General features: G+C 36.1%; 1 long non-coding RNA gene and 1 pseudogene across 2 annotated transcripts, besides 1 other annotated feature; one reads left to right on the top strand and one right to left on the bottom strand.

Moving 5' to 3' along the window:
* Nucleotides 5980–7179: an enhancer, noted in NCBI's record as "MED14-independent group 3 enhancer chr16:62887250-62888449 (GRCh37/hg19 assembly coordinates)". NCBI's record gives its function as "activates an origin of replication core promoter dependent on BRD2, BRD4, P300/CBP and CDK7 cofactors, and independent of MED14, by STARR-seq in HCT116 cells {active_cell/tissue: HCT116}" and the evidence as "EXISTENCE:reporter gene assay evidence [ECO:0000049][PMID:35650434]".
* LOC102723560 (uncharacterized) lies at nt 24823–134868 on the bottom strand. Of its 2 annotated transcripts, none has more exons than XR_933663.3 (4): nt 134833–134868; nt 130398–130581; nt 91441–91533; nt 24823–24965 (listed from the first exon to the last, which is right to left on the bottom strand). It is a non-coding gene; the product is annotated as an uncharacterized LOC102723560 (long non-coding RNA). The 2 variants fall into 2 exon arrangements; XR_933661.3 differs by having other exon boundaries at nt 130525–130581.
* Nucleotides 51819–52303, top strand: DPPA3P11 (DPPA3 pseudogene 11; annotated as a pseudogene).
* Nucleotides 134869–144179: the final 9311 nt, after the last annotated feature.

The following is a 144179-nucleotide window of genomic DNA, read 5'->3' as shown; positions in this document are numbered from 1 at the left end:
CTCAGTCAATGGTGCACCCATGGCCTCATCTGTTACAGGGGGAAGCCTCTTAGGGGTTGTCAGCCTGTCTCTGCTTAGATGACTTTAGGGGCTTTCTCTTACCCACAAGGTTCGACATCTCTCAGACTATCTGCAGGCAGTCCCAGGGCTAGTCCCTGCACCTGGATGAGCCATGAGCACCACCATCTCTCTGCTGGCATTGCTCATGTCCTAGCAAAAAGACTGGTTATTTCATTCCCAAAATACAATGGTGAGACAACTAAGTATAAAGGGGTCCCTGGAGAACCTTCCACTGGCCTGTCCACTGGGAGGAGTGCTCCCTGGCGTGGAGCCACGGAAGTTCATGCCATTTTGCAAGGGGGAAGCCATTTTGCATGGGGGAGGAATCTGGCTTCTCCTGTTCTGGGGTGGTAATCTGAAATTCAATCTGTGAGATGGGGGCCTGTTAACAGGAGTCTCTCTTGCTTTGCTGAGTTCTTTTCATTTTCACACAATAATTTCCATTTTTCTCACACTTCTATGTTTCCACAAGCCCAATCTTTTCTGGTCATGTGACGAGGACCCCGTTTTTGGCTGAACTAAGGTGAAAGTCCTGCAATAATGGGAAGCTTTTTGCCTCTCAGGACAGCATCAAATCTTATGGGTGAACTAGTGTGGATCCCACTTGCTTTTTACACACTCTTTTTTCTTCTACTCTCTCACTTTGCTGCCTTTATCCTGCCCAAAGCTAGCCAACTTTTTTAAAAAAAATTTACTATTTTAAACAATACCCCTCAAACAAATGTTCATCTTCAGACCTTGCCAAAAATCTAAGTAAGAGAAAGTCTGACCCACTCTTGCATTTAGTGCTTTGGAAGTTAGCACTCTGGTTCTTAGTTACCTCCACATAAAAGTCTAATGTGCTCCACATATTCTACGCATTCAACCCTTAAAAATTCTACGTCTGACCATTTTGCATTTGTATAATGGGAAACTCACATATGAGGTCAAGTATTTTGATCATATTGAACTGATACTAAATCAGCATTTTATTTAAAGCTTTATGATTTTATTTGTTTCTTCGTATGTTTCTCTTTTTACTCTCTGCTATGCTGAATCTATGATAAGCCTAACGTTTCTTAGCCATGAATGCTTCCAAAATGATAAAGAAGGCAGTGTGTCAGTCTGTTCTCACGTGCTAGTAAAGACATGCCCAAGACTGGGTAATGTATAAAGAAAAAAGGTTTAATGGATGCCCAGTTCCATGTGGCTGGGGAGGCCTCACAATCATGGTGGAAGGTACAGGAGGAGCAAAGTCATGTCTTCCATGGTGAACAGAACACGAAAGACCTGCCACCGTGATTCAATTACCTTCCACCAGGTCCCTCCCATGACATGCGGGAATTATGAGAGCTATAATTTAAGATGAGATTTGGGTGGGGACACAGCCAAACCATACCAGGCAGTATCTAAATTCTCAGAATTCTCAGAAACAATACCAGAAGTACTGAATGCTAATCTCTTGTCATCTATGAGGACAGCCAGACTTCCTAGTAAAGAGGGAGCACAATTCAACAAATTTATTGGGGCAAATGGGACTTGAACATAGAAAAAGCTTGAGATGTCAACAAAATCTTCCATGTCTCAGATGTGAGTTTGTATCCTACCACCATCACAAACACTTTGACCATGATGAAATTATTTAATTCTGACTAACTCATTCTCTTACCTGTATTCTCTCCTTTGGTTTTTGCCAGACATGCCTAGCACAATGCCTAGAACATTGTAGGTTTTCAATAAATATTTGCTGAATAAATGTAAGCTGCTGTAAATTTACAGTGGAGTTGTATTGTATTAAGACTCTTCTTACACATGACTTTCTACTTGCCACCATGTTGCATAAAACTATAGCCCAGAATACCAGAGCTGGAAGAAATGTTCAAAGTCACCTATGTTCTTTTTAGTTAAACGAGTGAAAACTTAGAGCCACACTGAGGGTATCAATTACTTAAAAGGGTCTGTATTGTTGCTAAAAAGAAATCTGTAAGGAAACAAGGTCAGAAGGTGAGCAAGACCTCAGTTTCCAGAGGTTATTACCTCTCAAATCAGAGGATTCCTCTTGAAGGACGATTGGAAAATACCAAAAAAAAAAAAAAAAAAAAAAAAAAAGGGGGGGGCAGAGAGAGGATGGACTTAGGAGAAAGAATAAAGAAGAAACTCAACAATCAAATAAGCCTATAAACACAGAGTTACTCTCATACTAATCAAACAGTGATTTTCCCCATTTTTATTCCTCAGATCCTGCCCTTTAAATAAGCTTTCCATGTAAGAGCTGCTTATAAGCCACAGTTGCATGCATTCTGATTAGATTAACAGTCTGTTACCATTCAAAATGGCTAAAGGGTGTTTGTGGGGTTTTTTTTTTGTAAACAAAAAGATTGTTCTCTTAAAGAGTGACAGTCATCTATATGGTTCTTATTAAACAAATATTAAAACAGAACTTAAACAGAAACCAACTTGTGCCAATTTAAGGATCACCAAGAAGACAAATTATCGTCTGTTGAAAATCATATGCTTCCTTTATTTGTCCATCTATTTAAACCTGTCAGTCAAATCTCACTACTTGCCTGGTCCTTTTCTTGGCTCTGGAAATACAATGGGGACAAAAACAAAGATACAGTTTCTGTCCACATGCAACACCCTAATGAAGGTGAGGGACATTAATGAAATATAGGCACATGAATAAATGTATAAAGACAAACTGAGATTATGTTCGAAATCACAAGACAGCAACTCTATGAGTGCACATGGCAAAAAAACAAACAAACAGATCTTAACATACACTTGTATTTTGGTGGTAGCAGCTGGGAAGTTTTCTCGAAAAGTCACACTTGGAGCTGAAACCTAAATAATGAATAGCAATTAAGCTGGTAAAAAATTATACATTATTGGTGTGTGTGTGTGTGTGTGTGTGTGTGTGTGTATGTGCGTGTGTGTATACTTATTCAGAATAATATAACATGTGAAATGTAGGATTTTGGGCTCTATTTTGCATTCAAAGCAAGTTTGGTTATTTTTAAAATAAGAAAAAATAGTATCTGTTTACTAGGAGACATCCAAGTTCATGATTAACTTGCATACTTATTTAATGGAATTGCTTTAAAGTCAATACCCTTTCAACTCTGAGTATATGTGTTTAGCAAGAGGCACTCAAGGTTGCTATCTTCTCCAACAATATACAGTAGTAGCAAAATCTGATGAAGCAGAGGAAAAGCATTTTAAAAAATGCAAGATGGAAACAGAATGAGAAGTGCATTACCTCCCAAGATACCATTCTGGCTTCTGCAATAATATGCAGAGTCAAAAGGCAATAGACTACTTAATAAAAAAAGAACTTCTAAAAAATGTAAGCATCCCAAATGTCTGTATTTACATATATGGTTCACTTTCCATTTCAAAATCATTTGGAAATTCCCTAATCCTGAATAAAAAGATCAAAATTACTAGTTGCAGAGTTAAGAGAAGAATGTACTTTCAAGTACTCTCGTTATAAGTCCTGGTGAAAATTTTAGTTGAAATCAATACCTAAATTACTTATTGGACTGAAAACAGAGGGCATCGTAGAAAAGAGAGCATTGGTGACCTTAGCTCGTTAGGCTGGATGGTTAGGTGAAGGGCATGTCTTCCGCGTGCAGAGGGATGGGTAGAAAGGATCTTAGGAAGCCCTGTGAGACCAGTGGGGTTAACCAAAGGTATGTTCATTCATACATATTTAAAACAAACATCCTGATGAAGACAGTTAGCATATTTCTTAAAAAGACTTGAATACTAAACCCTAAGAAATTCCTGGCCTAGTTAAAAATAAAAGAATTGATTCTAAGTGGAAGCTATGGCTGTATATTTGTGTTTGAAGGGAAAATTCGTATCTTGAAAGGCTTGTACCCAAAATAGAGCCAATCATATAAATGCCATCTGAATAAGACACTTATATTTGGTAAGCATAAATTCACTCTGAAATACCATTTCCCTAATAACCACTTTAGTTGTTATTCTTGTTTCTCCTAGAAATACTAATGCAATGATAATAAGAAGGCATACTTACATTTTCCACTAAATTTAGAATTTTAGTAATTGAAACACAGATGCAGTGACTTCAATGGGAAATTAATTTGGTATTGTCTTGCTAGTGTTAGATACACTCGGCATGAACATATTGCTTATACTGGTGGTGATATACACACAACATAACATACACATACACACAAATAAAACTGAAAACTCAAAAGAAATATGCATTGATAAAAGTGGAAGAATTTTTAATGATATATTAACTGAATTATACTTTATTATCTGAGTATATAATGCAAAATTATATATAAAAATTTATAAACAATTCTGTAACATTTACCTTGATAGCCAACATTAACTAAACATACCATATTTTGTAATGAGTAATCCTTTACTGATTAAAATTTTACTTTTTTCTGTAGGTGAAAGAGGAAAACATGGATTGAAATCTGTTTTTTATTACCTTACAGAACTTCAAATATTGATTGTCCTTTTAAGTCACTTCCTTTCTTTCTCTCTCCCTCCCTTCTTCTCTCCTTCCCTCCCTTCCTTTCTCCCTCCCTTCCTCCCTTCCTTTCTGCCTTCCTCCCTCCATCCCTCCCTTCCTCGTTTCCTTCCTTCCTTCCTTCCATCCTTCCAAAAATATTATAGTCTGTTGTAATCTAGGTGCTATACCATGTGTTGGGAAATTAAATAAATGTCTAATGAAATGGGTTCCCCTCTTCATAGAATTTACGGTCTAGTGATAAAACAGGTGTTAATAAATAATCATACTGGAATCGTTACTTTGAAGGAACGAAGTCATTGCATAGTCTGATGACTTGAGAATTTCAGAGAAGACACCCCTGAAGAGGTGAAAGTGGAGCTGAGATCTGATAAATGTATAGGGGTTGGTGAGGCAATGTGTGCTGGGGTAAGGGTATTCCTAACAAAGAAAATAGCCTGCACAAGGACCTAAAGTGACAAAATTCATGGCAACTTTTGGTATATAAAATAAATCCTGAAGGTAAATGTTAGGGACCTGTATGAACACAGGTGAGAAATGAAACTAGAGTATAACACTGTCCAGATAACAGTTCACGTTAAGGATTTTGGTCTTTAGTCTAAGACCAATTAAAAAAATAAATATTTAGAGAGTTATATTCACAGAAATGGTACGGACAGACTTTCATTTTTAAAGGATTGTTTTATCTGCTCTATGGAAAATAGATTACATGATACGGAAATTAATTCTAGGAGTTAGGATGCTATTGAAGAGATTCAGACCAGATGTAATAATAGCTTGTGTTAGAGTGGTAGTAGAAGGTATAGAAAAAGAAGATGAGAGTTTCAGATACTTATGAGGTAAACTCCAGCTGCCAGATGAGGCAAAGAGAGGGGATGAGGATGACTCCTAGTTTTCCAAATTTGCTTGTATCAGAAAAGAAGGATTAGATGGAAAAAAGTATACACATTCATAGTACCTTTATTATCACTACTAGTTGATGTCAGGGTGGCAGATGGATAACGTTTAAGAATGTTAGAAAAGAAATCGGGCATAAAATTTAAAAATAAATCAATCATCAGAGGATAATTGAAACAACACACATTGATAAATTTGTCTGGAAAAAGTGCATATAGAGTGTTTATTAATCAGGATAGGCTTTATGGCAGTAACAACTCCTAAATCTCATTGGCTTAATATAAAAAATTTTATCGTTTTTGTTTTTGCCTTTTTTGTATTTATTTGTGTGTATGTTTGTTGGGAGGGTGTGTTCTAACATCACTTATGTTACACAGTATGGATGACAGATATATTCAGCTCCATTTATCATGTCAGAGAACCACGCTGATGGAGGCTTCACTATCTTGTAGCTCGATGGATCTCTGGACTGCAAATTGGGGCAATTTCCTCCCCCAGATAATATTTGGCAATGCCAAAATATATTTTTTGTTGTCACAACTGGAGAGGATAACCCTGACTTCTAGTTGGTGTAGGCTAGAGATACTGCTAAGCCTCCTAAATTGAACAGGACACCCGCATGCCTAACCTCAACTCAGAATTACCTGCTTTAGATGTCAGTAGTATCAAAGTTGAGAAGCCCTATTGTAGCTGTGCCATCAGCATATTCTGTGATCACACAGCAGGGAAAACGACGAGTGACTCTTCAGTACTTCTTTTTGAAAATAATGTTTTTGTCCACAGTCCAGTCGCCATAAGTAGTCACATGCCCCTGCTTAGGTGCAAGGAGGATGGGGAATGGAGTGAAGTAGATGATATATTTTATAAGTACCATTGATACTAACAAGCTCTAAAGCAGCAGTTACTGCCAAGGTCTAAAGCAGTAACTATATTGTGCCATTGGCATCATGCGTTTAGGTTACGGTATGAAAGTGGCAGGGCCAAGGGCATGTCCAGGCATGAGTGTGGTCGGCACCTGATGCAGGTGGCTAGAAGAATGAATATGAGTCTGCCAAGGATTTCAGGCTGACTTCTGCCTTCAGTGAGGTATTCACTGAAACCCAGCAAAAGGCAATATATTAACCTTCCAATGTAATTTTCTCAGATATGTGTGAAGATGGAATTCATTATACTGGAAAATTGAATATTAAAGGTAATTAATGAATTTGGCAGCTCTTTTATTCTTAGCATAAGCTGGGAAAATTCTAGGGTTCACAAAATAAAGCAGGTTTGCTAGTTTCTAAGACATTACTTCAAGTGGAACTTGTGACAAGAAACTAAGAAAGCAGCTGTATTTTTTTTAGTTCCAGAAGTTTCTCAACTTCTAAAGTAAAAAAAAAAATAGAATAAATCATAATGGAATTAAAGTTATTATTCACTTTTCTGTTTTTTCTAGCAGATATTTCCTCAGAGTTAAGATCTTAATAATTGTGGTGAAAAGCATTTGCTAAAGCAGCAGAGTGTAACTGTAAAGAGAGGAAACTCTAGAGCCACTGGCTCTGCTGTCTTTTAACTGCATGTCTTTTGGCCTTAATTTCTTTATCTTTATATCTTTAAAATGTCTACACACTTCAAAGGAGGACTTTTAGAATCATTTATTTCACAGCAAAGATCCTGGCACATTCTTCATATGTAATAAACACTGCATGCTATTAGCATTATTAGTATTATTCTGATTGCTATTTTATTATTAATCCCAGATCTAACTACTCGTGTTGTTTGGAGAATGATGCAGAGCACAAAGGAAGGCTTCACTTAGACCTCAGAGGTGACACAGGAATATTTTTAGTCAAAGGTGAAAGATTTGCATCCTGCTTTTCATTTGCTTGTTTGGTTATTTTAAGTTCATGTATCAATCAGTGTCCAGAAAAAGAGAAAGAAATCACAGCAATAATTTAAACTGTGGGATGGTGTGATGAATTCAGTAGAGGGTTAAGTACTAAAAGACTCTAAGAGGTCCAGAAATTGCAAATGCAGAAAGCGGCAAATACATGTGGGCTGAGGAAAAGTGAACAAGAGCTAAGAATTTTGAAGATATTGCCCTCACTGCCATCCAAGGCTGACATTCTTCTTGAGGAGGATAAGGGTGCCACAGGAATATATGAGCTGCTGGGGTGACAAAGAAATGCCCCAAAGGGAAAGGGTCAGTGCTGGTTTATAGAAACCACTCACCAAGTGGTAAAGAAACTTCCTGTCATAGCTGCTACCTTTTGCTTATCAATCTGCTGGCTCCTGTGTTAGGAAAGCATATTGGAACCAGAGAGAGTGTCCCCATCCTCCTGCTCTTTAGTTCAGTACTGTGCCCATCAGATACCTTCTATGCACAAACCCTAACTTAGAGCTAGATGGTAAAGGAGAAATGTTTAGATTCCAATTCCAGTATTATTAGGAAGGAGCTGTAATATAATACCTGATTACTAGCACAGACAATGGTATGCTAGAGTTAGTTATACCAGCTTGGAAGAGATCATTATGTGCATTTCTTATCAGCTCCACATTCGGTGGCATCTTGTAGATAGCTTGAGATTGGCTAATAAGGAAGTGTCTAAACAACAGAAATCAACAAATATTATAATTTGGTGCTTCTTGTTGTTGTTGTTGGAGAGCCAGTTTATTAGCACACCACTGGATACAGCCCACTTCACAGAGAACAAACATACTATAAAAGAAAGAATTCAATTAAAAAACTCATTGAAATGCATAAATAAATGGAATAGTTCTTTTTTCAAAATTATCAGCTGTAGAATCTGGCAGTATACATTCCATTCTCTACCATTTCCTAGCTTTGTGACATACAATATAATCTTCTAAACTAATATTTCCTCATCTGAAAAATAGAGAAAAAATTATGACCTCTGGTAGTATTGCTCTGAAGACTGAGCAAGGTAAACCAGATAAAGAGACAGGCACAGAATAAGTCTTTTCTGAGTGTGAGTGATGATGAGGATTAATGCCACATAACATTTCAAAGAAATTTGCTAAAAGTTTTAATATTAAAACTCAGCTAAATGTATCATGCATAAACTGACAGAGATGTTGGTCTTCAAAAAGTTTGCATTACAATTCATTAAAAAAGTCTTTAAAATAGTCTAAAGGAATAGACCATGTCTTTAGAATAGAATATTATGTTTTATATTATTATGTCTTATAATTTTCTGATATTTACGTTACTTAATAGTTTATTTTCTGGAAAAATTATCCTTTATCCTAAGTGTTCATCTAAAACATGAAAGAAAAAATATTTATTTTCTTTCCTTGTTGCATTGATAGTGCCTGGAACACAGTAGGTGCTGTGTAAATGTTGAATGAATAGATTAACAAACGAATGAGCAAAGTAGGTAGATATTAGCATCAACACTTCTGAATTACAGAACTGAGGCTTAGAGAGGTTAGATGTTCCCTCAGTAGAGCTAGAAAGTGAGAAATCTAAATTATCTGGACTATTAGATTCTCGAGATAAACCATTGTGACCTATACTTGGTGCCCATTAGAACAGTGCCTTTTTAGAGAAAAATTACAAGGTAGTTCAAATTAGGAGAACGTTTGAAAAACTCCAGTGTGAAAACTAGAATCCTAAGGTCCTAAATCCTCCCCACATTTGGAAATTGGAAAATTTGAAAATTTTTCTGTGTTTTCTAAATTATATCAAACTCAATTCAGGTAGATGATTGTATTAGTCCATTTTCACATTGCTATAAAGAATGGCCTGATAATGGAGTAATTTATAAGGAAAAGAGGTTTAATTGACTCACAGTTCTGCAAGGCTGAGGAGGCCTCAGGAAACTTACAATCATAACAGAAGGGGAAGCAGGCACATCTTACATGAGGCAGGAGACAGAGAGAGAGCAATGAGGACAGAGCCACACTTTTAAACCATCAGATCTTGTGAGAACTCACTCACTATCATGAGAACAGCAAGGGGGAAATTCACCCCCGTGATCCAGTCACCTCCCACCAGGTCCCTCCTCCGACATGTGGGTATTACAACTTGAGATAAGATTTGGGTTAGGACACAGAGTCAAACCATACCAGTGATGGTAAACTATGACACTGTCCTAGCAAACCTAAAATTGGGTGACCTCCTTAGATGGAATGAGTTTAAGTATTGTATGGTTTTCTCTTCTTCTGTTTCTTCTCTTTTACTGATTCTTTTATCTAATTTCCAATTAAATCTCATGTGAGTTGTATCAAGACTGGTCACTTTTATTTCAGGATTTTTTTTTTTTTTTTTGAGTTGGAATCTCACTCACGCTATTGCCCAGGCTGGAGTGCAGTGGCATAATCTCAGCTCACTGCAACCTCTGCCTCCCAGGTTCAAGTGATTCTCCTGCCTCAGCCTCTCAAGTAGCTGGGATTACAGGTGTGTGCCACCACATTCAGCTAATTTTCATATTTTTTGTAGAAACTGGGTTTCTCCATGTTGGTCAGGCTGGTCTAGAACTCCTGACCTCAAGTGATCCACCCACCTCGGCCTCCCAAAGTGCTGGGGTTACCAGGTGTGAGCCACTGTACCCGGCCAGGATTCTTACAAGCTCTGATCAATATAAATCTTTCTTTTATGTTTCTTTCAAGGCCTGGAGTAAAAATTTTTTTTTGTTAAAAGTTTTTTACAAAATATTTTTCCTGCCACATGCTCTGCATGATGATATTTCTATTTATTTGTAAAACTGTGGAATCTGCCAAATTGGACATTTCTATACCATAAGAATTCTTCTCTATGATGTGCTAACAGGATAACTTTTTTTCTCTCCCTCTTTCCCTCCTTCCTTCCCTCCCTCTTTCCCTCCCCTCCTTGTCCCTCATCTCTTTTTCTCTTTCTCTTTCTCTCTTTCCTTCCTTCCTTCCCTCCTTCCCTCCTTCCATCTTTCCCAAGACTCTTTTATAAAGTTTGATTAAAAAAGATAACATATTACATGATTATTAAAGGAGGTAATTTCATCATTTTATAAAAACCTTATATACTTGGTTATTTTAATTAAAAATGTTCGCATAGAATTTTCAGGTGCTTTTATTAATGTCTTGTTCTTTTTATAAAATGCTAAAATGTGTTATAATAAAAGTAAAACAGAATAAAATACAGTAAAATATTTACCTTGGAATACTTAAAATCCTCGATCAATATCAACTTTTTGTTATTTATTGACTAACTTTGAAATAAACTTCAAATATATGGTTATGCAACATGTATGATATTTTATTCTGAATTGTGTGAGAGTATGAGGCACATGTTATATGCTAAATAAAATGATGAAGTCTACATAATATTTTTTCCAAGGGTTATGGGACATTTTTCAAATACTACTTTTCTAGTGACAAAATTTATTCAGAGGATGAAAAGGTCAGAAGACAACATACTTGAGTAATTCAGTTATTACAAATCACTATTGGCCAATTACAATAACAAGACTATCTGCATCAACTTTTGAAAATTATAAATCCATTTTACATTCATTGCCTCATTTGGTTCTTACCACAATCTAGAGTTCTAAATGGGACAGATATGTTTTACTGATTTTAAAATTGCTCAGAGAAGATATTAAATACTTGTTTGCTCAATATCTTCAGTTAATGGAGGACCTGATATCTTCTCTCACTTAAGCTACAGACTTTCTTGGTACAAAGTTCCTACTGATAGGACAGTTTGTTATACTCATGGCATCCTTGACATTAGCAGTGGAATGAAATGTAAAGATCTCAGAAATAAATTTCACAAAGTTGGCTTTTGTGTAAATGTTATAGCAAATCAGATCAGTTTAAATCTTATTTCTGTTTTATAAAAATCTGACTGGCACAATTGGAAAATCGCCACAGTAGGAATAGGTTAAGCCTATGGGGAAAATTGCAATCACTCTGACATGTTCCTATGGATCCAACTAATCAATTGTGTCTATCAGATCCTAAGAATTCACCAAATGCTTGTTTTGTTTTGTGCTATACCCTAAAAGAACTCTGAGTCATTTGGTAGTAAATAAAATGTATAATTATTTACAAAGTATATATTTGAAATCCAAGAAAGTTCGTCAAATTGTCTTACTGGGAGAACACAGGATGAAACAGCGACTTTTCTCTTCTGCTAAAAGTCATCATATTTATTGTACAACTTCCATTATGACATTGATGAATATCATAATGAAAAAACATTCCAATAATAATGTCATTACTTTAACAAATGTAAGCATTCTAAATTTACATGTCTCCTATCAAACCCTGTCAATACATATGCATGATCTGAGTACTGTTAGATGACTTGCGTGGCTGCAATTTTATTGTCTGTCATTTTTTCTTTTTACTTGGTGTGATGTAAGACACATTTTTCAATTACTACTTCCCCTTCAAAATCCTGATTTTAATAGCTGATTTTTTTTTTTTACTTTTCCTTTTAAATGCATTGGTCATAAAACAAGCCTGGCAGAACTAGAGTTCGTTATGCTTTTAGGCCAAATACCTGCGATGAGTTTCACAATCTGTCATCTTATTTCAAACTTTATTCCTCTACCACCTCGAGTCCTTTTATAGTTTCATTTATTTTCATCTTGAAATCCTGCTTTTTCACTTTATTCTTTTTTCTTTCTTCCTCAGTTTTCCCAGGTGAGGTTATAAAACCAAACTCTGGTGAGCTGGACTACAGGAACATTTGGGGGATGGAGGGAAGAGGGAAGAGAAGAATGAGGAATATAGATCAGCCTAAGCAGCCTTTAGAGGCAAAAGGATACCTTTGCAACAGTTCCTTGACGTTCTGCTTCACTTTTTCAGAATAAGCAGCTTCTTACTTTCTAAGTGGTTCTGTAAATCTTTCCAATCAACAGCAGTGCTGTTTGTTATCCTGCTTCACACAGAATCAAATGTGTGCTATTCTTCCCTAAAATAACTCTTGGCAGATTTCCCCTGATTGCTCCTGAATTCCAAATTATTATTTGCATCCATATAGTTGGGATTTTCCATTAACAAGACTTCTTACTTTAATTATTTATACACCATTTAAAAAATCCCTGATTCATATTTTGGTTCTCATTAAATAAAATTAATTAAATTAGATCATTTTCCCCCCAGAAAAAGTAAATGTGATTAAGCTGCAAGAGAGAAAAATAATAACAAATTTTTTCTCTAACCTCTTAAGTTTAGTGGTTGGGACCCTGCAAATTAGACTAACAAGACAGATTAACAGGAGTAAAGTTTCATTCTTACATCTGCATACAGAGGGCTTCATAGAAAAACAAAGACCATAGTCAGGCGCGGTGGCTCATGCCTGTAATCCCAGCACTTTGGGAGGTCAAGGCAGGTGGATTATTTGAGGTCAGGAGTTCAAGGCCAGCCTGATGAACAAGGTGAAACCTGTTTCTACTAAAACTACAAAACTTAGCCAGATGTGGTGGTGTGTACCTGCAGTCCCAGCTACTTGGGAGGCTGAGGCAAGAGTATTACTTCAAATGAGATCACACCACTGCACTCCAGGTGACAGAGCAAGACTCTGTGTCAAAAAGAAAAGACCCCAAAAAGCAGCTAGCCCTGAGAGCTTATATAATTTTTAATTAAAGAAAAATTGTCTTGTCTCCAAAATTCAATAAATTCAATGAATTGTGGAGACAAAACAACAGAAAACTGTGGAGAAGTCAGTAGGAAATATATGAAGGAAGTTGGCGGAAGATAAAGATTATTTTAATAAGATTTGTTTGCAGACCCGTCTCAGTGCCAACTTTCAGCTTTTATGGCCACAAAACTTTCCTGGGAGGAGAGACTTCTGGTAAACTTTGTTTCTCAGATGGCATCTCGCTGTATCTGTTGATTCTCATTTGCCTTCAGCTCAAAGTAATCTTTATGCAAAAACGGCATATTTTGGGGTGGTATATTCTGAGCCACATCAAAGATTTCAGAAAAAAATTCTCTATCTCTAATTGAATAGTTGGGTGGTCTTACTTTGTTGAGTGCTCTTCATGGTACTTAGCTTATTCCTCTATAGAAGACCTTCTTAATCACTGTTAATAGAAAGACATACTTGAGTATTCTGTGTGCTAAATGTTCTTATAACACTTGTTAAGGATTCAATAAACATCATTCTTGTTCCATTTAGCCTACATTTATTGAACATCTACCATGTGTGAATTCAGCATACCCTAATAATAAAAAAATGAATAATATGACTAACACAAGATGCATGTCCTAGAAAAGCTTCCACGTAGGGAGTGTAAATATGTCTGGGGATTGCACATTAAATGAATATGTTAATATTTCATAAATAAGGCCAAATAGTGAAATGGGAAGGATGCAGGGAAAGTTTTCCAGATGCAGAAAGCACAAAAATAACTTTGACAGATTTGTGCACTTTTATGTTTTTTATTTATTTACTTTTACTTCATCTGAAATTCCAACAAATGTTCAGCCCTGCAATGCATACAGACTCAACATTTTCATTGCTGAGAAAGTTTATGATCATTTCCAATCCACCATTCTTCAACTCACCCTCCCTGACCTTCATTTAACACAGAGAATCAGAGCCTGGCAGTACCTTGGGAGAGAGAGGTGCCAGTGCCCTCTTCACGTAGCTCTGTGTGAATATAGAGGAGATTAAATTCTATAACAAAGAAATGATGTCATTTTTCTTGTACCAGGTTTTAGAACACATTTTCTATCATGTGTGTAATAAATCTGAAATCTAAATTGTCCATTACAACTTTATATTCCTTTAAGCTAGTCCTACCCATTCACATTTGTTATGCATAGTAACTAGAAAAGCTGTACAAATTTCACTTCTATTTTCGACAATAACTTAAGACTCTTGTGGATGCACTACCATCAATACTACTTGGCAAATTAGTAAAATTTGAGTCCCATTTGAAATCCTACTTCTGTCTCCTTAGATTAGTCACCTAATTGTGACTTTCCTGAGACTCCCCGTTCATTTTCAAAGTGCTATGTTCTATTCTCCACCATAGTTTCCCTTGTTGTGGATGCCTGAGATTAAGCCTGTTCAGCCATGATGAGGCTGACTCCAACCTTGCAAAGATTACTTTTGTCTTATTTCCATGCTTGTGATGCATATAATTAAATTAAGCCCTAGGTACAAGCTATAACTCTCCTCAGAAGTAAAACACTGAGTAGATTAAGGTGGTGTTTTCACAAATCTAAATATGTGATAAAAATTTCACAGAACTGCAGACACACACACACACACACACACACACACACACACACACACAGAAGTGAATGCATGCAAAAACTGGTGAATCCTGAATACGTTTTGTAATCTAGTTCTTAGTATTTTGCCAGTATTAATGTCCTGATATTGATAATGTACTATTAGAGAAAGGTGATAGAGGTTAAGCAAACCTCACCTCACCATAGTCATTAAGAAAAGGAAGCCGGAGGCGGTGGCTCACGCCTGTAATCCCAGCAGTTTGGGAGGCCGAAGCGGGTGGATCTCGAGGTCAGGAGATCGAGACCATCCTGGCTAACAAGGTGAAACCCCGTCTCTGCTAAACACACACACACACACACACACACACAAAAGAATTAGCCAGGCGTGGTGGCGGGTGCCTGCAGTCCCAGCTACTCGGGAGGCTGAGGCAGGAGAATGGCGTGAACCCGGGAGGCGGAGCTTGCAGTGAGCCAAGATTGCAAGCCACTGCACTGCAGCCTGGGCCACAGAGCAAGACTCTGTCTCAAAAAAAAAAAAAAAAAAAAAAAAAAAAAGAGGAACTACGTTTTCAGATGATTGGGATTCAAATCCAGCTGTATAATTTAATAGCAATATGAATTTGAGCAAGCTCTTTTAGGATTTTAAATCTGAAATCTTCAATTCTAAAACTGGGATAAAATACTGTCTATTTCTCAGGAAGACTGAGAATCGAATAAAATAATGAATGCAGAGAATGTGACATAGACCTTGGCACATAGTAAAAGCTCAACTAATCTTTCTTTAAATTGTTTAGCATAATGATGAGGTTGGAAGTAAGAGTCAACTAATAAACTCTGTAGAATATGTATTTCTCTTTGAAATCCAGCCAGTACACACTATTTCTGTTGAATCTCCCTGGTTATTTTAAAGAAAACTGTGCATGAACTCAGTGCCCTTTGAAATGACTTCAGTGCAATTTGTGTTATATTGCAATACAGAAAACATAACTACAATTTCTACTGAAAATCAGATTTACACAGGAAAAAACGGTTAGTTCTTCAGTGTTTCTACATAGTCCTATTTCCATTTTTCTTATGTGCATTTGGATTATGATTTTATGCTAACACCCAGAGATTATTTTAGTCTGATCTCCTGAGAATAATCTGTGAGGTATAAGATCCAAACTTTTAAACAAGGGGATCAACTTCTCAAAAAACTTCTTGGACTTTAATTGGCATTCCATTTCTTAAAAAGTGACTTTATTCTCTAATGGCAAGCATGTGAAAGGTTACAATGGCAATATGATAAAGCTGTAGCACACATATATTACTTTCAGTGAATAGGCAGTTTTCATAGTATGTCTACATATAAATCTACACTTGTCTTCTGACAGACTTGCAGGAAAACAAATCCAGATGTCAAAAAAATGACAGAATAGTTGCTAAAACAATTTCTTAAATGATTCTGTTAAAAGAGGGTTTGGGACTCACAAAAATCCAACAGAAACCTGGTTCAGGAATGCCACTTATAGTGACAAAGACATCAATGTCATTTGAAAAACTAATTTATCTAAGAAAAAGTGTCTAAGAAAATGTAGATTATTTGCTACTGTATGAATATTACATTCAGCATGTAGGAGAAGAAAAAATCATGCACCTTAATTTTGTGAGGAAGCCCCATTTTCACTATTCTCTCTTTTTGTTTTTCTAAGTCTCAGATGCTTCCAGAAGCAAGCTTAAGAACTCAGATAGAAAAATCACAATAAGGGCTGGGCGCAGTGGCTCACACCTGTATTCCCAGCACTTTGGGAGGCTGAGACAGGTGGATCACGAGGTCAGGAGATCGAGACCATCCTGGCTAACAAGGTGAAACCCCGTCTTTACTAAAAATACAAAAAATTAGCCGAGTATGGTGGTGGGCACCTGTAGTCCCAGCTACTCGGGAGGCTGAGGCAGGAGAATGGCGTGAACCCGGGAGGCGGAGCTTGCAGTGATCCGAGATCAGGCCAATGCATTCCAGCCTGGGTGACACAGCGAGACTCCATCTCAAAAAAAAAAAAAGAAAAAGAAAACAAAAATCACAATAAGAACAAAAGAACAATGAAAATGTTTGACTAGGAAAGTAAATAATGAAAATGTTTGACTAGGAAAGTAAAAGATTATAATATCCATACAGCTGGATTATCATTTAGTCATTTATATATGACTTTTAAAAAGTACAAAATTATAATAAAAAGCCAAAGAAAAAGGATTGAAAAGCATTTGTTGGGTATGTGTGCATGTATAAATTATTTTAATATTTTAGAAAAAAAAGTATATAGAGAATAGACATGACAAGTGTATTTAAAATGTTATCAGTGTTGAAGTTCGGGGAAATTTAGAGGCTTTTTATCTCTCAACTGTTGGTTCCATAGAAGGGGCACACATTACCTTGAAGGCATACACATCCATAGACACACATGTATATGTATATTTAAAACCAAAACTACTGCTACTGAAGAAAAACTGAAGATAGGAAAGTACAATCAATTCTTCTACGTGCTTCTGAAGGTGGCCCCACTTCCTACTCATCAGACTCATGGTTAGCTAATCCCTTTATTAGGGATTTTTCTTTTCAGCTGTAAAGCCTTCAAGCCCATCACTAAAACTCTAAGATTTTGACCTCTGCTATCCTTTTAGTTACTCACTGCCTCTCATTTGAAAACTACTTTCATGTCTTTGGCTTTTAGTAAAATTCTTTTCAATGATCCTATTCTATTGTAATACGATGTAGAGCTCTGTATCTGTTCTGTTTTATTTTGTTTCTTGGTGAGAATGGGGATATGGCACATGCACATTCACTGTTTGCTTCCAATATACCAGTCATTGAGCCTATATATCAGGTGGAGAACTATGAATACATTATGGTCTCTGCCTCAAAGAGCTGACAAACCAGGAGGAGACAGAAACCAAAACAGATAATTTCTTTGTTTTCTTTTTTTAAAACAGATAATTTTAATATCAAAACACAGGAAGGCCTAGAGGCAAAATAGAGTGGGAAGGGAATGATCATACGTTGTTACTGAGTACCCACTGTTAATCAAAAGCAGACACTACCTATCAGAAATCTTGCAACCCATCTTCCCTTGCAATGAGTTCTGCCTCTTGATTATCCAGGGTCATTCATTTTCCCCACATACTCAACCACCACCTCTCTCTAATATATCTCTTTGGAGACTAGAGTTCTCAGTAATGCAACCCTAACATGGGAAATGGTAAGCAGGCAAGGGCGTGTCAGACCGAGGAGGGATCAGGCCATGAAACATTGCCCTTTGAATTTTGTAGCTTGTGCTGCAGTGCTTCTGGCAAAGAGAAAACTACACGTTATTGCGAAGTATTTAGAAATGAATGTTTTTTAACGGTAAACTTTCTAGGCAATAGGAATAATAAAATCTTTCATAACAGAAGACAGAGTGCAATCAAACACCAAAACTTTGGAGTCAGTGGAAATAAACTACCCACCTTAAAATGAGGAAGATATGAACAGAACCAAGATGCACTACTGTGAGATGGCCTGTAAAGAATATCCAAATTATTTTTGTAGTAAGTATTGAGCTTGCAAATACTTCTCTGTTCAAGATGTGCTAAATTTTAAGGGTGTATTGTTCTCCACGTATTTTTATTATATCAACTTTATTAATAAAGTCATTGATTTGTGCTACAAAAATAGGTTTCCCATACTTGCATTTTTAGAAAATTTCTCCTAAAGCATCAGCATATTTTATTTATATGGCATCATTATGTTATTTGGCATATAAAATTTAAAGATTACTAGTTTTTTAATCATTAACTTATTTGCAATATAAAATGAGACTTTTATCCCAATGTATTTTTTCAAGTCTACTTTGTCTGCTAGTAATAATTCAATTTCTCATTTCTTTTTGTTTGTTGATATTTTCTGAACATATTTTTCGTTCTCCTGTGTTATTAGTTTCGTATTAATAATGTAAACTTTAGTAGTCTGTTACATTGGTGGACTCTAATAAATGATTTCTTCCTGTATTCATGTCCTTGTGTAGTCCTCTCCCGTTGATTCTGGGCTAAGCATGAGAACTGCTGTAACCAATAGAGGGAGGTGGAAATGTAAGTTCCATCCCTAAGGTTTAAGACTTAGAAGTTTCTGATTTTTGTCTCTTGAGGAAAGCCAGATTTTTAAGTACCCTGAGACTATCATGCCCGAGAAGCCCAAATTAACCATATGAAGAGGCTACTGGACAAGATCCAAGAGATACAGACAATGTAAATCACAAGACCCAGACGCATGATCACTGCAGATGCATCTGAACTGGCCCCAGCAATTCGAGTTACCCCAATTGCTGCCTTGTGAAACAGAGACAAACCCATCCTCACTGTGCCTTCCCTCAATTTCTTACCCTCAAATTTGTGAGCAAGTAAATTGGCTCCTGCTCCAAGAATCATCTACAAAAATAGGGGTATTACTCATTTCAATTTTAAAAAAGCCTAGGAAAAATAAAATATGTGAATACAACTATGTGTTAATAAGATTAAGCAAAATAAAATCCAGAAACAAGTTCAAAGTGTTAAACTCATTTATTATTGAAAACAAATGTTTAAAACAAGTATCATTCCACAATGAGATCTGCCATACCCACTAAAATTCCTAAAATAAAAAAAGACAATATGAAATGTGAGTGTGCATGTGAAACACATGAAACTTTCATACATTGCTGGTGTGAGTATAGGAAGGTACAGTGCCTTTAGAAGACTGTTTTAGCTTTCTTATGAAGTTGAACACTCATTTTCCCTTTGAATCTTCTTTTTAACTAACAACCAATTCATTGGTTCTTATCAAAAGAGGAATGAATGCACGTGTCCACCAAAAATGACTTCTACAAAAATGTTTATCGCAGCCTTCTTCATTGCAGCCGAAACACTTAATAACGCAAATGGGTTAGCCACTGGAAAATGGAGAAACAAATTCCAGTCTATTAACAGAATGAAATACTACTCATCAAAAAAAAGAAACAAGCAACTGATTTATGTAACAACAAAGAAGAATCTCAAACACATCATGTGAATGAAAGAAGCAAAGGTGCACCTGATTCTGTTGATAGGAAGTAGAAGGATGGGCAAAAACAATCTACGATAATAGAATCAGAAAGTTGTGGCCTAGAAGCTGAGAAATGGTGAGGCTGACTATAAGAAGGCATCCTGGTCATGGAAATGTTCTAAATTCTAATTTGGGTGGTAGTTATTTGGAAGTATTCAACTGCCAAAACTTATCATCTTCACTTAGGAGCTGTGCATTTTACTGTATACAAATTATCCCTCAATGAAAAATCTTAATACAAAGATAGAGAAAATAAGTTCTGATGTGCTATGGCACAAGTAGGATGACTGTGGTTAAAAATACTACACTGTGTATTTCAAAATAGCTAGAAGAGAGGATTTAGAATGTTCTCACCTTACCACACACACACACATACACACACAAATGTATGATAATAGATATGCTAAATACCCTGATTTGACAATTACATAGTATGTACATGAGACCATCCTGGCTAACACGGTGAAACCCCGTCTCTACTAATAATACAAAACAAAGCAAAACAAAATTAGCCACGCATAGTGGTGGGTGCCTGTAGTCCCAGCTACTTGGGAGGCTGAGGCAGGAGAATGTCATGAACCCGGGAGGCGGAGCTTGCAGTGAGCCGAGATCACGCCACTGTACTCCAGCCTGGGCGACAGAATGAGACTCCATCAAAAAAAAAAAAAAAAAAAATTACACTCTACTGCATAAATACGTACTATTATTACACATGTCAATTAAAAAGAGTCCCACTAAAGCACTGGGAATAAAAAAGAAATCATGTGTTTTTGTAATTTATAAAAGTGAGGAATAGATTCTCAGTAAATTAGTAAATAAAAAGCAACAATTTTAAAAACAAAAACCTGAAGCACAGCAAGAAGAAGAAATTTTTTTAAATAAAAAACTTCCGTAAGGAACAGAAATAGTAGTTTTCAAACTTGGGTGAACATCTAAATAACCCAGAGGACTTAGTAAACTACAAAATGTGGGCCCCACTCTTGAAGTTTCTAATTTGGTTTGTCTGGAGTGGGACTTCAGATTTGGCATTTCTTACAAGTTATTCGTTATTGTTGCTGTTTTTTAAGACACATACTCTCCCTCTGTCCCAGGCTGGAATGCAGTGACATGATCATAACTCACTACAGCTACGAACTCCTGGGCTTAAAGCCATCATCCTCCTGCCTCAGCCTCCAGAGTAGCCAGGACTACAGGTGTTTGCCACCATGCCCAGCTAATTTTTAATTTTTTTGTAGAGATGGGGTCTTGCTATATTGCCCAGGCTGGTCTCGAACTCCTAGGCTCAAGCAATCCTCCCACCTTCGCCTCCCAAGGTGCTAGGAACAGGTGTGAGCCACCGTGCTCAGACCTCCTCACAAGTCATAAGTGATACTGGTGTTACTGGTCTTGTATTTATATGCTGGAGCTACTGAATAAGAAAATAGAAAAATAATAAAGATAATACAACTGAGTATAATTCAAATATCCGGAGAAGAACATCAGATAAAATGTAAATTTTCAAAACTTAGAGAAAAATAACATCTAGTCCCAGATTTTAAGAATTGTAAAAATATCAGATGAAACAGATGCATTCTTAGATTTTAAAATATGGGAGGAATACATGACACTTCAACTTTATTCAAGAGAAATTACCCAGAACTTATCCTAAAAGTCATCAGGTAATGCTAAATATTCGAAGCTAATGACCATTATTTTCAAAAAGGGTATTGACAATGACAGCCAATTATCATCCAGTATTGCCCTGGACATTTTAGCCAGTGGAACATGTCAAAAAACAGAAGCATTAACATACAAATGTTAGAAATTACCACTAAGAAGGTACAATTAATTCCAGATTGTATGGTTGTATTCCACATACAGAAACAAAACGTATAGATGGAAAAAACAGAAAAAAAAATGTGATATTTCCTATCTGCAAGTTCGTTATTATTCCCGCCTGTCTGTCAGCATTTAGATATTTAGTTATTGTCAACAAAACTGCAGCCTGGAGAGACCACTGTGATATACATCACAGACCTGAAACACATTCCTCAAAATTTCACGTTTTAATATTTTCAAGGGTCCTGGAAAATTCTATCCCGTCTTTTACATGTATTCAACCACCAAGTCTCATTGAATATACATTTCCACTGAAGCTTGTCATTTTATCCCTTATCCTCTCTTATGTGCACAATTATACTTACCTCCTAACCGATGTTTTGCCTTTAACGTCCCTTGCCTTGAATCCATCCTCCTCACAAGTCAGTAAACACAGATCTGGCCACAGCATCCCCCAACTTCTGACCAAACACTGTAGCATTGCCTATACATTTATCTTACTAACATATTTTCTGTTTCAAAATTTGATAACATGGGGTCATACACAAATCAAAAGTCAGGCTCCCCTTCTCTTGTAATCTTGTATTTATCTTATTAGAATGATAGATCAATAGACAGATGAATAGACAGATAGGCAGACATGTATAATGTAAAATATATGATTAAATTAAATGTCCCTTTTATGTTCCCTGATTTTCTAGATGCAAAACTGTGTGTTTAGCAAGAATTCCTGGAGGAGATCATTAATAGCTATGTCAACAATCTGTAAGAATTTTTTTAAATAAGGAGTTAGAAAACCTGATAAAATTGTTTTACATTGGACACAGAAATCCTTGGATCTTTAAGAGACTTTATATATGTGTGTGTGTGTATACACTTTATATATGTGTGTGTGTATGTGTGTGTATATACTTTATATATGCGTTTGTGTGTATACACATACAAACAACCTGCTATCCTTCCTACAATCCATATGTATTTATGAGCAACAATTCTGTACTTTTGAACATAGCACCCTTGTTTAGAACAGTAGTTCTTAACCTTGCCTTTACATTTGATTATCCTAGGGAGTTCTAAAAAACATTGATGCCTGAATCCCATCTCTATAGATTTTGCTTTAATTGTTTTGGCCTGTGGCTTTGACCTTAGGAATTTTAAAGACTGGATGATATGATTGTGTTGCTAAGCTTGAGAACCACTGCTTTAGGATCTTGCTTCTTAAAATCCTTGAAAATAGAGTGTATAAATTCTTAAAGATATTTAAATTGGTGTGAACTGCCATATTTAAGAAATAAAAGTCATGACCAAGAAGTCTCTAGATATCAAAATATCTTCAAGAGCATAAGGCAAATGTCAACTCTGGTGTGTTGCATAAAAGCAGACTAAGGTGCTACTCACAAACTCTCTCATTTGCCTCTTTTGTGGCTTTCTCTGATTTCCAATGAAGCCACAGAGATTACATGGAGGTGAGGGAGAAAGTTTGGTGTCCTCAGTCATCTGGGAGGACTAACTGAGCAAGCCTATACAACACACAACAGAATAAATGAACAGTAAATATCAGTTGACATCTCTCTAATCTCCATCAAAAACTGTGTAATCAATATGTGACGCATCAGCCGGGCATGGTGGCTCACTCCTGTAATCCTAGCACTTTGGGAGGCCGAGGTGGACGGATTGCCTTAGCTCAGGAGTTCAAGATCAGCCTGGAAAACATGGTGAAACCATGTTTCTACTAAAAATACAAAAACAACAACAACAACATAGCCAGGCATGGTGGTATGTGCCTGTAATCTCAGCTACTCATGAGGCTGAGGCACGAGAATTTCTTGAACCCAGGAGGCGGAGGTTGCAGTGATCCCAGGTTGTGCCATTGCACTCCAGCCTGGGTGACAGAGCAAGACTCTGTCTCAGAAAAAAAAAAGAAAAAAGAAAATATGTGACACATCTCTGTTGGGAAATGTCCTTTTGGGATGTCCCTAGAGCAGGAGTCTGCAAACCATGGCCCATGGAGCCGAATTCAGCCCACCCCTTGTTTTAGTACAGCCTTTGAGCTAAGAATAGTTTTTTAACAATATTATGAGGTGGTTGAAAAAAATCAAAAGTTGGCTAATTACATGAAATTCCAATACCAGTGTTTATAAATAAAGTTTTATTTGAACAAAGGCATGCCCATTTCTCTCCCTATTGTGTATTGCTTCTCCAGTGCTACAGTGACAGAGTACAGGCATTATGACAGAGACTATATGGCTCGCGAAGCCTAAGTTACTTATTATGAGTTCCTTTACAGAGTAACTCTGATGACCACTGATCTAAAGATGTTTAGGAAATAGCTGGTTTTCCCTAGAAATCAGTATCTAACACATTTATCCTATTCTGCCCTTATTGTGCCAAAAAGAAATCAAGCAATTAAAGAGTAGTAACTGCCACTCTCAATTTGAGCAAAATAAAGTTGATGAGCTAACAACAAAATTTCAAAGAAGAAAAAAGTCAGCATAATTTGTCTTTCAAAATAAAACAAACAAATATAAAATCTTCAATAAATTAGCATACCTATTCAGATAAAAGCATCAGAATCTGGGCACTAAGAATATCTTTCTGCTAGCAAATATATTGTTTGGCAAATGGACCAAAAATATATCTAAAAAACAAACTAGAAACTGAAATAGCCTAGATAGAAGGTACAGATAATCATACTAATAAAGAGAACACCTTTTAGAAAAAGAATTCTTATTTGGTATTGATGGACACGTGTATAACATTTTATTGGACAGAAATATAATGGATTATCTAAATTAAGTCTAGACGTCAAAAACTATTTCACATTCTTCTCGCAGGTAAATCCATTAATAAGAAACATTATTGACACAGAGAATTAAAACTTCTGATTTTGCAGCAACGCCCCATCTCAGCTGATTCCAAATGGATATGGGCGTTGCTGAGTCATATGTATTTTACTGATATCCTAGATTCATGTGTGCAACACATACTGAAGAACTGTGGTAGATAGCACTTGGCAAATTAATTCTTGAAGACATAAGATCAAGTCTTAAATCTATCACTCTGTAGCTTTTTACTTGTAGCAAGTTACCTAGCCTATCCATTGAATTCACATATTTGCAAAATAGAGCTATCAAATGTACATGTGGTGAAAATGTACTAAGTTAAAAAGTAAAAATAAGAAATACGAGAAAATGTTCTATAGAGAGTAATAAATGCCATAATTTTAATTTAAAAACAAGGCAAATATCTTTTTAAAAATATTTTAAATATTGACAAAATAATTTCCCACCTGTGTATTTGTGGGTATCACTGATGGCAGAGAGGAAGCAGTGGAGCTATACACAGATGCCAGAGAGCCTACCTTTTCCAGACTGTGTCAAAAGACCTCCTTATCCTCTGCTTTATGAGTTGGGTTTGGTTAACAGCCCCAGCAGTAGACTAAAGAGAGGAAGAAAAGAAAAGCCTCAGGTATTCTTAAAGATTAAGTTTCATGGGTCAGCTTGGCTATGCTATGATGCTGAATTATTTGGTCCAACAATAGTCTAGATGTCACTGTGAAGGTATTTTGTAGATATAATTAACATATACCATCACCTGACTTTAAGTAAAGGAGGTGAGTATTGATAGTGTAGGTGGGCCTCATTCAATCTGTTGAAGGCCTTAAGAGCAAAAACTGAAGCTTCTTAAAGAAGGAATTCTGCCTCAAGACGGAACTATAGAAATTGTTTGAATACTCCAGCCTGCCAGCCTGCCCTATGCATTTCAGACTTAAGATTCTAATATCAACTCCTGTCTGAGTTTCCAGTCTGCCGTTCTGCCCTACACATTTAGGACTGCCTAGGCCCTGCAATCACATAAACCAATTCCTTAAAATAAATCGTGTGTGTGTGCGTGTGTGTGTGTGTAACTGTCTTAAATAATTCTTATAATTATCTCTATATCTATCTATCTATCTATTTTTCTATCTATCAAATACAAAGAGATATCTCCTACTGGTCTGTTTCTCTGGAGAACCTGGCCAATACAATATTGGTTCCACTGCTCTGACTCTTTTGCAAGGTCAATGCAGGCATTTCCATGCCTCCACCCTAGTCTCAGTTCCCATTTTGTGGCCCTCTTTACCTCTCTTCTCAATATGCACTTCCAGTTACTGCTTCCTCTCCTTTCCCTTTTAGCCCTGGTGGTGATAAGAGAGCGCACCTGTTCATAGTCCAGATATTCTGCATTATATCTTTTGAATTCCTTCCATCTTAGGCACACAGTTGTAAACGTCTCTTAATTTACTTCTCTTCTAAATATCCTAATTTGAGTATCTTTAGTTTTCCCACTTGAATCTGGACTGATACAGCACTTCACAGGTGGTCAGAATAAAATAAGAAAGTCTCCATAAAATGTTGAAAACAATGGCTGCCCTATATTAATGTCCTCAACAAAATGTTAGCCATCGTTAGCCTGATTGTGCTAGTTTAATCTTCATTGCAGTGGTTTCTCGACATTCAATTTCTGCACTGATAAATATTTTTAAACATGTTAAAAATCTCCCTCATCTTTTCTAGATCCTGTAGTCTTTCTCCAGGGGATGCCAGCAGCATCTTGGCAGTAATTCAAAAGCTGCAGTAGCCTCAGGGTCAAAGATTCTGCCTCTCCAGGGGCCGGGGTCACTTCGGCTGTTCAAGAAGGGCCAGTTCCCTCCAGGCAATGTGGGGGGAAAATTATCTTTTCAGAAGCAGGAACAGGGAAAAAAAACCTCAATTTTACTGAGATGAGAATGAAGGTGGTGTGCAATGATCCACTCTACTTTATTCAACAAACAACACAAGATAAACCATTTTGAGGAAGGAGATAAAATAATATTTTCATTTTGAGCCCCAGAAAATTTATTTTGTGCCAAAATATGGGACTTAGTAAAATAAATACATTCTCATATCTGTGAGGGAGTATCTGTGAATTCTTCTTCCTCATCCATGACTCTATCACAGCAACACGTACATCCCCACCTGCCTATCCAGGCTCTAGTAACCATTTTCCACACTGCAGCTACGACAGGCAGTCAGGCCGCTTTCCTGTTTCAATGTAGTTTAGAGAAAAATAATCAAAGCTCCTTACTCAGGTTGTAGCTTATCTAACTTCCAGCTAATCAGCAGCAAAAGACCCAAGAAGCTATTAAGCATAAATCCCTGCCTTGGGGGCTAGGGGATTCCCTAGGACCCCACATGCACAGTTAGATGTAAACTTCACCTGATAGTGAGCTTTTCCTCATTTTAATGCTAAAAATCATGCCTGGCAGTGGAGATTTAAAATGCCAATGTTGGCTGGGCACAGTGGCTTACTCCTGTAATCCTAGCACTTTGGGAGGCCAAGGAGGGTGAATCACGAGGTCAGGAGTTCGAGACCAGCCTGGCCAAGAGTGTGAAACCCTGTCTCTGCTAAAACATGCAAAAATTAGCCGAGTACGGTGGTGAGTTCCTGTAATCCCGGCTACTCAGGAGGCTGAAGCAGGAGAATCACTTGAACCCAGGAGGCAGAGGTTTCAGTAAGCCGAGATTGCACCACTGCACTCTAGCCTGGGAGACAGAGCAAGACTTCATCTCAAAATAAATGAATGAATGAATAAATAAAATGCCAATGTTACATGCAAAGTATGCAGAAGCCTGTGGAGCTACCGTGCAAGCGCTAAAGAAACCCCTCCTATAAAAACGTTGATGAAACCCTTTCCTGTAGAAAGGCCACTTAAAACTAAACCACCTACTATCCTCAGAGAACAGCCCATCCTTTTCCTTTTGTGGTGCTGGCTCCCTTGTGCACAAGCTCAATACAATTTAACTTTCACTTTGCTGCCATATCTGGTGATCTTTCTGATTCTAACCTGGGAGATTATAAGAACCCAGGGCACAATCCCGGTAACAACAAAGCTTGAGTCATGTTCCGAAACCAAGGATCTTCTCCTCAGCTTAACATTTGTTTCCATTGTTGACAGGATAAAATACAGGTTACTCAGCATGACCTCAAAATACATTTATAGCCTCATGTTCAATTCAACTCAATCACTTGGAGCTCTCTGGGCATCTGGGTGTATTTTATACTGTTATTATTTGGGATGTATGTTTGCTTAAATTTATTTCTCCCTTATCTTTGTAGATCTCCATGTGTCCATCCCTGGCTTATCTGTCCAGCTCATACTGTTGTTTCAAGTTTCAGTTAGGTCGAAAGGAAGCCTCATCTGTTCCCCAAATTTAAGTAGATACATATTTCTGTGTTACCATAGCTCAGGATCCTCAGCCTACCTTCCTGTACTATGCCTCATCCCATCCCTGAATATTATAATTGTTTTGGCATAGAGTCAGCTTTGGATAAAACCTTGGCCAATTAATGGACAAATAAACGAATGAAGAAACAGGGGAGCCAAGAAATGTAAATGAATATAGACTCTTCTTATCATTATGTTATTATCATTATTTTTTTTTTTTCTCTACCAAGCTGTTCAGTGGTAAAATTTTGAAAGCCTGGGGTGGGTCTGACAGCTTTCTCGTCTCAGTAAAAACCCCTCAACTCATACCGTTAGTCTCTAGCTAGTCCTCAGAATTCAACCAGCATTCCCTGAAAGCCCTCATTTGCATGTCTTTGTTCATGTTCTTCTTTAACCTGGTATTACTCGACATGCATCTTTCAAAGTCTATAGAAAAGCAATTCATCATTGGCCTTTACCATATTCTCTACTCACAATTAATCTCTATAAACTTTCTTATCCTATTAAATGTAGCTAATACTTGAGAGACGTGATACAATCTAATGACAATTAGATTTGAGTGACGACCTAGCCAACTTTGTAACTTTAACTGTGGAAAGTAGTTTGTTCTCTCTGAGCCTTTGGTTCTTCATCTGAAATGTGGTTACAATCTACTTATTTTGCCTCTGGGTTATTAAGACTACATGCAAATCGGTGTGTGAAATAAATTAGCACAACCCTGGCATATAGGGAGGTAATGAACATTTATTATACATATACTCCTTGAAATCAAATGATCCTAGAAATTTAATTGTCAATCTAGTATTAAATTTTGAAATAAATCTGCTTTTCATTTAAAATAATTAGCTATATAAAGTTTTACATTTTAAAATAAGCTTTACATTAATGATTCTTTATAAATGTCTTTTCTTTAAAAACAATGATATAGTAATTGTGTTGGCAGCCCAGCATTTTGGAAGTACTAGTCTCATTGAAATGCAATTGCCGTCTGCTTGCTATTCACACTTGATTCCCACTTGCTGCTTGACCTCTTTTAAATAGGGACATCCATTTTCATCTTTGAATTTATTTGTTTTATGAGGTCACTGACTGCATTAGCAATGTGTGTGACCAATGGGGAATGCTTATGACTGAGAAGGGCCAAATGAGGGAACAGCAGTTCAGCATCTTTAGGGCCCATGATGGGAAGAGGAAAAGAAGAGAGGAGACAGGAGAATAAAAAAAGAAATTAGGTTCTCAGCCAAATCCACAAAGAAGAGATTGAATCAATTTGTCTGGAACCTGATCAAAATGCAACAACCTTTAACCTTCAGCACATTTAGGGCAGAGTTTGCTGCAAAATTCCAAATGGCTTTGCTAGTAAAAGCAATAGCTGATTACGTAGCCACAGGTTTTGTTGTTGTTGTTGATTTCCAGTCATTTTTATTACTATAACAAACTGAAATTTCAAATATTAAAGTCAGGTTGTTCTTTATTTGAGAAGTAGAGAAAAAGAACACCAGAAATGAGACTTTCCATCTTTCTACTTACTATATTACAATATTTCAATGTACCCAACAATAAAATCTTACTTTTCCAATTTGGTAACAGGATAAAAAGCAAGGTGCTCTATCTGGGAAAAAGAATCAAAGGAAATCTGTTTGATAACAAATATATTCTATAGTTTCTATCTAAAACAAGCAAATAATTTGGTGATTATTTGGCAAATATGATTTATTTAAAAAGTGTATTGATGATACTCCAATGGATTTTATTTTGGTCTAGAAAATTCTGAAAGATTGCCTGCCTTAATCAAATCAATTAGGTAATTTCTAAAACATAGATTTATTTTTGAAACTATATATATTCTTGAAATTATCAAAGTTGTTTTGTTTTTGCATTTCAATTAATCATTGGCAAATTATTGTCAACAGCAGAAACCTTCTTTGGAAGAAAAATGGAAACCTTATATAAAACCTTATATAAAACCCAAATATGTGTGTGTGTGTGTGTGTGTGTGTGTGTGTGTGTGTGTGTGTATAAAATCAGAATTATATATATTTGTAATCAGAATATATATATATTCTTTTGTAATTAGAGCCATTTTAAATGAAATAAGGGAGAGTTCTTGAATTCGCATATGTGAAAACAATTAAAATTCTACTTCATGTCACTCTGAGTAAAGAATCCTAACCTAGAAATTCAACAAAGTTGTACAACAATGGAGCAAATTTAGAATGTTTAGACTTCTAGTCTAATGCCCTTTCTGAATATGTTCAAAAGGAAGTCCCTAGATAGAATGCATCAGGCTCACCTCGTGCACATGTCAAACATAAGCTACAGTTTCCTGAGCCCCATCTTAGATTCACTGAATCAAAATCATCCACGGCCCAGGATTTTATTAGGTCTCAATATTATTCTTAGTGTACTTTGAAAATTAGGAAACAGTCTTCTTTTTACTCCAACAGAGTCTCCTTTAATCCTTTTTGAATGTTTTGTAGGCATTGCATTAAACTTGCTTTCTTTCATCTATTTACTTATTTCACTATTTTGTAATACTTATTATGTGTTGGGTATTGATTGTACTACGTGCTGGTCATACAATATTAAGCAAAACATTCAAGGCCTCTTCTTTCATGAGGAATTAAGTAGACCGAACATTAATGAAGCTACTCAAACAGTTTGACAGGTAACCAGTAAGGCTGTTGCAATATTCTTCCTGATAAAGGAACAATTAGAAGCAGTATGTTAAATTGTAGCACTTACCTAATGGTGGTCTCCCTTCCCTAGAATTTCCTGAGATAATTTGCAGTAGTTTACATGGTGGTATGTTAATATGCCTTTTATTTCTAGTAATTCCCCATTGATTTTTTTTTTCTTTGTTTCTTCCTCTTTTTTTTATCACCACCAAGAACTTCTGTTTCTTGGTCGCAGTGGCACTACATGAGTTACCATGGTAACAATGCGTTTTGGAGGATAACAAAAGTAAATATGCATGTACTATGTCAGCACATCAGTTGCTAATTCCTGGAGGAGGGCTGAAATTGTGTTTAGCAGGCTTTTGCTTTGAAAATGGTCCAAGTTTTGTTTTTAAATATATTTTCTTAATTGAATAGTTGCAGTTTATTAATTAGAGTCAAGAAAGACGCTTTTTAACAGCCATGTAGAAAGGGTCAGAGAGAATAAAATGTATCCTTTAAAGACAAACATGATTTAATGAATTTGGTAGAAGGGACTAAATTAGTCATGCTAAAAAAGATCAAAATGACATACAATATTGTGTACTCCAAAGAGACACTTTCATTGATTTCTTAAATTCGAGGAACAGAGACATAAATACAGTCAGTATTTATTTAGTATAACATTCTACATCAGAAAAACAGAATAAGATAATGTGCAAGCCCAAAGGATCCTGGGAAGCCATCCAAGTCCAAGGTAACACAGTGAGTGAGTGGTAAAGCTTGACCTTGAACTGATTCCTTCTCACTCAAAGTTCATTATTTCCCTCCATGAAACTTGGAGTGCTGCCTTTTAGCAAATAGGGTGTAATAACCAATGGTCCCATTCCCTGTTGTTTCCTTAGCTTGCTGCCATGGCCACCAGCTCATCACCTGTTACCTGCAATATTCCAACATGCTCCAAATTCTTTCCCCAGCCTTCTTTCCTGACCTCCCCAATCTATTGCCATACTTCTAGGGTAAAATGTCAAGTTTTCAAAGCACGTAGCATAGTGCAAACTGTTTGGTTTTGCTTTTCAAGGCATTTCCTATCGGGGACCCAACGTTGCGTTGTAGAATAATCTCCCACTGCTTCTCCAGTTAGCCCCTTGGTTCCACAGCTATCAAACTACTTGCTGCCCCTTGAACACTCCAGTTCTTTTTCCTGTTTCTATACTGTTGCTCAGCCAGTCCACTTTGCATAAGATGACCTAGCATGCCATGCCCTCATGCCACCCTTGGCATGCTAGAAACACTATACATTATTTGGCACACTGTATAGAGAACACCTTCTCTTCAGTATTTCTCTTGAATTAATCCACAGCACTAGCATAGCTAGCTGTTTTTGCTTTTCAGATTATATGGCATTTTTTACACCTCCTCTAAACATTTCACCATGTGGTAATTAGGGATTTACAGTTCCATCTTTTCCTCCTGACTGTGCTCAGGAGCAAGTACCATGTCTGACTCATTTTTTTGTGCCAGGGACAAGCACAGGACCTAGAACAAATCATGGTGAAGGATGGAGTGAATGGCCAGTGCTTCTGAGATGTAGCATTATTGTTCTTGACACCTGCCAAGCAGAAAATTGTACATAAAAACAAACAAAAATTCTTTTATTCTGTCTCTTGCAGCAGACCCCAGGAGGGTATGCTGATGGGTAAGAAATGAAATATTGCTTCACCTCCCGCCTCATGATCTAGTTATTTGTAACGGACCTATTCTCCCAAAGTAGAAGTTACTGCAGACCTGTATTGAAATACTCAAAGGAATGACTGGCTTTGCTCTTTGTATAATTTGCATTACTACACAACTGCATTGGTAAAGCACTTCTCATACAAAAAACAGTTTACTGACTATTTTTATAGGTCCAAATTATGTCATTTGGAATCACACACTTTAAATTTCCTTCTTCTTCCACATAAACACATTTTAGTTCTGCATTCATCTTAATCTTATCTATTGTCCAGACTATACTCTTAGCCCCATCAACTCTTTATCATTGGGCATAATATCTAGCTCATTCACCACTCTGATTGCACTCTCTGTAAGCAACCCATTTGGCAATGTTTCCAGTGACTAATTACAGCTGCAATTATACGTTCTGAACATTTTCTTATTTGGTTTAAGAAAGAGAAATAGGGCCGGGCGCGGTGGCTCACTCCTGTAATCCCAGCACTTTGGGAGGCCGAGGTGGGTGGATCATGAGGTCAGGAGTTCGAGACCAGCCTAACCAACATGGTGAAATCCCATCTCTACTAAAACTACAAAAATTAGCCGAGCATGGTGGTGGGTGCCTGTAATCCCAGCTACTCAGGAGGCTGAGGCAGGAGAATCGCTTGAACCCAGGAGGTGGAGGTTGCAGTGAGCAGAGATCGTGCCATTGAACTCCAGCCTAGGTGAAGAGCAAGACTCTGTCTCAGAATAAATATACATTGTTTTGATGACAACATTATTAAATGATAATAAAAGCCAGGCTTTAATTTTTTTCTATCAGGGCCTATGCTAACTGTGTTACATATACTGTGTCATTCAAACCTCCAAGATACAATCTGAAGGAGATACACTGACCTAAGTTAACAGATGAGAAAACTGAGCCTCCTACACAAGTGTCTTGCCCAAGGCCGTAACATTCCGAGGATTCTAATTATATGCTGTTGAAACTATATGTTGTTTAACATACAGTTAAAACTATAAACTATATGCTGTTTTCACAGAAGATTGAAAGCAACTCCTAGACCTTCTTTGTTCTATTTACTGTATTTTTTTTTTTAATTATCAAAGCAAAGTCAAATATTGTGTTAAAATCATTAAATTACTATGCTATAGTTCCATTTCAGAGATTCAGGGGTATCACTGAAATCCAACAAGGATGTGGATATACAGGATTACACAGGTAAGAAATGTTATAAATGCCCAGAAGAATGAATTCTGTTTCCTCATACATTCTTGACTAGTATAGGTTTGGCGCAATACAGTTTGTATATGCTTTGTCTTCTGTGGCCAAGGCAACTTCAAGAAGCATATTGAAAAAATTATCATTTTGATTGTGCTACAAAATACATTTTTCATCTACAATATACAATGCTGAAGTGAAGACTGACCTATGAAAACTATTCCTGGAAATCTGATGATTGTTTCAGATGGAAGAGTTGAAAGATAATTTTGCAAACTGTAACTGCCCTGGAATTTTAAAAGTTTTGAGTCAACTTTGACTTCCTGAAGTATTTCACACTCAGAAGCAAGGAAATGATACTCTTAAACATTTATCCTTTGTTCAGACACAACGATGGCCTTCATCTCATAAAAATAAAGCACAGTTAATATTTACTTTCTTCAACTGAAAATTTATCTTTTCTTTTGAAACTCCAATTATTCTATCTGCAAAAGATGTAACTGAAGGCAATAAGTAAGTAAATAAATAAAGGTCAGAAACAAGGCTGAATACGCAGAAAGTCCCCTGGTAAGGTAAAACAAGGCATGAGATTTAGAATTGCTGCCTTCCAATGGAAATCTTTTAATAAGTTATAGAAGGTGGGTGAATGAGCAAAAATAAAAATAAAAAAGAATAAAACATAATAATCAATAATAATCATAAAGGAAAGAAAGGCAATAAAATAAACTGAAGGTTCTCTGTTTTTTCCCATTAAAACTAGGGCTAGCAAAAAAAATCATATATGATTGTACACTGATGTACATAAAATTCTACATTCCACTTCAGCAGATTCCAGATTTCCCAGAGCTTTCTGATATACTTTCGGGTGCGTGTTGTTTGTGTATGTGTATGTGCGTGTTTCAAGCTATTCCTTGCAGTAAAATATAAATACAGTTGTCTCTTGGTATCCATGAGAGATTGGTTCCAGGGACCCCCATGGATACCAAAATCTGAAGCTGCTCAAGTCCCTTATATAAAATGGTGCTGTATTTGCATGTAACCTACACATATCCTTCCATACACTTTAATCTCTAGATTACTTATTAAACCAAATAAAAATGTAAATACTATATATTTTAGGTTGGTGCGTAAGTAATTGAGGTTTTTGCTGTTACTTTAGTAGCAAAAAACACAATTACTTTTGCACCAACCTAATAGTGTTTATACATATTTTCATTGTATTAATTTTTATTTTTGTAGTACTTTTTTTTTTACTTTTTGAATATTTTCAATCTGCAATTGGTTGAACCTGCAGATACTGAAGGTCAACTGTATAAGTTTTATCATCCAGATTTTACATATAAGGGAATTAAAGGTCAGAAATGTATTGTAACATATTCAAGACCATCGAATCAACAAAGTTGGAGATTTGACTTTCATACCAGCTGATGTAACTGCATGCCTTCCCCATACACATTTTAAACTGTCAATTTTGTAGATGTGTGTATGTTTGTGTGTGGCTTTGTGTGTATGTGTGTGTGTGTTTGCAATGTGAGAATAAGAATTGATATACAACAAGCAACATTTTGTATTTTTCTTTTTTCAAAACAAACATACACAGAAGATCATTTAACCACTAATATGTTGGAAAGGTATTAATTTCAAATAGGATGCAGTTAAAGTGAATAAGGTATGTATTCACGATCATGTTATAGTAAACGTACACCACTATTCTACCTACTACTCACCACTTCCTGTCTCCTTGACCCCATTTTCTTATTCAGCCACTGCTGTGGCAGCCACTCTGCTGGAGAAGCTAGCGGTACCTCCTTGCAGTCTTAGTTTCCTATCTCCTGTGTCCCACCTCAGGGTTTCTCTGACAATAAGGCACAGAAATTCAGCACAAACTCACTCAGCACCCATGGCCCTGCAACTCGGAATCTCATGGATTTGAGAAGTGCCTGGATCAAGAATGCTTTCTAGCAGGTCCAGACTGTTACAGGCTGTGTCACCACATGACCTGGTCATTCAATAATGCTAGAGTTATCCAGGCTGGATAAGATTGGTGTGTGGAATCTCTGGAAAGCTCCAATAGGAGGTTCTTAGATGAGATTCCTAGGATCTGGAAAAAATCCATGCCTTCGACAGAGGAGAACACCTCAGAATCTGAAAAACAGCTCCCACCCTGATGCTGGGCCCTGGTAGAGACAGAGAGAGACTGAAAACGATGGAAATTAAGTGTCTACATGGACAAAGCTGCCCATCATGACTTGTCATGAGGCCGAGCAGGTGCAGCAGGGGTCCACCATGGAAAGCAATGGACATGTTATACACAGGCTGGGACCATACTGATTTGGAAGGTGAGCATAAATTATACAAAGATGTGGCCCCATCTTCCACATCAACTACCTGTGTCTCACCAGTGCTTCCCTCGACTCACATACCTCCCCAGCCAAAACCTTGTCTTTGTTTTTATCACCAACTAATGGAAGAGGAAAAAACTTAAACCTGGTTCACAAATGGGTAAGTGTGATTAGCTGGTGCAGGCCACAGAGGGACTGCTACTTTACCAAGGGCCACCCAGGGGTGTTGCCAAAGGACAGTGATGAAAAACTTTCCAATGAGTGAAGCTTCGTGTAGCATAGCTAGTGATCAATTTTTTATAAACAGGTAAGTGGCCTGGGGTGAGAATATACAGGGAGCCCCTGGTGAATGGTTGGCTGGTGAGTAAAAGACTGAGAAGGTGCAAGACTGATTGGGATTAGGAGAAAGGAATTTGGAAGAAAGGTATGCAAATGAACAAAGAGAAGGCAGCACAAAGTTCGAAAACATTTGTGTCACGTGTTAATGCTCACAGAGTATCCACTGAAGAGAAGGCATCCAGGTAAGACATGAATACAGCTCACCACACAAGTGTTAGTGCACGGGCCCATGAATGGAATGGCCTTAGCAGCAAGGATGAAGGCTAGAATGGACCATACACCCTGGGCTCCCTCCCAACAAGTATGACCAAATAACTGTTAGCCCTTAATGCCTAAAACAAGCAGCAGAGCCCAACATGATCCCTCAAGATGATACCCTCTCTTTAATGAACCAATAGTCATGTAATGACAGGATAATTACTGGAAATCTGCACTGAAGAAGACAGTCATTATTTACATAAAGGTTTGCCTTTTCTGTTTGCAGTGCCTATGGAAGCACTACCAACCAAATACTTGTCAAATTCCTAATGTTTTCATGACATTCTGCACAGCATGTCTTCAGACTAGGAGACAAGTTTGTGGCAACAAATGTGCAAAAATAAACCTGTGACTGTAACCCTCATTCATTACATAAAATTAGAAAACCTTGGTAGGGTTTAATGGCCTGTACCTGTCATCTCAGCACTTTGGGAGGCCAAGGTGGGAGAATCACTTGAGGCCAGAAGTTTGAGACCAGCCTTGGCAACAAAAGGGAGACCCCATCTCTACAAAAAAAAAATTAATTAGTCAGATGTGGTGGCACATATTCACAGTTCTGGGTACTCAGGAGGCTGAGGCAGAAGGATTATTTGAGCCCAAGAGTTTGAGGCTGCAGTGAGCTGTGATTGTGCCACTGCACTCCAGCTTTGGCAACACAGTAATACACAGTCTCTAAATTTTTTTTTGAAGTAGACAACCTCAAAGAATAGTGCAATAATACATTAAAGGTTTAGCCAAAGCACCAGCTAAGGAACAAGTCCTTGAAGGATTCAGATGCCACACTCCTATATGTGATATTTGCAGAATCAACAGCTCTAATGTATAGTCCAGAGAGGATAGAATACATAAGCTCAGGAACCAAATTGTGGAATCAGGAACAACTCTTTTTACCTTTATTCAGTTTGACCTAATTTTATTTATTTGACTCAATTAAGGAAAACATAAAAGTACGCTTTTCATCCTCATGACCTTAGGCAAAACTATATTAGTGTTCTTGATCTGGGATGAGTGGAGGGGATCACTTCCACCAGAAGAAACAATATGTTTTCCACTGAATTTGAAGCCAATGCTACCACCTAATCACCTTGACATTCTGTCAGTGGTCCAACAGGCAAGAAGTATTGCTATTCTGATAGAGGTAAATGCCTCTGATTAGAATGAGCCCCAGTCATGCCACTGGGTTGTCTTTTGGTGCTTCTGTACCTGGTAATGTTAAGGTATAGGAAATTATAGGAACCACAGCACAGCAAGAGCAAGTCAAACATGGGCTCAGACTTCTCCTTTCGGGTAAAGAGTCAGGGTGACCCAGCTCTAGGACTAACATCCTACAGCAGCAGAAATGCTGGGCAAAGGAGAGTGAAATGTAAGTGCTGGAGTAGACAGATAATGAATTTTGTCTCTCTATCAGCCACAGCAGTGGAGTTAGCAACTTGTTCTACCAAACCTTCTCTAATGTTTTGCAGAGCCTGGCTATATTAGTTTTGCATTACTACAAAGGAATACCTGAGACTGGTTAATTTATAAAGAAAAAAGGTTTAACTGGCTCATGCTTCTGCAGGCTGTACAGGAAGCATGGTGCCAGCATCTGCTCAGCTTCTGGTGAGGCCTCAGGGAGCTTTTACTTACGATGAAGGTGAAGCAGGAACAGGTGTGTCACATGGCAAGAGAGAGACTGGCCAAGTGAAAATGTGGGAGGAGACAGGCTCTTTTAAACAACCAGCTCTTGTTGAATTCATAGAACAAGAACTCACTCATTACCTGAGTATGGCACCAGGCCATTCATGAGGAAACCGCCTCCATGATCCAAACATCTCCCATCAGGCCCCACTTCTAGTACTGGGGAATCACATTTCAACATGAGATTTGCATAAGTATCCAAATTACATCAGCGGCCTTCCTGATAGCTACTCTAGGAGAGACTGAAGTCAATGAAGGATACAGGCCAATGTGAGTATTGCAAAGTGCGCTCTTCTTGAAAGCTCTTACTGTGGCCACTATTGAAGCAACCAAATTCATGCATGTTTCATTAGCTTCTCTGCAATGCAACTTTGTTTTAGACCAATGCCAAGGAATTCTTTCTTCCTATCCAGAGACTTCTTTGATTTCACCACATGGGATGCCCAAGAGAACTCTAATGATTTATGCTGGTGCGATACAGAAGTATATGGGAGTGAAAGCCTTGGGGATGTTTTGACCAATGCATGATGGAAGCTCATAACTAAATGCTATTCATTTTTGTGCTGAGCAGTCAGTTTTCTGAGAAATTTCACCAGCCTCCTCAGAATTTGTGACTCAGCATGAGTGGCACAAATAAATGACCAACAGTGCATATTTATTATGCATTATACATACGAAAAACCATATGTTATTGGTTTTCCTTCTTTCTTGGTTACATTACTAGGTTTTTTTACTCCTGTGCTCTGGGATTATTTCCCACACAGACCACCAGCTTGCAAGCCTTTCATATGAGGCTCTGATTTTAGGGAACTTAGATTAAAACACTTGTATTTAGAAGTGTCTTTTAAAAATTATGCATATATATTCATGCATAACTTTCATTTTGCTGTTGGCAGTGGAAACTTTATTATAGACTCCACTGTTTGTACTCCTAAGCTCTATCAGAGTATCTTCATTGAGAACTTGGCATTTGACATAGTCTCGGGTACATGTTGACTTTCAATAGAAGTTGGAATGGTGTTCTTTTGTGGACCAATCACATCCATTTTCCAAATGAGTTTCTCTGTCTTTTCTTAAATGGTGTACAAAAACATGTGGCTTATAAATATTAGGCTTTGGGTAAAAACTAATACTGTGGATTCAAGGGGAGTAGTATGGGCCTAGCCACTGTAAGAATTTTATCAGATCCTATTTCATTAGCTGATAATTGTGTGTGATCCTATGTACTTGGTGGATGTGTATTCAATCTCTCTTGCCCTGTACAACACTTTGAGTTAGCCATTATGATGAACATATCCAGAGTAACACATTTAAATGCAGAGATGGGATTTGAACCCAGACCTTTGGACTCCAAAGACTACATTTTTAAAATTATAATGTATTCTGCCTATCACTAGACCACATTCTATTCCAGCAGTCTAGCTGTGAGGCATATACAGGGATGTAGAGAAGGTCACAGTCAACACAGTCATGCCTGAAGGGTATAAAAAAGGCTTGTGCATCAGAAAAATTACATCACATTTCATTTGAATAACTTGCAGGTCGACATTTTATAAAGTATATAAAATGGCAATAAAAGATAATGGAGAAAATAAAGATAATTCATTTTCTCAGAGGCACTGATCATCAGGAAAGGCATATTTTCTTTTTCTCCTTTGTACCAAATGGGGGAATTTGTTCAATATTCTTAATTTACATAAAATATACAATGCAGTTAGACACCTTAAGTGCTCCTTGCATTTAGTTCATTACTATAAAATTGTTTCCAGAAAGGAGAAACTTCTCCGTGTATTTTATTTACATTTTTTCAAGTCCAACTTTGAAGCCATTGCATGAATAATTCATCGGGCTTGATGTTTAACGACTTTGTACAGGGTTTTTTATTTCAAATTTTCAGTTGGTGCACACGTTTGCCACAGACTTGTCAACAATCACTTGAGGATTCACCTACTTTCCCCCATAAAGCAAGAGCTGAAGCTCAAAAGAGTCTTTCCTCATTACACATGGGCATTAGCCATTTCATATCATACTGAATGGACTAGTCACGTTTGCCGTCTTCCTTTAATATTTACCGTGGAAGTCAATTAGGTTTCAGTCACAATGAAACAGTGGCTGTAATCCACACAGAAGCAGCTCAGTGGAGTGGAACAGTGCACGGAGAAAAGTAAGAATGCTGAAATAATGGATTTAATAAGGAAGTGACTGTAGAAGTACCGGAATGCTTTAGGAAGAGATGCCTCAGTGCTGGGCACAAGAAATTAAACAAGAGTGTGGCTCTAAGTTGCCTCATAATAGTCCAGCTGGACTGGACTTCAGATGATACTTGAGGGCTTTCTCCTGACATTTTAAAACTACGTACTATACCAGCTATAGTTACACAAAGTATCTTATAAAATGTCTTTAGGATTAGCAGTAATCACATCCATTTATAACACCAAAGGGCAACACGGAACAGTGGGAAAAAGCCTGGCTCCGCCTCCACTACACAGTAGCTACATAACCTTAGAAATTAAGTTGAGATATTTGATTCTTACTTTTCTCAGCTATAGCCCAGAGGTCATGAAAAACAATGTATTGAGTTATCGTGTTTTTTAAAAAAATGATTTATCTATGCAAAGCACTTCCTATTTTCCTGATATATAGAATGCTCAGAAATAAGAACTATAAATCTATAACTGCTAATTAGCATTTTATAAATCAAGTTTAAGGTAGGAAACAAATAATTTGAGGAAAAAAATTGGGATACACTGTATGAACCCTAAGAGAATATCATTCTTACAACTTAAGACAAGTACGTCTTAAACTAGGATACTTTAGCAGTATCCTAGTTTGATGTAGAAATTGTGTACAGTACATTTTGAAACAGAAATGTTCAGACTCCTACAAATATTGTGATCAAAGTCTGTAGAGGCCCAGGCACCCACATTTTTACAAAAGCCCTAAAGTAAGTCTTACAAATATTCAGTCTGTTTTTGTTTTTTGGTTTTTTTTAAACTTTTTAAATTTTTGAGACAGAGTCTCACTATGTCACCCAGGCTGGAATGCAGTGGTGCTATCTCGGCTCACTGCAACCTCCAGCTCCTGGGTTCAAGTGATTATCCCACCTCAGTCTCCCAAGTAGCTGGGATTACAGGTGCATACCCACCATGCCTGGCTAATTTTTGTATTTTGTTTTTAGTAGAGACGGGGTTTTATCATGTTCGTCAGGCTGGTCTCGAACTCCTGACCTCAAATGATCTGCCCTCCTCAGCTTCCCAAAGAGCTGGGATTACAGGAGTGACCCACTGCTCCCGGCCTTTACTCAGTCTTGAGAACAGCAGAAATAATCAATAGTAATAATTATAATTATAGTAATGATAGATGTTTTATTGAATTATAAATTGCTGGGGCCTATGCCAAGTAGTTTAAATATATTATCTCACTGAATCTTTCCAGTATTTCTGGTCACTTTATTAGTGGGTAAACTGAGGCTCACAGAGGTTAAGTAATTTGCTCATGACCTCAGAATTTGTGAGTGATTTAGATGATATTCACACCTGAATCTACCAAGTCCACAGATGGCAGCCATTCCTACTGGGTGTAACATGACCCTTGTTCCATGTTGGGATTTTTTCAGTGATACAGAGTTTGTTTTCAAGCTCTCCAGACTTGAGCAATGAGAACTAACACTAATCATGTGCTTGAGCTCTGTTGGCTTCAAGTACACCTTTTCATATTTAATATGTGCCCATCTCATTTGAATCCATGACAAAAAAAAAACAAGCTGGAGGAAATCTATGGGAAATCATATACATCATGTCTTAGTCCTTGAATCTGGAGCTTGTGGAATCTGGAGCTTAAGTGAAACTGATTTCAAATTAATATCTTTCAAACATGTTGATCTCTCTCTTGAAATATAAAATACTTAGCATTCTATTTACTTCTGCCTGATTATTTTTATATTTCCAAACTCAGTTCACTAATTACCTTGTCCGAGTAGTCTTCCCTGAACTCGCAAAAGAGTGGAAGTTTCCAGTGTTCTCATTATATCCTGCACCATACCTCTGACTTTGCACTCATCACACCATAATATTCTATTTCCCATTATGTTTTGAGCAAACTAGATACTTGCACATTGATGCTTTTAGAAAGAGGAAAGGAAGAGAAAATGGGTAAAAGGAAGGGAAACCTGGATTCATGAATGGAATATGTGAAAGAAAGACCTGTAAGTACTAAAGATAGTGATTTCTAGGAAGCTTTGAGAATCAGGATTAGGAATATAAAATGTATCATAAATGTGTACATTAAGTATAGACAATGCTATATATTTTTGTACGCTGCTAAATTTATTTTGCAGTGGTTCCTTTGAAAACATTAATATCCACCCATTTCACTTACTTGTGATGACACATTATCTGCTACTAGAATGAGCTATAAGGAATCAAAGCTTCTCTAAAAGCCAACAGTCTTTACAGAGGAGACAGACAACTGTGCAACTAAGCAGGACCTCCGATGGAGTTAAATGCCAATGTTTCATTAATCATAGAGTTCAGTTTAGCAGACTTACAGATGCTCAGGTATGGCAGGAAGCTGAAAGAGAGAACTGCAATTTTCTCTGGGGTCAACAATAAAGGAGAAGTTCTCTGATGTGAAAAGGGTAAAAGTTTTAGAGAAAGAAACATTCAGAGTTAAATCTCAATTCTGCTTCTTTTCTGGTGTGTGGTTTCTAGTAAGTTACCCAACTTCTTTTATCTACAGCTTGGTCTGCAGTAAAATGGACAGTAACACTTAAAAGCTTTTGTGAGGAGGGGAGACAATATTAGTTAAATAACAAGAATATATAGACAATCAGTAAGTGAAATCACTCTCTGTTAGTTGTTACATTAAATAATACTATCAGTCAACATCAGAATGTACTTTTGAATGTCCACTCCTGCCGTGTGAGTGTGTGTGTGTGTGTTTGTGTATGTGTGTGTGTGTGAGGGAGGGAGGGGAGATAAAGAAAAACAGAGAAGGAAAGAAAGAGAGAGAGAGAAACAGCTGGTCTAGTGTGTTTCTAAGCCACCCTGCATTCATATTTAATGATAATTCCATTTCACTTTTTCTAACTGCTGCACATTTTGAGTATGTGTGTGTGTGAGCGTGCACGTGTGTGAGACAGACAGAGAGAGAGAGAGAGAGAGAGATGTGTAAGCTAAATGAGATTGATGGAGAAGATGGATTCCTAAATTGTTGCTAATGGTCTAGACATTTCACTGTTTTGTCAACAAAGCCCTATTGTTGAAGGCAATGTTTTCTCACTATGTCAATATCTCTGCCATGTTGTGTTGATATTAATGGAACTGCCAGGAAAGGAATTTAATTAATCATTTCCCAGAATAACTACTGTCAGCATTCATCTCCTAGCTGAAGGCATTCAGCCCAGTGAGGAGGGTCTCTCAGCACATGTTCAGGCCCCTTAGTTGTGTGGTGAGAATATATTTGTATAAGGCTGGTTGAGATCCTGAGAAAGAAATTAAGTTTGGTCTCTCAGATCTATAAACAGGTTATGCTTTGTTCCACAAACATTTATTCAGATTACTCTACTGTGCCGCTACTTTGCAGGATATCGTAGCAACAGTTCTGCTCTATGATAGACCAGATAGGATAATTACTTGAATCTAGGAAGGACACAGCGTTTAATAATACCCTGTTTCTGGTTGGGTATGATAGCTCACGCCTATAGTCCCAGCACTTTGGGAGGCAGAAGCGGGTAGATCACTTGATGTCAGAAGTTAGGGACCAGTCTGGCCAACATGGTGAAACCCCACTTCTATTAAAAATACAAAAATTAGCTGGGCATGGTGGCGTGCATCTGAGGTCCCACCTACTTAGGAGCCTGAGGTGGAAGGAACCCTTAAACCTGGGAGTTGGAGGTTGCAGTGAACCAAGATGGTGTCACTGCACTCCAGCTTGGGTGACAGAGCAAGACTCCACCTTAAAAAAAAAAAAAAAAATTGTTTCCTCTAAAAAAAAAAAGTGCTTAAATCTTTAGTATATTTTACATTTTGAGAACTCAAAGAAGGAGGGTGAGAAGTGTGCTCTCTCTCTGCTTACTTTTTTTTTTTTTTTTTGAGGCGGAGTCTCACTGTCGCCCAGGCTGGAGTGAAGTGGCACGATCTCGGCTCACTGCAAGCTCCGCCTCCCAGGTTCACGCCATTCTCCTGCCTCAGCCTCCTAAGTAGCTGGGACTACAGGCGCCTGCCACCACGCCCGGCTAATTTTTTGTATTTTTAGTAGAAACAGGGTTTACCCGTGTTGGCCAGGATGGTCTCCATCTCCTGACCTCGTGATCCGCCCGCCTCGGCCTCCCAAAGTACTGGGATTACAGGCGTGAGCCACCGCGCCCGGCCTCTCTGCTTACTCTTTTATGCTTCAAGAGTAACTGATTGGGTTTCTTTGCAGAGTCCTGGCTGGGCCACGTTTATCAGTGGGTCTTGCTCTTCTTCCATCAGTGTGGTTGAATGCTCACTAAAAACAAGGACATGCCCTCCATGGGACAGGGTCTTTTCTACTTTATACCGTGTTATTCTCCTGGTTTTTGTCTTCTGCTCCTGGTGTAAATAAACAACAAGCTGCTAACATACAAAGTTTCAAATTTAAGCTTAGGATGAACAAGCCCCAAATTGGGGTGTGGGGTTTATATCCTTTTGGCAAGTATTATTTTGTTAGATAATAAGGCATATCCTCCAGCTCAGTTTACCAGAGCTCTGGATGAGGGTGTGAGGCAGATGCTCAACTAATCATAAATTAGTACCTTGATTTCATATTTTCTTTCATGTATCTTTCCCAGGGATTGTATGAGGAGGAGAGAAGATAGGCTAATACAGAGTTAGATATTACTGAATCAAGTGAATCCAATTGGATATCTTCCCAAACCTACCTTACCTCCCAAAAAGAGCTAAAATAACTAACTCTTGAAATGAAATTATCTCCCCCACACATTTCATCCAATTACAGGATCTATTTCTTCCTTACTAAAATTATTTTGTCTTAGTGTGAACTCTCTCATAAGTTAAAACCTTCACACAAACCCAAACATTTCCCAGAAGGAGACTGTTATATGTAAAGAGATTTATTAATTTGTGAAAAAACACTGAGAGCTCAGCTTTCATTATTTTCTATTTAAATCATTAAATATGGGCACATTTTTGTCATCTAGTGACTAGCAGCAGGATAGAAGGAAAATTTTCTTATACCATCTGTGAAAATAAATGCACACCCAGGTCCCACAATAAATATATGTATCTTTGAATAAAACTAAAATACACCCTATAAAAATAGATAAATGAAAGCAGCAATTGTTTCTGTGGTGACTGCTTCACCAAAGCTGTGTTTATTTTTCTGTCTGCTTTCAAATATTCTGAAATAATAAGAGAGTGATTCTCCAAAGCTTCAAGTTCCATATGTTTTTCTGTGATAACTAAACTCTGCGTGGAGATGAATGAATGCATGATGTTATACATTGGAATTTACTTGGCAAGAGCAGGAAAAGAAAGAAAGAGTCAGTTTAATGTTTCTAATTGTCTGCGGAGCTGAAGGTTAAAATTTGTAGAAGAAAATAGTTACAAAGGACTAGAATTCAAAGGCACTGGGGGAGAGAAATTTGAAGTAAATAATATATCAAAACCAGTCTGGAGTCTTCTCTCTAGGAAGTGTCCTGTGTGGGATCTAATTTTAGGAGAATCATTTACTAAGTTCACGGAAAAAAATAACTTTCTTGAATAATTGTGATTGAACAAGGCAAGAGCCCTTAGGTGGGGAATAAGGGACATCATTGGTGGGATAGTGAAGTCTTCCCCACCATTATATTAGATAGCCATACCTACAGTCACACCACAAAAAGAGGTGAAGTAAGGCAATAATTTGGGGAGGATAGTCAAATATTTGTTCCCTGTATGTCTGTAAGGGTAAACAATGTAATTTTGTACTTTTAGCATCTCTCCATGCAGTACTTTTTCAAAATCAAAAATTACACACAATTTTATCTGCAGTTACATACAAACTTGGCTAACTAAAATACTATAAAGAGTACAAAGAAAAGAGAAAAGTGAGGCTCATTCAGAGGAAAAATCAGAACAAATAAATGGTATCTTCCAGATAGATTAGTACAAACATAGACAATAATTGTAATATAAATCTGTTTTGTTCCTTCTGGAAACATGGATGAGGGTCCCACACTGGTAATAGAAGTTGTGGTCTTCCAGAATGTGGCTGAGATGAGAAAGGGTGGGCAAAAGCAAGTAAAAATGCCACAAAACTTTCTTACCATTTTCAAGTTATCTTTATCTTAATTCATCATTTACTTGGTTGTTTTAAACTTTTGATTATTTTCCAGAATTCTGACAAAGTTGGTTCTAATAATGCTTGTTTGTCAATATTTCTGTGAAAGGATGTCTGCTTAGAACTGCATACTCTGCCATTTTGCTCAATAAGTTATCTAGTTATATGTTTTTTCTCTGTCATTATTTGTTTTTATGACTGTATTGGTTCAATTGAATTTATATTGTTTCAATTTTTAATAGACTTTATTTTTAGAGAAGTTTTAGATTCATAGCAAAATGAGTGGAAGGTACAGAGTTCTCATATATTGCAATCATATCCATAATTCAAGGCCCAGTCTCTATTTCTCACATGCTAGAAATTCTTCTTCAGTTATTTCCAGCAGATGAATACTCATATACTATCCTAAAGTTTAGAGTTACATAGAAATGTATCTAAGTTCAATAAACCCATTTTACCAAAAGGACTCAGAATTCCAAAGAAGAGTGCTATTCCAAAAATGTCATGGTTGCAGAGCAAAAAATGGAACCCAGATAATTTGATCCTTTGTGTACCTTATAGCTACTTTTAAATTCTTGGATTTATTCAAACATCATCACTTTAGCCCTCGTGGTTTGAATTTGATTATGCATAATTCTAAATTACATAGGTTATATTTTCACTGTTTTTGTGGTTAAATGGCAGTTGGACTGGACTAGTTCAATATACTTCAATATCTTTCTTGCCCATCTGTAGCTTGCCACACTGCACATTTATTAGGAGACATTTTAACTACTGGGAGTTTATTAAATAGCTTTATTAAAGAATAATTTATGTACCATAAAATTCTGCCCTATTTCTGTATAGTTTGATGTGTTCAGGTGAATGTATACATTCCTGCAGCCATCACCACAATCAAGATTTGGGACATGTCCATCATCTCTAAAGTTCACTTACGCCTCTCTCTAGTCACTCCCTGCCTCCTGTCCCAACTCAGCCCCAGGGAACCACAAGTCTGTTTTCTGTTGTTACAGTTTTGTTTTTTTTCTAGAATTTCCTTTGTGCCTGACTTTCATTTGGCATAATGATTTTGAGATTCATCTATGGCTTTGCCTGTATCAGTAGTTTTGCTAAGTGCATTCCATTGGATGGACGTATCATATTTTGTTTATTTTTCACCAGTTAATGGTTATTTGTATGATTATTTGTACTTCTGTTCCCCAGTGCTTTGGCTGTTATGGGTACTGATATAACATTCACACAAAAGCCTGTGTATGAACAATTGTTTTAATTTCTTAGAAATGCCTGGAAGTGTCATCGCTAGGGCTTACTCTTATGTGTATGTTTGACATTTTAAGTAACAGACAAATTATTTTTGTTAGTGGTTGTGCCATTGTGCAATCCCTCTGTATTAGTTTGCTAGTTTGGGCATAACAAAGTACCACTGAGAGAGTGTCATAAACTAAAGAGATTTATTTTCTCATAGTTTGATAGCTATAAATGCAAGATCAAGGTGTCAGCAGGGCTGATTTTTTCTGTCTGTCTTCTTGACTTGTTGTTAGTTGTCTTCTTCCTGTGGCTTCATATGGTCATTGTCCTGTGTGTGTATATCTGCATCTAATTTCCTTTTCTTACAAGGATACAAGTCATATTGGATAAGATTAGCAGCCATCCATTTGACCCTATTTAGTTACCAATTTAAAGGCTCCAAATACACATTTTGAGGTACTGAGGGTTGGGACTTCAACATTTGAATGTTGAAAAAAACACAGTTCCTCCCATATACCCATCAACAATGTATGAACATTTCAATTCTTCCAAATTCTCATCACTATATGATAAATAGTTGCTATTTTACTAGGTGTGTAGCCATATCTCATAGTGGTAGTAATTTAGATTTTCCTAATGACTAAAAATATTGAGCATCTTTTTGTATGCTTATTGGACTCTGTATATTTTCTTTTGTAAAGTACGTATTCAAACATTTCTTCATTTATCTTAATGTGTTGTTAGTCTTCTTACTGAGTCATAAGAGTTCCTTATATTTTCTGGATCAAATTCTTTTGCCATATATATATTTACTAAATAATTTCTTCTAATCTATAACTTGTCTTTTCATATCTTAAGTGTATTTTTCAAAGGCCAAAATATTTTAATTTTGATTAAAACCAATTTACCAACTTTTGTATGGTTCATGATTTTTGAGTCCTACCTAAGAAATTTTTCCTTAACCCAAGAATGCAAACCTTTTTTCTTTTTCTTAAATAAATGGTGTGAGAAAAGAATCAATGTTCATTTTATTCTGCGTAAATATCCAGGAATCTCAGTACCATTTATTGAAGAGGCTATATTTTTCCATTTGATTACTCTGGAATTTTTCTTGAAATTCAATAAATCATATTGTATAGGTTGATTGCTGAATTCACACCTCTGTTTCATTGTCTTCTCGTAAATTAGGCAGCTTAAATTTTTAAATCTTTTATTTCTAAAAACTATTTTAATTATTCTGTCATTTGCATTGTCATATAGTTTATAATTAATTAAGTCCTGGAAGTGTGATTTTTTTTACAGAAGACAACTCTCAGTTGACATTATTCTGATTCCCTCTTGAATAGTCTTGTCATCTTTATCTCCAGCTACGGTTTGCCCCTTTTTGCATTTATTTTGCTCCTCATATCATTTGGGAAATACAAACGTGTGTGTGTGTTTGGGACCCTCATCCATGTTTCCAGAAGAAACAAAACAGATTTACCTGACAATTATTGTGTATGTTTGTACTAATCTGTCTGGAAGATACCTGAAGAAGTTGTAAGGTGCCTGTGTCTGTTTTTCCTTTCTTGGAACTCAGGGCATAAAAACATTAGGCATTGCTCGAAAACATTATAAGGCCAATGAAAATCCCTCAGTTTCCTGGAGTAAAATATTATGGTTGAGATGCACACACAAAAAAGCTTCTTATAGGCTGGATGAAAAGCTAGGAAAATATATTTTTTTGCTGGGGAAAATCAGGGAATTAAAAAGTGCCCACATATAACGGAGAAACAAAGCCACGTACATGTCAAGGATAGGGCACATGCTCAGGAAAGAGTCGAGAAAACTCTAAGCTTTCACCACAGGTGGATCTCTTGGCTCAGTGCAAGCAGCAAGTGAGGGCTGAAGCAGACTTGTCATGACCTGGCTAAGTGCTAAAGATGTATCTCAGCACAATGCCAATTCATAAATCCTGGAAGTAGTATTGTGTTTTTTTTTAATTGTTGCTTTATTCAATTTCTGTAGCTCCAGGCATTTAAGGAAATCTGTGTCAAAACACTAGTTAAACACAAACTAAAGAAAAGAGACTTCGGTGACTACACATCACAAGGAAACAAGTCATTAATAAATATTAGAGAAGTCACAAAGCAAATGAACATTCACAACCTTCAAATATCAATAACAGCAAAACCTAGCAAAGGTGGAAAATCTGGTGTTCAGGACAGTTACATTATTGCATTTCTTGCTTAAAATGGAAAAAATACTGTAAAGACTACAAAGAGAAAAGTGAGGCTCATTCAGAGGAAAAATAAGAAGAAATAAATGGGCAAAAACAATCTGAGGAAGCCCAGACACTGGTCTTAATGAATGAAGACAAAATTAACTGTCTTAAATATGCTCAAAGAGCTAAAATTATACATAAATAAAAGAACACTATCTATAAATAAAATTATCTATAAAAATATTTTTAAATTAAATAGAAGTATAAATATTATAAGTAAATAGAAATGCCAGAGATCAAAAGTATAATGGCTTAAATGAAAAATGTATTTGAGGGATTCGACAATAAATTTGAGCGAGCAGAAGAAATAATCAGAAAACTTCAAAATAGGACAGTTGAAATTTTCAGTCTGTGTAGAAGAAAGAAAATAAGACTGAATAAAACTGAAAAAAAGTCTAAGGTACCTGTGGAATAATTTCAAGAAGTTCAACACATGCATGATGGAGGTCCCAAAAGAAAAAGGAGAGAGAAAAGGAGGCAGGAAAAATATTTGGGAAAAAAGTTGCCTAAAATATTTCAAATTTGATGAAAGACATAAATCTACACATATAAGCTCAACAAGATACTATATAGGTTCCGATAACAAACTAGGTTTATGTATGTTCTAAAAAAGCTCTGGACCCCACTTTTTCCTCTAATTGTTTATGTAGCCTATACAATAGGGATCATGGAATGCGTAAGCAGGTGGTGATTTCCTGCTTTGCAGACTTAAGAGATGTTCATTAGCTTTACATAGGAAGTTTCACTGCCTCCGTTATTGCTGTCCAGTGACTTTTTCTAGTCGGAGTAGCAAGATTTCCTTCAGATTGCAATAAGGAAGAGACAAAACCCAGATGCAGAAAACTTCACAGCATTGAGAAGGGCAAGATAAGTCTTTTCTAGTTAATCTACACTTGGACCAATCATCTTCCCAAATGTATTGGAGCAAGCAACCCTCTTTAGGAATATGAATGATAAGCACTCCAGGTTAAAATCTGAACTTCTTAAATAATCAAATGAGAAGATTGACAATAAACAAGAGCACTGACCCTAATAGTTATAATCCAAACTTACTGGGCGTTGTCTACAAATTGTCCAGCTTTTGGAATATAAATAATATAATGAGAACAACAGCTTTTGATTTTCTGTAATAATGATATGATAATAAAATGACATTTCTTTAAAAAGAAATAAAAAGCTCAACAAACTACAACTACAAAAACGTAAAATCATTCACAGAAAGATAGATTATAAAGAAACAGCCAAAGGGAACAAATTCTTAAAAACAGCAAGAAAGAGGCAAATTGTCACAAAAAGGGACCACTGATAAGATTAACAGTCAATTTTTTAACAGAAACAATGGAGGCCAGAAGGCAGAAAGATAACATATTAAACTTATGAAAGAATACACACACACACACACAGGTCAACCATGAATTCTATGTCTAGGAAGATTATTGTTTAAAAATGAAGGAGAAATTTAAGACATTTATGGATAAATAAAACCTTTCAAAATTTATTAACAAGTGAAACTGTCCTACAAAATATTTTAGAGCGAGTCTTCCAAGTTGAAATGAAAGGATAATAGACAATAACTTGAAACCATTCAAAGAAATAAAGGCCACTGGTGAAGATAACTACACAGATAAAATTGAAGCTGGTAATATTGTAATATGCTTTGTAACTTAACATTTTATTTCCTACATAATTTTTTAAAATACATAGAAATAAATATAATTTTTATCATGAATTATAATCTGTGACAACATAAAGAGGGGAAAGAAACTGTATAGAAATAAATTATACAACTTGAAACTAAGTTGGCATTAATTCAAATTAGATATTTTATGAATTTAGTATATTAATTGTATTCCCCATCACTACAGTTAAGAAAACATCTAGATTTTTGGGGGGCTTGGATTTTCAGGCTCTTTCTAGGCTATAGAGTTCTTTCCAGGTGACCTGTAGCAGTTTGAGAGTTAAACATCAGTTTCCACTGGATTCTAAAGATCCAGGAGGAGCTTAGTGCTGTGTCTAGACCTTCAATGAACCCATCACAAAATTTTAAACCAAGCCTGATCCCAGAATCTTTACAAATGCTCACTGAAAAAAATTCCCAAGATTATTCAGGAGCTTCTTATAACTTCTGTTCCAAGATGTTTATAAAGGACCTTAGTTACTTGACTCTCAACTCTGGTACCAAATTCCCCTTTTCTTTCCTCAAAAGGTTACCCCAACAACAGAATAGAAGAGAAATGATCTTACAGGACATCATAGTTGGCTTGCTTTACAGGAGGAGAGGAGTAAGAACATGGCTCTCTGCAGAAAGAAAGAATGGTAAAATTGAGATACTTGTTACTCGGCATACTTCCTAGGCTTAAAAGAGAACAGACACTGGGCTTAAGGGAGTTCAGAATGAATCAAGGAGTGAATCATTCAAATGTGGCTGCAGTTTTGCATGTATCACAAATGGGATCCTTCTGAGAATGCTAGTATAGGAAATTGTGACACTGAGCTAATTCAGCCATAAACCATATTCCTGTACTTTTCTTTCTTGCTGGTAATTTATGGAGGAGCTTGAGAAAGCTACTCTATGCTAGCATAGACTACATATCAGTCATTTTGATAATGAGTTCTATGATGTCTTTTTCTTCTTGTATTTTTTCCTCCTACCATGATACCAGTAATGTATAAGGGATCTGTGTAGTTTGAATGTATTTGAATAACTTCAATATACTTCAGCTCTACTTCTTGATTTGACCCAAAGAAGCACCAACAGGACATAAGTATTCTCATGTATTTTAGAAGCGTAAAGTCAGTGAGAGAAAACTCAACATCAAGAATCTGAAGCAAGGTAACCTGTGAAAAAAGAATGTGAAGAAAATATTGGGTAGTTTGTTTAGAGCATAATAATTAGATTTTCTGGTTTCCAAAACTTGAATTGCAATAAAGGGAAACTCCGATGTACTATTTTTGCCGTTTTCAGTATCAAATAAATATGTGTATAAAGAAACAATAAAATTGATGTATTTGAGTACCTTTAAAAAAGAAAACATCTTAAAAAAGTATACACAAATGAAATAGAGAAATCAAAATATTACATTAAGAAATATCAACTCAACACAAAAGGAGACTGTAATAGAGAAAATGAGGGACAATAATCTTATGACATATCAAAATCTACTGGAAAAATGGTATAAATCTTTTCTTATCAATAAGCGGTTTAGGGAGGGATGCAGTGGCTCAGTCCTGTAATTCCAGCACTTTGAGAGGGCGAGGCAGGCAAATCACTTGAGCTCAGGAGTTCAAGACAAGCCTAAGCAACATGGTGAAACCTAGTCTCTACAAAAAATAAAAAGTTAGCCAGGCACTATGCCACACAACATGCCTGTAGTCCCAGCTATTCAAGAGGGTGAGGGAGTCTAAGGTGTGAGGATCCCCTGAGCCCAGGAGGTTGAGGCTGCAGTTAGCTGAGATCATGCCACTGTATTCCAGCCTGGTAACTGAGGAAGACCCTATATTAAATACAAAAATTAATAAATAGTACTTTAAATATAAATTTGTTAACTATTTAAAAAGCAGAAATTGGCCAACTGGATAAGAAAGTCATGATCCAACTGTAGGCTGTCTGCAAAAATTTCACTTCGGCTCCCAAGACACAAAATTTTGCAAGTAAAATCATGGTAAAAATATTCTATGCAAACAGTAATGTAAAGCGTAATCTTTTGATTACTAGCCTACCTATTGTAATAGTAGACACAAATAATTAAGTCAAAACTGCTAAAAGCAACAAAGACATTACATAATGATTAAAAATATTAATTACCAAGCATAACAACTCTGAACACCTATGTACAGAATAACAGAGTTCCAAAATATATGAACACTGATAGAATTGAGAGAAGAAATGGTCGATTCTAGAATTATAGTTGGAGACTTCATTAGCTCACTTACAATAATGAAAAGATTATCTAGACAAGAGATCATTAAGGAAATAGAGGACTTGAAGCACACCATAAGCCAACAGGAGCTAATGAACATGTATAGGACACTTCATCCAACAACACCAAAATACATATTTTTCTCAAGTGTACATTTTCTAAGATAGACAATATGTTGGGCCACAACATGAGTTTCAATACATTTAAAAATATTTAAATCACACCAAGTACCTTCTCTGACAATAGAATGGAGCTAGAAATTAAAACACAGGAAAAAAAAAAACCTATAAAATTCACAAATATGTGGAAATTAAACAAAACACTCTGAAACAACCAGGGGCTGAAAGAAGAAAACACAAGTAAAAATACACAATATTTACAACGGATGAAATAAAAACACAGTAGAGCCAAACTTAGGGGATGCAACAAAGGCAGTGCTCAGAAAAAAAAGTATTGCAATAAATGCCTATATTTAAAAAAAATCTCAAATTAATAAGCTAACTTTACACTTCAAAAACTAGAGTGGAAGGGAAAACTAAATGCAAAGCTGGCAAAAAAAAATAAAGAATAGGATGGAGATAAATCTAACAGATTATAGAAAAAAAATCAGAGAATTAACAAAACCAAGTTAGTTCATTGAGTGTTGGCAAGAGGAAGAATAGAAGTTCCCAGCTTTAGTTTCTTTCACAGACAGACCAACAAGCAGCTTTTCACAGGCAAGAAGGCCTTTGTGAAAATTTTAGGTAGAATCTAAAGATGTGACTGATGCACCCTCTTGGACTAGAAAAACTGAGAAAAGCCACATTAGACAGGTATAAGGGGCACTTTAACTTTAATTATAACACCCCTCCCCTGGGCAGCACAGAGCCATACCAAGAGTTGCCTTGGGCTTATAGTTTCTCCAGTGGAAAAAAGAGAGCCCAAGGCAGATATGAAACTTCTCCAATATTCTGGGGCACTTTCTGAGAGGCCCACTTCTTTTTTTATTTTAGGGGGAGCACTGAGGGAATTTGCAGAGCTATACCACCTACGCTCAGCTAGGAAAAAAGGAGGGTAAGCTAATATTGACCTGCATGTGAATCTTAGCACTGGCTCTCTGCCGGCAGCATTACCCAACCAGATAATTCAGCCAGTTGCTACACCCACCACTGAAGCCAAACTAGTCGCACTGTTTGGCCAGGGTGCAGTAACTGAGAGCCCTGCCTGGCTTAAGTCTCAGCTAGTTGCCCTGCCCAGCCATAGATTCCAGCCTATGTATGGCTCTGACTGGGAAGGAAACCAAACCAGCAGCCCTTCCAAAATAAGGAGCATAGTCTATGGCCTTACCCAACTATGGAATCTGGCCAGTGATCTCACCCACCACACAGCCCAGCCTACCTCTACCCAGCCACGGAGTACAGCCCTCAGCTTTCATAGCTGTGGAACCCAGTCTACAGATAAATTCAGTTGTACAGCATGGTGCATGACCCTGCCTGGGCAGGGAGCCCAGCCAGCAACCCCATATAGTTGCAAAGCATATTTTGCTGCCCAGCCCAACCTGCTAGATTAGTACTGACCCTGACAAACCACAAAGCATAGCCAGTGGCCCTACCCAGTGAAATAATCCAGCCAGGGACCTTGCCCAACTGTAATATCACATCATAGAGTCTAGCACACAGTTCCCCATGAATGCAAATACCAGCAAATTAAAATGAAATGGTAACTTATGCAATGGGAAAAATATTTGGAAACCATGTATCTGATAAGAGGTCAGTATCGAAAATATATAAGAAATTCGTAAAACTCAATAGCAAAAACAACAATATTACAATTTTAAAATGGGCAAAGGAACTGAATAGACTTTTTTTGAAAAAAAGAAACAGCCAAAAAATACACAAAAAGTTGTCCAACATCACTAATCATCTGGAAAATGCAACTCAAAATCATAATTAGATATCACTTCATACCTGTTAGAACGGCTATTCTCAAAAAGACAAGAAAAAACTGGTGTAGGCAAGGAAATGAAGAAAAAGGAACGCTTTTACACCACTGGCGGAAATGTAATTTGGTATAGCCACTATACAAACCATATGGAGGCTCTTCAAAGTATTAAAAATAAAACTATCGTATGATCCAGAAATCCTACTATTAAGTAGATGTCTTAGTTTGTCTGGCTATCACATAATATCTGAGACCGAATAATTTATAAAGAACAGAAATGTATATCTCAAAGTTCTGGAGGCTGAGAAGTCCAAGATCACGGTATTGGCATCTGGTGAGGGCCGCCTTCTTGTGTCTTCACATGGCAGAAGGCAGAAGAATGAAAGGAGTGAACCCTCTCTCTCAAGCCCTTTTATAAGGACACCTAATCACATTCAGGAAGAGGGAATCTCTCATTACTTAATTACCTTTTAAAGACCCCACTTCTTAACGCCCTCTCATTGGCAAGCACTGAATTTTGGAGGGTACCCATTAAAACCACAGAAATATATATCTGAATGAAATGAAACCAGTATATTGAAGAGATAGTTGCACTTCCATATTCGTTGCAGCAAAATTTACAATAGCCACAATGTGGAAAGAAGCTAATTGTCTCTCAATGGACAAATGCATAAAGAAAATCTAGTGTGTATATACAAATGCATGTGTGTGTATATATACTTACATATATAAACAAATATATGTGTGTATATATATCTGGTGTATATACTATATATATAGTGTATATACACACACACACACACACACACAATCTGTTTTATACATATATAAAACAAAATATTATCCAGCCATAAAAAAGAAGAGAATCCTGTCATATGGGCACAATATGGTCATTGAGGGCATTATGCTAAGTGAAATAAGTCAGAGAGAGACACATGTCATATGATCTCACTTACTTGTGGAGTCTACAATTTGAACCTGTAGAAACAAAGAGTAGAGTGGTGGTCATCAGAGTTTGAGAGGGTAGGAGTTATTGGGAGATGGTGGTTAATGATACAACCTTTGAGCTGTAAGATGAATAATTATGGGGGACTAATGTACATCGTGATGACTACAGTAATAATACCTTATTATACACTTGAAATTTACTAAGAAAGTAGACCTTAATTTTTTTTACCACACACACACACACACACACACACACACACACACACAGAGGTAACCATGAATGGTGATGGATATGTAAACTCACTTGATCGTGGTGATCACTTAACAAGATATATCAAATAAAAAGACAAAATCAAAAGTTTGTCATTAAAAAAAAACAAAAATGTTAATTCTTTGAAAAGATAAAATAAATGACAAGCCATTGGTTAGACTGACCACAAAACAAACAAACAAAAAACAACTAAAATCAGAAATTAAGTTGGGAATATTACTACCAACCTAACAGAAAAAAAAAACTACAAAAGAATATTATTAAAAACTATGACAACAAATGATATAACCTTAGATGAAATGGACAAAATCCTAGGAATGCACAATTACTGAAACTGACAAAAGAAAAAATGGAGTATCTGAATAGATTTAACTAGTAAAGAGAATGAATCAGTAATAATAACAATAATTTTAAGGTCACTAACCAAGAGAAGTCCAATACCAGATTGATTCACTGGTAAATTCTACGAAATATTTAAAGAATAATTTCCAATAATCTTTTCAAAATCTTATAATAAATGTTAAAACTTCTGAACTCATTCTATGAGGCCAACCTTATCCTTATACCAAAGCCAGTTAAGGACATCAGAAGAAAATAAAATTATAGGCAAAAATATCTTAATAAGATATGCAAAAATCCTCAGTAAAATACTAGCAAACTTCATCCAACAGTGTATAGAAGTATTATACACCGTGACCAAGTGGATTTATTCAAGGAATACAAGGACGATTCACCTTAAGAAAATAAATCAAGATAATGCACTGCATTAATCAAATGAGGGAAAACACACACACACACAGACACACAGACACGCACACACGCACACTCCATAATCATCCTAATTGATGTAGGCATAGCTCTTATTAAAAACCAATACCTTTTTATGATAGAAACACTCAGAAAACTAGCAATAGAAAAGAATTCTTCGAAATGATAAAAAGACACTTAAAAACTCACAGCAAACGTTGCTCAATGGTGAAAGCCTGAAAGCATTTTCCCTAAAATCAGGAACAATAAAAAAAGTTTTCCCCCCCACTGCTATTCAACATTGTACTGCAAAATCTTGCCACACTAATAAGGTAAACAAAGAAAATAAAATACATCCAAGTTAGAAATTCATATGGAATTTCATTTCAGGCTGTTTGCCTGAAATAGCCAAAACAATGTTAAAAAAAACAAATGTGGAAGACTCCTTTACTTACTTCAGCCTTTCTACATACCCACAGTAATCCAAGCAGTATAATAGTGACATTAGGATAGATATATAGACCAATGAAATAGAATTGGGATTCTAGGAATAAATTCATAAATCTACTGCAATAGCTTTTCGTCAAGGGTACAAGGAGCATTCAGTGGGGAAAAATCTCTTTAATAAATGTTTTTGGAACAAGTAAATGTCATATGCAGCATAAACAGACTAAGACAATTGAATTTTGGGTTATTTTATTACTCAGCAGAGTCTGCTTTGCATTAACATTATTTACAGAATTTTTTCTCTTGTAAGATAATTATTCAAAGATCAGGTCAACTGATCTTTGAAAAAGGTGTCAAGAAGACACACGAATATGAAGTATATACTTCAAATATATTCTTATGACCTCTGTATTGTCTTCTAGTTATTCTAAAACTTTCCTCAATAAATAAGAAAAAAATAGTATGTGTGTATATGTATATATTATTTCCATCCCTTTACAGACTGATGCACTAACTCATGAAATCTAGATGCCATTTTATCTTTTGTTTTTGGCCTGATAACGCTTTCTAAATTATATTTTCTTTTACTTGTAATGAACACAAATTACATAAGCAAAGAAGAGCTTCATATAGATTTTTTAAAGGTAATATTTTTCAGGGGCAATAGGATACAGATATAAAAGTAGTAACTATGTTTTCTCCCCCACTGGGGACAGTATGACTTCTCTGAGTGAATGCAAAAGCAGAAAGGCCCAAATGTCCTAGCTTACTTCTCTCATCAAAGCAAAAGATCTTCATATGGGAAGAAAATACATGGTGTGATATAACCAAGAAATATATTTCTCTCTTACATTAGAAAAAGAACGAATTAATTGATCAAACAAACATGAACTCAAAGTACGAAAGAAAAAAATTATCAGGTATGCCATTTAGATATCTATGTGAAAATGGTTAAATGAGAAGGATGATGTCCACTTAAATTCTGAGGCCAAGCTGGAAAGTACATTTTCTTTTCTGAGTATATTAAGAACAAACTTTAAATTATTTAATGTTGAGACCATACAATAGTGTTGCTTATATTTATCTTTAATTTCAGGTTAAAACACTTTTATTGTATAGATAATATAATATATAATACATATGTGCATGGGTATGTGTGTGTGCATGTATATAATTATCTTAAATCATATATGCATACATACATGTATACATAGTTACATTAATTACCATATACATAGGGCTACATATCGTTTCTTCAAATTCTAAGTGTCCAGGAATATAGAAAATAATACAACTGATGTTCGTCTACTCAAATAACTTAACACATGATATTATTTTATATATTTATTTATATAATTATATATTTATTTCACTGCTTTAAAATAAATTATGTTACAAAGAGTTAACATCTCCCCGAATATTCATCTTTTTTCTTCCTCCCTAAATATAATTAATATCAATAAATTGCTGTGCATCCATTAATATCTTAAAGCTTTTATTATATTTGTATATTTACAAATGCATGTTCTCATATACAGTACATATTTTAATGTATGATTTTTTTCTACAATTTATATAAATCCTGTCCTTCGGATCAAACTTTATTAGTACTTTTTTGTGCCATTCAATGTTATGTTTGTTTTGTTGCTGTTGTTTTAAGGAGTTTCACTTTGTCACCCAGGCTGAAGTGCAGTGGTGCAATCATAGATCACCTTAGCCTCAAACTCCTGGTCATAAGAAATCTTCTTGACTCAGCCTCCTAAGTAGCTAGGACTACAGAAACATGCACCCATCTAGGGTATTTTTTTTTTTAATTGTTGTTGAAATAGTCTGGTTATCTTGCCCAGATTGGTATTGAACTCCTGGCCTGAAGTGATCCTCCTACCTCAGCCCCTCAAGTAGCTGGGATTTACAGGTGTGAGCCACTCTGCTTGAGTTGTTGTTATTTTAAAGACTCAGCCATGATTATACACACTTAAAGCTAATTCATATGTCTTTGTTGCTGTACTATATTGTATGAATATCCTTGAATTTATTTATTACACATATTTATAAATTATACATTGATTTTTGTGAGCTACAGTAATGCTTTGGAAAGAGAGAATTTTACTCCATCAGCCAATTGATGACTTATTGATTCACTATCTCAGGAATAGAATCTATCTCCATTTTACAGAAACAAGAACATTATCTCATTGCTGTAGTTGAAATTCAGATTTATATTTTCTATGTTTTGAAAGCTACAAAAACCAATATTCTAAATAACTACTTTTCAAGAAAACTGAGTATATTGTTTCTCTAAGATAGTAAATCAATCAACATTTACTACATCTCATTAAGTAGCCAGCAGTGTGTTAGGAACTAGGGATACGGAGTGAAGAGAGAGAGAAAAAAAATACCTTTATTATCCAGAAATTCTGCTTGAGATGGCAAATACCAAGAACAATGAAAACAGGAAAGAATCATGTAAATGCAAATAAGCATGGAACTGGTAGAAGTTAGGATGTGATAGAGTAATTCTGAGAAGGCTTTGTAGGAAAAGACTTTCCATGTATTTTGTAGAAATCAGAAAACTAGTTGATGGTATTCACTCAGTGAGAGCTATACTAAAAATAAAGTTGAAGGATAAGGGGATTAGAAGTAGAAAAGTGTCATAGAAAGAACAGACCATTATTTTGATTTTCTTGGGCATAATCTGACTATCCATATTTTTTTCCTATATGGTGTATATTAAACTATAAAGGTCTTGAATATGACAGCTGGATCACTGTTTGCACATCCAGGATTAAAGAACCTGAAAAGCTGAAGGTGATCTATAAAGAGTTACTGACTAAATAAATACGAAAACATCATCATCATCATCATAAAACTGAAATAAACTAAGGAGCAACCTAATAAAAAAGTTTTGAGGATATTACTTTATCAAAAGCCGTTTTTCAGTTTCTCCTATTCAATTCATACAACAGGGGACATAGCTGTATTGGAAAAAGGTTGGTTATTCCTTATTAGACAAGAACAATATTTCTCTTGGATGATATTTAAAATAATCATAGATTTAACAAGAAAAAAATGTAGACAGAGAAGAAAACGCAGTTGAAAAGTTAGTAAAGAAACATGGAGAAAAAAAAAAAACCCACAAAGTATCAAAAACTAAGCTAAACAAAACCTAAAAGAATATCAGTATGTCAATGTCCTCCTAAATTTGGCCTTGGTGCCCCATGTCTAAACAAGGTCAAAAAGAATTAGCAGGACAAACGACCAACCCATTTATAAAAGTGGTAGCATTAATATAAAATCAATTGATACACACAAAAAAATTGCCTCAGAAGAAAAAGCTACTGACAATTATTGTATTTTGACTGACACATTTTAAAAGCACAGAGAATATCTGTGACTTTCAGCAAAGAGAACTAGCATTTATGGATACGTGCTTATTACTATAACTGCAGAGATTATTTTGTATTACAAAAATGTTGGCCTCAAATAGCCGCCTTTACCTATACTTCTCATTGCAATCCATTTTCTAGGTACTTGAAGTCCTTCATGATTTGATTACAAGACCTTTTGGCTTTATTTTATGTATGATTCTTACATGCACTTACTTGCTCAGGAACAACTGTCTTCCTCTCTGTTTACTCCACCTTCAACCTTGCTGTATAAATCAATGTTATTATCTTCAACTTCTTCTTCTCTCACTGGTAAAAAGCCTAGCTGCTCTTCACAGTCCTGCTCAGTTAGCTTCCCCATGGGACTTTTCCTTGAGCTCATTTTCACATGCTCATTGGTATCCAAATTAACTCCCGTTTTCCCTCTGCGCTTCTGTGACATTTAACATGCATCACTAATGTCAAATTGTTTACAATACTCTCATAACCAATAGATAAAAAATTTACTGACAATAGGGTAGCACAGAAGAATATAAACCTGAGCCACTATGCATTTTTAAAAAAGGTTTCATATTTTGAAAATTTTAAAGTTGCAAAAAGAGTAAGGAGAAATCCTATACACCCATCTCCTAGCTTTCTCTATTGTTAAAACTTTACATAACCACAAAATAATTGTCAAAATTATAAAAGAAACCTTGGCACAACACTATTAACTGAAAAAAAAAAGTATTTGGATTTCAATATTTTTAAAATTAATGTTCTTTATTCTGTTCCAGTCTCTGATTTAGGACTCCAGACTGCATTTAAGATCCATGTCTTTCTTCTTTTCTCCAATTTATGACATATCTTCTGTCTTTTTTTTACCTTACATGATCTTGACACTTCTGAAGTACACTGCTTAGTTATGGTATACATGTCACTCCAATCGTGTTTGTCTAATATTTTCTTTTTCTGCAATTTAGTGCATGTCACAAAAAGCATGAAAGAGGCTATGATGTATCATCACATTGGAGTACTTAATATCGATGTGTTATTGATGATGTTAAATTTGATCAACTGATTATGGTGGTATCTGCCAGCACTCACCACTGTAAAATCACTGTTTTCCCTTTGTAATTACTAAATATTCCAGAGGAGAGATTTTGAGATTATGAAAATATACTGATTTTGCTTCTAATCCTTTGTACTAGTTTTATTGTTGCCACGGGATCTTGCCTTTAGAATTTATTACTGTGATTTTATTAATTTTAATTTAATTAAAAAGTTAAAATTAAACTTTATTAAGCTATTGTGATTTTTTAATTGTCATTTCTTAAATTTATCAATATGAAATTTTTAGTGAGAAGTTCTTTATTCTCCATTTATTTAGGTATTTAGTTAATCAGTATCAGTTTGTGAATATTTATTATTCCTTGGGTAATAATGCAAAACAGGAATTACATTTATCCTTGCTTATGTTTCCTGCCCCTCCCACCACAGTGTGGCCATTGGAAACTCTGACTGGCTTCTGTACTCTTTAGTTATACCACACCCATCCCATTAGTTTTTAGCATATTCTTGCACCACAAAATGTTCCAGCCAGCATCGTGTTTTGAACAATGGCAAAAAGACAATTTGGAAACAGGCACATTGAAGTTTAAATCTGGCTCCTAACTTGTTGTTTTTGCAAGTATTATCCTTTTCTCTGAGCATCAATTTCCTTATTTGTAAAGTGGGCCTCATTGCATTGAGAAAGTGACAGTTGCCAAAAAATTGTCCTTGGTATGTTTGGATAATGCGCACACTGTCTACAGCCATCCTGTAGCAGGACAAGCCGCAGACAAAACCCCTCATATACAGAGTTAAAGAAGGAAGGGCTTTATTCGGCCGGGAGCTTTGGCAAGACTCACGTCTCCAACAACCGAGCTCCCCAAGTGAGCAATTCCTGTCCCTTTTAAGGGCTCACATCACTAAGGGGGTCCACGTGAGAGAGTCGTGATGGATTGAGAAGCAGTAGGTATGTGACTGGGGGCTGCATGCACCAGTAATTAGAACGGAAGGGAACAGAACAGGACAGGGATCTTCACAGTGCTTTTCTTACGCAAATAACCAATTAGGTCAGGGGTGGATCTTTAACTACCAGGCACAGGGTGTGGCGCCGGACTGTCTGCTTGTGGATTTCGTTTCTGCCTTTTAGTTTTTCCTTCTTCTTTCTTTGGAGGCAGAAATTGGGCATAAGACAATATGAGGGGTGGTCTCCTCCCTTAATACCAGCTGCACTTTCTTATCTCCTCCACTTCTAAGTTGAAGAGGCTAAATTTTTGGTAAGTGAACCAAAAGGGTCTGGAACTCCTTTCCTCCATTGGGTCCTTACCTATAAGTTCATTAGAGTAAGAATACTGGGGCCTCAATCATCATTGTCCCATCTTGTTCTTAAAACGAAGTTCGTGCACCGATAGAAACAAGCCAAAAACACCCAGAAGCTACCATCTCACTCAGAACCTAGAGTAATGGCTCAGAGAATTTGTCCAAGGGGAAATGTAGTCCATTAAAAAAATGCTCTGGTCTCTCCTAAAGAGTACTGACTTTACTTGAAACAAATGGTAGGGAAAATTCAAGTGTAAGGGTGCTCTCAAAAATAAAAACATAGCTGGGCGCAGTGGCTCACGCCTATAGTTCCAGAACTTTGGGAGGCTGAGGCGGGCAGATCACAAGGTCTAAGAGATCGAGACTATCCTGGCCAAGATGGTGAAACCCCATCTCTACTATAAATACAAAAATTAGCTGGGCATGGTGGTGTGCACCTGTACTCCCAGCTACTCAAGAGGCTGAGGCAGGAGAATTGCTTGAACCTGGGAGATGGAGGTTGCAGTAAGCCAAGATCGTGCCACTGTACTCCAGCCTGGCAACAGAGTGAGGCTCCATCTCAAAAAATAAATAAATGCATAAATACATAATAAATAAATAACACTTAAGACTAGCAAGTGAAGCCACAGACTAGCTAATTCATCAGAGAAAATTGGAAACAGAAAGCCAAGAAGAACATTATTGGCATTAGAACTAACCTCAAAGACTGCCATCAAAACCCATCTCTGCCTGAACTAAATTAGTTAAGACAGCTGAGCAATTTATGTCCCAGAGCATTGTCATAACAACAGAGCAATAAGCCCATAATTATTGGAGCCTAGAAGTCTGGATGTAATACCAAATGAAGTTGGCAGCTTAATAGAGAAATTAGGGAAAGGTATAGCAAAGGAAAGACTGTCACACAAGTATGACACACATACCTAAGATGGCACCCTGTAAAAAGTGACACCAAAAGCTTCAGACTACAGAAGAAAAAATCATCACTAAAATAGTTAACCAAATTTACAAACACACATACACACACACACACACACACACACACACACAAATTAAGTGAACACAAACAACAAAACCAAACCTGGGGGTGTGGTAGGGGTCAGTATCCAAAGTCACTAAAATGTTACTCACAATGTCCACTTTCCACAACAACAAATGAGATAGGCAAGAAACAGGAAGCTGTGACCAATACACAGGAATAAAAGTAGGAAACAGAAACTGCCAATGAGAGGGACAAGATTTCAGGTTTAACAAAGACTTCAACTTAGCCATTATAAATATGTTCACAGAACTAAAGGAAATGAAGCTTAAAGACATAAAGGAAGTAAGAAGACAATGTCTCATTAAATAGAGAATATCAATGAAGATATATAAATTATAGAATGAAACAAATGTTAATTCTGTAGATGAAATGAACAATAACCAAAATAAAGGGGTACTACAGAAAATCTGAACCGGCAAAAGAACGAATCAGTGAACTAAAAGATAGATTAATAGATATTATGCAATCTCAATAACAGAGATTTTAGCATAAAGAAAAAGCATCAGTCTCAGAGGAATGTAGGGCACTTTACGCACACCAATGTATGCATAATGGAAGCACCAGAAAAAGAAGAGAAGAAAAATAACAGAAAAAATAAATTGAAGAAATGACCAGTGAAGACTTCCCCAAATTGCTGAAAAATATAAATCTACACATTCAAGACACTCAACTAACTCTAAGTAGTATAAGTGCAAAGAGATCCTGAGTAAAAATGCTGAAATTTAAAGAAAAGGAGAAACTATTAAAAGCTGCAAAAACCAAACAACAACAAAACAAAAATACTGACTCATCATATATAAGGGACACTTTCAATAAGACTACTGCCTAGTTTTAACAATAGACTAGAAGAAGTTAAAAAAAAAATTCATAGTTGAAGACAAGGCTTTTGAATTAACTAAATCAGACAAAAATAAAGAAAAATGAATCAAAGAAATAAAGTCTCCAAGAAATATGAGATTAAGTAAAATGGCCAAAACTAAGAATAATTGGTGTTCCTGAGGGCGAAGACAATGTGAGTCTGGAAAACTTACTTGAGGTACTAATCTCTAATTGGCTAGAGATGTAGATATCCAAATCCAAGAAGCTCACACATTTCCTGGGAAATTCACTGCAAAAAGATCTTCACCCAAGGCATATAACTATCAGGCTATTTAAAGTCAATATGAAGAAAAAAATTCTAAAAGCAGTAAGACAAAATCATCAGGTAACCTACAAAGGAAAGCCTATCAGATTAACAGCAGACTTCCCAGCAGACAACCCAGCAGACACCTTACAAGCTGAAAGGGATTGGAGTTTTATCTTCAAGCGTCTTAAACAGAACAACTATCAGCCAAGAATTTTACACCCAGCAAAACCAAGTTTTAAAAAGGAAGGAGAAATAAATTCATTTTCAGACAAACTAATGCTGAGAAAATTTGTCATTACCAAACCATCACAACAAGAAATACCAGAAGGAGTTCTAAACATTGAAAAAAAGGCTGATGTGAACCAAAATAGAACCTCTTGAAAGCTCAAAACTTACAGGGCCTATAAAATAATAATGCAACAATAATAACAAAAAACTAGGTAGCAATTAACATGATGAAGAGAACAGAACCTTACATCTCAATATTAACATTGAATGTAAATGGCCTAAATGCTACACTTAAAAGATACAGAATGGCAGAATGAATAAAAAGCTACAATCCAAATATCTGCTCTTTTCAGGAGACTCACCTAGCACAGAAGGATTCATATAAACTCAAGGTAAAAGGATTGAAAAGTTATTTCATATAAATGGAAACCAAAGGCAAGTCAGAGTAGCTATTCTTATATGAGAAAGAACAGACTTCAAAGCAACAAAATTAAAATGACAAAGATAGTCATTATGTAATGATAAAAGAATCAATTTAGCAAGAAGATATCACAATCCTAAATTTATATGCACCCAATACTGGAGCTCCTAGATTCATAAAACAGTTATTACTATACCTAAGAAGTGAGATAGACAGCAAAACAGTAATAGTGGGAGACTTCAATGTACCACAGCCAGTACTGCATAGGTAGTTCTTCAAGACAGGAAATCAATAGGGAAACAATGGGGTTAAACAACAGCTAGAACAAATGGACCTAACAGATATTTACAGGACATTCTACCTAAGATCTTCAGAATATATATTCTTCTCATCAACACATGAAACATTCTCCAAGACAGACCAGCCCATATGATAGGCCCCAAAACAAGTCTCAATAAATTTTTAAAAATCAAAATCATATCAAGTCTCTTCTCAGACTACAGCAGAATAAAACTAGAAATCAACTCCAAAAGGAGCCCTCAAAACTATACAAATACATGGAAATTAAATACTCTGCTAGTATGATATCTGGGTTAACAATGAAATGAAGACAGAAATTTAAAAGTTACTTGAATTGAATAATAATGACACAAGTTATCCAAACCTCCAGGTTTGGATAACAGCAAAAGCAGCACTAAGAAGAAAGTTTATAGTGTTAAATGCCTACATCAAAAGGTCTCAAAGAGCAAAAATTGACAACCTAATGCCACACTTCAAGAAACTGAAGAAATAAAAACAAACTAAACCTAGAACTAGAAGAAAAGAAATAACGACGATCAGAATATAACAAATTGAAATTCAAAAATACAAAAAATACAAAAGATCAATGAAACAAAAAGCTGGTTCTTTGAAAAAATAAACAAAATTGGTGCACCACTAGCTAGATTAGCTAAGAAAAAAAGAGAGAAGACTCAAATAAGCTCAATTGGAAATAAAACTGGAGACATTACAACCTACACTACAAATACAAAAGATCATTCAAGACCACTATGAATACCTTTATATGCATAAACTAGAAAACCTGGAGAAAATGAACAAATTCCTGGAAACATATAACCCTCCGAGATTAAAAAAGGAAGAACCAGAAACTTTGAACAGACCAATAACAAGCAGCAAGATTGAAATAGGAATTTAAAAATTGCCAACAAAAAAAAAAGCCTAGGACCAAATGAATTCACTGCTGCATTCTACCAAACATTCAAAGAATTGGCACCAATACTACTGAAACTACTCCAAAAGATTGAGAAAAAAGAAATCCCCCTTGAATCATTCTATGAAGCTAGTATCACCCTGATACCAAAAGCAGAAAAAGACACAACAACCACAACAACAACAAAAAAACTACAGACCAATTTTCCTGATGAACATAAGACACAAAAATCCTCAATAAAATACTAGCTAACTGAATCAAAAGTACATCAAAAAGATAATTCATCATGATGAAGTGAGTTTAATCCCAGAAATACAGATATGAATTAACATACACAAGTCAATAAATGTGATACATTGCATAAACAGAATTAAACAAAAACCATAAGATTATCTCAATTGATGCAGAAAAAGCATTTGACAAAATCCAGCATCCCTTTACAATAAAAACTCTCACCAAACTAGGCACAGAAGGGACTTATTTTAAAATGATTAAAGCTCCATATGACAAACCCACAGCCGACATCATACTGAATACAGTAAAGTTGAAAACTTTCCCTCTGAGAATAGGAATAAGATAAGGATGCCCACTTTCACCATCCAATTCAACATAATTCTGGAAGTACTAGCCAGGGCAATTAGGCAAAAGAAAGAAATAAGGGCATCTAAGTTGGAAAAAAGAAGTCAAATTGTCACTGTTTGCAGATTATATGATTCTATACCTAGAAAATCCTAGACTGCTTTAAAAGGTTCTTAGATTTGATAAACAAATTCAGTAAAGTCTCAGTTTACAAAATCAGTGTACACAAATCTGTAGCACTGCTAAACACCAACAACGACCAAGCTAAGAATCAAATCAAGAACTCAATCACTTTTACAACAGCTTCAAAATAAGAATAAAACACAATATATAAGAAGATACGTAACCTTGGCCGGGCGTGGTGGCTCAGGCCTATAATCCCAATACTTTGGGAGGCCGAGACGGGCGGATCACAAGATCAGCAGATCGAGACCATCCTGGCTAACATGGTGAAACTCCATCTCTACTAAAAATACAAAAAAATTAGCTGGGCGTGGTGGTAGGCGCCTGTAGTCCCAGCTACTCGGGAGGCTGAGGTGGGAGAATGGCGTGAACCTGGGAGGCGGAGCTTGCAGTGAGCGGATATCACGCCACTGCATTCCAGCCTGGACGACTGAGCGAAACTCCGTCTCTAAATAAATAAATAAATAAATAAATAAATATAAAAGAATATACTTAACCAAGAAAGTGAAAGATCACTACGAGGACTACAAAACAATGCTGAAAGAAATCACAAATGACACAAACATGGAAATGTACCCCATGCTCATGGATGATAAGAAACGATATTGTGAAATGACCATACTGCCCAAAGCAATCTACGGATTCAGTGCAATTCCCATCAACATACCAACATTATTTTTCACAGAATTAGAAAAAAGAATCCTAAATTCATATGGAACCAAAAGAGAGCCAGGATAGCCAAAGCAATACTAAGCAAAAACAACAAATCTGGATGCATCACATTACTGGAATTTCAAATTATACCGCAAGGTTATAGTTACCAAAACAAAATAGACCAATAAAACAAAATAGAGAACTCAGAAATAAAGCTGAATACGTATAACCAACTGATATTCAACAAAGCATACAAAAACATAAATTAGGGAATAGATACCCTATTTAATATATGGTGCTGGGAAAACTAGCAGGCCACATATAGAAGAATGAAGCTGGATTCCCATCTCTCATCTTACATAAAAATCAACTCAAGATAAATCAAAGACTTAAATATAAGACCTGAAACTATAAAAATTCTAGAAGACAACATCAGAACACTTCTACAGATATCAGCCTAAGCAAAGAATTAGTGACTAAGACCCCAAAAGCAAATTCAACAAAAACAAAAATAAATGGGACCTAATTAAACTAAAACATGTCTGCAAAAGAAATAATCAACAGAGTAAACAGACAATCCACAGAATGAGAGAAAATATTTGCAAACTATGTATCTGACAAAGAACTGCTATCCAGAATCTACAAGAAACTCCACAAATCATCAAGAAAAAAAAATAACATCATTATAAAGAGGGCAAATGACATGAATAGACATTTCTCAAAAGATGACACACAAGTGGCCAAAAAATTATGAAAAAATGCTCAACATCACCAATCATCAGGGAAATGCAAATTAAAACCACAACGAGATACTACCTTACTCCTGCAAGAATGGCCATTATTAAAAAGTCAAAAAACAATAGATTTTGGTGTGAATGTGGGGACAAGGGAACACTTATACACTGCTGGTGGAAATGTAAATTAGTACAACCTCTATGGAAAACAGTATGGAGATTCCTTAAAAAGCTAAAAGTAGATCTACCATTTGATCCAGCAATCCCACTGCTGAATATCTACCCAAAGCAAAATAAGTCATTATATGAAAAAGACACTTGCACATCTATGTTTATAGCAACAAAATTCACAATTACAAAGATGTGGAACCAACCTAAATTCCTATCAACTCATGAGTGGATACAGAAAATGTGGTATATACACACATGAAATGCTACTCAGCCATTGAAAGGAACAAAATAATGTCTTTTGCAGCAACTTGAATGAAGCTGGAGGCCACTATTCTAAGTGAGGTAACACAGGAATGGAAAACTAAAAACTGTATGTTATTACTCTATGTATGAGCTAATCTGTGAGTATGCAAAGGCACACAGAGTGACATAATAGACTTGAGAGACTCAGAAGGGGGAGGGTGGGAAGGTATCTCAGATTAAAAAAAACTGCATATTAGGTACAAATGTACTCTAATGGGTGATGAATGCACTAACATCTCAGAATTCACCACTACATAATTTATCCATGTAATAGAAAACCACTTGTACCAAAAAAAGCTATTGAAATAAAAATAAAAATAAAAAAGAAATAAAAGACTATGTCTAACTTTTCATTAGAAACAGTGGAATGCACAATATGCTGGTACGGGACAGTCAAAGAACTAGAGGAAAAAATGTAAACCAAAAATCCTATATCTAGCAAAGCAGTCTTTCAAAAATAAAAGTGAAATAAATACATTCCCAGATTAAAAAAAAAAAAAAAAGCAAAACAAGCTCAAAGGAATTCATTGCTAGCCAACCTGACTTACAAAAAAATAAAAATACTAAAATAAGTATTTCATACTTAACACAAGTAAATACTGACAGAAATATAAATCTGCACCAAAAAAATGAAGAGCAAGAATACAATTATATAATTATTAAAAAGTATGAATTTACATTTTATTACGTTTTAGCTTAACGGGTTTAAAAAGCAATTTTATAAGCAATATGTATAAAATCATATAATTATTGTTGAGGCTATAACATATAGAAATATAATGCATTTGACAACAATGGCGCAAAGAATGTGAGAGGAAGCAGAGTTGTACTGGAGTAAGAAAATGACACAGAGGGCAACCTAAACTCAAAGGCACAAATGAAGAGACTAAATAAATAGTAAATAAGAATACAAATAAAACAAACTTTGCACATACGTTCCTGCTCCCTTTTCTTATCTCAGCTTATGTAATAGATCCCCCTATAAGCAATACTTATAACAATGCCACTGAGTTTGTAACATATGTACAGGTAATATATGTAATCATAATAACACAAAGCTAGAGGAAAAATAGATCTACACAGGAGCAATAATTCTATATCTCACTGGAATTAAGTTAGCATAAACTTGAAATGGATTCTGATAAGTGTGTATATACACACACACACACACACACACATGCACACGCACACACATAAAATAAGCCCTAGGATAATTACTAAGAAAACAACAATAAAAAATAAATTTAAAACATTAAAAGAATATAAATATACTAGAAAAATAATCACTTCAAAGTAAATAATTTTAAAAATTGAGAAACAAAAATAATATTAGCTATATAAAGATAAAAATTGCAAAAGTAAATTCAGACATATTGATACAGATTTTAAATGTGAACGGATTAAATACTTAAATTAAAGGCAGAGAGCCACAAACTGGATAAAAAATTAATGTCTAATTCTATACCGTTTATAGGAGACACTATTTTTTGAGACACAGTCTTGCTCTGTCGCCCAGGCTGGAGTGTAGTGGCGCTATCTCAGCTCACTGCAACCTCCACCTCCTGGGTTCAAGCGATCTCGGGCCTCAGCCTCCAGAGTGGCTGGGATTACAGGTGCGTGCCACCACACATAGCTAATTTTTGTATTTTTAGTAGAGACAGAGTTTCGCCATGTTGGCCAGACTGGTCTCAAACTCCTGGCCTCAAGTGATCCTCCCACCTCGGCCTCCCAAAGTGCTGGGATGACAGGCATGAGCCACTGTACCCGGCCCCTACAGGAGACATTTTCATTCAAATATATTAATAGGTTGAAGGGAAAATGGTGGAAAAATACATTATTGAAAAAAGCAACCATAAGAAAAATAGAGTGGCTATTCTAGTATCAAAAAATGACATTAAAAACTAAAAATCATGTCTTGCATATAGAGGGACATTTTATGATAATCAAAGGATCAAAATTATAGCAGTTTTTAATATATGCACTGACCAACAGAATCCCCAAATACCTGAAACAGAGGCTAAAATACATGAAACCAGAAACAGACAATTTACCAATCATATTTGGGACACCAAATATTATTGGGATGCTCTCAGTAATTAATAGAACAAAAAATACCAAAGCTCAACAAGTAAATGAAGGACTTGAATACTATAAACACATTAGTGTGAACAGGCCTCTATAGAACACTGTATCTAACAAATGCAGATTTGCATTCTTCCCAAGTACATGTGTAATATATTTCAGAATAGACCATATGCTAATATATAAAACAAGATTTAGAATTTAAAACAATTCATATTATGCTAATTTGGTTAACTGGCCATAATAAAATTGAATTCAAAATTAAGAAAAGAATTTGAAAAATTCACAAATATATGGAAATTGATCAAAACATCTTTAAATAACTAATGACTCAAAAAATAGTTAAAAAGAAAAGCAGAAATAATTGCAAATAAATAACAATTAAGACACAATATCCCAAAACTTACGAGATGCAGCTAAAGCAGTGCTCAGAGGGAGTTTTACAGCTTTATTATAAAAGAAGAAATATTTCACATGAACAACTTAGCCTTCCACCTTAAGACACTAAGAAAAAAAGATCAAACTAAGTGTAGGGCAAGCAAAAATAAAGAAAACATAGGATTAAAAGAAAAACTAATGAAATCGAGAGTAGAAAAAATAAATAATGATAATAAAACCAAAAGCTAGTTCTCAGAAAAAAACTGACAAAATGCACACAGTTTAGATAGATGATCTAACAAAAATAGAATGATTCTCAAATTATTAAAATCAGAAGTAAAAGGGAACATTACTACTGACCTTATAAGAATAAAAAGTATTATAAGGTGAAACTTTGAACTATATGTCAACAAATTATATAACTTCGATAAAATCAACAAACTCCTAGAAAGACAAAAACTATGACACTGACTTAAGAAAAAAGACAATCTGAAAAAATGTATCCCCTTCCACAAAGAAAACAAAAATTCCACGACCAGATGAATTTACTGGTTAATTTTACCAAATATATATACAGATACATTTATACGATTATTCAGAAACTCTTTTTAAAAATTGAAGATAAATAAACACTTCTCAGTTTATTCCATAAAGCCAGTATTACTCTGATACCAAAACCAAAGATAACACAAGGGAAAGAGGGAAAGAAATATTATAGTTCAATATATTTCTTGTAAATAAAGATGCAAAAAGTCCTCAGCATAATACTAACAAATTAATTCCAGCAACATATAAAGTACACTAATTAAATATTAACATATTTATATATACTAATATATATATACATAAACTGTGTAACCAGTTGGAACTTATCTCAGGAATATGATGTTGATTTAGCATACCAAAATCAATTAATATAACAGACAATATCAATAGAATGAGGAACAAAAATATATTATCTTCTCAATTTGGAAATAGCATGTGACAAAATTTAACACTTTTTCGTGATATAAACATACAACAAACTAGGAATAATAGGGAATTTCTTCACCCTAAAAAAGGTGAAGCTGATCTATCAAAGCCAATATCAGACTAAATGATGGAAGTATAAACTCTTCCCTGCTAAGATCAAGAAGACAAGGATTTTCACTCTCCTTCCATTCAACACTATACTGGAGAGCTTAACCAGAGCAATTAGATAAGAAGGAAATAAAAGGCTTCCAGATGGGAAAGGAGAATTAAAATTTTCCCTACTTATATACTGCATGATAGAAAATTCTTTTAAAATAAAAGGAAAAGTATTCAAGCTAATAAATGAGTCTAGCACAATTACAGGATACAGATCAATATACAAAATTCAATTGCATTTCTATTGAATTTCTAGCAATAAGCAAACTAAAAATAAAATTAAGAAAACAATTTAATTTACAATATTTTTAAAACCCTAAGAATAAATTATCAAAAATTTATAAAACTTATAATCTGAAAATGTAAAAATTGTAGAAATAAATAAAAGTAAACCTATAAATGAAGTAATACACTATGCTATGGATCAGGATGCTAGTATAGTTAAGATGACAATACACTCCAAATTGATCGACAGATTCAACACAGTATCTATCAAAAGCCCATATACATTTGAAGAAATTGACAAGATCAACTTAAAATTTCTATGAAAATTAAAAAAGCCCAAATCCACAAACCAAACTTGAAATAAAGGAGAAAAAAATTTTAAATCCATACTTCCCATTTTTAAAACTTTAAAGAAAGCTACAGTAATCAAGAGAGTGTGGTACTGGCCCAAGGGTATATATATAAATCAATGAAATAAAGTTGAGAGTCCAGAAATAAATCCTTACATTTACAGTAAATTGACATTTGCGACGGCTGCCTAACAATTCAATGAGAAGAAAATCATCTTTCCAATAAGTATTTCTGGGAGAACTTGATATCTACATGCAAAAAATAAAGTTGGACATTTTCTTTAAACCATATATAAAAATTAATGCAAAATAGATCAAATACCTAAATGTAAGAGCTAAAGCTATCGTAGATTATAAATTGTCATATAAGACACTAAAAGCATGAAAGGCAAAAGAAAATAATCATCATCAAAATTAGTATCTTTGTACATCAAAAGATATTAAGAAGTAAAAATATAACTTATGAATGGAAAAACAATTGTATCTCCTTAACTCATAAGGGGCTGGTATCTAGAATATATAAATAACTATTACAACTAAATAATAAACGGACAGAATTTAATGCAGTTTTTTCAGTGAGCAAAATACCTGAGTAAACATCTCTCCAAAGAAGATATATGAGTGGCCAATAAGCACTTATTAAACGATATTCCATATCATTAGTCACGAGATAAATGCAAGTTAAAACCACAAACATCTACCACATTCACCCATGAGGATGGCTAGAGTTTAAAAAGACAGAAACAAGTGCTGACAAAAATGCGAACAAATTGGGACCTTCATACACTAATGATGTAAAATGATGCAGTTGCTTTGGAAAACTATTTGGCCATTCCTTAAACAGTTAAACAGAAATACCATATGATCCAGTAATGCCACTCTTAGAAATACAGCTAAGAAAAAAACACACATCCACGCAAAAATTTGTTTTTGATGTTAAGAGCAAGAATACTCTTAGTAATCAGAAATGAAAACAAAAAATATCTACCAACCAATGAAAGGACAGAAAAAAATTGGTATGTCCATATAATGTAGTATTATTCTGCAATAAAAACAAAATACTGATACATGCTATAGCATGGATAAATCCTTAAAACATGCTGCGTGGCAGATGTCAATAACAAAGAACCCCATATTGTATGATTCCATTACATGACATTTTAAGAGTAAGCAAATCTACAGAGACAGAAAGTGGATTAATGGTTGCCTTGGACTGAGGGGAAGGGAGCTTGGGTAATGATTACTAAAGAGTGCAAGGTTTTCTACTGGAGTAATTAAAATTTTCTACAATTGATTTTAGTGATAGATACAAACTTTGAATATCATTTGAAGAAACTGACAAGATCAACTTAAAATTTATATGAAAATTAAAAATGATGTACATGTTTAATGGATAAATTGCATGGTAGATGAGTTTTAACTCAATAAAATTTTAAAAATTAAATTTAATCTAAATATGTACATATGATTTTAAAAATATTAAAGGACTATAATCTACGAAAATAATTTGTTCTGACATCTACACAGTGTCCAAATAAAGACTCTTGAATACAAGACACCAAAAGACTCAAATAATAAACTATTAATAAGACTATCTGAAGAAAGGCCTGGCTGCTGAGATAACAAATGCTAATTCCCTGATAAAAGTAAATAAATAAATAAATAGCTACATACCACTGGGAAAGAATTTCAAGGAAAAAAAAATGGATTCAGTGTTTTATTAAAGGGACTTGAAAGCTCCAGGGAAATTTAAAGTGTCCTTTTGTTCCCTTGTAAAATCATTTAATCATTTAAGTGATATTCTTAAGAAAAAGTAATGTTTATGCCATTTCTATAAAAGGTACTGTGCAAACTGAAGGAAAAAATATATTCTTTTAACACTAACATATATTGAAAGAAGAATGATGCCATATGGCATAGAAACTAGGCAGAACAGAACTTAACACTGATGTTTTGCAGTGGGTCCCTGAACAAACTCTATAAAATTAAAAAAGCCTTTCTATAACCTTGATATTTATAAAATGCTTTAGGAACAAAATGTAGAAAGAAAAGTCTGAGTTGATGCAACTTAAAACACATCTAAAAGTAATTACCAAAGTTTCTGAAAAGTTATATAAATGATTCAAATGTTGAGATGTATGATAGAGGATAAGAGCATGGTTTCTAGAATCATACTACTAAGACTGGAACGTTGACTCTATACCTCATGAAGGGCAATCTCCTTTCCTGGATAGTAGGAAAAATAATGACGAAATAACTTATCACACTGGGATATTATGAGGTTAAATTTGGTGATACATATGAGGCATTTAATACTGTTAAATAGTAACTACCATTATCCTTATAATAGATATTACTTGAAGTGTGAACTAATTTTATAGACTCTTTAAAGTGTTTTGATCCAATTCATTCATGAGGAACATCTTGATTAGTCTTGTTGATTCCTTAAAACATGCCTATTGTCTAAGTGAAATACCTTTAAAAATGTGTGCATGTGTTTGCATTTGTAAGTAAACATCTAGCTAATTATCACAAAGTCTGTGACTTTGTGAAGTCACAGACCTCTCAAAATTATGGCACTGGTGTTGTCATGGTGCTGCTTTTCTCTCAGTCCTGAATTCTGAATCATATTGATCTTTCAGGGAGAGCAAGAATAATAATTTTTCAATGTTGGAAAGAATAACTACAGAAAACTGGCTAGCTCTTATGAAGAAGACATTCATATTCATTTAAAACCTGGGTGCTTGAACTCTTGTGCTACACTGTGAGCTGAATTACATAAGAAAAAAATCACTTAGTTCATCCGCACTAAATTTCCTCATATTTGATTTTATAATGATAATTTATGAAATGGTTCATTATAAGAACTCAATGAGACAATATTATAAAAGTATAGTGTTTTACTTGGTATCTAGTATAAATAATATTAAACAAAGGTCACATGTCTCATTCCCCATCCTTTCTTTTTTATTTTATTTTTTTTAGAGGATCTTGCTCTGCCTCCCAGGCTGGAGTGCAGTGGTGTGATCGTAGCTCACTGCAGCCTTGAACGCCTGGGCACTAATGGTCCTACTGCCTCAGCCTCCCAATTATCTGAGCCTATAGGTGCATGCCATCATGTCTAGCTAATCATTTTATTTTTTATAGAGACAGGGTTTTGTTTTGTTGCCCAGGCTGGTTTTAAACTCCTAGTCTCAAGTTATCCTCCCCCGTCAGCCTCCCAAAATGCTAGGATTACCGGCATAAGCCACCACCCCTGGCCCACTATTTTTCAATAACAAAAAGTTGCTTCAGAAAGGAAGTAACGTTAGTCTTCCATAACTTATACTTGGTTCAGCTAATGTTGTTTCTAGGAACAAGGGATTTCTTTCCTAAGTAACTGTAATATTACCCTATAAATAACCAATGCTCAAATCTTCCCTGGATGATATGTAGATCTTAAAATGTACCCTTTTCCCAATTCAAAAGACCTAATAATGTACCTCAGTGATTCCCCAAAGATGGTTAATAGGTGAGAAATTTAACTTACAAAGAATGACATCAACAAAATTGCACAATAGGAGTTTTCTACCATCATCTTCGCACAGTGCAACAATTTTGCCAACCACCCACAGGTAAGAGTACCTTTGAAGGACTACAGAGGTCCAACAGAGAACTTCCAGCACACCATGAAGCAAAAAATCTGAGAATAGAGTCACTGAAAAGAGTAAGAAAATCAATTTTGCCTTATCCACATCACCCCTTCCCAAAGTGTCACAGCTCAGTCCCAAAAAAGCCAATTTTGGGTCCACAATTCCTCCCACAAGAGAAAGTGAAAATGTACTGAATGAGTGTCTGACTTCTCTAGCTATACAGGATGCTACACAAGAGACCCACCTCTTTCCAACCCCACGTAGATAACTGAGGGAATCAGCATGGCTACGTGGCTGTGAGAGTTTGAGAACAGGGAAGAAAGATGGCGACTTACAGGGCTGAGAAGGACAGTCAACAAAGGACTGAATATCTTATGGAACACTTTATGCTCTCCACCAGGACACCTGTTTTCAAGCCACCTGGGACACCTCACTTGTAGAAAGCCCCAACTGGCCAAAGGAGGCTTCCATAGCTCTGTACCCTTCCCCATCCATGGCCAGCTCTACCTAGGTACCATCTAAGTGACAAATGTGAGCCTTTGCAGATGGCTTACAAGCACATGCAGTTAGCCAGCTCAACTCTATGGGACTAGCAGAAGGCACACAAACTATAGAATTTCAGGTCACTGTCTTAAAGAAAACAAATGAAAGGCTGTCAGCACCCAGTCTGGCTTTATCAGATTAACAAAATATATACATATTCTTAGACTTCTCCCACCTCAGGAGGGAACAAAAGCAGTTCTGGAAGAGCCATAACCACCAAACAGGTCTGGGAGAGCCTCAGAATCTCAAGCTGGGCTGACTGATGAAGGCATTTCTCTCACAAATCAAGTTAGTAAAGACTGGAGGATTTTAATGCTTCTTAAGATATAAAAATAGCAACAAAAAAAGTTTAAGGGACGTGGAAAAATAATAAAATATGATGTAACCAAAAGAACACAATAATTTTTCGGTAGTCAATTCCAAACAAATGGAGATATATTAATTAGCTGAAAAATAATGCAAAATAATTGCTTTAAGGAAACTCAACAAGCTGAACAATATGATGAATAAAATGAAGAATGCAGTGAGTTTCAACAGCAACCTTGATCCAGCAGAAGCAAGAACCTGTGAACTCAAAGTTGAGTCATTTTAAATTATTCAGTCAGAGGAGGAAACAAAAGAATTAAAAGGGTTAAAGAATGCTTACATAATTTATGGGACTATATCAAGATAATTAATGTATGAATTATGAGAATCTTAGATGGAAAAGAGAGAGAAAAGAGAAGAAAGCTTATCAAATATAAATAATGGCTGAAAACTTCCAAATCTTGGCGAGATATGGATATCCAAATGCATAAGGCTAAACGATCCTCATACAAGTTCAACCCAAAGAAGACTTCAGCAAGACACACTCTAATCAAACTGACAAAATAAAAAACAAAGACATATTTTTAAAGCAAAGAAGAGGTGTCTCAAGTACAATAACATTTGTATTAGACCATCAGCAGACTTCTTAACAGAAACCTTACGTATCAGGGGATGGTGGAATGATATATTCAAAGTGCTGAAAAAAAATACGAGATGTTCGTCAGAAATGAAGGACAGATAAAGACTTTTCCAGATTAAAAAAAGTTAATGAAATTTATCACCAATATATCTGCCTTATAGGAAATTCTAAAGATAATTTTCTAGATGAAACAAAAGAGCATTAATTAGTAATATAAAAACATATAACAGTATATGTTACTAACTAAAGTTAAGTATATACTCAAATTTAGAATACTATAATGATGATGTACAAATCACATTTAACTCTAGGATATAGGTTAAAAGGCAAAAGTATTAAGTAAATACAGCTACACACATCTGTTAATGGATACACAATATAAAAATAAGTAGATGGTGATATCAAAATAAAAATGTGCAAGGAGGGAAGTAAAAGTTTATTTTTGTATACAGTTGAAGTTACATTGTTGTAAGAACAGGACCTGAGGGGGCCCCAGGGGGTGGGGCGAGTGCCACAGCACGGGCTTCACAGCCTCCTGGAGAGGAAGCCAATGGTCAGAGGACAGGTCCAGGGCCACAGCCCTCCTCCCTACAGCCACTGCCCTACCCGCCAGTGGGGCAGGCCATGGGTCCTGGGAGAGAGGGACAGGCAGAAGCACTTAGCACTTCTGATATGATCCACAGTCCCAGGACACACTCAGCACAAAGAAGGGGAATCCAGGACAGCAATTCTCTGCAGTACACGGGGACAGGATTTCCAGGGAAACGTGTAGTTTAGGGAAAAAAATCATTGAGTTTTTTATATGAGTTTCATGGTAACCACAAAGGAAAAACCTATAGTAAATATACAAAAGAAAAAGAGAAAAAGTTTATTAAAGTGTACACCTTCAAAAAGTCATCAAATCACAAAAGAAGAAAACAAAGAAAAACTATAAAACAGTCAGAAAACAATTAATAAAATGGTAATAAAAAGTCCTTACCTATCAATAATTACCATAAATGTAAATGGACTAAATTCTCCAGTCAAAAGATATAGAATGAGTTAATAGTTAAAAAATAAAATCCAACAATAGGTTGCCTTACAGGATTCTCAATTTAGCTTTAAAGACACACACAGACTGAAAGCAACAGGGTGAAAAAAAAATATCCCATGTAAATGGAAATCAAAAGAGAGCAAGAGTAGCTATTTCTATATCAGAAAAAAAATTTATAATAAAAACAAGAGGCAAAGAAGATCATTATAAAGTGATAAATGAGCCCATTCATTAAGAGGATATATCAGTTGTAAATATATGCACTCAACATCAAAGAACTTAACTATATATATATATATATATATAATTAATATATAGTTATATAAATATAAAATAAAGGAAGAAACAGAAAGCAATACAATAACAGTGAGATATTTCAATACACCATGCTCAGCAATGAATAGATCAACTAGGCAGAAAATCAATTAAGTAACCATAGATTTGAATTACACTTTAGACCAAGTAGAACTCACAGCCATATTCAGAACATTCCATCTAAAAGCAGCAGAATACACATTCTTTGCAACTGCCTACAGAAAATTCTCCAGAATAGATCATATGTCAGGCCACAAAACAAGACTTAATAAATTTAAGAAGATTGAAATTATATCAAGTTCCCTTTCAACCACAATGGCATGAAACTAGAAATCAATAACAGGAAGAAAATTGGAAAATGTACAACTATAAGAACAATAAACAACACACATGACAATAGGGTCAAGAAGGTAACAGAAATAAATATCTTCAGACAAATGAAAATAAAAACACAATATACCAAAAGGTATAAATGTACCAAAAGCATTTCTAAGAGGAAAGTTTATAGTGATAAATGCCAACACTGATTTTATATAGACAACATAACTTTAAACTTAAGAGAACCAGAAAAAAAGAACAAAATCCAAAGCTTTGAAAACCGTAAAAGGAAATAAAGATCAGAGCAGTAATAAATGAAATAGAAATTAGAAAAAAAATAGAAAAGATAAATAAAACTGAGTTTGTTTTTTGAAAATAAATATAATTGATAAACTTTTAACTAGTCTAAATAGCAGAAAGGAAAAAGACTCAAATAAATGAAAAATGAAATACAATTCATATTACAAAAACATAAAACTCCCTAAGAGACTACTATAAAAATATATGCCAAGAAATTAAGCAATTAGAAAAAATATGATAAAGTTTTAGAAATATGCAAACATCCATGACTGAATCAGGAAAAAATAGACTATACAAATAGCAAGTCAGAAGATTAAATTAGTAAACAAATATCCTCCTTCACTTATAAATTCTACCAAAAAATTAAAGAAGAATTAATAGCAATCCTTCTAAAACTCTCCCAAAAAATGAAGAGATGGAAAACTTCTAAATACACTTCATGAGGCCAGCATTACCCTACTACCAAAGTCAGGCAAGAATACTCGAAAAAAAGAAAATTGCAGGCCAATAATCTTGATGAACTTGAATGTAAAAATCCTCAACAAAATATTAGCAAACCAAATTCAACAATACATGAAAAGGATTAACACCATGTTCAAGTGGGATTTATCTTTGGAATGCAAGGATGTTTCAAAATATGCAAATCAATAAATGTGATATATCACATTAGCAGAATAAAGGAAAAAATGTATACAATAATCTCAATAGATGCAGTAAAACATCTGACAAAATCCAACACACTTTCAAAACAAAAACTCTCAACAAATTAGTTATAGAAATAATGTGACTCGATTAAGGCTACGTATACAGCCCACAGCTAGCATACCAATTGTGAAAAGCTGAAAGCATTCCTCTAAGATCACATGCAAGACAAGGATGCCCACTCTTTTTTTCAATTAATATATGAGATATTCATATTTTTAAGTATACATGTGATAATTTGATACCAGGATAATTGGAATATCCATAAACTTAGTATTTGTTTAATCTTTATGCTAGAAACATGCAAATTATTCTCTTTCAGCTATTTGAAGTGTACAACAGGTGATTGTAAGCTATAGTCACCCTACTAATCATAAGCTATAGTCACCCTACTAATCTATCAATCACTAGGTTTTCTCTCTTCTAACTGTATTTTTGCACCCATTAATCAGCCTCTCTTTATCCTTCCCTCTCTCCTACACTTCCCTGCCTCTAGTAACCACCAATCTACAGTCTATCTTCATGAAATCCACTTTTTGGGCCCCCCCGTCACATAAAAGTAAGAATACACAATTTTTTCTTTCTGTGCTTGGCTTATTTTGCTTAACATAATGACCTCCAATTAACAATGTTGCTGTAAATGCTTCACAAACATGGGAGAGAAGATATATTTATATATTTATCTGTACAACGTTTGTCAAAATATAGTGGCTGTAAATGCATAGATTTATGTCTTAGTTCTTTATTTTATTCCATTGGGCTATGTGTCTGTTTCATGCCAGTACCGTGCTGATTTGGTTATTATAGCTTTGTAGCATATTCTGAAGTCAGGTAGTGTAATGTTTCCAGTTTTTTAGTTTGTTTGCTTCTTTGTTGTTTGTCATCAGGATTGCTTTGACCATTTGGGATCTCTTGTGGTTTTATATGAATTTTAGAACGTTTTTTATTTCTGTGAGGAAATATTTTCATCGGTATTTTGATAATTTGATATATTCATATCTTTGATATGTTTATTTTCTTTCTATTGGATATGTACCCAGTGGTGGAATTGCTGGATTATATAGTATTAATAGCTCAATTTTTAAGTTTTTAAGGAGGAAACTCCATGCTGTTTTCCATAGTGGCTGTACTAATTTGTTCCCACCAACAGTGTATGAGGGTTGCCCTTTCCCCACATCCTCACCAGCAACCATTATTCTCTGACTTTTGATTTTTTGAAAAAGCCATTTAAACTAAAGTGAGATAATATCTCATTGTGGTTTTGGTTTTCATTTTGCTATTAAGTTGTTTGAGCTCCTTAAGCTATAAGTTTTATAAGTTTATAGCTTAAGGTCTTATATTTAAGTCTTTAATCCAATTTGCTTTGATTTTTGAATATGGTGAGAGACAGAGGTCTACTTTCAGTCCTCTGCATATGGATATCCAGTTTTCCTAGCACCATTTATTGAAAAAACTGTCCTTTCCGTGTTGTATGTTCTTGGCACCTTTGTCAAAAGTGTGGCATCTGTAAATGCATAGATTTCTGTTTGGGTTTTTCATTGTGTTCCATTGGGCTATGATTTGTTTTATGCCAGCAGCATGCTGATTTGGTTATTATAGCTTTATAGCATATTAGTCAGGTAGTATGATGTCTCCAAGTTTTTTCTTTTTTCCTCAGGATTGCTTTGACTATCTGGAATCTCTTGTGGTTCCATATAAATTTTAGAACTTTTTTATTTTTGTGAAGAAATATTTTCATCGGTATTTTGATAAAAACCATATTGAACCTGTACATTACTTTGGGTGGTATTGTCATGGTAACAATAATTCTTCCAATCCACAAACATGGAATATCTTTTCATTTTTTTTGTATGTTCTCTTCAATTTCTTTCATCAGTGTTTTATAGTTTTCCTTATACAGCTGTTTTACTTATTTGTTTAAACTGATTTATTGGTTTCTTTTTCAGATTATTTGCTGTTGGTGTATATTAATGACATTGATTTTTGTATGTTGATTTTGTGTCCAGAAACTTTACTGAATTTATTTATCAGTATTTTGGTAGAGTCTTTAGGTTTTTCTAAGATTATGTTTGTTTGTGAACAAGCCTACTTTGACTTTTTCCTTTCCATTTGAATGCCCTTTATTTCTCTCTTGCCTAATTGCTGTGGCCAGGATTTGCAGCATTATGTTGAATTATAGTGCCCTCATAGTTTTAGTCAACATAGTACTGGAAGTCCTGGGCAAAGCAACCAGACAAGAAAAATAAGTTAAAATGTCTAAATTGAAAAAACAAACAAACAAACAAAAACATAAATTGCCAAGGCAGGCGGATCACCTGAAATAAGGAATTTAAGACCAGCCTGGCCAACACGGTGAAACCCTGTCTCTACTCAAAATACAAAAATTAGCTTGGCGTGATGGCGGGTGCCTGTAATCCCAGCTACTCAGGAGGCTGAGGCAGGAGAATCGCTTGAACCTGGGAGGCGGAGGTGGCAGTGACCTGGGATTGCACCATTGCACTCCAGCCTGGGTGAACTCAAAAAAAAAAAAAATTAAAAAAAGAAAAAGAAAACCCTAAAAAGCCCACCAAAAATTGTTAGAACAAATTCAATAAAATTGCAAGATAAAAATCAACATACAAAACCAGTTGAATTTTTATGCACTAACAACAAACTCTCTGAAAAAGAAATTAAGAAAACAATGCCATTTACAATAGCATCAAAAATAGTAAAATAATTAGAATAAATTGAACCAAGGGTGTTAAAGATCTGTACACTAAAATCCATTAAACGCTATGAAAAAAGCTGAAAAAGAAACATGTAAATAGGAAGATATGCAATATTTCTAGATTGGAAGAATATTTTAAAAATATTCATACTACTCAAAACTATCTACAGAGCCAATGCAATTTCTATCAGAATCCAAATTATATTTTTCACAAAAATTGAAAAAAATAATCTAAAATTCATATGGAACCATAAAACGCTCCAAATACCCAGAGTAATTTTCAGGAAAAAGAACAAAGTTGGAGGCATCACACTTCCTTATTTCAAATTATATTACGACTTACAGTAACTAAAACAGTATGGTACTGGCACAAATATGTAGACCGAGGGAACACAATAGAGAAACCAGAAACAAACTTAAACATGTATGGTCAATGAATATTCAATAAAGTCACTGAAAATACAAAATGGGGAAAGAATAACCTCTTCAATACATAGTGTTTGAAAACTTTGATATCCTTATGCAGAAGAATGCAACTGGAGACAGATTATACCACATATTTTTAAAAAACTCAAAATGGATTGAAGACAAAAATAACACTTGAAACCATAAAACTGCTAGAAGAAAACATAGAGCAAAATTTCTTCACATTAGTCTTGGCAAATATGTAGTTTTTTAATATGACACCAAAAGCACAAGCAACAAAAGCAAGCTAAGTAAGTAGGACTTCATCAAATTAAAAAGATTCTGCATGACAAAGGACTCAATCAACAAACTGAAAAGAAATATATGGAATAGGAGAAGATATTTGCATACCATATATCGGATAAGGGGTTAGTATCCAAAATATATATGGAATTCATATAAGTCAATAGTAAATAAATAAATAATATCAAAAAATAAATAAATAACAAATAGTAAATAACAAATAACAGTAAATAATAAAAAGCAAAGGACCTGAATAACATTTTTTCAAAGAAGACATAAAAGTGGCCAACATCTGTGTAAAAGGGTAGCTCAATATCTCTAATCATCAGGGAATTGCAAATGAAAACCACTGTGAGATATGACTTAATACATATTAGGAAAGCTATTATAAAAATCTAAAGCTATCATAAGGATGTGGAGAAAAATAACCTTTTTACTGTTGACAGGAATGTAAATTGGTACAGTCCTCATAGAAAACAATACAGAAGTTTCTCAAAAATTTAAAAATAGACTACTCTATGTTCCAGCAATTCCACTTCTGGAAATATGTCCAAAGTAAATTATATTATTATTTTAAAGAGAGTTCTGCACTCCTGTATTCATTGAAGCATTATTCACCATAGGCAACATATAGAAACGACCAAAATGTCTAATAATAGATGAATGAAAAAGAAATGTGATATATACGTATAATGGAATATTATTCACCTTTTAAATAGAAGGATATTCTGCCATTTATGAAAACATGGATGAACCTGGAAGACTGTGCTAAGTGAAACAAGCCAGACAAAGAAAGACAAATACCTCATGATATCTAGAAAGTCTGAACTCATAGAAACCAAGAGAGTTGAATGATGGTTACCAGAGGCTGAAGGGTAGGGAATAATGGGGAAATGGTCAAAGTGTACAAACTTTCAGTACAATATGAACAAGTTCTGGAGATCTAATGTACAGCATGCTGAGTATAGTTAATAATACTCTATTGTATATTTGAAATTTGCTAAAAGAGTGGATCTCAGGAGTTCTTAATTGAGATCACAAAATAAAACAAAATCGAATTTTGTGGGCTTTTTACCTGTCTACAGTTCATTCTGAGAAATCATGCCAATTCTTTGCCTTTCTGGGAATATTTAGTGCAAGTGAAACGATAATCTGCAGAACCATGAGCCAAATAAATCTTTTCTTCATAAATTATCCAGCCTTAGGTATTCCTTTAGGGCAACACAAAACAGACTAAGATACCATGTCTCATCACTACAGCTGTGTGCTGCCCTCCACGGCTCAGCCTTTGTAGGCACTCCAGGAGGAGCTGATGTTCCCGGTGGCTGGGCACAATGAAAATAATAATAAAGAGATGGTAATGCTTACAAAATAAAGGTGAAATGACAAATACTAGTTTCAGATTACCTTTGTTTCTATAGCCATAGAAGAAATACTCATTTCTGTTCTACTTATTTGAGACTAATATGCAATACTATAGCTGAGTAAGATTCAATGATTCATAAAACAGAGGTCCCTATTACATTAACATGTTTAATACTAAACCAGATGACATAGTCAGTAGAAAGTAATTCTCTGTGCACATGTGCGCTTTGTGCAAGAAAGGGACTCCCCTTTCCCATGTATAATTATAGAGGACAAAATCACCCTAATAGAGTATATCATTTCTAAGCATGACTGGTGCTATGGTTTCATTGTGGCCCCCGTAAAATTCAGGTGTTGTCAATAAGAAAGTATTAAGACAAGGAGCCTTGAAGGGATGATTAAGCCATAAGGGCTGCCTCTTCATGAATGGATTTAAGGTCCTTTTAAAAGAGGCTTCATGTGATGTTCAGCTCACTTGCCCTTCTACCTTCTGCCATGTGAGGACACAGTGTTCCTCCCCTCCAGAAAATGCAACAACAAGGAACCAGTCCTGGAAGCAGTCAGCAGTCCTCACCAGACAGACAAACCTTCTGGTACCTTGTTCTTGGACTTCCCAGACTCCAGAACTGTGAGAAAATCAATTCTGTTTTTTGTCAATTACCTTGTTTGTGATATTTTGTTTTAGCGGCACAGACTAAAATAGCTAGTATTCAAAAAGGGCAAACAAAGCAGATGGTTTCTTTAAATACGTCTTTTGTGGGTTTCCAAAGAAAATGAACTAGAGTTTAGAAGCCATTTAGAGATATTTTAGAATGAAAACCTAGCTACTATTTGCATAATCCTTATATTTTAGGAACAGACAATAATGGTTCTAAAGTTGTTGCTCTGTGTATGAGACGATACATGGTTATTCACTGCAATAGCTGGGATTTCCAATGTTTATCTATAGAAACCTAATCCCCAGAGATGTACTAGGGGAATATATGAATAATTTTATGAACAAATATATCATAATCTATTGCCCAATAAAGAACAAGATTTGGTAGCATCATACATGTCCTCAGAAGTCCTAAGATGAAGTACCTCTATATTTTTATTCAAACCAGATTGTGTCTAACACACTAGTCTAGATTTAAAAAAAAATAGACATTCAAAATAATGATTTGAAGATCTTATTTCTAGAAATTATTCATTTTATTTTTGTTATTAAATTCTACTGATCACTTTATACCACAATTTAGTTACTAAATGATTATGTTCTCATTTTATTCTTCTCATGAACTAAAATATGTTATAAAAGAACAGTAACTAAATTAGTAATGATGCAAGGATACACAAAGCAAGGATCATTATGGGAAGCCCTGGCAATTGATTTTTAAATACATTGATAATCTAGATTGGGCATGAAAAAGAAAACAAAACAGAGAAAGAACAGGAAAAATATCATCTATATCATAACAGGATAATTAATTAGTTACTTATTAAAATAATTAGTTTTATGTTTATTTTACCAATATGCCAAATGCACAGTAAGGTAATTTGATAATTAAATTTGATTATAGAAAATAGGTATTTAATCATTTTTCTTTTGAGAGGAAAATTATTGGTGATTCTGAATTTGTTTATGTATATTTCTTATCACCTTTAGGAATTTTCTAGTAGCAGATTTATTAAATGTTGCAAATGTTTTCAAAGTTTCAAATATGTATTATCGTGTACATTAGAATGTTCCTTTTATTATGCACGTTGGTCAGAAGAAAATTTTATTTTTAAAGGCATTACCTCAGTAGTGCATTTAAATGCTTTTAAAGAGACAGGAATGAGTTCACAAACAAAAAATCAAGTGATTAATTTATTTAGAGATTACTTCTGTTTGTCACTAAGAAAATGCTCCAAATATTTGCTGTCTTATGAGTTCATCCATCATGCATTCATTCTTGCCTTCACTCACTCATGCATTCCTCCAATACCTGTTCTGATGCAGCTGCTTCATAGTATCTATGTGCACGGACTTTGGAAACAAATTTCATGGGCTCAAGTCCATTCTGCAACACACGAACTGTCTGTGCCTGTGACTTATGTCTCTAGGCCTCACATATAATGGGAGAAAGAAGGTAATGCCTGCATGGAATTGTGGAAGATATAATTTGTTGATCCAGTAAAGGACAGAGGACAAAACCTACTACAGTGTAATAACTCAGTTAATTCTATATTTAATAGTAATTATGCCCATTGATATGCATTGATTACTTGCTATATGTCAGACTCTATGCTAAGAATAAGTTGTGTATGTCTTAACTCATTTATATATATATATATATACACACACAAACACACACATACACACACTTATACACACAGACATATATATACACTTAACTTTGTTTTATGAATTTTTCAATAATTTTACAGATTATATAATAGAATAGCAGAGAATTTAAGTAAATCATCTAAGACCATGTATTCAAAAGACAGTCTGACCAAATTAAAACCAGGCAATCTAATTCTGAAACTTGCATTCCCTATGATTGCAGTCCACTTCCTGCTTTTTAATTTGCAAACATAACTCATCTAATTCAAAACATTTGCAGGTACAATATGTCACCTCCAATATACCTTGTGGAAAAATAAATTCTTTGGGATAGAGATATTTCTGTTCCTTTTACCTATTCTTTCCATAAACAGTTCAAAGCAAATTAAACATTGAAGTAAACTGCAAGCATTTAATCAATCCTAACACCCATTTATTGCTGCTTAAACTACAAAGCAATAGGATTATCTCCAATGCATTCATAAATCTGCTCCAGAAAATCCGTCTCTTTCTGTGTCTATATTTCTTCCATGATGGTTTATTGCTTTTGAGAAGTTTGTAGTGTGAAAGTTCTACAATACTAAATCATTTTGAGCAAAAGAGAAAGAAACTATATTATAATTGCAAATAAACCAGATAATAACATATTATTAACCTTCAGTGGTCCCCCTGAACCATCATTAACACATATCTATTATGCATTTATATATCTGTGTTCATTGTGCTTGACACTGAAAAAGCAGAGGTGTCTCAAACAACCTTTATCTTTATTGAATACCCAAGTCATCGCAGAAGAAAACAAATGCTTTATTCTATGCAAAATCCATATGATTACTAAATCAAATGAATAGTGATCTAATAGAAGGGTGTATGCTAGACTATAAACTCCATGAGGAGAAAATTTTTGTTATTGTTGTCTTCTGTAACGTATCTCAGAACTTAGAGTAGGTTGTTGGGCATGTAAATGTTCAAGAAATATTAAACTAGTGAATGCGTAAGTGAATGAATTAATCAACGTGGAGAATATGTAATACAATTTGCTGCACCGGCTTAAGATAATCTTCATAAAGATGGTTTGATATAGGTTTGGCTCTTCTGCATGGAAAAGGGAAAAAATGATGATATTGGTCACTTTTTTTTTTTTGGTGATTGTTATAACTTTTGGAATGGTTCATAAACTTTCCAAATTCTTTTACATTTGTAACACTGTTATCTTTTTTCTTTTCTTTTTTTTTCCAATTGTGAGCCATTCCATATTGCATCTTTATTGCAAAAGTCAACGTGCTTCTTAGAAATTCAGATTGTGATTGATAAAATGAACATAACATATATGAATTTAAATGTATAAACAGTTAGAAATTCAACAGTATCTCCTATTATATTATTACACAAGTTCACAATTTTATAAAACCATAATACAGGCATACTATACATCAAGAGGAACCACTATTCCTTTTCATATTATTTTTTTCCTTTTTGAAATAATGATCCATCACTATGGACCCTTTTCACCTTAACATTTAATGTTAGTGGAAGCAATATCATTTTTTATTGAAATCACTCTGTCTTATCCCAAGTGTTTTCTAACATTTTGCAGGAAGAGACTTGGTGTGAGCATCATTACAAAACTTTAGCAGTTATGATTCTACTATGCCCCTTCCAAAGAGGTAGTAAGGTGAAACTCAAACACAGGCATCAATCAAAGATGGAACCTCAGACTTTTATTTGTTTTCTGGTTCTTTTAACCACATTTTTGTCTGGACTTTGCTTACTCGTCAAACTCAGATCAATTCTCTGCAGAAAGAAACAAGTAATGTGTGTGTGTGTGGTGTGTGTGTGTGTATGTGTGTGTGTGTGTTTAATATTACAAAATGCACTCTGCCTTCTCCTCTGTCATCAAAAATCCTTTCAATATTTCTGTTTGCTTACAAAATGAAATTTAAAGGGATTATCTCATTTCCTTAGTTTACCTTTCCAGTCTCATCTTGGTCCATCTCTTCTCTCCACACATCAGCCACATTCATTCTCTTGGTTCTTGGAACACTCTGTCTTCAGTCGCTTTCCTGAAACAGAAGTTACAATGAGTTTTCATGATAAAGAAATGTGTTAGGGTGTGCTTACAGGGGAAAAGATATGACATACATGTTAAGGCGTGCTTAAAGGGGAAAAATATGAGAAAAGTAGATAGATCAGATTGAAAGAATTAAGCAGTAATTTGGTCTCAGATGAAGACTACCTTCTTAATAATTCCACAAAAATTCTGGGCACAAATTACACCACAGAGTTATTTCTACCTTGAGATAATGGGGCCAGCCTCTTGAATTCAGTTAGTCATAGACTATGTCTTTGCTCTTAGGTGAGGGAAGACTGATACTTACCAGGTCAGGTTGATTCCATTTGTTGATTCCATTTTTTGTACTATTCCTTAAATAAACAGTTATGAGCTGCTAGCAGTCAACACTTACAGCATCTTTAGTGGGTGAGGCTGCACCAGTCAAGGAAAGGGGATTGGGGAAATATAAGCGTGCGTTCCACAGGAGAATTTTTGTACTGCTCGTATCCACTTCTTTTCATGTTAAGTTCATTCCCCACAATCACAGCTTCTCCAGCACTCTAGTCAGTCACAACCTGGGATAATTTACAAATTGCAATCCCATGCTGCAATTCTCCCACAGCTCTTACTGAAACCTATCATCTTCCTCTGCCACATGTTCTATACCTCAATCCTCCTAGGCTGGAACTTCTGCAGATCTAGACCCTCATCCCTGAGGAGTCTGAGGTGCTGGTTACCATGTTCTGATCAGATACGCTTGCTGGACTTGTTCATGTACCAAGTGATGCTCCAATGGAGTCAGCTAAGTACTCATTTGGGTCTCCTCTTTGGCCAAGGACAATTATGCAGAGAAGGAAGCAACTGTGTATTGTCAGCAAATATCACAGGAGCTAGAAAATGAATGTTCCAGCATATGAAGGAGACCTGGGCAGGGCACTTGCAACATGCACTATGCAGGCTAAACTCTTTACTGCTTCAGGACCTGTGCACTTCCCATCTTTTTACTTAGAATGCTTGTCCTTCTGCTGTTTCAATGGCCAGCTCTTCCCCACAGTTCATTGAGAATCATACCTGCTTCCCTTTGAGAGACACCATTGCCAACCATCCCACCTAGATCTTATTGTCATCATTTACATCATTCCTGTGTTTTCCACTTTTTAATATTTAGCTAGATTTACAATAACATAGTTTGACACTTTATTTCAGTTTTTTCTCTTTTACTACTAAAAATGTATGCTTAGTGAGGATAAAAATAAATTTGATTTGTTCACTTCTTTATCACTAGCCTCTAGGATGGAGACAAAAATAGAGAAACAAAGAAGATGTATTGGGTGCATATTTGAATGCAGCAGTTGTGTATAAAGGTTGTAATGGTCTTGGGTACTCAACCTTTATACAGACATTGTGAATTTCCCCATCATATTAGGAGCCTAGGATAACTGTGTTTATTTACCTGCATCACTTTCCCAAAATACCATGTGTGCTCATTATAATGCCTCCAATCTCATCACCAGGAGCATCTCACGTCCTTAACTACTCAACCCTTTTTTGCCTGTCTCTTTAATTTGCGATCTCATAAGACACATTTGGTTGCAGTAAATCTATTTTTCCCTCCCTTTTTTCTTGAAAGAATCTACCAACTTCTTATCTTGATATCAGGACACAATGCATTAGGTTTAACATAAAGCCAAAAGATGTGTCAACCATTCATTGTTAAACAGATACATTTGGTTCCTTTTTCCTCTCACTAATATTGTATTTAAGTAGCTTCAGTATGTCTATGCAGCTTTGGAAACACGTTCAAGATATTTTATTCTCTTTATGATTAATTCTTAACTATTAATTTCAGAATCCAAATTCAGGGTGATGTAAATTCCTTACTTTCAGAGTAGTGAAGTGTAAGAAAGGTTAGAAAAGTCCCAGAGATAGGACTCTAGTTCAGGTTATTAATTCTATGTAACAGGAAAATGATGTAGCTCATATGAGGAGAAAAACTAAAGTTTATTTTTAAATACACACATTTGGATGCATTTTTGTGTAAATATATGCAAAAATACACATTTGTATATGTATATATACACACATATATGTACAAGTATATGTGCGTGTATTTATATATAGAGAGAGAATGCTTATAAATAAGATGTAATCTTTTTTATCTAATATATTGAGACACTTGACTAAGAATGGTGGTATTGTTAATATCTAATATCCCATTCCCACCAGTGCTACCCTTTAATAAAGTTTTTGCCTCTCATCAAAACACAAAAGTCAGCTCAAACTGTTTATTTTCATATCCTTAGCATTATTGATTTTGAGCACTCCATATGTTGTTTTGTGTACTTTTGAAGATAAGATGTAATTATTGAAAGAAATGGATCAATGAAATAAGAGATTTAGCTGCTTATTAGTTTATCTCACTCTGCCTCAAGCTCGATTTCTCAAAGAAAACAAGCCATCTGTATGTACGCTTTTTGGGAAAGAAAATTAACTAGAGTCGGTGTTCTGGGTAAACTTCTGATATTTACTTCAATTACTCTGTGAGGCATCCCTAACATGACTATGAACTCTGAGAGAACTTGTGAGAAGAGTTGCCATTCTATTACAGCTCAAACATCAGTGATTTTCAAGGATTCATCGTGGAATCTATTCTAGGCATACTACAAATAGGATATGTAACTGCACTTTGATATTGTCTAAACCGGATTGTGTTCATGCTTGTTCTTTAAGAATATAGTTAGGTTATGAAACAACCTAATTAGCTCTTTTAATGACCAAAACACTGTCCCTCTTGTTAGGCAATGTAGTCTCATCTTATCTGCTCAGCTCTTAAGGAAGTCACAAAAGCAATGCTTCCTCTCCAACCCAGGCTTAGAGGCTTAAGATGAATTTATTTCAAACATGCATATTCATGATTTTCCTTTATTTTACCTTATCTGCCCCTGCCTTTACTTTCTTAAATCTCATTTTAGCTTGCGTGTAATACTCCGATATTTTGAGTGTACCCTTGGAAAAGACTAATGCATAAATTAACATAAATAATCTCTTAAAAGTAGTTGTATCCTAAGCCATCTGTCTATCTGAAATCTAACGTCTTCTATTTGATTGGTTGGACAGATCTCATGATGTTGGATAACTCTAGAACTTACCCAAGTAGAAATAAATAATAACTTTTGAGGTAAAAAGAAAAGTAAAAATAAATTTCCTGGAATTTTCTCAATAACTTCTTATCACAGATTCATGGAACCTTGGGAATAGATAGAACAAAAGCTCACCTGAGGGTTTTATGAATATTGATATGGTTCTCATTTGTTCCTTCAACGTTTTGCACCTTCCCTTATATTTTTATTGTATAGTCTCTTCTTCCCTTTCTCTGTCCTTCAATAATTTGCAACTCTGCAGAAGGGAAGTTAGATGGTTTACCTATCAGAAGCATTAATGGGACTGGGGATACTGATCTGGTCCCATCAAGCACCTGACGTTTGAATTCTCTTGTAAATATTTCCAAAAAATACTTAGCCTCTATTATTATTGTACCACTACTGAGAGCAAAAATAATTAGGAGTAAAAACAATAAAAATGATTAAAAGCATATTGTTATTTATATTATATTTGAGTACTTTGATGCCTCAGGAACTTTTATATACATTACTTCTCATCCTTGTCTCATTTAGTAAAGTTACTCCTGCCATGTTTTGGAGAAAGTAACTGAGATGTCAAGAAGCAAAGTGACTTGCACAAAACCATAAAGGTTGGCTGTCAGACTAGGAATGTTAGCACATTCACTAATGCACATTCTTGGAACAACTCTAGTGATGTAGAACTCAGTAAATATGGAAGCAGACATTGTTTTTCCACTCAGGGGAAAAAGGTTTTAATTAAAAACCTATATATGAAGGTGAATTCAAACTATATTCTGTTAGACAATTGATTACTCAGAGTAATTAGAATCTATTATAGTTATTCTCATATTTCAAGTGTTCACACTTATATATAGATTTATATATTACATATATAGCAGAGATTATTTATTAGCATAATGGTATTTCTGAACATATTTCTTATACAGACCTAGAGTGATACAATCGAGTTTAGCTTTTACAAAATACATCACAATATATACCAATATTTCTCATTTACTTCATTTGGTAAGAATTCAGATTCACATACAAATTAAGATTTGCTCCAACAGCACTTTTCGAACTTGAGTGTATAAAATGCAATTCAACTTACTCAGCAGAATGATGTACCCCCAAAACTAGAGTAGTTAGAGTTTGCTGTGAAGACATAAACTACTACATTTACTGCCAGGAAGTTTTTGGTAACATCTAAAGCAAAGGAAGGTAGTCATAACATCTGAACCCATAAAAGCTGGTTATACAGAAATTACTACAGTATGGAAAATTAGAAGTCACATCCAAAATACATGGAATAAAAGAATACTTATTATTTTAATTTCTTTTAATGCATTTATTCAAGTACTTATTATTGACACCTGCTCTAAAACACATATAGTGCCAGAAGCTGGAGGTACATATAAAAATAATGTCTGGGTCAGGCACGGTGGCTCGTGCCTGTAATCCTAACACTTTAGGAGGCTGAGGCGGGCAGATCACTTGAGGCCAGGAGTTCGAGAACAGCTTGGCCATCATGGCAAAACTCTGTCTCTATTAAAAAGACAAAAATTAGCCAGGCATGGCGGTGCATGCCTGTAATCCCAGCTACTTGGGAGGCTGAGGCAGGAGAACTGTTTGATCCTGGGAAGCAGAGGTTGCAGTGAGCCAAGATTGCACCACTGCACTCCAGCCTGGGTGACAGAGCGAGACTGTCTCAAAGTAATAAATTAAATTAAATTAAAAATAATATCTGGGCCTTAGTCAAAAGGAGTGTACAGTCTCATATGAAGACAGATTTTATCATAATGTAGCCTATGTTACTGGTATGCAAAAAATAATGGAAGAATGGGGGTCTGGTTTTGGAGAGGAAATGACATTTGCACCATGTTTTGAAAAGAGATTAGGATATTCTGGGAAAAGATGCAACAAGAGGCAGGCAAAGACAGCATTAGAAGTTCATTGTGTGCCTTGCAAATATGTAAACTTTGTTTTCTAAAGAAAATAAGGATTTATTTAAATTATAAGAAAAATGACATTAGCAATAATAATAATGACATTAGTAGGTTTTAATTATTCTGGAAAAAACATGGTGAATAGATGGGGACTGGGTAAGAGAAAAGATTAAAACATTCTAGGCAGGAATTGATGAGGTCTAGCTATAGAAGCAGTAAGAAGAGAGAGCGAGGACTCAATGACTATTCAAGGGTCAAGGTTAATATGTGTATTCTATACATAGAACATATAAACCAATTGATTTGGACCCTCCCTGTGTACCATTTCGAGCTTATTGTGGCCATGTTCTCTAACAGCATTGCACAGATGCAATCAGACAGTGGCTCATCTTGGCCTGTGCTACATACCTCTCCCTTCCTAATCTGGGTCTTTTCTGATCCTATGGCAAGGATCCTGTGTACCATTTCAAGATTATTGTGGCCATGTTCTCTAACTGCATTGCACAGATGCAATCAGACAGTGGCTCATCTTGGCCTGTGCTGCATACCTCTCCCTTCCTAATGTGGGGGGTCTTTTCTGATCCCATGGCAAGGGACGCCTGCAGAACCTGCTCTTTGCTCACATATATGTACTCCACAGTGTAGGAGGCTAATGCCCACAGGGCTATCTATGACCAAGTGGAGACAATGAATAAATCCACCCCTTTGTCTCTGGAGCATTTTATTCTAAGATATATTTCAAAAAGCAACTTATAGAAGATGCCAGCTGACAGAGCCTTCAGTCACCCACAGCAATGACCAATACCTTAACACAAATGTATGTAGCCTTTCTCTCTTCTCTTGTGTTACTCCCCCTGTCCTTTAATCCCACTCCCTGTATGTCATGCCCCAAATAAAAAAGTGCATATTCAAGCCTTTATTTCAGGTTCTGCTTTTAGGGGAAACTAAGTCAAAGTATTGGTTGGCAAGAAATATCTTACCAGGTGTGTCTTGTTTATAGCTTTCTGTCCATAGTCCCTAAATCAGAGAAAATTCTATAAAGACCTTATAATGATATACCTACAATCTCAGCAGATGTATTATTTGATGTTTCAAAAGACAGGATCAGAAGAGCCATGAAATAAACTGAGCAACAGCCCAGAAGGAGTTCTAGCATGACAGAATTAGCCAGGCCCATCTGATTCTCGGTGAGATCTTTCATGAGAAAAATGAGTGGGGAAAAGCAAGATCATTGGACACCTAAACAGAAATTAAGGCATGGGTACAGAAAAGGCATTAGGTGAAATTGTGGGAATATGTATCTGTAAGCTACACTCCCGAGGAAGCAGAAACCATTAAGTGAACAGACACGAAGTAGGAAAAGATACCCAAAATATAAAGGAAATGCCAGACCATGGTGAGAGAAGAGAGCAGATGACAGAATCAGATGCCATAAGAGAGACAGAGAGAGACAAAGGTTACTCAGTTTCTAGCTGATTTCCATTTCCTGTCTTAGATTTTTAACCACAAGTATCTTACAATAAATTTCATTTTTTAAAAAGTTCTATGTCATCCTCTGATTCTTGTAAGTAGAAGAGCAACGCTAAATTTTTTCTCATTCTGTTTCCTTTGGTAACATTTGGCAAAATCTTTCCACAGTCCAGATAAAAAGGAAGTTCCTCCCAGACCTCCCACATACTTCTTCCAAAATCTTCCCCTTTCACTGCAGTACATTTTCATTGATTTGGCTATCAGGAGCACAGCCAGACAAAATCATCTAAGACTCACGACATTATGCAATAACTTGAAAATACCAAGCACTTTAATGTAATTATCTTGTCTAAAACAGTTTAGCAAACAGAAAGTCAAGCTTCTGATGGTTTATGCTAATATGCCTCAGAAGCAATCACACTGGTTATTTTATTATTTCTCTTTCCCATATGTCTGTAAGTACACCTCACTTGGAAAAGGATTAAGACAGACAAGACAGACAGACAGCACTTTTATTTCTTAAAAGTTGATGTTAAATCAATACTAGTGATTTGCTATATTATTTCAATAATACTATTGATACTATCGATGTTCAATACTATTATGTAAAAACACAGTAAGTTTCAGAAGTAATTTCATTTGTTATGCACTTGAAAAAAAGGAAGTGAATGATATATTTTAACTGTAAAACAGAATTTAAAAAACACAAAAAAATTCACAATATTATAAAACAAAATGAAACGAAAAGAGATGTTGAGCTTCCACCTTCCATCTATGGTAATATTGAAAGACTATGGAAAGGGTGTGATCTGAATTAGGGTTTGCCAAATTTTCCCTGTAAGTAACCCAATAGTAAGGATTTTTGGCTTAGTGAGCCACGAAACCTGTCATAACTAATGCAATCAGCAGAGTAGAAGCATTTACAAGAAGGGAAGATTCAGATATTCAAATTCAAAGTTGGTAGAGTTCAAAGACACTGAGTCTTAAAAATATGGCCTGTGTGGGCCAGGCGTGGTGGCTTACGCCTGTAATCCCAGCACTTTTGGAGGCCGAGTGGGGGGCAGATCACGAGGTCAAGAGATCGAGACCATCCTGGCCAACATGGTGAAACCCCATCTCTACCAAAAATACAAAAAAATTATCTGGGCTTGGTGGCATGCGCCTGTAGTTCCAGCTACTCTGGAGGCTGAGGCAGGAGAATCGCTTGAACTTGGGAGGTGGAGGTTGCAGTGAGCTGAGATTGCGCCACTGCACTCCAGCCTGGGTGACAGAGCAAGACTCTGTCTCAAAAAAAAAAAAAAAAAAAAAAAAAAAAAAAAAAAAACATGGCCTCTGTGGAGGGATGAGGACGGGTAATTTTTCTGATGGAAAGGGAATGTCATAGATTGAGTTCCCCAGGAACTGGAGGTTCATAAGAGAGTGCTCTTGGGGGTGACCATGTGTAGAAGAGAATAGAAGAAAGCAGAATTGGGCAGTGGAAGAAGTTATGCAATCTCAACAAAGGCCTCGGACAATCATATGAGGAGCTTTGAAGCTGAGATGACTCCCTCAGAATTCTCCCAAGTTGGCTCAAGAGGGCAAGTTATTAATGCTTTTACATTGATTAATCCTCAGGTAAGTAATGGTCAAATAGAAGTATATCCATGAGGGAGGGGACTCTTTTCAATTGAGTTCTAGAAGCAGATGCCCCAGGATTCCTAGGAAAACCTATGAGGGAGGCTAGTAGAATGAACTCTAATCCCTCCTCAACAGCTGCTGTCAGAGTTGCAACTACTATTCTTTCACCTCTGATGCCATTCTACACTCCTTCCACACTCAGCTAGTTCCCCATCTGGCATAGCAGATTCCCCCAGTGACATAACCCAGATCCATATGCTTGACAGATTTAAGCTCATGTTTACCATATCCATTGTAAGCAGAAGTTATTGAACTTGTCCAATTACTATCAAAATCAGGCAAGGGAGTACAAAGAGGCACCCAAGTGAATCACTTGTGTGTGCCAAATTCATTCATTCTGCCCTCATTTTGACAATTCCACCACCAACAGCAGCCCTGACTTCTTTTTATTAATAGGACTAATTACCCCTGTAAAGATGGTAGTTCTGCTTCTTGAGTGCTAGTCTCTTTCATGAAATCTGAAGTACCAAAGCGGAAGCTGTAGTTTGTATTTCCACAGGACTCTGTGTTCCCAGTGGAAGCATTCCCACCTTAAAAACTAGGACCCTTAATTTTAGAGTCCCACATTTCAAGAATAAGAATTAAGTCAGATATTGTATTTCTGATAAGTGGAAGTGATGGTTAGCCAAGCCATGCCTGGGTTCCTGAACCTACGCTCCAAGTGTACACCATATCCTGGAGGATGACTCTCCATATTCTCAAGATGTTATCCCCAGATTGGTGCCTCATTTGTGCATTAAACTGGCTATTCCATCATTCTATCAGTCTGGCAATTGGCAGCTTCTGAGCAGTGTGGAACATCATGTGACCTGTGGAACTCATACATGGTAAAGGCCTCATACCACTTTTTCTATCAAGTGGAGTCCTTGACTTGAAGTGATATCAGGGATTTTCCATGGGTGGATTAAACATTTTCTAAGAGAGTGGTGATAGCAGAGGCCCTATTGTCAAGGTAAACTTGCACATAAAAGTATAGAAAGATTTCACCAAGTTGCTTTGTGATTTTTCTATAATAGATCATTTTGGTGGGTGCTAAACGTGATTTGAAGATCTTCACACTTTATGTCCACTCTCTTTCACTGGTCCACGTGATTCTATCCCAAGAGTTCTTGTCCTTGATTTTCTCAACATTATTCATATTCATGTACATTCTAACCTCATGCTATTATTGTTCCAAACAGCCTCTAATCACTGCTTAATCATTCTCCCAAAGTTGTTTTTTTTTCCAAAGCAATCAAGATTAGCAATCAAAATGAACAATTCTACTGTTTTTATAGTTACTAGTTTTCCGATAGTTCAAACCTCTGTAAACATTTCAAGAGCTAATACATTTGCTCAAACTAGTATAATATTCCAATTCAATGTGGGCGAAGTTTGGACAATTGCATTGATCCCTTCTACCAGAAACAATCTGCTCCTTCAACGGCCAGTGACGGGTCCCTTAATGCCAGCTGGCTGGCAAGTGACCCAGCTGGAAAGTTCCATGCTAGATCCTACTTCCTCCAAATTCCCTGGCAGCAACAAATGTAGTTTGAGTTCCCCGAAACCAAACTCTAGTATGAAAATTACTTTCTCAGATACTTTTAGAAAACAATCTTGGAGTCACCTCCCTGTAAAATGGGGGAAAACAACACAGGATTGGCCAGAGAGCAGACAGACTAGGATTCAGGTATAACAGAAGTCACCGTCTCCAGGAGAAGGTCTGACGCCGGGATAACACTTCAGTGTTGCCCAAGAACTGACAAAAAAGGCCAGTTTCTTGTGGCCATATAGGCCAGTCAGTGTAGGAGGACTGACCTGGGAAGAACTGGAACCTTTGTAGAGATGAGGCTTACCTGAGGCAATCCTTAAAGATGGTGGAAAGCTGAAGGCTGTCTGTTGGCAGCAACACACACTTCAACTGGGTGAATAAATCCTTAATTTTTGAAGAAGTAGCTAGGCAGTATATCATGGTATCCACTGCAGTGGGGTAGAATAGGATCTATATTTCAACCAGATTGCAAGTACCTCATGCCTAAAGATCACATTTCTGATGTTCACCCAGTTCAACAATACATTTAGTGACCACTTGTTGTATGAATATTAATGTAAAACTATTTAAAATGATAACCAATATATCATTACGTAGTTTGTGATTTATTATTTTTAAACATAATCCTGTATCTCTGCAATACATGACGTTAAGTATATTAAAAATCCATTTGCTTTATCACTTAAGAAACATATATTTAACTGCTAGATACTGTGCCAGATACCATATTAGACGCTGGAGAAGTAATGCGAGGATTTATGGGCACTACCCTCACTGAGCTGATTTAGAAAGATGAGACAATTAAACATGTAATAGTTTCACTTTTCTCCAAAATCTCCCTTAGGTCTCACTCAAAACACTCAATGTAGACATGATTTCTCTATGTTTTTAGTTCTTATTAGAGGTTGTGGTGGGAACATGGCAAACACAAATTAAAATTATACATAAAGGAATAATAAAAAAATTAAATGAGCTAACATTTGTAATTACAAAAATGTCCAGCACAAAGTAAAAGCTACAAATAAAACATGTAAGTTATGATAAATACTAAGGAATTAACCAGAAAAGTGATACTTAGAATTTTCTGAGTTGAAAGCAGCTTCTTTTCACTAGTACTTGGTTGAAGAAATGATTTAGGTAGAAATTGCTTAGCATGTTGGAGAAACAATGAGAAGGCTACTAATTTTACTGCATTTAAGAAGTGACCGAATCAGAAATCCATAATTTTCTCTTAAGCACGTTGTATATTTCTGGAGAATATTTGGTGTATTTTCCCTGTTGCTGTTCTCTGAAATCAGGCCCACATACCACTCTTTACAGCCCCCTATGGTACTTTGCAGGGGGTTAGTCACATCATTGGAATTCAATAGGCCTTTTGATTAAATAACTATAAAAGTTATTAATTTCAAATACAAGAAAATGGTTCTTTTTTGGGACTTGGAGACTATTCTATAATCAAACTAGTAATATTCTCTGATTTAAATTTAAAATAAAGCAGAATGGGTACTTTTTATGTTGTTGTTTTTAAACAGCATGAATCCTGGCCAAAAGCACTCCAAGGAACTAATCTGAGTGAATCACTGCATTTCCTAGTGAAACTGTAAATTTCAGCATGGATTAAAAAAAACATAAAACCTCAACACTTCAAGATATTAATTAACCTACTTATAGATATATGTAGATAAATGGCAGAACTTGGAACCCCCTTAGATTTTCTGACTTTCCCTACTTAGTTGTAAAACATCAAAGAGAGAGTAATAATAATTTTCTGGGTCTTTTTTTGTATCTTGAATATTATATTATTGTAAGCAGATGTTAAACTTTTATTGATAAAAATGAGATCATTCAGGGAAACCATCGGCTTTTTTAAGTTTCTTTTTAAAACTTTTTTATTTGTGGTCTCTTTTTAAAAGAGTTTACTATCACCTTTATTAGAACAGACTGTCAATAAATTCTGAATTCTCCAGGTAATCTCTTAACTCATTAGATCATTATTTTTGTGAGGGATAAAAATGAAGCTTACAAGTAGACTTTTTTTATTATTTACCATAAGTTATTTTTACCCAGAGCTATAAGGTAGAAACAAATCAGAGTCCGAAATATGAAGTTTTAAGCTTGATTCTTCTAGTAGTACTTAATTTTTTCCCCCATCAGGAAACTGGATTTCCCAACCTCAGGAGAAGTAAATATATAATCTGTGGGTCCTTTCCTTGTCTTTCTGTATGTAACATAAATCAGTTACATCTTTTTCAGTCTCCTATCTCTCTCAAGCTATTGTTTAAAGTCAAATAGGCCATACAATATTAGTTGAAGACAAAGGTGGCCAAGCTTTTTGAAGATTATTAAAGCACTCAAACAACTCTGTCAGAAAATATTCCCAACATCAGATGCTGAGTACAGAAAAGTGCTGGAGGAATTGTAGATGACAGAAATAACAATTTCATACTCATTTTGTTATTTTCTTTGAACAGAAGATGACAGTGTGTAACACTGAGTATGTGAGAATGTGAATTTATGAATGAGCCAGTCAGGCATGTTTGAACCAGAGCATCAGTAAGCCCCCTACCATTATGGTGAAACAAGGAGTCAGACAAAAACATTAGCCTTTGTTTTCTTTCTTCATGGGTTCTTACATTAGGATTTCGACAAAAAGGGCTAATATCCAGAATCTACAAATAACTTAAACAAAACTTACAAGAAAAAATCAAACAACCCCATCAAAAAGTGGGCAAAGGATATGAACAGACACTTCTCAAGAAAATTATTTTTCTTAGTTCTCTCTGCAAACCAAAGTAGTTTCCGTGGAGAGAGAACAATGGCCCCCAAAGACATCCACATCCTAATTCCTGGAACCTGTGTATACGGTATCTTACATTCCAAAAGGGACTTTACAGATATGATTAAGTTAGAGATTTTGAGATAGGAAGACTATTTTAGATTATTCTTATGGGCCTAATGTGATCAAAGGAGTCTGGATTAGTCCGTGCTCACACTGATAAAGATACTACTGGAGACTGGGTAATTTATAAAGAAGAGGTTTAATTGACTCACAGTTCCACGTGGCTGGGGAAACCTCAGGAAACTTAGAATCATGGTGGAAGGGGAAGTAGGCAGCTTCCTCACAAAGCAGCAAAAAAGAGAAGTGAGAGCGCAGGGTAAAAAACTGCTGCTTTGAAAACCATCAGATCTCATGAGAATTCACTCACTTTCATGAGAACAGCGTGGGGATCCAATCACCTCCCTCCCTCTGCACATGGGGATTACAATTTGAGATGAGATTTGGGTGGGGACACAGAGCCAAACCATATCAGAGTCCTTATAAGCGGGAGGCTCAGAGTAGGAAATGTGACGATAGAAACAGAGACCAGAGAGGTAGAAATTTTAATATGCTATTGTGCTGGCTTTGAAGATTTAGAAAGGGATGAAGGGCCAAGGAAAGCAGGTGCTCTCTAGAAGCTGAAAAAGTCAAGGAAAACAATTCCTCAGCAGAGCCTCTACAAGGAAGGTAACCCTGTTGACCCTTTTTAGACTTCTGACCTTCTCAACAGCAAGATAATAAATTTTTGTTTTTCAAAGCCACTAAGTTTGTGGTAATTTGTTACAACAGCAATAGAAGACTGATCTAAGTCCCAATCTCCATCTCTAAAGAAATAATATCTCTTCTTAAATTAGTCTTAGAGTGAATAAAAGACAAAGGCTCAAGCTATCAACTCTCTGTGGGTTCTAAAGATTAAATGTATTTAAAATAATACATGGCGAGGCTATACAAAGGAAGATTTACATTTTGGTTGCTATGGTGATTATTAAATCTACATCTATGTAATGCATTATTTTGAGCAACACAAGCCATTTTGAACAAAACAAAGTAATGCAACACATTCCTATGGCTCATTACAAATATATAACCTTCTGAAATAAACATTTCAGGTTCAGCTTCAGTAATTTTTTTTAATATCTACTATGTCCTGGGTATCCTATGAGTAAGTGTGTGTGTGACAGAGAGAAAGAGAGAATTTCCAGTACTTTATGTAAAACATTATCACCACGTCTTTCTTTTAGCAGTACCCGCTAGTCATTTATTAATTCATATAATTATTTTAAAATATTTATGGCATAATTTAAATGGATTCATTATTAGGAGATGTTTGGAAATATTACCCATCTTTAATTTGTGAGACATGTCATGGTTTTCACAAACTTTTTGAATCTTTATTTGCTCTTCATCCTTATTTGGTAAGCTAAGACTTCAAATTCTTTCTCTCCCTCTTCCCTTCATATGAACTCTTCTTGCCTAATGTTGAGATGCCAGGAATTCATGGGATTAAAATGGTAGCACTTTCTCTAAGAAATTTGCATTATCAAAGGTTTCAGAGTATTACATTCTAAACATGAAGCCCTATTGTTAGAAGTGTTATTTGTCTAATCTTTGGCATTTTAAACTCCCATTTATAATAAATTGTACAGTTTACAAAGCACTTTTCTTTTGGAAGAACACAAGGTTTAGAGTTATCATTTAGGGTTCTGACACAAACTCCGCCACTTCACAAGCTGAGTGAACACTGGTAACCTGCTTAATATTTCCGAGCCTCAGTTTCTTATCTTAAAAAAAAAGAAATAAGTGGAAACGATAATACCTATTGTATATCTTTGTTTTGAAGATGTAGTAATATATTTTTAAAAGAATGTTAAACCATAAGAAACAATGTAAACAATGGTAATAATTTTTATTACTATCATTGTAATGGTTATCTATTAATATATAATAAATATCTTGGAACTTAGTGGCTTAACACAATGAACACATGATCTCGTAGCTTCTGTGGATTAGGAATCTGGGTGTGGTTTAGCTGAGTCCTCCAGTGGAGATGTGTTAGATGGGCTACAATCAAAATGTCTGGCTGGGCTACAGTTATCTCAGGGCTTTATTGGGGCACATACACTTCCAAGCTTGTGTATATTATTGTTGACAGTATTCAGTTCCTCAAGGGCAATTACAGTGAGGCCTCACTTCCTGGTTACCTGTAAACTCCGGGGATACCATCAGCTCCTCATCAGGTGGAACTCTCCATATGGAAGCTTATGACATGGCAGCTGGCTTCCCTCAGAGCAAGCAAGCAAGAGTGGATGCCCAGGAAAAAAAGCCAGTCTCTTGGTAACTTAATTTCAGAAGTGATATTACATCTTTTTTTTTTTTGGTATTCTATTTATTAGAAGCAATTCATTAGGTCCAATCCATATTCAAGTGAACAGCATGCACCAGATTGTGAATTCTGAGAACTGGAAGTCACTGGGGCCATATTAGAAGCTACTTGCCATAATTATTGTTATCTAGTTCTTAAAATTGCCCCTCACCAAAATTCTAGCCACGGGGTCAAGGCATTTTGCTTTAAAAGGAATCTTGGATAGTTAGCCGAAGGCAAAATAGACACTCAGGTCCAGTTTTAAGGGTCCATTTCCATGTGCATTTGAATTTATATTTCATGATTAAAGTACAAGGAACACATTATAAATTTTCTCACAGGAAACTCTTATCTAGGGGTCTGGGTAATGGAATATGCCAAGCTATGAAGTTTTGCAAAACACTTGGTTGCAGGGGAAAAATAGATTAGTGCTCTCTTAACTATGACTAAACCAGTGGGTACGGCATGCAATCACCATTTCCAAAACAATTATGTTGAATTTAATAGCTCTTCAACTCTTTCTGGTGCTGCAACAAGACTACTGATTTAATGGTGCACCAAGCTGCTACAAACCAGAGGTTAAAACCCATGGTTAAATGACTCTGGTGAGTGGTATTGAAAGCTATCATCACGTGGACAGTTCTCAGACTCCAGGAAGGGGGAAAGAGGAGGGTGGTATGAGGAAGGAGGTAAAGAGGAAAATAGAACAAAACAGGAAAAGCCAACAGGCAGCTGAGGCTTTCAAAAGCACTCAGATACTGCCGATTTATTTTTCTTTTCTTTTTTTTTGTCATTCCAAATGTTAAATTGAGGTGATTATAAACCTCTTGTTTGTTTCATTTTGCTTTCAGTTAAAAAGTGAAAATTAAAAGACAGTGGGGATAAACTGCAGAGAGAGCTTTTGACAGCTGAAGGATGGAAAGCCCATTACCCATAATCATAATACAAACCCTCTGGACAATGCTGGGGGAGGGAACCTCTCACAGGAGAGGCGCTGGAAATGACCCAGGCCTGGCAGGCCCTGAGGCCATCACAGGAATGAGATTGCAAACCCCAGGGAGAAGCATTGAAGGCTGCCAACATGGCGGGCTCTGAAAGCTGCACTCTGCCATGACAATGGAAAGCAGGAGAATTGACGGTGAACTGATTGGCAGTGGGTGGGAAAATGGAGAAATAGGCTGCCTGCCTGGAAGGCCAGAGACCTGGTAGGAGAGAGGTCTGAACAGCCGATAGACCTACAAAAACAAAACAAAAAAACCTGGATGCCAGAGGAAAAAATATATATAATCAGAAATCAGTTAAAAGAGTGAATTGTAACTTTAAATCCAGGGCATGAAATATAGAAATGGAAAATAAATAGATCAACGAATACTTCTTCGTGTAGTACAAATAGAGCTAATGTTGTCCAAATAAGCATAGAGAATAAGCATAGCTGCATTGCGATGTTTTTGTTAGAAATTTTATTAACCACACAATCCATAGTTATTATTGTTGCTTTAAACAGTCACTTAGCTTTTAAATAAATTAAAGTGTGAAGACATTTAAAAAATACTTTCCCAAATTAAAAATAAAATGGTGCAGAAGTCATAATGTAATCAATGAATTTTCAAAGGAAATGCACCTTTTAATCCGCACTCCAATTTAACTAAAAGACAATTACCTGCCTTCAGACGGTTCATGTCTCCTCCATTTATTATTCATTCCACTGTCGCCAATGATAATCACCGTACTGATTTCTAGCGTCATAGATAAATGTGTGTGTTTGAACTTTACGTAAGTGAAACCTACGATATGCTCTTTGGTGTATTTTGCTCAACGTTGTTTCAAAATTTGTGCATATTGTGTGTCATAGACTTTTGATTATCATTGCTGTATAGCAATTCAGTGTGTGAATGTGTCACCAACTAATGATACATTTCACTTTTGAAGGTATGTTATTAGTGTTTAGGTTAGGCCTGTTCTTTCTATTTCTGTTGTGAATGTTTTAGTACTTTGTTTTTTCTGCCATTTATTTTGGCTCTAACCTTATGGCTGCATTTAAAAGTTCTACAGGATGCAAATGTTCACCTTTGGTAGATATTGTCAAATGCCCTTCTAAAGTAGTTATACCAGTTATATATACAGCTACCCACTCCGCCTCCTGAAAGCAGTGCATAAGAGTTTCTGTTGCTCCATATACTTTCCAGCATGTGGTATGTTTTATCTTTAGCATGATAGCTATTATATTATAGTAGGTATGCAGGGATACTACTGTATTGACAGCTGTATGTTTTTTCTTCTCCTACTTCTTGAACCCCTAGCTTCATACCTCTACTGGGCTATTAAGCCACCTCGTGATATCCTCATGACAATCTGGTAAGATAAGATGATGCAGGCGGGGTGGAACAGAGATGTTTACCTGTCCAAAGAAGGACCACATGGAACAAGCCGGAGCTCTTGAACTGATCTGGGACAATGCCAAGAATGTCCTCCTCCACTAAAATGTTGACACCAATGACAGCAACTCCTTAATTCCCCTCTAGATCCATGTAGATGTTGAGTTTTTACTTAAATATTAACTATTAACAAATACTAGTTCAATCATAGGATGGAGACAAATAAAAACCCCATAGACACATAGTAGAAAACAGAACTGAAACTCAGCTGTGGTTTAAAAGGCAGAGTAATATTTGGCAAATCACTGGACTTCCCTGAGCCCCGAATTTCTAAACTATGAAAGCAACAGATAGTTCTATATTATGTGCAGTATATTCTTCAGTACTGTAAATTCTTCCCTTTATGAAATATATCAAAGACTATTTACCATCTAGAAGACATAAATTCAGTTTATTTTTTATTCCCTAGGTTTTAACTTCAATTGACCATTGGAATTAGAGTAACTATATTGTCAATAACATCACAATTCAGGAACACCTAGAATTTCAGATTTACATTTCTCAAATTAAAGGCAAATTTTTAAAAGTCTAAATATTTTGCATTACTACAAAGAAATTTCAAGCCTTAATTCAAAATATAAAGGGAATGATTCTAAAGAGAAAAAAAATCCTGTAACACTTCTTGATTATTAATGTATCCTGCAAAATCTCGATATGACATAGCAATTGTGGTCAAATACTCGTCAAATATGTGTTCATTAATCCTCAGTAGAAACAGAAAAATTTCATTAAGATTTTCTTTCAGCATTACCCTGTTTGCTTTCCAGATCCATTTCAGATACACATGTAGATGTATTTGAAACTTGCTTATGTAGTGTGGGTATTGTATATTCATATTTCCTCAATTGTGAAAAACAAATGAATAGATTTGTGCTGAAAAAAAAAAAAAACACAGTTTGGTTTGTAATCTGTGGGTCTCACTGGATGCATCAGGAAAAGCAGAGGTAACCAAGTAGAATCTCCAGGAGGAGGAAAAAGCATTATCCTTAAGCCAAAGTCAGAGAAGGGATGGATAAGGCAGTGATAGTAAGTGTTGCTAGCAAGAAAACAACATCTCCATAGATAGTTCATATATATGGCCTTTCATCTTCAATAAGTCAGAAAGCCCTGAGTTTTTTTATCTTTATAGCTTGAAAATGAACATTAATTTGAATGGGAATGTGATAAACATATACATAAAAATCAAGATCTAGCATTAACAGAATTAATAATTGTTACAAGGTCCTGAATAACTCATAAATTAATTGAAGGAATGGGTGTGTTTCTTGAAAGAGTCAGCATCAGAGAGACTCATGCCTCTCTGTCAAACACATAAAGCAGGAATAAACACAAAGGGATGGAAGATGCTCATGGAGTGGTCCTGGCCAAGGTAATATTATGAGTTCTTCTTTGATCTCTCTAGTCTGAAAATAAAATGGTAGAAAGCTGACGACGATTTTTGTTTTCAACATAGCGCTCCACATTGTTTCCTGTCAAAATTGCTATATTTATTTCTGTTATCTATTAAAAATTAAACTTCTATTATAGAAGAATATATAATGATCAGACAGATGTCCATAATATATTGATAAGTTTATGTGTGTATGTGTTTGTATGTGTGTATGTTTACAGTTGACTCCTGGGCAACACAGGTTTCAGCTGCGTGGATCCACTTACATGTGGACTTTCTCCTCCCTCTGCCACCCCTAAGACAGCAAAAAAAAAAAAAAAAAAAAAAAAAACCTGCCTCTTCTTCCTCCTCCTTGGCCTACTTAATGTGAAGACAATGAGGATGAAGACTTATGATTATAGATTTCCACTAAAGGAATAGTAAATATATTTTCTCTTACTTTTGATTTCCTTAATAACATTTTATATTCTCCAGCTTATTTTATTATAAAACTACAGTATATAATACATATAACATTCAAAATATTTGTTAATTGACTGTTATTGGTAAGGGTTCTGGTCAATGGTAGGCTATTAGTAGTTAAGTTTTGGGGGAGTCAAAAATTATACATAGATTTTCAACTGCATGGGAGATTGGTGCCCCTAACTTCTGTGTTGTTCAAGAGTGAAATGTATAATGATGGGGAAGATGTCCATAATATATTGTTAAGCTTAACAGAGTGTGTGTGTGTGTGTGTGTGTGTGTGTGTGTGTGTGTGTGTGTGTGTGTAGGGAGAGAGAGAGAATAGGATCTATCCCAACCCAAACTGGTAAAATATGGAATAGGTTTTATCTACCTTTTCTGAAGTGCTAACTGGACTTGTACACCTTTTTTAATAAGAAAAAAATACTTAATGAATTGCCCAAGTTACATAATGTTAATATTTAATTTCATTTTAAAATTATTAACTTACTCTTCTGAATTAGCCAATGGCCACTCAACAAAACAGTCAGTCCACTGGTTTATGCTTTGGGTACCCCCAAATCATTCATCCATCATTAGTGGGGAACTTGGGAATCTGTGACAAAGCTTAGAATTCACAGGTGTATTAATATTAATGCAATAGTAACAAAGAGTATATATCAACAACAACAACATACATTGGGAGTTGACTGCATCTAAAACATTATACCACATGGTTTACAAATGATGATACCTTTTACTGTCACAGCAGCCCTATTAGGTTTGCACAATTATTTCCTATTTTTGAGATGAGGAAACTAAGACCAAAGGGCTTATGAATCTTGCACAAGGACTTACAATAAATGGTGGAACCTCAAACAGTCTGATACAAATATGTTCTTTAAAACGATGCCATGCTTCCTCAGAAAAGAAAGATTCTGCTTCCGTAACCCACATAACACGGTAATGAGGACCATAGATGGCATCCCAGCTGTGTCTAATATACACCTGGGAGAGCAGTGTCACCTGAATCCATTTCACATCCCACGAACGGAAACAAAGTTTTGCCAATTATCTGGTTAATCCTGTTAATTTCAGTGAAGCAATGAGGCTTCAAGATAAATTTTATTTGGCCTGAAACTTTGATTTGGCCGTCTGCATCGATTGAAAAAAACTGGATAATCAAGAAATCTTCACGAGCTCTGCTTAGCCACATCCAACTAGGTATCAGTAAATTTCCTCTCAATCTGGTGTAAAATTGGAAATTTCATCTTAAATATTGTATATGCTTGTTATGTTATTTTGGATCATACATAGATTGAAAATTCAAAGATTGTGTGGTGTTTATTTGAGCATATGGTAAAATTGGAGCTTCAGGTATTAGAGAAACAGGTTAGAACGTGAGGGAGGTAGAAGGAGGAAGGTCAGAGGCCTGGAAAGTGAGTTGTTTCTCTTGTAATTTAGCACCTCTCTTCTCTCAATCTAGAGAGACCTTAAATGATGTGTATCTATTTATTTTAAAGACCACTTGGGGAGAGGCTGTTAACTGTCACCAAATAAATTTCACATGATCATTCTTACACCCATTTCCCATGCCTTCTGAAATAGAAAAGAAAGCTTCACGTTGTCATTCTCTATATTAGATATTAATTCCTAGATGAGTTTGATTTTTTTTGCAGTTGAATGGTGATAAAATGAAGCTATTTTGAAGCACATTAAATCTGCAAATTTGAACACTTTGATGCCAATGTTCATTTTATTGCAAGGTATCCTATTTTCACCTTCATAAAATTGAATGCTTGTATGTACCATATAATTAAATTTAGCCATACCAAAAACTCAAGTCTATGAATTTATTAACTCTTGACTGCATCACTGCTTAGAAACTTTGATAAAATTTACTGCAATTTCCTTAATCTCTGATGTAGCTCAATCCTGAAGTTTAGGGAATTACAAAGCCTTGCTTTCTTATTTCTGTGGCCCCTATCACAATTGCACAGTGCTATTCCGGCAAAGACGCCCACAATTAGCAAGGAATTCTTTTCTTCTGAGATACCGGGCTCCCCTCAATGTTGGCTCTAATACCTGCCCCTCAGGAACAGAATTGTTCTTCTAAGGGAAGTAGAAATTAGTTGTTGTTCATCAAGAGGGGAGACTTATAAAATACATTCTGGCTGGTCACCAGAAAATAGAAATTTTGCAAATCTTAGAGAGTTTGGTGCTGCTAAAGGTGGCATTTGCAATCTGTTCTTTCAGCAGGATTTTATTCAGATCAGTTATACAGGAAACCTAGAGTATATAATAAGAAAAAGGACAGAGAAGAACAGATTCCCTGGAATAGAAACTCACAAAGAACCAAATATGAACATTTTAAAGGAGAGATGTGCTTTCCAAGGGAGAGGGCCACAGGCCCATCTAATCTGTTACACTAATTGCTGATATATATATATATGTAAATATCAGCAATTAGTGTAACAGATATTTATGTGTGACATATATATATCAGCAATCAGTACATAATTAGTATATATGATATATATCAGCAATTAGCGTAACAGATATTTTATGTATATACACACACCAACACACACACACACACACACACACACATATATATATTGCTTTCTATAGTGTTGCCAAGTATGAACTTAGTCTTTTCTGCCTTATTTCCAGTTGCTACCAACCACATGTCTATTCTCTGATCAAAATAGATGGCAAATATTTTCCAAAAAAAACACATTTTTACCCCTCTGGTTTCTTATCCATTCTGTTTTATATGTTCAGACCACCAATCATCTGCTCACTGGTTAAGTACAATCCAGAAGTTAAATCTGTGACGTCGTTTCAGCCATGAATCTTCTCTGCTCTCTGTCCTGGTCCATTTTCTCAAAACTATTGTCTATACAAGCTATCTTCATCTGCTTATATCCCTCTCACTCTTCAGCCCATTCTGATTCAGTTTTGGTTATACTATTCCACTGAAGCTGTACTCATTAAAGTCATTCATGCCTTCCACACTGGCAAAGAATGGCTTTCTCTGTTCTCATCATAACGGACTTTTCATTAGCTCTCAAAAAAATAAGGTACTCTTTTCAATTTGAAATATTGTATTTGGACTGAAGCTAACCGCTCTGCTGATGTATTTTTTTTTTAATTCTATGGTTTTTCCCCCATTATTTTCCTGTGATGTCTTCCCCTCAATCTCAAATCTGTAAATTGTGGTTGCTGTAAATTGGGTTTGCTCAGGGTTTGGTCATAGTCACTTTATTATACTCCTGCCACCACCTGCTCCCAATAAAGTTATTACTAGTTTGGTGCAATTGCGTTTCTTGCCAATTGAAAGTAATGGCAAAACAGCAATTACTTTTACACCGACCTAATAGTTCCCAAGGAATTAATCACTATTCTTATGCTAATCACTACTAGATTTATACATTTAGGCAAGAATTCTCGGTGATTATGATATTTTTATATCTAAACTTTCTATAGCCCTGGAATAATCCCATATGTATCTCAAACACAACTTCCCAGAATTTATCTTTTGATTTGCATTACCATGACCTGCCTTCTATCATCTACTCAGTTTTCCATGCAGAATATCAATGGAGACATTAAAGTTCCCCCGTTCTTTCAAACACTCCATATGATACATGAGCAAGTTTCAGAAACTTTCATAAAAGTGATCTCAAATCTGTACAGTTCTCTGTTGACTACCATGTTAATTTAGTGTGCCATGTGTGTAGATGTGTACACAATTATACATCTGAACAGTTGAAGTTGTACTCTGAATGGTATACCCTAAATTTTACTTAGTAAAGTTGCACCTTTGTGTACATAAGTGTGATATTTTTAACGTGTAAAAATTAGATTACACTCATATTGTATGATTCTATTTCATTGAAATCCAAATGAAACAAAACTAGTAATAAGAAAAATCAGAATTGTGGTTGCTATGAGGAAGATGGAAGTTAGTGGACAAGGGGAAAATTGACTGGAAACAAGTCCAAGGGAATGTTCTGGAAGGGTTAACTTTCTAATCATACAATATGCGTGTAATCTATATTTTGTTTTAGATAGTGGTACCAATAGTTTACAACCTCCAAAACTAATCTAGCTGGATGCTGAAGATCTGACTACTTTAGATTAATTTTATATCAAAACAAAGTGAGGCATACATTAAAGGTTTTAGTAACTTCCCCCAAAATAGCAAAACAAAATGTTTGCCCATCAAAAGGCTCTGAATGAGCCTGCCTAGGCCTCTAAACTCAACCTGCCTCAATATTCTTTGCTTATACTGCTCACACCATACCCATCTTGTTCCAGTTTCTTTAATATGTGAAGCTCTATTCTCCACCTGGATGATCTCCACCACTACCATCAACCATGCCCCCCTTCACCTGGCTACTCTGTCTCTCAATGTTAATGTTTATCACTGTGCTTCCAAAAATTCATTATCTCTTTTATGATCTATATTAATCTTTTAAACTTTTTTTAAATACCACAATTTGCAATTGTTTGATTCATTTTTCTTTGCTTGCTTCTTGATCTGTCTCCATCACAGCATAAGGTCTTAAGAGCAAAGCCTGAATATCTCCTGGTCAGTACTGTACCCTCGGTTAGCATAACACATTTGACCCCTGAGCAACACAGTTTGCTCACCTGTGTTCCTCAGAGGAACACAGAAGACATATATACTTGTTTATAGAGGTTACACATATTTTGGCCGGGCGCGGTGGCTCACGCCTGTAATCCCAGCACTTTGTGAGGCCGAGGCGGGCGGATCACGAGGTCAGGAGATCCAGACCATCCTGGCTAACACGGTGAAACCCCGTCTCTACTAAAAATAGAAAAAATTAGCCGGGCGTGGGGGTGGGCGCCTGTAGTCCCAGCTACTCGGAGGCTGAGGCAGGAGAATGGCGTGAACCCGGGAGGCGGAGCTTGCAGTGAGCCAAGATAGCGCCACTGCAGTCCAGCCTGGGCGGAAGAGCGAGACTCCGTCTCAAAAAAAAAAAAAAAAAAAAAGAAGTTACACATATTTATAAATTTATTCATGTTTTGAGGTTCAGTGAAAAAAGGCGGATATTAGAGAAAGTTCTAAAAGGCAGCTAGACCTCTTTTGGCAAAATGAGAGGGACATTCTAGGCAATGGGAATGAGTGAGGCAAAAACATAGAAGCATGAAATAATTGCATGCATAGTATAATTGGCTGTTGATGAAAATGATCCTGTATGAAGTAAGAGTGGAAAATAAAATACGGAAAGTAAAAGAAAAACCCTTTTGAAGATAGTTTTTTATTAAAATTGATTTTAATAGATGTTGATGTCTGCATTTTCTTTTGTTATTGATGTTGATGTATCTCCCTCTAGTGTGTCAGTTAAACAAATTCTCCAAGCTTTATTTTCTCTGCAAATAAAAACAGTATGTCTTTAATCTTTAAGCACAGAACTTTGAGGGACAGTCTCCCTGAAAATGGATAGACTGATGAGCTAGGATTTTTTCTGTAATCATCATACAAAAGAAAATTATTCAGCCAACATTTATCTGACCCTATGAACATGTTATGAGAGAACATGTTCATATCATATGCTAAAGTTCTGGTAGATGAATCAGAAGCATTATGCAGCCATAAAAAGATAAGAAACATGTATAGCCTGAGAGTTAAATAGAAAATAAAAATAATTGACCACACAGAAACTCTCTGAAGCTAACTCAAGAAGTAACAGCATAGAGAAGCAAATTACCAGATGGTTTTGACCCAACAGGCCAGGAAAGGAAAATACAATGTTTCAAAATTATCATCATTCTGAAGTCTGACTATCTTCACCTTATGAAATTTTGTAATCTGAGTCTTCAAAGAGTGAAGGGTTATCTTTATGCTGAAGACAAAAAGCTGTTTTAAGGCTCTGAAGTCACACAGGGCACTAACTCATCTATGTTGTCAGACAAACAGCTGTTATCCATATCTGTGGAAAGGCAACAACTGATGTTTTCTGACATGGTGTTATGTTTACATAACATGGAGTAATGAGTGTTCCATGTTGAGAATGAAGCCATGTCAAGGGGGCACTAAAGTGACACTACTGGTCTTATGGAATCACAGAATCTTGGAACTGGAAAAGTTATTGGGCTATTAAGCAAAAGAACTCAATAGATCATGGAATCAAACTTAAATGTGCAGTTGCAATTTTATTGGTTTCAGAGCATCTGACTTGAAGGGGTAAACTAAAATATCACAGTGATGTCCTTAACAGGACTATTTGCATCATGGGAGGAAATGTTGGGGAAAAAACTACAATGGAACAGTCTAAGTCAATGAGTAGTAGAGGAGTGGAAATCTGAGTACAGACTACATGGTAAGTAGACTCAGCTCTTATAGCTAAAAAAAAAAAATCAAAAACTACCGTTATTGTTATTGTAAATATATAACAATATAATTCATACATATCAATATTTATATATTATTCAGGATTTTTTTTCAATATTTTATAGAAATACTGACTTTGGTTCAATAGAAAGAAGAATGACAGCTGGGCACGGTGGCTCACACCTGTAATCCCAGCACTGTGGGAGGCCAATGAGGGTGGATCACCCGAGATCAGAAGTCTGAGACCAGCCTAGTCAACATGGTGAAATCCCGTCTCTACTAAAGGTACAAAAATTAGCCGGACATGGTGGCGGGCACCTGCAATCCCAGCTACTCAGTAGGCTGAAGCAGGAGAATTGCTCAAACCCTGGAGGCAGAGGTTGCAGTGAGCCGAGATTGCACCACTGCACTCCAGCCTGGGCGAGAGGGCAAGACTCCATCTCAAAAAAAAAAAAAAAAAAAAAAAGAAGAATGCCGTTAGGTCAGAACTGCCCAGAAAAGGAGTGTGTTTCATGGGGATGTAGTAACTTGCATGTCCCTGGTCAAACATGCAACAAAATTAGTATTTCAAATGGGGCTTACCATCAGATTGGATGTGTATCAATGATATTCATAACTCGGGGGATAGGAAGAGTTGATTTAGATAAATATAGTTGGAAAGCTCATTATTTATCTTTAATTATAAAATTGTGATTTAGAAAGTTTAAAATGGGCATACCAGAGGCAAATGTAGGCTTTTAAGAGCCATTTTTAAAATTATGTTTTAGTTTGTTTTGAAACTGACTTTTTTTTTTTTGAGACAGAGTTTCGCTCTGTTGCCCAGGCTGGAGGGCAGTGGCGCAATCTCGGCTCACTGCAAGCTCCGCTTCCTGGATTCATGCCATTCTCCTGCCTCAGCCTCCTGAGTAGCTGAGACTACAGACGCCCATCACCACGCCCGGCTAATTTTTTTGTATTTTTAGTAGAGACGGGGTTTCACCATGTTAGCCAGGATGGTCTCAATCTCCTGACCTCGTGATCCGCCCGCCTCGGCCTCCCAAAGTGCTGGGATTACAGGCGTGAGCCACCGCACCCGGCCTGAAACTGACTTTTCTATTAATTTTATTATTCCAGAAAAATAAACTAGTTCAAATTCAAGGGGGAATAATCAAAGTTTATTACCAGAAATATGAATAGTTGATCCAGCTATTCAAATATCAGCCTATTCACATTTTTTAATCTAAACTTTCAGATTGAAAGACCATAATTTTACTTTCATCTTGTAGACATTTAGAGACTTACAAGGGCTCAAGGAGAAAGGTCAAAGTGCTATTATTAGACAATTCAGGCCAATGAGTGCCGGGCATTTGCACAACTCTAAACTAGGGGACTGAAAAATGTTCTCTTTAATGATTCTTTCTTTCCATTCCCTACTGTTTTGCATGCTTTCAATTTCTCAGTTTCTAGCGCCATCACTCCATTTCCAAGCTCCTGGGCATGCTATAGTTTGCTTAAAATTGTTGAGGTATTCTCTTTCACCTGCCATCTGAGAGTAGGGGGATGTTCGGAAACCAAGATCTTCAGTGATTTTATTTTTGCTTCCGTTTTCAACCACATTTACTGTCATCCTCTCACTTACACTTCTGAGTATCTTCTCAAATTGTCTTCATAGAATCTGCTAAATAAGTAGGAGGCTATAGTTTTCCATCTGAGCCTCTGCACTCTCTTGAACTAGAATAAGCCCTTGACCCAAATTAAACAAATCTGATTCTCTTTCAGAAATGTGAAATTGAAACTGAGGAATGCTATTTTTTTCTGGGGATATGTTTATCTCGAGGGACCTCCTAAGACTTATGGGCTATTTTTCTGCAAAGAGAACCAGAGAAAGCACTCAGAAAAAAGAGAAAAATGAAACAGATCAACACAGACCAGAAAATAGAAAAAAAAATGTAGTGAGATAAAAAGATGAAGTGGGCAAGAGAAGAACACAAGGACAAAATCAGAGATAAAGAGAGGGATAGTCTTAATCCCTGGCCAATCTGACAGTCTGTTTCCAGACTATAGGAGGTTTGCCTTTGTGCACTGGCAAAATTTCCACAGAATGATTCCTTTCTATTTCCAATAATTATCACTTGTTGTCATAGCTTATTTGAATGAATTTGAGTTGCTTTAGTGCCAAAAAAAATCTCTGAATAAGACAATTCTTTCCAAACCATTCTGTGTGCTAGAATGCCCCTTGCCCTATAATTCATTGGCCTTAGTCTTTCAGCCTTCAAATCTCCTTCTCTATGTGGCCCTTCGCAACCTTTTTTGGCCATATTTATCTCTCCTCCATGCTTCCGTAGCATGTTCTTTTGCTATGTTTTCCTGCTCTTTAGAATTTATTTATTGTTAGTGGAGTATACTTGATAGATATTTCAGGTAATATTTCATATGTATTGAAAAGCACATTGTATTTTTTGGTTTAGAAACTAATGATATATGATTCCATATGGTTCATAATTTGTTTATAAGTACAAATATATAGATATATTTATACATATTTATGTATAAATATTTATATGTGTATATGAGTAAATTCTGTTGAGTCATTTACATTTTCTACATCTTATTTTTGTTCTGCCTAACCTATTGAATTTTTAAGGTGGTATGTTAGAAAGAAATATACTTTTTCTTAGAATTGTTTCTGATTTGTTGAAGTTGTTGAAGTCTATAATATTATGTCTTCATTGTGGGTTGAATTTTTATCAAATTAAAATACCCTATCTTCTCATTTAATATCCTTTAAATTACTTTTTTATATCTGGTGCTACTATTGCTCTTAATGTTTTGTTTTGGCAGATACTGTTGAAATTCCTGTTTTAATCCCTCCCCCTTTTTTTTAACATTCATAGGGTATTCACTGTATTCCAATATGTGGTAATAACGTGACTGTAGATTTATTGTAGGTGGGAGTAGTTCTACCAGCCATTTTTCCTTTTATGTGAAAAGATTCACCGTACCTTGGAATCATTTGCCCTCAGGGACACTATCTTGCTGCTCTAGTTCCAAGGCTCACATTCAATATACTGGTCACAGGAAAACTCAATGGCTCTTGCATATTTGCTACTCTATATGTAACTCCTCTTTTAATAACAGAATATGTGTTATTGCCTCTAACTTTTCAATCTCTTAACTACAAGTCTAGCGTTCACCCACACAAATCCTCATACTGTACCAAGCTTCTCTAAAATCTATTTGAGACTATGATTTCTTTGCTCCCATCTGTTTCCATCTGTTTCTTATCTTTTCAGGATTCCCACCAAATTTCCAGTCAACTGATGATCTCTCCTACCTGCCTATACTGTGAAATTTTCATCTACTTGGTGCTATTTTAGTCTCACCACATTGTAATGATGTCTTTACATGTCTCTTTCCAAATTTCTTGTGAGTATCTTGAAAGGAATGATTTCACAGTCTCTAATTTTAACACCTACTGCTGTACCTGCCACTGGAGCACTTAATACATATCCTTTGAATTAATAAATGAATGAATATTTCCTTCAAAAAAAACCTGCAATATATTGTTTATTTCTCATTTGAAACTCAACATTTCCCCAAAGATGTTGTTTTCAACTCTCCTAAAGAATGATAGGCTCATTTGTGAGATGCTTCCCATTAAAATTTCACCTTGGAAGATTTCACTTGAAGAACATGCAACCTAAAAAACGTAGTTTTTATAACAGAACACCTTTCATGACCTTAGCAATCACATTGTGATTGGGTCATTATAATGGATGTAAACAAGTAGAAAACTAGCACTGTGCCAATAATAAAAGTAACTTTCACTTTTTGAAAGACCTAAGCAGCTGATCCAGCACCCCAGAGCTTGCTACAGATATTTCCTACCGTAGTGTAAGGACCACAGAAGACTCAGTAGAACATTAAACAGATTTTTTGAAATCAAACGTGATGAAAGTGCATTTCAGTTAGGGGAGAATGAGGAGAGAAAGGGACAAGGAAGAAAATGTGTGCAGAGCATCAGCCCCTCTAATCTTGAAAACCAGAGCCCCTCTTTGGGACTGAGCTCATATTGACTAATCACAGAAATCACAGCGCAAGGGTGACAGAAACTCCAGAGGAAGCAGGGATCTGACAAACTTCCCTGATAACCTTTACTGCCTGGACACAAGAATTGAGCTGGGCTTTGAAAGTGAAAGGGAACCTGCCTGGCAAACAAGCTGAAACTACAGAAAAGTTAAATTAGAGCCAGTGGGGGGATATTAAAAGCAGGAATAATTAGGGCAGCAAGAAAAAAAAGAATGAAACCAGATGATTAAAGGAAGGCTCCAGAGGCATGGAGCTACCTGTATAGCATTCTGACAACTATTAAAATCAAATTTGATGTTTTGCCTAATTCCAGTTTACATTTTTGGTTTGCAGTGTGTGTGTGTGATCCTCTATTATCTGGTTTTTCTTCTATTTTTTTTTTTTCCACTTGGCTACAGCTGGGTAGGAATGAAAGAGTGCCATGATCCAAACTGGATTTTAATGAGGACAGCTCAGTGCCTGCCAAGTCCTTGGGCGTGAAGTTGGGGAGCTGGGCCTACTGGTCCTTAAGGGTCCCTGCTCTGGAACTGAAAGCCCCTCTGTTGAAAACTTGGCAGCCCTTCCAGAGTCTCTTTCCCCTCTGCCAAGCAGATGAAAGCAGCGTCTGGCTCTGTACATGCAATGCTGAAAGTTGCCACAACTGTCAAAGGCCCAAGGAAGGAGCACTTCTTTTCCCTGACATAGATAGCTTCAAATCCAACCCAGGGACCCTCAGCTGTTGTCACCTTTCCTGAAAGATAGCAACTTTTTTATTCTTCATAAATTGCAAAGATGCCGCTTTCTACATTTAGCTTGGTAAAGACCCAAGAAGAAAACTTTGCTTTAAAAAGTCATCCTTATGAAGGGCACTGTTGCTTGCTGATGTGTCTAGACACAAAAGTTTATGTGGGAGAGTATTAGGCAGTGAGGCTAAAGTTTCAAAAATGAGTCAGACTCTAAACTTTCTATGAATAAAAGAAATGGTTTCAATTTTCTATGGAAATGTTACGGGGGAAGCAACAAAGCTGTCTAAGCAGAAGAGTAACAAATTAATTTTTTAAAAAATTGCATGAGAAAAATGAAACTTGCAGGCTATGTGAGAGAGAGAGATTTGAGATGTATCTACCAGAGATTGAAGACAATAGAGATACTATTTTAACTGTAGGTAGAATGAGAAAAGCCTTGGCAGTGGGAAAAAATAATATATATTCTAGATTTACAAAGAAGATATAATCAACAAGACTTAGTGATTGACTTTATGGGAAAGAGTGAAAAAAGCGAGCATGAAGATGGCACACAGTTTTCAGGCTTGGTTATCTGAATGAACGGTGTTGTCAATCATAAGGGCTGAAAATTAAGAGTAAGAAAATTAGTTTGCTCCTTTACAATAATGGGAAAGAAATCACAAGTTTTGGAGTTATTTATAAAGATGGAATTTTAAAAATATATTAAAATTGCTGTGCAACTATTGAAACTAAATATTGATGTACTCCTGTAGCATTTATGGGCCTATATATTTATTTGTCTATTTGTATATGTAAAACTTTCTTGAACATCTCCACCAGTGTGCATGCCAATCATGATTTCTGTTGTGGCATTAAGAACAAAATCAAACTCCATCCCATTTGACTACTACTCCTGAAGTACAAATCTCCCAGATTGTGGAGGATTCCCCAACTGGAGAAGAAAACTCTATCTGTAGAAAATTAAAGCAGATGGTTCCAGTGGGCTAGTAGTTCTCAATGTTGAGTGCTTAAACATCCTTATGTCCAGTTTATGCCTCAGACCAATGAAATGAAATTTGCAGGCATAGGACCTAAGTAACAGCATTAAATTTAATCAGCTAAGGAAAATGGAGTCTAGTTTTAGAATTACTAAATAAGGTTATATCTGACACAAATTGGAAAGAGACAGCTAGGAGACAAAAATACCAAGGGCCAGTCCAAAAGAGAGGAGTAGAATCACACTCAGCCGAATAATAATGGACAATCAGGAAAGAAGAACTTGCCTTTGAAGAACAGTACTGCAGGAAAAAGAATTAAGAACACCCCTCAAATTGGTTTGACCTGAATTGACACAGCCAAGGCTCATTTCTTGGGTGAGGAATACTTGGTGGTGTTGCAGCAAATTAAGAAGCAAAGCATGAGAAGACATCAGAGGTCAGATATCTTCCAGGAAACCTTCCTCATGTCTTATTGGCTTAATTTGTTGACCAGCATATTCTTAAGCTAACTCCCATTGTCAGGGAAATGTCAAAAGCTGATTGAATTAAGCACAAGTACTAGAGGTGATAGTAGGTGGTTACCTGCTTATTTTAATTCTATAAATCTGCATCTGCTTCTGAGCATGGAATAGATAAATGTAAACCACTGCATTAAAAGTAAACTAAAATTTTTCTCGGTGTTCCACATATAGATATTTGCCACTTTTCAATCTTATTTTAATAAAGTGGCATAAAAATAACTAGTTAATGTTTATTCCCACACTCATCTTTCCATAGTATCATCTTCATCTGACAGGTTAAAGTCACTCATGGTGACTAAATGGCTGCAGTTCTATGCCTCTACATGAGCTTCATTTGATCTTCAAACAGAGAGCTAGTTTCTAGTTGTTCTCCCAAAAAGCAAGCAACATTCTTCCCCACAAATGTCTCAAATTTTTTTCACGATTTAATGTTAACTTTATATTGGAATAACAATGGAATTAAAGAGAATTTAAAAATACCTGTCACTCCAAACACACACTCAAGCATTTTTTTTTTTTTTTTTTTTTTTTTTTTTTTTTGAGACGGAGTCTCACTCTGTCGCCCAGGCTGGAGTGCAGTGGCGCGATCTCAGCTCACTGCAAGCTCCGCCTCCCGGGTTCACGCCATTCTCCTGCCTCAGCCTCCCGAGTAGCTGGGACTACAGGCGCCCGCCACCACGCCCGGCTAATTTTTTGTATTTTTAGTAGAGGCGGGGTTTCACTGTGTTAGCCAGGATGGTCTCGATCTCCTGACCTCATGATCCGCCCGCCTCTGCCTCCCAAAGTGCTGGGATTACAGGCGTGAGCCACCGCGCCCGGCCTACTCAAGCATTTTCAATTTTGTGAACTGCCTTCTAGTTTTGTTCTATATAAAAATTACCTTTTTCACTTCATGATTATGCTCTAAAATTTATTAATTAGTATCTTAGCATTTTCATTTAGTTTGATTTGTATGCACATACACACATAACTTATCTTTTTAATGCCATCTTAATAATATTCACAATTATAACTTTTTATTTCCTTTTGACCTTTTCCTGATAATAAATTCCCTAAAGGAAGATAAGTATGTAAAGTTCCATTGGCACATTTAATGTTTATGGATAAGTATACAGATGCCTCTCCACCTTAGAGTTATGTCCAGATAAACAATAATGATATTTTCAATTTACAATAGAGGTTTATCAAAAAATAACCCCATAATAAGTCAAAGAGTATACTGAATGCCTATCACTTTTTCACCATAGTAAAATGAAGAATTCCTAAGTTAGGGACCATCTGTATATAGACAGATCTATTGATAGATTAATTAATAAATTGATTGATAGAACTGATAGATGATAAGTGGTTAATACAAGAGGTTTCCTCTTTTATTAGTTTCATTCCAGTATTATTTTATATCAATTTTATTGCAATACCTTTAGAAAAAATAACTACGTGTGTGTTTCATACTTATTTTGTCATTTTGCTAGCCAAGCGACAATTCAATAAAGCTTTAAATTGTGTTTTATTAATAGTAATGGTTGACATCATAAGGGCTCAGTAAATATTTGTTGAGACTAGATTTTTTGTTTGTTCATATACTATTTATATTTTATCTTAAGTAATTTTCTTTGCCCTTAACCAAGTCTTTTCATTCAAAAATCTATGCTCTATGAGATGTCTGACTAATGTTGAATGTCAAAGGTGATGATAGAAATAATCTGATCCTGTCAGTTTAATTCCTTTTTCTTAATTTTAGAACCACTAACTTCGCTTTCTAACCATAAAACTTAACAGCCAATTGGTACTTTTTTCTGTATTAATTTTTAAAGATTCAGTAAAACTAAATGACATCTTGACATATATGCCTTTTCTCATCATAGATACCTAAGAATAGTTTTATTATTAGTTAAAGTTTTTCTTGACATCTGAATATTTTATGGCAATTTATTTTTTTAAATTCAATCTGTCTTCTAAAACGAAGAGTTCTAATTCTTTATTGCCCTTAGAATAAATCAACATGTATCTTAAAAACTAGTCAGTCATGATTTTCTTTGAAAAGAAGATTAACTTAAATTGTTCATTCAAATGAAGTTGCTCTTCACTTTTTAGTTACAGTTCTTTATGCTTACTAATATGAAATTATTTTGGAATCTTTATTTACAAAGTGGCTGAAAAATACTTTGTATCATGCAAACATTCTAATAAGTAGCTCAGGTAAGAAGCAATTTACCTTAATGGAAGGAGCACTGATGCTAATTAAAATGTGGATTTTAATCTCTGAGCTATAAAAAATGTACTACGTAACCAGGATCCAGTCCTTTTGCTTCTCTGCAACTCACCTTACTCTTACGAAAAATGAGTGCGTTGATCTAGAACAGTGGTAGAAAAATGGGTAGTAATTAATGAAAAAAGTCATGTTTAGAGGTAATGTTATTTTTTCATTCAACATTAAAATTGATTTATGTAGGATAGTGTGAAAAAATGTATGTTACTTTATAATGTATTACCTGCCTTTTTAATATTAGAATGTTACCATACAATGTAGTGTTGTGTTAGTTAATGTTTTATCTTCCAAAGATAGATAAAACAACATTTCCCATCTCACTTGTTTTACCATGTTGCCTTGATACTCTTCCAATTTAATGATTGGGAATATAACACTTTTTCTTAGATCTGATTGGGTTTGTAACAGCTGTGGCCAATAGAGTACAATGGAAATGACATTATGTAACTTCAATGTCTATGTTATACAAGTCAATGGAATTCTAAACAAAAAACCTTGCTTTTAAAACTAAGGAGTCCAACTTTCCTGAGGTCTCCATGTTACATGGAGAGACCGTTTGTGCATGCTCTTATTAAAAACTCAGCTGAGAGCCTAGTCAACATCCAAACATGTGAATCAAGATGCCTTGAATATTGCTAGCCCTCAACCATTAAGTCTGACCAACTAGGGCCCCTGACATCATGAAGCAGAAACAAGCCACCCATGTTGTACCTAGTCAATTTTTCAGATTCACAGACTCCATGAGCATAGTAAAGTGGTTGCTTCATGCCACTCACTACTGGGATAGTTTGTTCACCAGTAATAACAAGCAAATGGAAATTTAGAATTCATAAATACAGTGCTATACTATAGTGTATTGCATATATCTGGAGTACTATATTATAATATGCTATACCATGCTGTATATAATCAAAACTTAGGACATGTGGCATTGGCTTTGGTATCAAGCAGATACATGCGAAGCCTTGAAGAGATCTTTGGTAAAAGCCAGAAGAACTTTGTTAGATCAAGGCTTACAAGACTGAGAAGAAAATACTATAAAAAGATCTAGAAAATAAAGAGAATTTGTAAAGTTACAGAAAATTCAGACAAAAATGTTACCTCAAGTGATATGGGAAGTATAAAATGTATGTAATGAACTTGAGGAGTTACTGAAGAATAGCTCCAGATGGAATATAGGCACGTGCCATCTGCCTTTGTCTGTAATAAAATAAGCCAAGGCAGAGATGGACTAAAGAATAAACTATTTAATGTTCAAGTATATTTTGAAGGATATTTGAAGTTCCTAGAATGGCCTTTTCAAATTTTAACGGATTCTCAAAATAAGAAACATACTCTGGACCAAGATCAATTCCAGGACGAAAATATACCTAGAATTGTTAAGACCTTAGAAAGTTCTAAGGCGATGTCTCATACAACTTTTCAGAAAGACCAACTGCATATAAAGTTTCTCAAGTCATACCTGAAAGACCCATTTTATTAAAGAAGCAGGGATTTTGATATTTTACGGTCATGACAATCTACACACTCCAAAGACTAGTTCAACTGTCCCCATGTCTTAATTCCAAAGTCCAAAACATGATGAGTCAATGTCCAGTACACTCCAGGGTGCTGTGGTCAGGGGTCAGGCACAGACCCAATACAAATCTTCCATGTCAGGACACTCACTACTCAGTCAAACAAGTTAAAGTGAGCAGGTCCTAGAGAACAAAAATAGCCCTAGATTTTGGATTGGTCAGACACTACTGAAAGTATGTTCACAAAGCCATCTAGAAATATACAAGGACAACTGAGAAAAATGATGCATTTTGCACCAAATTCTGCTTGTGCCATTAAGAAAAAAAGAGGTTTTCTGTATTTTGTAGTGTATAATCCTACTTTCTGATCGTCACTCAGAATCTCTACCTACAACAGCTCTGCTTAACATGTAGGTAATATGTATGTATGTATGCAACATGCATGTAATGGCTTGCCTTATCAGGCAGTGTTCCATCTAAAATAAAAGTAACATTAACAATCTTACAGATATATCTTCCTATTTTGAATGGCCACACTGAGGTCACTTTAGTAGATCTCAGTATCGAGATCACTGGAAAATAAATGAGTTTGTTTCCATAAATACAATAGTGCTTTTTATTAAATTATATCAAGGAGAGATGATTACAAAGTTTACTAAAGTAACCACAAGCCTGTAGAAATTAATAAAGTACAATTCAGAGAAGATGCTGCATAAAGATGGAAGATACATAACCTGACTTTGGTTGTCCCAAAGGATAGAGTACAGAACCTTGTGGTATTTAAGCCAAGTGTTTGAATGCTATCTATTTATAGAAAAATAACATTTGTTATTTACTTGGGAGAGCTCCCACTGAAATAATGGATTTCAAAGAGAGAGAGAGAGAGAGTGCCTTTCACTTTCAAATTTGAATGTGAAATTATAAGTGTCTATACATTTTATACCACTGCCAGAGAACTACAATGATTTCTATTGCAATTTCCTAAGGAAATCCTGTCTCTGTTCTCCAAACATAGAAGCATTGTACAACTGTCAGACAGGAAGCTCTCCCTTGAGGAAACAGACATCTCCAGTAGGACCCAACAGCTGTGGGAGGAATCTCCCAGCAGTGATATTTACAGAGCTCCATTTTAGGTATTGTCAGTGCTAGTCATGCTGCAAAGTCAGTGCCATCACTATTATTGAAGCTAATGGTTAACTGAATATGAATTAAATGGCTGTTTTTGTCATAAGTGAATCAGGCAGCATACCATGTTCATTCACTCAGTGAGAGGGCAGCCTCCTCCTCAGAGCGACAGTACTAAAAGCATTTTGTCCCTTAGGAAGGTGTATTTTTCATGTTTCTGGGCACACTCAGGAATGTCACTGTCCCGTGAGATTCGGGACAGCATCACGCACCCTGGGAAATGAGGAATGTCACCCTTGGTATGAGAAGTCCAAATGTCCCAGCTGTTCAGCCTTGAAAATTCAGGCACATTTCTACTCGCATTATATGTGATTAAAGTGCACAAGTTTGCAAAACTCACCTATACAAGTAAAAGCTTAAGAAAATAAAACCCAAATCCCTTGACCCACTGGGCTACACTTCTATTCCAGATAAAATATATCTGTTTGGAGGTGACAATGAACAAAACACAAAATTGATTGACACTCTCTGTACCACTTGAAATCACAGAGCTAGCTCTTACAAGATTAATGCTGGAATTCTGGCCTTTTGCGTCTTCATGTTATGACACATCCAATATTTAACACTCTACTTTCTCTCAACATTCAACATTCTCAACGTTCACCCATCTTTATATCTTTCCTGTGTATGCATTCTTCTCTGTCTTCCCTCCTCATTTCTGCTCCAATCTTTTCTTTCATTTCATTACATTTCCTCCATTGATCATTAGTTTATACAACTTAAAATTTTAAGAGTGCTTGATTCAGAGCAGATATTTCAGACATACTTGCTGAATCAAACATAAAGGAATAAATGTCACCGGTTTATTTTCTTGTTCTCTGCATTCATTGTCTCTTGAACATTCTAAAAATCACCATTGCTTTGAAAGCTCACTCTCAAAACTAATTTCACCAGGATTTCTGTCTTTCTACTGGAGCCATGACCTCCTCTCATGCATTCTCTCAATAAACAATTTATAAGCCCTACAAGGAAAGAGATAATTTGAGATTCCAAACAATAACATAACATTATCAGAAAAAAAAGGAGGTCAAGATATGGAAGCAATCGAAGTATCTCTTGATAGACAAATGGATTTCCTTTTAAAGTGGCGTATATAAACGTACAAATATACAATTTGGAAATTCAGCCCTGTTTCCTCTCTTTTGGCAATGTAATGACCACGCAAGCTACATTCAAAAGATACTTTCTGTAGGGCTGTGAAGCTTTGACTAACCCCTCTACCAAGAATAAATAAATAAAGTATGGTGAAGTATGAAAAGCATGGATTCCGTGGCTAAATGAATTTTGGCTTATTTTTGAGGTGTGGAGTTCAGAAAAGTAACTTTTATCTCTTAGAGCTTCAGTTTGCTCACCTGCACAAAAGCAATAACAATACCAACTTTATAAGGGGTTGTGCAGTGCCTAGTACATGTGAGGGCTTCTGTTAATAGATGTTTTTTGCCTGTTCTTCTCTTCTACGCTCTTAGCAAAATGTATATAACCTGCCTCTCACCCATCTCATTGTGACTTTTTATACAACTTTTGTCTTCCTGGAACCCAAGCTCTCTGCCTAGCTCACAGTGCCTAGAATATGGCTTTAGCAGTAACAATTACATCTACTAAATGACTTATGTATATGTATGAATGTGTGTGTATATGTGCCAGACATCAGAGTAGACCCATTTTTGTGCTGTGTTAATCTTTTGTCAGCCCTCAAATTTTAGATACTTTCAAAATTCCCAGATAAGAAAATTGTGGGCTCATAATGTTCATGTCACACATTAGTGAGGGTAGTCACCAAAACGTGAACCTTTAAAGTACAATTCCAGTACCCATCTCTTAATCATATCACTACCCTGCCTTTTAAACTGGGTGGGTGTAATTAATCTTCAACGATTGAAGTTCCAGAGAGTCCTAATAAAACTAGCAGTCATACATGGCCCTAGACAAAAAAAAAAAAAGAAAGCCATATATATGAGTACTCCTACTAACTTCTTTTAGAAATTTTGGTAGAGTTGGCATGCAGAGTTACTTTTTGTATCTTGCTGAATCCCAAATGCCAATAAATTAAAATTACCTGATTGGCAGAGAAGACACAGCTTTCTGTGCAGTGGGAGAGAATATGGAAGCTTGTGGCATCTCATTAACTCTCTAATTTCCTATATTGAGCGGTATAACATGATGAGGCTGAAAAGGCAATTTACCTTTCAATACAAGGAAAGCTGCTTGATTTCATTTCCAGAGAAAGCTCTTCTTCCTCCCTTTTAGTCCGTGGAAAATTGAAGGGAAAGAAAAATACTGTGTCAATAAGCTCTGTAAAAAGTTTATGATATAACAGGAAACAAAAACTGAGTTTAAATACTATATAATGTAAAAATGCTTGTGCCAGTTTTAAAGGAAACAACTCATATTCAACAAGTATTTGTGCTGTGGACGGCCTGGGGTCAACACTTACCTGTGCTGTCTCACTTAGCCCTCAACGCTGTCTGTTGACCTGTGATTATCTTTACATCCATATGAGGAAAGGGAGACACACATGATTCAATAAGTGCCCAAAGTCACTCTATTAGTATCCAAGCTGAAATTTATGCTCAGAAAGTTTAACCCCAGTGTCTGTGCTGTTCACCCCTGTATTACACCAACAGAAAAGTGTGACCCAAATGAGGGTGAAATCAGAGAAGGACAGCATTGGTATGGTGAAAACTTTGGAAACTGGGGCTGGACTTATAGAGAGCGTTATCCAAGAGCCTCTATGGAGATGATGGGCCCTCGACTTACTTTGTCTACATGTAAGAAAGCCTTTCATAACACAAAGTGCTCATCAAATCAAATTGTGTTAATATACTTATTTTAACAATTCAAAGTGGCTTTCTTGTAAAGCACTGGGCCCTTTTTTTTTTCCAGATGCGTTCTCAATAGTGGATGACCCTGGATGGTCTGCTCCAAATATTTTATATAGAGGCAATTTGGTTGTTCACTATTTCTTAACATTCCCTCCTTAATCAAGCTTTTCTCTCAATTGCTACATAAACACTGCTAATTCCCATCTCTATTCTCTCTGTTCAAGAGAGAAACCTTTCCCAGTGAAACTTACAGGAAGTGCTATTGAGTGATAAAATCTGGGTTCCTAGAACTAGAGAGACTCTCCCTCATCTATAATCCCTTCTCTCTCCCCTCCTATCACCAACCATTGCCCATGTTTCAGGACCTAAGTCAAGTCTCACTTCCTTCCGTCTTTATCAAGCAACCTCACCAACATCTTCCAGCTACACAAGGATCTTATTTCACTCATACTGAAATATTTGCCATTTTTTAGTGTTTTTGAATAGAGGGTTTTGCCATACGGATGAGAATACAAACTCATAGAAAACAGGATGCTTGGACAAATTAGTGCAATTGTTTCCAAATTCCTCTACAAACATAAAAGTATGCAGAATTCTCATGCATAAACTAGACGCCAGTGGGAGCCTCTGGTGGAAGCTGAGAGTGCTGGCTACCAAGTGTGTTCATCCAGTTTCCCTGCCCTCTCCCTCCCATTTCTTCTCCAAGAAGCTAAAATAAGAAATGGACAAGGGGATCATAATCAGAGGGACTGAATTCAAACTCAAGCTTACTGAGTGACATCGGGAGAGTTTCCATTCATTTATTAAGGTCTCTTTTTATTTTTGCAACGACCATCATACACCAACCTCAGGAGTAATATTTAGGCTTCAAAGAAGTGAACAACCAATAACGTTTTACTTTCTCCTTTTGTTTCCTGCTTTCCCTTTCCCAGATTGTTTTTCCTCCCATTCTTCCCACCACCCTTTTCCATGACATCTTTTTTATTGCTATGCCTATGGTAGGACCCTGCATACATTTATCATTTCATGTCCTAAATAGCAAAGATATATTTTGAATGCATTATAATTACAGATATATGCAGTATGAGGTATGCTAAGAAAAATATGACAGCCACCATGTTTGTGTTATTGTTCTATAAATATGTCCAATAACACAATAACATATTTATAGAACTATTTTTATGTATGGAAATAGAGTTTGCATATTCATGGAGTATGTTTTCCATTCCACAATACCACATCAGGCAATATATTACATCTCCTGGCCTGCTTGATATTCAATGCTAATAAAGTCTCATAGAAATAAAGCTATGTGGTAATAGAATGGCAGCTTTTTATTACAGAGATGTTTCTATTATGCTAATTTATGATTTACACAATAAGTGTAATTTCTTAATATAAACAAAACTCTAGTCCAATTTTAAAATGCCTCTACCTCTGGCTGGCAAATTTACATACCTCACAGTTTTATTAAATATATTCTGTGAAGATAAAACACATTTTTTACATAACAATCACCTCCAGCTTTTCCAGGGAGAATTTGATGGCATAGAACAGCTGCACATCTGTAATTGTTTTACCACCTGTTCTAAGGAAGTGAAGGTTCTGTACCCTACAATGGTGACTGGATAATGTTCTTCTCATATTTCAAGGTCATCAATTCTACTTTTATCTTTCAATACCTCTGGCATGGGAGGGGGAAGGAATGTCTGATAGAGTTGATTTTCCAAGGATTAGAAATTTTCCAGAAGAAAGGAATAGGGATTTACTTGAAATGAACAAGATGACTGAATGAGACGGCCACCATCTGTGATGAGCTTTAATTTCTTTCCTGAAAGGCAGTTTTATTTTGATACAGAAAAAGTAAAATGGTTGAGTTCAAAAGCAATGGAGGCCTTTCATTCAGAAAAAATAACATGAAAATGTGACAATATTGTTTAAATAATGATCTCTGTTCTCTCTCATACACACAGAATCTTTCATACTGACTCACAGAAATCACCTATGCTGATTAATGAATTTTAACTATACCACATTTAAGCAGATTGACCAATCTCAATCACAAAGTTGCTATATATTGATGTCATTCCGAGCAAATGTCACCATCTTTGTCAAATCACCAAAGTAGCCAAATCTGTGTCATAAAGTTAATGGAGCTGACCCAGGTGTATCAATGACACTGCTTTTGGATGTCTTAAAGCGATATTAGTGCAATGACTCAGTATGATGAGGCACGGTATTGAATTCTAGTGATAGATTACAGCTGAGACAAGAAGGAATCTTTGGTTTAATCTTATTACACATTTTAAATATCTAAATTTTAATTCTTAGTTCTTAGTTTTATGTTTTAAGACATAATTTTGCTTAATGGGTAGTTATGCAAGGACAAAGGAAATATATGTTAAATATTACCTTCCTTTTCTAAATATTCGTTGAAAAAAGAAGGAGCAAGGGTAGGAAGGAAGTAGGAGACTGATTTGAGAGTTGTCATTAGCGTACATAAGAAAGTAGTAAAAATATAGTCATGGACGTATCTGAAGTTTCTGCCTAGATTGATAGATAATTGTCCTACTAGTAGGAATCAGAAATGAATGGATGGGAGCATTTTTAGGGAGTAAAGAGGATGAAGCCAATTGGAGCTACACAAAGTTCTGGGCAGAGCATCCAATAGACACTTTCCCAACTCGGAACTGGTGTGTTTTACACTATGAACAGCAGTGTACTAGATCCCTGCTTCTCAACTGGAAGCAATTTTGACCCCAGGGGACATTCTACAAAGTCTGGAGTCATTTTTGGTTGTTAAACTGGGGAAATAAAAGGGGCTGCTACTAGCATTTAGTTAAGAGTCTGGGATACTGCTAAGCATTCTGCAGTGTACAGGACAGAGCCCCATTCCACAACAAAGAAGTATCCAGCCCAGAATATCAATAGTGTTGAGGTTGAAAAGCCATGAGATAAAGACCCTCTTATTGACCAAACTCTAACCAGGTTTATCTGAGCTTTTTCTCATCTAAGCTTCAACTTTGACTTATAAAGACTTCAAAAACACACTAATATAGTTCATAGTAGCTCAATGAGGCCACTTCCTTAAGATTAACTTAATTTCTTTCAAAGTGCCTGCCTGGGAAAACTCAACTCTGCCAAAATAATTTACTGTTCGCACAACCCGGCACCTAACAATGGAGTCTCTGATTCCCAGTCTCTGTAGGTGTGGGAAGGGCCTACCATCAATAAGAGCCAATTAGTAAAACCAGATGGGTTTCACGTGGACTATGTCCCCGTCCTGCTGCGTCCGGAACTGGTAAGTTCTTGGTCTCACTGACTTCAAGAATGAAGCCGCGGACCCTCACGGTGAGTGTCACAGTTCTTTAAAGGCGACGTGTCTGGAGTTTGTTCCTTCTGATGTTCGGATGTGTTCGGCATTTCTTCCTTCTGGTGGGTTCGTGGTGTCACTGGCTGAGGAGTAAAGCTACAACCCTTCACAGTGAGTGTTACAGCTCTTAAGGCAGAGTGTCTGGAGTTGTTCTTTCCTCCCAGTGGGCTCATGGTCTCCCTGGTTTCATAAGTGAAGCTACAGACCTTCGCGGTGAGTGTTACAGCTCATAAATGCACCACAGACCCAAAGAGTGAACAGCAGAAAAATATATTGTAAAGAGCAAAAGAACATACCTGCTACAAAGCAGGAAGAAACCAGAGCCAGTTGTTACTACTGGCTCAAGGCAGCCTGCTTTTATTCTCTTATCTGGCCCCACCCACATCCTGCTGATTGGTCCATTTTACGGAGAGCCAATTGGTCTGTTTTACAGAGAGCTGATTGGTCCGTTTTGACAGGGTGCTGATTGGTGCGTTTACAATCCCTGAGCTAGACACAAAAGTTCTCCACCTCCCCACTAGATTAGCTAGATACAGAGTGTTAATTGGTGCCTTCACAAACCCTGAGCTAGACACAGGGTGCTGATTGGTGTGTTTACAAACCCTGAGCTAGATACAGAATGCTGATTGGTGTATTTACAATCTGTTAGCTAGACATAAAGATTCTCCAAGTCCCCACCAGATTCAGGAGCCCAGGTGGTTTCACTCAGTGGTTTCACTCCACCGGGGCCACAGGTGGAGCTGCCTGCCAGTCCCACGCGGTGCTCTGGCACTCCTCAGCCCTTGGGCGGTCGATGGGACCCGGCACCGTGGAGCAGGGGCTGCGCTCGTCAGGGAGGCTCAGGCCGCGCAGGAGCCCTCAGCGGAGGGCGGGGGTGTGGGGGGGGAGACTCAGGCATGGTGGGCTGCAGGTCCCGAGCCCTGCCCCGCGGGGAGGCAGCTAAGGCCCGGCGAGAAATCAAGCACAGCAGCTGCTGGCCCAGGTGCTAAGCCCCTCAATGCCCGGGGCTGGCGGGGCGGGCTGGCGGCTCCGAGTGCGGGACCCGCCAAGCCCACGCCCACCCGGAACTCGCGCTGGCCAGCAAGCGCCGCGCGCAGCCCCGGTTCCCGCGTCTCTCCCTCCACACCTCCCCGCAAGCTGAGGGAGCCGGCTCCGGCCTTGGCCAGCCCAGAAAGGGGCTACCACAGTGCAGCGGCGGGCTGAAGGGCTCCTCAAGCGCGACCAGAGTGGGCGCCAAGGCCGAGGAGGCGCCCAGAGCGTGCGAGGGCTGCCAGCAGGTGTCACCTCTCACTGCTTTTTATAGCTTTTCACTTCCCTGAGTCTACTGAGCCCCTGCTCACTTCCTCCCTATTTCCTCATTGTTTCTTTATTTTTATTTTTTTTGAGACATAGTCTCACTCTGTTACCCAGGCTGGACTGCAGTGGCGCAACCACAGCTGACTGTAGCCTCTATGTCCTGGCCTCAAGCAACCCTCCTACCTCAGCCTCCTGTGTAGCTGGGACTATAGGCACAAGCCACCACAGCTGGCCAATTTTTTATTTTTGTTTCTGTAGAAACTAGGTCTCACCATGTTGCCCAAGCTGGTCTTGAACTCCTGGGCTCAAGCGATCCTCCTGCCCTTGGCTCTCAAAGTGCTGGGATTACAGGCATGAGCAATCACGCCTGGCCCATTCTCTTTCAAACACAGTCACCTCCGTACAATTTGAAGCTGAGTTCAGTTCACACTGGACTCTTCCCTATTGCAATAGTATATTACTGATTAAAATCTGTCCTTTAGTGTCTGGCTTTGTTTATATTTGATGCCTGTACTAGATAATGGATGAAGGTGGTTGCATAAGTGTATGTGTGCTTATGTAAAAAAATCTGTAATCTAGTAAAGGGAAAACAAGATTGTACATAATGGAAAATCCATATGGATAATAAACATCAAAGAAGTTCACAGAGGTTCAGAGATGGTATAAGGATGGTAGAAAAATAAAATACAGCAATACATTTGCAAGAACCCAGTGAAAATAAGGACATCTATAAAGTAACAAAGACTTAAGAAGTAACTTTTTCAAGTTTACATAGCTAGTTAGTGAGCTACTACAGAGGAGAGTTTCCAACTTAGCTCTTTGATTCTACAGCCAATTCATTGTCCTGCCTACAATACTAAGAACTAAAGCTATTACAATTGAGTGATAAATGATCTTTCCAACTATGATTGAGGGCTTCCTGCAGTCTTTGCATGTTTAATGTTGAAAATTTTGCTGGACTAATGGGCAGCCCATGTTTATGTAGTCAGCAGAGGGCTGCTGTAAACATTATAATTGTAACAATGTTTCCAGTCTCCCACATATTCGCTACTTAACACGGTGAGCAGCCTCCTAAAATGGGTGAAATCATGCACAGCCAACAGAATAGCATATGGAGTCCCCCCAACCACCACCAAAAAAAAGTGAAATTTCTTTCAGAAATGTTTATCTGGAAGTCTGTTTCTTGCTTTGATGGTTGTCACAAACTCCTGGAAAATTATTTTGAGAATTACCTTTATTATGATGAAGGCATAGTATGTCTTGGATCAGAAAATGAGGAGGTAGCTGCTGTGGTTTGAATGTTTATCCCTTCTAACACTCATGTTGAAATTTAATTCCCATTGCAATAGTATTAAGGGGTAGGAACCTTAAAAGGTAACTAGGTCATGAAGGCTTCACCCTCATGGGTGAGATTGGTGCTGCCCTAAAAGGGTGAGTTAAGCCCCCTTTTACCTTCTCTTTCTTGCCCTTCCATCTTCCACTATGAAATGATGCAACAAGAAGGCTCTTGCCAGGTGTAGGTCCCTCGGGTCTTGGACTTCCCAGCCTCCAGAACTGCAAGCAAATAAATTACTGCTCATTATAAATTACACAGCCTGCAGTATTGTGTTGTGGCAGTGTAAAATGGACTAAGACAGTTGCTATACTGCAGTGTGTAATTATATGGTACAATAAGATATCCAAACACTGACAGGTGAGCTAAATTTAGGTCCTTGCACAACAAATATATTAGCTGTTTGACCTTAGTCCAGTCATGTATCCTTTTTAGGACTTGGTTATCAACTGAAAATGATTTAATTAAATTTTAATAAAAACCATTTGTAGCCCCAACTGGAACTGATTCTGTGATCCTTATAACTTAAAAACATATCATCCAAAACTGACACCATAGCAATACCTGATGTTGTTTATCCACACATTCAACAAATATTTGTTGAAGACCTGCTATTTGTAATTCATAATGCACTTTTTAAGGTGGAGTTGAATAAATCCAAAGCACAAATCTTTGGTTACTGCTCAGGAAAGAAAAAATTACTCAGAATCTATGGTGGAAAAAATACTTTCATTGCTAGAAGATAAGTGTAGGCACAGCAATGTGGAATCAGGAAGATGAAGTTACTTTGACTTTGGAGATCAAGACAAGAGTGATTGATTAATGAGCTAGCATTTGAATGAGAAGCTTGAAAGCTGAGTACCACCCTCAAAGTTATAAAGCTGTGCTTCTTAGAATATATATTTTTCTAGGTTGGAAAAAACAGAAGTCCACCTCCCTAGAATGAGTTAGCCATTTTGTATATACATTCCCAAAAGACTTAAATTATGCCTTTGTGAAAACAGAGAGAAAGAGAGAGAGTCGGCTTACTTATCTGTCATTATTGCTGGATATCTGGTTTCTAACTGATTGCTTGACTCAGAATGGGACTTCATGAACTATACAAAAAATAATTATGAAGTGCTACATCCAGTACTTCACTGGAGCTAGGCTCTGGGTATATGTCAAACAGATAAAAAATTAATCTTGATTAACTAATATGGCTGTTTATTTATTTTATTGATCTGGTTAAGGGAAGGTTTGGTAGTGAGTGAGGATTTAGCATGCTCATATATACAGGTGTTTAACAAAATTTAGGAGGGGAAAAACAATACAATTTAGGTTCTATGTATTTGTATCAGTCATGTTGAGATTCCTTCAGGGTTGCATGATTTACTAGGCTGACTCCTGTGCAGCACCAGGGTTTATTCTAAGGCTCAAATTACTTCATAATATGAATTGATGCAAACTAGAAAACTCCCATGAGAGTGCATCTTTTCCATTTTATCTCTGAATTATTTTGTTCAATCCAATAGTCATATAGATTGATCTGTATCTCAAGGTTCAGAGCATTGCTTCAAAAATATATGAAAATGAAAAGACCTTTTAAAAATAGGCCCATAGCTCTTTGGAGAAAAAGCTGAATCTATGACTAGGGCAGGAAATAGACAAGATGAGCTAGGAACATATTATGGGACAAGAAATAAGGAAATGCTAAACACACACACGCACACGCACACACACACACACACACACACAATTAAAGATAGACACGCAAACCAACTGAAAGAGTTCCCAGTGGTCAAAGCTGGAAGAATTTGAACAATAAAATAAATTTATGAATCTATACTGATATACATAAATAAATAAATAAATAATTAAGTAAAGTTTGGCAACTGCCCCATGCAGAAGAATTAAAATAATTTACATAGATACTCCACTCTCAAATGAAGTGAAACTTAATCCCTCAATTTTTAAGCATGGACTATGCATAGTGACTTCCTGTGGCAAACTATACTATAGAAAGAGAGTGAGTGTGTGTGTGACTTTGCACTGGAGAAACATGGTAAATGTTACTTCAATCAAATGATAAAGATTCACATCAACAGTGATAAGTCATGTTGATAGTATATACCCTTGATGTGATCTGATGAAAATGGACAGTTTACCTCCAAAACACAGGCCTCTCAGTCTGACTCTGAGACAAAGATCAGACAAATATCAATAGAAGAGCATTCTACAAAATGCCTGCAGTACTTCTTAACACTTTTAAGATCATCAATAACAAGAAAATCTAAGGAACTCTCCACAGCCAACAGGAGCCTAAAGAGATACAATCCTTAGAGAAAATCCAAGAACAGAAAAGGGACATTAGGTAAAGACTAGAGAAATCTGAATCAAGTAGCAAATTTAATTAATAATAAGGTATCAATATTGGCTCATTATTTGTAACAAATGTCGATACTAATACGTAATCTTAGGTTGGTGCAAAAGTAATTGCCATTGAAAGTAATGGCCAAAACCGCGATTACTTTTGCACCAACTTAATATCAATACTAGAGAAACTGGTGCAAGGGTATATGAGATCTTTGTGCTGTCTTCACAACTCTCTATAAATCTCAGACTGTTCTTAAATTTAAAAGATTTTTTTTAAAGGAAGTTCATAAAAAACTTAAAAATTGAATTTCATGCCCCTGTCTTCTCCTGACTCAACGTTCCATTTTCATTTTGAACTAATCCACTGGTTATGCAAGTTTTTGGCATGGACTCATATCCATTTGTGTGTCTCCTGCAGTTCTCCTCTTTGACTCTAGGTCTCTGGCCATTGATCACACTTTGCCTTCCATGGTGGGTCTGATATTTGACTGTGGACCCAGTGCTCCTCTTTCCTGACATCTCTTTCACGCATGCTGGGCTCAGCCTACTCACTGTTCTTCTAAAACTGACATGTTCTTGGCCAGGCACGATGTCTCACACCTGTAATCCCAGCACTTTGGGAGGCCGAAGCGGGTGGATCACGAGGTCAGGAGATTGAGACCATCCTGGCTAACATAGTGAAAGCCCGTGTCTACTGAAAATACAAAAAATTAGCCGGGCGTGGTGGCAGGCGCCTGTAGTCCCAGTTACTTGGGAGGCTGAGGCAGGAGAATGGCATGAACCCGAAAGGCGGAGCTTGCAGTGAGCTGAGATCGTGCCACTGCACTCCAGCCTGGGTGACAGAGCGAGACTCGGTCAAAAAAACAAACAAACAAAAAAACTGACATGTTATTGACTCTTATGAGACTTATTCTACCATACAAAATTATTGAAGTTTCACTATTTTTTTTTTTTTTTGTAGCGACAGAGTATCTCTCTGTCACCCAGGCTGGAGTGCAGTGACTCCATCTCAGCTTACTGCAACCTCTGCCTCCCAGGTTCAAGCAATTCTCTTGTCTCAGCCTCCAGGGTAACTAGGATTACAGGTGCACACCGCCATGCCCAGCTAATTTCTTTTGTGTATTAGTAGAGAGGGGGTTTCACTGCGTTGCCCAGGCTGGTCTTGAACTCCTGAGCTCAAGCAATCTGCCTGCCTCAGCCTCCCAAAGTGCTAGGATTACAGGCGTGAGCCACCGTGCACAGCCAGTTTCACTACATTTTTAATTGAGGACACAGATGAAAATACTAGCCTATCCCATTTGCTAGTTCCTTTACATTCATCTTGAGAGCTGATAAAGTAGACAGCAATGTTCAAGGCACCAACTTGTACTCATCCCCCACAGTTTTTTCTAAAAGCTATCTTCCTCAAAGATAAAGCCCTTAGCTTAGTTATTTCATTATATTGAAACAAAGAAAAAACAACCTTAAAATGCTGTACTTAAAACATTGTCAACTTTGCAATAGTTAAAACAGACCCACTTTTTAAATGTTTAAATTCTACACATATCTTTTCTTCCTACACATCATATCAATATCTCTCTATATTCATTTTTCATTTGACAGTCTGTCTTCCCACTTAAGTTTTCCTATATTAATTTGCAGGAAGTAGAGAGATAAAGTTATTGGGCAAAATGGTATATATGTGTGCACAATTATTGTTGGGAGAAATAGAAACTTAAACAGTATAAATAAAGAAAAAAATTATTGTCTAATAAACCAAGCATAAAAATTGCACACCTGCCTTCATCCAGAAACACAAATAATATCATCTGGCCACTATCATTCTATTAGACACATCCTCCTCTCTTCCTACCTCCTCTAGTGGTCCACAGTGTCTTTGTTCTCATGTTTATGTTTGTGTGTACTTAATCTTTTGTTCCCACTTGTAAGTGAGAAGATGCAGTATTTGGTTTTCTATTCCTGTGTTAATTTGTTTAGGATTATGGTCTTCAACTGCATCCATATTGCTGCAAAGGACATGATTTCATTCTTTTTTATGACCGTGTAGTACTCCATGGTGTATATGTACCACATTTTCTTTATCCATTCTCCCACTGATTGACATCTGGGTTGATCACATGTCTTTGCTATTGTGAATAGCACAGCAATGAACATATGATTGCACGTGTCCTTTTGGTACAATAATTTAATGGCTATTACTAAAAAGTTAACAAACAACAGATGTGTGTGAGTTCTGAGAAAAGGGAATACTTGTACACAGTTGGTGGAAATGTAAGTTAGTGCAGCCACTGCAGAAAGCAGTCAGAGATTTCTCAAAAAACTTAAAACAGAGTTACCATTAGACCCACCAATCCCATTACTGTATATATACCCAAAGGAAAATAAATCATTCTACCAAAAAAAATACAATCTTTTAAAAACACAAATGATATTATGTTTCTCAGCTTGTTAAAATCTCTCAGACGTTTCTACTGCATACAGAATTACATCTACTCCCCAAAACAGTTCACTAGCACCTGCATCGTTTGGCCCACGCAGGTGCTAGTAAAACTATACCTGCATGGGCCAAGCTTCTGCTCTATCTCCTTTTTCTCTCTAGCATAAGTCTTCTCTATCTTCTTTTTCTCTCTAGCATAGACATCCTTTCTTTCTCAGGGCTTTTGCACTTGTGTTTTCTCTGAGACACTTACAGCTAGTTTCTTCCTGTCTTTCAGGTGACAAGTACCTTCTTTCTTTCTTTTTTTTTTTTTTTTTTTTTTTTGAGCCTCACTCTGTTCCCCAGGCTGGAGTGCAGTGACGTGATCTCGGCTCACTGCAACATCTGCCTCCCGGGTTGAAGCAATTCTTCTGCCTCAGCCTCCTGAGTAGCTGGGACTACAGGTGCATGCCGCCATGCCCGGCTAATTTTTTTCTTTTCTTTTCTTTTGTGTGTGTGTGTGTGTGTGTGTGTGTGTGTGTGTGTGTATTTTAGTAGAGACAGGGTTTCACCGTGTTGCCCAAGCTGGTCTCAAACTCCTGAGCTCAGGCAATTCGCCTGCCTTGGCCTCCCAAAGTGCTGGGATTACAGGCGTGAGCCACCACACAAAGCCACAACAAGTACCTTCTTACTAAGACATTCTTTAGCCATTCTTATTAAGCTCCTGCCACCCTCACCCCACCCTGATCACTCTCAGTGGACCAATGCCCCCTATCGTTATTACCCTCACAATACTCCTCACCATACAAAATTATCTTCTTCATTTCTCCCTTCACTTATTGTCTCCCCCACTCTTAAAAACAATATTCATTAGACTGTGAGTCACACATACGCCTAGCACATAAAACTGCTTCATAAACTAATGTTGGCTAAATGAATTAATTAACTTTTTGTGTTTTTAATGTGAGGCAATGACTTGCCGACCACAGAACTGGATGCCCAGAATGGGAAGAATGGAAAACAGTGTGTCCTTTAGAATGATGACTTAAGTAGGCTTGTTTCTCCAGACTGTGCTACCTGTCATACACATGCCTACTGATGGTAAAAACAATATCTGTGTTGAAAAGAATGAGATTTTGTAAAAAGGTTAAGAAGAAGAAGGAAGATATAATATTATTTCCACCTTCCTCACTTGATAAAACAAAGGCCCTGGAAGGTCTTTTAATGTTATTTATTTGGCTTGTATTGCTTTACGGTTGTATTTGCCCAGAGTGCTAAAAACAAAATAGAAAACAACACACATCACAAGTGCTCTTGGCTGTAAGAATGTGATACATTCACTTACATCTGGAAAGTCTATCTGACTTCCAAAGTTTCCTAAGCAAAATTCAGGAAGCTTTCCAAATTTGCAGTCGTTTGGACTTTCTCATTTGCTGTATGCATCTAAAAATATTTCAATGAAAATTTAAAAATTACTGCTGAATCATTTGTTTCTATACAAATAAGCACAAGGGCAAACAAATATAAAACAAATAGGCAAAAATGCATGCATATATGAGAGAATAGGGGAGCATTTTCAATATATATCAATGAGAAAGAAAGGCATGGAGGCAAGTAGGACTGAATTAAGGAAGGAAACGAAGAAGAAAGAATGGAAGAAAGGAAGAAAGTGATAGAAAAGAGAAAAGAAAAGATGGAAGGAAAAAGAAGAAAAGGGTGAAAGTAGAAAATAAGAAAAAGAAAAATGAAATTTTAAAAAGACCAACATAATTATAAGTGGTAGAAACTAGACAGAGAAGCCACTTCCTCTCAGAGTATGGACAATCCCTGTTAATTTCCAAGGGTCCTTACAAAGAGATACAAGTCTAAAATTGAAGTCTTCTCTTTGAGGGGTATGAAGCTCCTTTATTCTCTAACATGTGCCCCTCCAAAATCTTTAGTGCCCCTCCCTCCAACTCAAGAACATTTTATCAGATAGTGAAGAAAGCTATTTTTTTTAAAGTAAATGGAATATGAAAAGACAGTTTCTATATTAAATCTTTAATTGTTGTGTTATTGCTGAACTAGCAGGGTTAAAGATCATATTTTGCCCTTTCTGTCACCTTTGATGATGTCCTATGTTCTCTCCCCATTCTGCGTCTCACTCTAGCTTCAAACTTTTGGCTCTCCCATATTAATTGTATTTATTATCTTAATCTCCTGAATTTGGCATTCATATCATGACCCAGTATGACATGTTTTCA

The sequence above is a fragment of the Homo sapiens genome, chromosome 16, assembly GCF_000001405.40.
Source record: "Homo sapiens chromosome 16, GRCh38.p14 Primary Assembly".
NCBI classification, from domain to species: domain Eukaryota; kingdom Metazoa; phylum Chordata; class Mammalia; order Primates; family Hominidae; genus Homo; species Homo sapiens.
The sequence above is the reverse complement of the archived record's forward strand: the minus strand, read 5'-3'. Positions and strand labels throughout refer to the sequence as shown.